Below are 144,179 nucleotides of genomic sequence, written 5' to 3' on the forward strand. Positions count from 1 at the left end.
AAAAATAAATCACAGAGCTGAAAAATACAATAGAAAGGTACAAAAGAAGACTAGATGAAGCCAAAGAAAGGATCAGCAAACAAAAAGACAGGGCAGTGGAATTTACCCAATCAGAGGAGCAAAAAGAAAAAGGAATGAAAAAGAATGAAGATAGCACAAGGAACTTATTGACAACATCAAGTGGACCAATATTTGTATTATAGGGGTCCCAAAAGAAGAAAGGGGCAGAAAATTTATCTAAAGAAATTATGACTGAAACTTCCCTAACATGGGGAAAGAAACAGACATCCAGATCCAGGAAGCCCAGAGAGTTCCAAATGAGATGAACTCAAAGAGACCTCACCAAGACACATTATAATTAAGTTATCAAAAGTTAAAGACAAGGAAAGAATCTTAAAAACAGCAAGGTAAAAACAACTTGTTACATCCAAGGAAACCCTCATAAGACTATTAGCAGATCTTAAGCAGAAACTTTGCAGGCCAGAAGGGAGTGGCACAACATATTCAAAGTGCTGGAAGAAAAAAACTGCTAGTCAAGAATACCCCATCCAGCAAAGCTGTCCTTCAGAATAGAAGGATAGATAAAAAGTTTTCCAGACAACCAAAAGCTAAAAGAGTTTATCATCACTAGACTGGCCTTACAAGAAATGTTAAAGGGACTTTAAGCTAAACCGAGAGGGCCCTAAATCAGTAACAGGAAAACATATAAAATTATAAATCTTACTGGTAAAGGTAACTATATAGTAAAATTCAGAATAATCTAATGTTGTAGGTGATGGCTTAATCACTTATCAAGCTAGTATGAAGGTTAAAAGACAAAAGTACTAAAAATAACAACTACAATGATTTGTTAATAAATACACAAGATAAAAAGATATAAGCTGTGACATCAAAAACATAAAACTTGGGAGGGCAGTAAAAATTTAGATCTTTAGAATGCATTCAAACTTAAGTTTTTAAGAATTTAGAATGTTATAAGTTGTTTTACATAAGCCTCATGGTAACACAAAGCAAAAACCTACAGTAGATACACAAAAGATAAAGAAAAAGGAATCCTAAGCACACCATTACAGAAAATCATCAAAATCACAAAGAAAGAAAAAAAGAAAAAAACAAAGGAATTACAAAACAATCAGAAAAAAATGAACAAAATGGCAATAAGTCCACACCTATTAATAATTACTTTAAATGTAAATGGACTAAATTCTCCACTCAAAAAATATGGAGTGGCTAAATAGACTGAAAAAACAAGATCCATCTATATGCTGCCTATAAGAAACTCACTTCAGAGGTAAGGACACACACAGTCTGAAAGTAAAGGGACAGAAAAAGATATTCCATGCAAATGAAAACCAAAAACAACCTGGCATAGGTATACATATATCACACAAAATAGACTTTAATACAAAGAGACTTGGAGACAAAGAGAGTAATAAGAGACAAAGAAGGTCATTATATAGTCATGCACCACATAAAAACGTTTCAGTCAACAACAGACTGTGTATACAACAGTGATCCTTTAAGAAAAGTAACATATAGTCTAGGTGTGTAGCAGGCTATACCATTGAGGTTTGTGTAAGTACTGTAAGAGAGGAAGAAATTTTCCTCTACTCTTCTAGGTTTTTCTGGCTGATCTAAAAATTAAATTGACACGAGACAAATTAACAGGAGAAAAACAAAAGTTTAATAACATGTACACATGTGAGAAACACAATAAAACCAAGTAACTAGCCAAAGCCTTCACCTTAAATATCATCTTCAGGTAAAGACAAAATAAGATGTTGGAGATGAAGAGAGTCAGGGACTTGAAAGGGAAAGAAGGCAATTCACAGGTAAGTGAAAAGGAGAAAATGCTTAGAAAACATGTGTTTGGCCACAGAAACAGAAAAACACAGAAGGGAGTCCAAAAATCAGGCTTTTCTAGGTGCCTTCCTGTCTATCACCTAGTTCATGTTATGCTAAGGTGATAGCTTGCTTCCTGAGACAGCTTTTTTTAATCTGAATTCTTTTAGGCAGTTAAGGGGTAGGTTACAAGACAAACGTTCTAAGTCTTTTTTTCTCAGAAATAGTCAGCCTAAAACAATCCTCATGTTAAAGAGACACATTTTGGGATGGCAAATTTTGTTCCCCTTTAGTATGCTCTATGAGGTTCTCACAATGATTAAATTGCCTACTGACGTATTTCTCAGAATGTATCCCATCATTAAGCAATGCATGACTGCATAATAAAAAAGGGGTGAATCCAACAAAAGGATATGACATTTGTAAATATTTATGCACTCAACACAGGAACACCAAAATAAATAAAACAAATATTAACAGACCTAAAGAGAGAAAATATACAACAATACAACAGTAGGGGACTTTAATACCCCACTTTCATCAAAGGATAGATCATCCAGTCAGAAAATCAATAAAAACATATTGGCCTTACATGGCACTTTAGACCAGATAGATCAAACATACATAAACAGGACATTCCATCCACAAGCAACAGAATACACATTCTTCTCAAGCACACAAGGAACATTCTCCAGGATAGACCATATGTTAGGCCACAAAACAAATCTTAATAAATTTAAGAAGACTGAAATCACATTAAACACGTTTTCTAACTGCAATGACGTGAAACTCAAAATCAATTACAAGAAGAAAACTGGAAAATTCACAAATATGTGGATATTAAATAACATGCTCCTGAACAACTAATGGGTCAAAGAAGAATCAAAAAAGAAATTAAAAAATATCTTGAGACAAATGAAAATGGAAATACAACATACCAAAACTTATGGGATGCAACAAGAGCAGTTCTAAGATGGAAGTTCCTGGTGATAAATGCCCACATTAAGAAACAAGAAAGATCTCAAATAAACAACACAGCTTTACACCTCAAGGAACAAGAAAATGAACAAACTGAACCTAGTTAGTAAAAGACGGAAATAGCAAAGATCAGAGTGAAAATAAATGAAATAGACACTAAAAGACACTAGAAAAGATCAATGAAACGAGCTGGTTTTTTGAAAAGATAAACAAAATCGACAAACCATTAGCTAGATTTAACAAGAAAAGAGAGAGAGGACTCAAATAAATAAAATCAGAAATGAAAGAAAAGCCGTTACAACTGATATCACAGAAATAAAAAGCATCATAAGACACCATTATGATTAATTATACAACAACAAACTGGACAATCTAGAAGAAAAAGATAAATTTCTAGAAACATACGACCTACCAAGACTAATTCATGAAGCAATAGAAAATATGAATAGACTTATTACTAGTAAAGATATCAAACCAGTAATCAAAAACTTCCCAATGTCAAAAGTCCAGGACCAATGGCTTCCACTGGTGAATGCTGCCAAACATTCAAAGAAGAATTAATACCTATCCTTCTCAAACTATTTCAAAAAAGAGAAGAGGAGACAACTCTTCCAAACTCCTTTTATGAGGCCAGCATTACCCTGATATCCAAACTAGTCAAGGACACCACAAGAAAAGAAAATCACAGGACAATATCCCTGATGAACATACATACAAAAATCCTCAATAAAACATTAACACTTCAATCTAGGTGAATGGCACTATCCCATCAACTACCCATTTACCCAAATAATAAATCCAGGTCTCCTTCAATGTTTTCCTTCTCCCTTAACTAATCAACAACAACTATCAAATCAAGATCTTCTAAATCTTTGTGATAGCTCTTCCCTCATTTCCATCCTTACTTACACTGCTCAACTTCAAGCCCTCATTATTTTTTGCCCTGCCTTGAGTCATGCCACTTCTCAAATCTCTCATTGTTGCTAGAGTCAACTTTTTAATACTCAGATGTCATCAAATTCCTCTACTAAAATTTTTTCAGTGGCTCTGTTTGGTGACAGAAAATAAAACTGGTATATGTCATGTAAAGTCTTTTATGATCTAGCCCTTTATATTGTCTAGAATTATCTTTTGCCATTCCGCCATCGCTTGTAATTTACACTATAGTAGTAGCAATAACAACAACTGGAATGAAGTTACTTTGCAGCTTCTAAAATAAGCTATACTCTCTCACTTGTTAGTTTCTATCTATGTTGCTTCTTCATAGTATGAAGGCAGTTTGTCCATTTGGTAAACTTATTAATTGATATCTGGATCAAAAGTTTTCTCCTCTATTACATCTTCCTCCTGACTAGCCATGAAACTTAGAATTATTTTTTACTTGTCTCCCACTGCCCTTTGTACAAACCCCAATTGGAGCAATTTATCTAAATGTATTATATTTTTTTCTGTTTCTCTCTAGCTACTAGACCATAGCTTCCTAAAAACAGGTCCCATGTCCCTTCATCTCTGTACCTTGCAGAGTCTAGTGCATAACACAATATAAGCTTCATAAGAACAAAAACTGTTTCTTCACCACTGAATCTTCAGTGTCTAGCATACAGGAGAACGACAATAAATTCTATTAAATGAATTCATGATATGTACTCAATGTACATACTGAAGACAAAAAGACAAAACAATTAATATAGTTGAAAATATACAGTCAGATAAGACAAAAGTTTGAATCCTGGCTCAAATGTGTAACTTTGAACAAGTTATTTAATCTTTCTGAACTTGAGTCTCTTTTGCTGTGAAGAGCTTACAGGATCCGGCTCTTGTAGATTAGAACTAAGTGAAACAGAAACTAGTGACCTACTCAACAAAGAATTCAAACAAAATATCATGAGGATGCTCACAGATATGCGGAGAAGAATGGATGAACACAGTGAGCACATCAGCAAAGAACTGGAAGATATAAAAAAAAAAAATCAGAAATGAAGAATACAATACTCAAAATGAGAAATTCACTCGAGGGACTCAATAACAGAGTAGAGGAAGGAGAAGAACGGATCAGCGAACTAGATGAAAGACTAGAGGAAATCACCCAAGCAGAACAGAAAAGAGAAAAAAGAATTAGACAGAATGAGAAGAGAGTAAGGGAACTCTGGGACAATATCAAGCGTGCTAACATTAGGATTAAAGGGGTCCCAGAAGGAGAAGAGAGAGACAAAGGGACAGAAAGTTTATTTGTAGAAATAATCGAGGAAAATTTTCCTAACCTGAGGAATGAAACAGACATCCAACTTCAGGAAGCACAGAGAGCTCCAAACAAGAGAAGCCCAAAGAGGCCCACACCAAGACATATTATAATCAAAATGTCTAAAATTAAAGACAAAGAGAGAATCCTAACAGCAGCAAGAGAAAGGCCGCAAGTGACATATAAAGGGAAGCCCATCAGACTATCAGTGGACTTCTCAGTCGAGACCCTACAGGCAAGAAGAGAATAGCACGACATATTTAAAGGCTAAAAGGAAAAAACCTACAACCAAGAATACTCTATCCATCAAGGTTGTCATTCAGAATGGAAGGAGAGATAAACAGCTTCCCAGACAAGCAAAAATTAAAGGAGTTTATCACCAAGAAACCAGTTCTGCAATAAATGCTGAAGGGACTTATTTAAGCGGGAAAGCAATAACCACAAATAGAGATTAAAAAAAAATTATCAAAAAAACCCAAAACAACAACAACAAAAGACAGGCAATAAAATCACTAGTAAGGTAAAAGGACAGTAAAGGCAGCAGATCAACTACCTGTGAAGATAATATGAAGGTTAAAAGACAAATGTACTAAAATCACCTATTTCAATGATAAGAGGGTAACAGATAGACACACACTAAACACAAGACTATATATGATGTGAAAAACATAATGTGGGAGGAGGGGAGTGAAAAAGTAGAGCTTTTAGAAAGAGGTCAAGCTAAAGAGTCTATCTACTCAATATAGACTGTTACATGCACAGTATATTAAATAGGATCCTCATGGTAACCACAAACCAGAAACCTATAACAAGCAGGACAAAAAGTAAGACAAAAGAAATCAAACATATTACTAAAGATAACCATCAAACCACAAGGGAAGAGAGCAAGAGAAAAAGAAAGGAACTGAGAAGAACTACTAAAACACCCAAAAAAAGAAAAAGTGACAAAATGGCAATAAATACATATTTATCAATAACTACTTTAAATGTCAATGGACTAAATGCTCCAATCAAATGCCATAGGGTGGCCAACTGGATAAAAAAACAAGATCCATGTATATGCTGCATACAAGAGACACACTTCAGACCTACAGACACTCACAAACTGAAAGTGAAAGGATGGAAAAAGATATTCCATGCAAATGGCAAAGAAAAGAAAGCAGGGGTAGCAATACTTATATCAGACAAAATAGACTTTAAATCAAAAACTGTAATAAGAGACAAAGACAGGCACTACATAAAGATAAAGGGAACAATCCAACAAGAAAATATAACACTTGTAAATATCTACGCACCCAACATAGGAGCACCTAAATATATAAAGCAATTATTAACAGACATAAGAGGAGAAATAGACAGTAACACAATAATAGTAGGGGACTTTAACACTCCACTTACACCAATGGATAGATCATCCAAACAGAAGATCAATAAGGAAACACTCGCCTTAATGGACACATTAGACCAGATGGACTTAGTAGATATATACAGAACATTCCATCCAAAAACCACAGAATACACATTCTTTTCAAATGCCCATGGAACGTTCTCCAGGATTGATCACATATTAGGCCACAAAACAAGTCTCAATAAATTTAAGAAGATCGAAATAATACCGTGCATCTTTTCTGACCACAAAGGTATGAAACTGGAAATCAACTACAGAAAGAAAACCAGAAAAGCCACAAAAATGTGGAGATTGAACAAAACGCTACTGAACAATGATTGGGTCAATGAAGAAATCAAAGGAGATATCAAAAAATTCCTGGAGACAAATGAAAATGAAAAGATGACATGCCAAAATCTGTGGGATACAGCAAAAGCGGTTCTACAAGGGAAGTTTATAGCAATTCAGGCCTACCTCAACAAAGAAGAAAAATCCCAAATAGACAATCTAAAAGCATACCTAAAGGTACTGGAAAAAGAACAACAACAAAGCCCAAAATCAGAAGGAAGGAAATAATAAAAATCAGAGCAGAAATAAATGAAATAGAGACTAAGAAAACAATAGAAAAAATTAATGAAACCAAGAGCTCGTTCTTCGAAAAGATAAACAAAATTGACAAACCCTTAGCTAGACTCACCAAGAAAAAAAGAGAGAAGGCTCAAATAAATAAAATCAGAAATGAAAGAGCAGAGATTACAACGGTCACCTCAGAAATACAAAAGATAATAAGAGAATACTATGAAAAGCTATACGCCAACAAATTGGATAATCTAGAAGAAATGGATAAATTCTTAGAAACATACAACCTTCCAAAACTGGACCAAGAAGACGTAGAAAATTTGAATAGACCGATCACCAGTAAGGAGATCGAAACAGCAATCAAAAACCTCCCAAAAAATAAAAGTCCAGGACCAGATGGCTTCCCTGGTGAATTCTACCAAACACTCAAAGAAGAGTTAATACCTATCCTTCTCAAACTCTTCCAAAAAATTGAAGAGGAGGAGAGGCTTCCTAACTCCTTCTACGAAGCAAACATTATCCTGATACCAAAACCAGACAAGGACAACACAAAAAAAGAAAATTACAGGCCAATATCACTGATGACCATCGACGCAAAAATCCTCAACAAAATACTAGCAAATCTAATACAATGATACATTAAAAAGATGATACATCATGATTAAGTGGGTTTCATTCCGGGGATGCAGGGATGGTTTAACATCTGCAAATCTAACAACGTGATACACCACATTAACAAAATGAAGAATAAAAATCACATGATCATCTCAACAGATGCAGAGAAAGCATTTGACAAGATACAGCATCCATTTATGATAAAAACTCTAAATAAAATGGGTATAGAATACCTCAACATAATAAAGGCCATATATGACAAACCCACAGCATATATCATTTTCAATGGAGAAAATCTGAAAGCTATCCCTCTAAGAACAGGAACCAGACAAGGATGCCCGCTGTCACCACTCTTATTTAACATAGTATTGGAAGTCCTAGCCAGAGCAATCAGGCAAGAAAAAGAAATACAAGGGATCCACATTGGAAAAGAAGAAGTGAAACTGTCACTCTTTGCAGATGACATGATTTTATATCTAGAAAACCCTAAAGAGTCCACTAAAAAACTTTCAGAAATAATAAAGGAATATAGTCAAGTTGCGGGACACAAAATCAATGTACAAAACTCAGTTGCGTTTCTATACACGCACAACGAAGTAGCACAAAGAGAAATTAAGAATACAATCCCATTTACAATTGCAACAAAAAGAATAAAATACCTATGAATAAACTTAACCAAAGAGGTGAAAGATCTCTACACCGAAAACTATAAAACATTGTTGAAAGAAATCGAAGAAGACACAAAGAAATGGAAAGATATTCCGCGCTCTTGGATTGGAAGAATTAACATCGTTAAAATGTCCATACTTCCTAAAGCAATCTATAGATTCAACACAATCCCTATCAAAGTTCCAACAACATTTTTTACAAAATAGAGCAAAGAATCCTACAAGTTATATGGAACAACAAAAGACCCCGAAGAGCCAAAGGATTCCTGAGAAAAAAGAACAAAGCTGGAGGTATCACACTCCCTGATTTCAAATTGTACTACAAAGCCATAGTAACCAAAACAGCATGGTACTGGCACAAAAACAGACACACAGATCAATGGAACAAAATTGAGAGCCCAGAAGTAAACCCACACGTTTATGGACAGCTAATATTTGACAAGGGAGCCAAGAGCATACGATGGAGAAAGGAGAGTCTCTTCAATAAATGGTGTTGGGAAAACTGGACAGCCACATGCAAAAGAATGAAAGTACACCATTCCCTTACACCATGCACAAAAATCAACTCAAAATGGATTAAAGACTTGAATGTAAGACCCGAAACCATGAGACTTCTAGAAGAAAACATAGGCAGTATGCTCTACGACATTGGTCTGAGCAGCATATTTTCAAGTCCCATGTCTGACTGGGCAAGGGAAACAAAAGAAAAAATGAACAAATGGGAGTACATCAAACTAAAAAGCTTCTGCACAGCAAAGGAAACCATCAACAAAACGAAAAGAGAACCTAACAATTGGGAGAAGCTATTTGCAAACCATATATCAAATAAGGGGCTAATATCCAAAATATACAAAGAACTTATATAGATCAACAACAAAAAAACCAACAATCCAATTAGAAAATGGGCAAAAGATCTGAACAGAGATTTCTCCAAAGATATCCAGATGGCCAACAGGCATATGAAAAGATGCTCAACATCATTAGCTATCAGGGAAATGCAAATCAAAACTACAATGAGGTATCACCTCACTCTGGTGAGAATGGCTATAAATAACAACACAGGAAACAACGAATGTTGGAAAGGGTGTGGAGAGAAGGGAACCCTTGTTCACTGCTGGTGGCAGTGCAAGCTGGTGCAGCCACTATGGAAAGCAGGATGGAGTATCCTCAGAAAATTAAGGATAGATCTACCATACGATCCAGCTATTCCACTGCTGGGTATTTATCCAAAGAACTTGAAAACGCAAAGGGATAAAGATCCTTGCACCCCTATGTTCATTGTGGCATTATACACAATAGCCAAGACTTGGAAGCCACCTAGGTGCCCATCAAGGGACGAATGGATAAAGAAGATGTGGTATTTATACACGATGGACTACTACTCAGCCATAAGAAATGACGAAATCTGGCCATTTGTGACAACATGGATGGACCTTGAGGGTATTATGCTGAGTGAAATAAGTCAGAGGGAGAAAGTCAAATACCATATGATCTCACTCATAAGTAGAAGATTAAAAACGACAAAAAGAAAAAAAAAACACATAGCGTTGGAGATTGGACTGGTGGTTACCACTGGGGGAGGCAGGAGGGCAAAAGGGGTGATTAGGCTCACATGTGAGGGGATGCGCTATAATTAGTGTTCGGGCGGGGAACATGATGTAACATACACAGAATTCGAAATATGATGTACATCCGAAAAAAAAAAATTTAAAGAAATAAAGAAATAAATGCATCTAGATTGGTTTTTCTCAAATAAACACATTATAGTTTCTGAAAAGGCAATAATTTTATTTCTAGACCTAAACTATAATTTCTCCAGAGTAAGAAAAGTAGCCTAAAAAGAAATTTTTCAATAAAAGCTAACCTTAAATGAAAGTACACTGCAAATACTAAAATATGACATGAATTATCAACTGACTTAATTGGAAAGATAATGTAAAATGTACTTTACCTCACCAAGTCCAAAGTTCCACGACTGCTTAGAAGGCAATTCTTTCAAAGGGATATTACCCCTAGGGTCACAAATAAGACAGTATTAAAGTTTGATTTATTCTCTCTGAAAATTATTGTTCTAAATTATGGTTCCCAAAGTTGGCTGCAGATCAGAATTATAAGGGAAGCTTTTTAAAAAATAAATAAGCTCCATCCTAAGGGTGTGGGTCAAACTTGGTATTTTGTATTTTAAAATCACCCCCTTGAGTGATTCAGTTCTGCACCCAGCTTTGAGAACCATGTTCTAAAATCACTTTCATAAAGTACATTTTAAAATTCAAGGTCTAACATGCTAGTTTTTATTCATAAGTTTCGGAATACCTGGAAGTTTGACAGCAAAGAACCTAATTTTTTTATTTTATTAAATAAGTTGTGAATGTTTTATTCGTTGTGCCAATCCCATAAAAATGGCATATAGGTATTCTTTTTACAAATAGATATTTTAAATATTTCCATAAGAAAGTACTTCTAAAATAAAAACCTATTCTAATTCATGATTGTTAATTACCAAGATTTGACTAAACCACAATTATTACCAAGAAAGTTAGGACTATTCCGAAACTACAAGTTTTCTTTAATTAAGTATAACTGCAGTCCCATAAACTCTTGATATGTTTGCTTATGCCATTAGCATCTGAATTCTATTACTCCCTTGTTCTGATTCTATACTAACCAAGCCACCTTCCCATGGAGAGCTGCCAAAAATTAGAAAACATGTTTATCATGCCAGTAAACATTCCTATATAAGTAACCCTTCTATTTCTTACTGTAAATTAAGAAATTGACATTCTGGTGAGTGTGTAAGTTTCTTGAACACATAAGTCAGTTTTCTCAAATCTAATTAACACTAAGATTCAGATAAGATGACGGCTTTGTGCTGGCAAATACGAGCACCATACTCTCAACTAGGGTGATATTACTAAGATTCTGACAACTGGTAAGCCTTTGTAGAGGCCAGTCTGCCCACTCTGAGACAGCAACACCCCTACCTCACATTGCATCAATTCAACCCTTCAATACGCATTATACTAGATGCTGAATTGCATTCCCCAGATTTACCTGAAAACTTACAAACGGTTCACTGGATATATCCAGATTGTCTTCTGTGGTGCCTTCTCTTGGTAATCACTTTCAAATTTTCCTTTAAAAATAAAAGTATGCATTGAACTAAAACTCTAGCACACACTAGTTCTTTTTTTTAAATTGGAAGCTTATTAGCATGACCCATATGGAACGAAATCACTGGTCCACACAATGTCACATAATAGAATTTCACTCTATTTTCACTTTTATACTCCTCCAAATACACACACACACACACACACATATCTATATTATATATAAATATGTACTAAAAACAAAAAGACCAATAGATTATTACCCTTCTCGTGTATAACACCAACCTTTTTTTTTCAGAGCTGGCTGGGAAACTATCCTTCTCAAAAGATGTACTAAGATTATTTCTTTCATGATCGTTATACTCTTTCTGATAGTTCTTGTTTGGCTGACACTTTTCTGGGTAACTTGTTTTATTAAAAGTAGAATTACTAAAAGTCAACTCTGGATTTGTAAAAATACTTCGAATGCATCTCCCAGTGGACTGGTTTTTATCAGAACTAGTGACTGCACAAATATCTCCCATACTGTCAAAACCACACTTGTCAAAGGTTTTCTTTATACTCCACTGATCTATGTTTAATAAATTGATCACATTTTCACTAATAGAAGAGTCACAATTCTCTGACAGAAGGCTGGGTGTTGGCTGGTTCGCATCTTCAAGAAAATTTGAAACCTCTTTCCTATTTTCTTCCAAAATATGTTGTACTGACTGTTTTTCAATAATGAAGTCTGACTGTCTTCTCTCATCCATGGTGCCACAATCTTCACCTGTAACTATATCAGGTCTTTCAGTAAGAAAATTCCGATTTCCTGGACTTTGAGATAAATAAAAACATATTTAACAAGAAAAGCATAGAAAATTTTCATTTAGAAACTTAAAGTTAAATTCTTAGAGAACATACTGAGTAGCTACTAACATTTACCTGGACTATGTTTTCAGTTTTTTATTTGAATAAATAATATTGTTTTGGGTGGAAATTTGTCTAATGTGCCTCAGTGAGTATGAAAATAATCTACACTTAGTTTTGTATTTCAACACAAAAAAATGTGTTGAAATGAAGTATGATGTGGTTCAATTCACTGTTATATTAACAAAATATGACCAACCTATATCATGTCTTCTGTAATAAGGTCTAGTGAATACCCTAGACAACCACTGCATGTAACTGCTGCTCTGTTTAATCACAGAAAGATATTTTGAACACACTGCAGGGAAAAATTTTCCCCAGTGTTAAAACATCAAATCAGAGTTATCAGAACACTATAACAGATATCTCTCAACCTAACAAGGATATAAAAACAACTCTGAAGTTCCCAAGGGAGAGCAATACAGATACAAATGCATATATATGTAGTAAAGCCAAGAGATAAGATGAATTAGATGAAAAGGTTAGCCTAGATAACTTATAAGTTCCCTTCTAATGTATAAATCATAATTCTAAGTTATGTCCAACTTGTATAAAAGAATCAAAGCTATTATACGAAATAATTAAAAATCAAGATATTCTGGGGCTGGCCCTGTGGCAGAGAGGTTAAGTTCACACGTTCCACTTCGGAAGCCCAGGGTTTCGCCAGTTCAGATCCTGGGTGCAGACCTAGCACACTGCTCATTAAGCCATGCTGACATGGCGTCCCATATAGCAGAAGCAGAAGGACCTAAAACTAGAATATACAACTATGTACTGGGGGGTTTTGGGGGTAAGAAGAAAAACAGAAATAAATAAAGATTGGCAACAGATGTTAGCTCAGGTGCCAATCTAACAACAACAACAAAAAATCAAGATACTCTGGATTTTGTTGCCATTGACTATCCACAAATTTACTTAGGGGTGGGCTGTTCCAGAGATTGGAGGTACCAAAGAAATTTAGAAAAGAAACATAGACTGCTAAAACTGATTGATTTCCAATTTTATTTTTTAAGTTATTCATTAAACATCTAATGAGCAGGTCCACCTGCCGTGTTCCAGGCACTATGCCACGTATTGGGGACAGAGAGAGAAAAGAATTCAGTTTGGCATTAAAGAGAGAGAGAGATTTTGTCCAGGAATGTTCATAGACCGTGATCCTACACTGTTTCTCAATACGGGTCTTAGTGGTGTTTTGAGCAGAATAATGTTATTCTGTGATATCAAAGGCATAACCTATAGCACGCAATAATATACACCATTCACACCAGAGAAACTGTATTACTTTAAATGAGAAAATAAATGTAAAAGTACTTCATAAATTAGAAAGCACACTACAAATGTAAATACTCATTTTTAAACAGCATTTTAAGCATTCTGACTCAGAAGAATCACTCACTGAGAGATCTGGAGAACAGAGAAATGTATAATGTACAGTTATTGCTCACAAGAAATAGTCTGGAAGGGGAAAGAAAAACTAGAAAGTGATAAGTGCTATTCTACAGTGTTACGACAGTAAATAAAAGAAATGCTTTTACTTGAGAAAAATCAAGTAGGTGGCATTTGAGTTGGGGACTGAATGTTGGGAAGGATTGCTACTTGTAAAGATGACAGAGAGAAATGATGCTAAAAATATAAAAGCCTTACTAAGATAAATCGATCCAACTTCTTTAACACTTTTTCCTATAGATAAAAGTTCATTCATTTACGGACTACAATATGGATAAATTCATTATCTAAACAAGCCTTTTATGTGCATTAAATTGATATTTAATGTATGCCTGCCATGTGGTAGGGAGATAATACAGCTTATATTCTAGTGAAGGAAGATAATAACAAATAAATAACTAACCATTAATAAGTACAATGGATAAAAGAAATAAACAAATAAAAAAGACAATTACAGCAGCTTTATAGGTGCTACAAGATCAGATGATGGAACAACTTGTGTTGGAGGTCCTTTTCAGATAGCTGGTCAGGAAAGTTCCTAGCAAAGAAGTGATAAATAAGCTAAAGATACAGAATGATTAGACATATAAAGAGAGGAGTATGCATACTGCAGGGGGATGGAATAAACACAAATACAAGATTTGCAGCACATGTGAGAAACAAAAAGAAGAGGAGTAAAGCTAGAATAGAATCAGTGAAAGAAAACTTACGGCCTAAGGCTTAAAAGGTACAAAAGGGCCCAGATCATGTAGAGCTTTATTTTTGAAAAGAGCAATAAGAAATATTGAAAATTGCTAAGTACAAAAGTAAAACTCTCTTGCTTTTTGCCTTAAAAAATATCAGTCTGACTGCTGGGTGAATGCGAATATCCTGATTTCCATCTGGCCAAAATGAAGTTAGAGAAACAAGATTTAGCCTCATTGACTGACAGAATTATAAAACTGGACAAACTGTATGAGACAATGGCTTTCAGACTTGGGCCATTGGATAGAATAGGATAACGATCCCTGACAGAGAGAAAACAAGTAAGGTGAATTCTATGACTGCTCCTAGCTTATTGCTTGGAGAGAGTATCCAAGCCACAGAACAGAGAGGGGAAATCCAGTTGGAGCCCACAGATTCCCTTTGTTGAGGAAAGAGCACTGGAAGGTCAGGAAGACTGCAGAGAACAGAGTATGCAGGGCAGAGTACCATGAAGGAGAGTGCTTCAAAGAGAGAGGGCTCCAGAGATCTACAGAAAGTTCTCAAATCCTCAGCTAAGTACTGATCAGCACATGCGTATGAAGTAATTACCCAAGGCTGGGAAAAGCAACACCCAAGATGAGAAGATTGAACAATTCCAGGAACTCAAACAGAAATGGGAAAATTTTGTGTTTCCACCAGTTAGAGTGGAAAACCTCTTAATTCAAAGGAACTCTAAGAATACAAGAAGGATATTGCCTTAGCAGGGGGCAAAATTAGCCACAGAGTGAAGGCGTATCTGGTCCTGTTTAACAAAGTTTAAAGCAAGCCTTAATAAGATCATACTATTTCCAAGCAACTAAAATCCCAGAAAAACCTTAGGAAAATTTATAGGAATACAAAAATGTCCAGACCAAAAAGATGAAATTCATAATGTATACAATCTAAAAAAAAAATTTATCAGGAATGCAAAAAAGTAGAAAGTTACAACCCATAATGAAGAGAAAAATCAATTATTAGAAATAGACCAAGAAATGACACAAATGATAGAATTTGTAGACAAGGACATTAAAAGAGTTATCAGAACTATATTCCCTACGTCCAAAAAGATAGACGAAAGACTGAGGATGTTGAATAGAAACATGGAAGATATAAAGAAGAGTTAAAACAAACTTCTAGAGATAAAAAATATACTGAATAGATTTACATAGAGATTAGACACCAAAGAAGATACAACTAGAGAATCTGAAGAAAAAGCAATATAATCTATATAAAATTAAACAATGAGAGAAAAAAGATGAAAATAAATAAACAGAGCATCAATAAACTGTGACACAACTTCAAATGGACTAACTTACATGTTATTAAGGTCCCCAAAGAAGAGAGGAGAGGAATAAAAAATATCCAAAAAATCAATGGCTGAATTTTCCACATTCGATAAAAACTAAGTTCACAGATCCAAGATGCTCAATGCAGCTCAAAGACAAGAAATAAAAAGAAAAGGAACATCCTAATCAATGGATAGAAATCTATGATAGAAAATCCACCATGGAGAATCTATGATAGAAAAATCTTAGAAACAGAGAAAAATTATATATTAGATATATAGATATTAAGATAAGAACGACAGCAACTTCTAGTAGGAAACAATGCAAAAGATATCTTTCAAAAAGAAAAGAATAAAAACTTACAAATACACAGAAGCTGAAAGAATTAATTACTAGCAGCCCCACACTATAAGAAATGTTAACAAAAGTCTTTCAAACATAAGGAAAATATCACCACATGGAAATCTAGATCTACACAAAATAACAAAGACCACCGAAAATGATAAATTTGTGCTTAAGTATAAAAAACATATTTTCTTAATTTTTAACTCTCTTTAAAGCAAAAAGAACAATAATATATTATTGGATTTATAACATTTATATAAGTGAATGTATGAATACAACACCACAAAGGCCAGAGGGGAGAAACGGAAGCATACCATTACAGGGTTCTTACACAATACTTGAAGTAGTATAACATAACTAGAATATAGTCTGTCATAAATTAAAATATATACAATAAATTCTAAAGAAACCACTGAAAAACAAAACAGAGTTATAGGTAACAAGCCAACAAAAGGATAAAGTAAGTAATAAAAAAGACTAAAATCAAATAAAGGCAGAAAAGAGGAGAAGGGAACAAAGATTATATGGGAGAAATAAAAAATAAATAGCAAGAGAACAGACAAATCCAATCATATATCAATTGTTGCACTAAATGTAAACTATATTCATAACCATAATACAAGTCTCAATAAATTTGAAAGGATTCAAATCACACAAAGGATGTTCCCTGTCCACAATGGAATTAATTTAGAAAGATAACAGAAAAGTCTTGGGAATTTTAGGAACCAAATAACAAATTTCTAAATATCTCATGGAGTGAAGAAGAAATCAAAAGGAAAACTAGAAAGTTTTTCAACTGAATGAAAATAAAACAAAACATATCAAAATTTGTAGGATGCAGCAAAGCAGCAGTTATGGAAAATTTACAGCACTAAACACGTGCATTAGAAAAGAAAAATAGTCTCAAGTCAATGACCTCAGCTTTCACCTTAAGAAATCAGGAAAAAAGGAGTAAATTAAATCCAAAGTAAACAGACAAAAGGAAATAAAGATAAGAGCAGAATTCAATGAAATAAAAACAAAAATAAGAAATACATGAAACTGAAAGATGATTCTGTGAGAAAATAAATAAAATTGGCAAGTCTCTAATCAGAATAATCACTGGGAAAAAGGGGAGAAGAAACAACTTACCCATATTAGTAATGGGAGAAAAGACATCACTACAGAAGTTAAAGATTTCATACGCATAATAAGGAGATATTATGAATAACTTTAAGTCAATAAATTTTACAACATAGATAAAATGGATACATTTTTTGTATGACACAAACTACCAAAGCTCACTAAAAAAATAATAATCCAACTAGCCTTCTATCTAGTAAAAAATGGAAATTATAGTAAAAAAAAAACCTTCCCACAAAAAGAACTTCATACCAACTGACTTCACTGATGGACTTTACCAGACATTTAAGGAAGAAATGTACCAATCCTACACAAACTCTTTCAGAAAATTACACAGGAGGGAATACTTCTCAACTCATTCTATGACACCAACATTAGGCTGATATCAAAACCAGACTAAGATATTACAAGATATTACTAGAAAGTAATCTCCCTCATGAAGACTAATGTAAAAATCCCTAACAAAATTTTGGCAAATCAAATCCAATGAATGCATAACAAGGTTAGCACATTGTGACCAAGTAGGGTTTATCTCAGGAATACAAGGTTGGTTTAACATTCAAAATTAATCAATTGTGGGGCCAGACTTCTGGAATGAGAGACTGAGAAACCCGGCAAATCTTGTGCCCTAAAAGCAGTAACAGAACCAGATAACACTCACCAAAAAAATCATCTCAAATATGGGGAGTGACCAATGGCATCCAATAAACTGTGAAGCAGTACTTCAAGAAAAACTACTCAACCTTAGTAGAACCAGTGGGAGCCTGTGGAGTTTTAGCCTTAGGCTGCCACCATCCCTCCACCCCCAACTGCATGGCTGGTAGCCTACCAAGGCTGAGCTTGTCTGGAGAGAGTCGGGAAGGTGGGAGACTCATGCCCAGGGAATTTCTCAAAAATAATCATTGTCTTGGTGGCAAACTATCAAAGAAGCCCAAAATTGCAGCTGCCTGAGGCTGAGATATTTGGAGCAAGCAAAAACCATCCAGAAATTTCATAGAGAGATCCAGAAAACAAAAAGGTACAAGAGGCTTTGATAAACTCCCAGACCCTCCTGGTGGTATGGAAGGTTGCATACATGTGTAAGGCTGAGTGCAGACTCAGGAGAGACCAGAAAGAGCTACAGGTATCTACTCATCCCTGGCTGAGTGTAAGGTCTTGTGCAAGGGAGGAAGCCTTGTTAGCTGAAGGTACTTAAACACAACCTCCAACTAATCATTGGTTGGCCTCTAAGCACTGCTTAGAGGGAAATTTATACCTTTTAATGCCTGTATTAGGAGAGAAGAAATATATCAAATCAGTAAGTTAAGCTTGCACTTTAAGAAACTAAAAAAAGACAGGCAAACTAAGCCAAAAGCAAGCAGAAAAAGGAAATCATAAACATTAGGGCAGAGATCAATGGAATGAAAAACAGAAAAATAGAGAAAATTGATAAAACCCTAAACTTGGTTCTTTAAAAAGACCAATAAAATTAGCAAATCTTCAGCTACACTGACCAAGAAAAAAAGGAGAAAAGACACAGATGTAGAACTCAAAAAGGGACATCAACACCAACCTGACAGAAACTGAAAGGATTTCAAGGGAATACTATAAATCACCTTATGCTAACAAATCATACAACTTAGATGAAGCGGATTAATTCCTAGAAAAACACATATTACTACAACTGATTCAAGAAGAAATTAGAAAATCTGAATAGATCTTTACACAAGTAAAAAAAATTAGTAAAAAGCCTTCCCACTAAGAATAGCCCTGATGCAAAAACATCTAAAGAATCCACAAATTCTTCTATTAAATAGAGCAAACACTTTACACTTTATTATATGAGGCCAGTATTATTCTGATATGAAAGCCAGACAAAAAACATAAGAAGAAAAGAAAAATTCAGACCAATTTTCCTAATGAATATGGATGCAAAAATCATAAACAAAATATTAGCAAACCAAATCCAGCATTACATGAAGAGGTTTATATATAATGACCAAGCAGCTTTTAACCCAGGAGTGCAAGGTAGTTTAATACTTCAAAATACGGTAATATATTACATGTTAATAGAATAAAGCAAAAAACTAGATGATAATCTCAAGGGACACAGAAAGAGCATTTGACAAAATCCATGATAAAAACGTTCAATGAACTAGGAATAGTTCCTCAACCTGATAAAGGGCACCTACAAAAAAACCTACAGCTAATATCATACTTAATAGTGAAGGCTAAATGCTTTTTCCCTAAGAGTGGGAAAAATGCAAGCATGTCCACTCTTGTCACTGCTATTCAACACTGTACTAGAGGTTGTAGTCACTCAGGCAAGAAAAACAAGTAAAAGGCAACCAGATTGAAAAAGGAGAGATAAAAACACCTTTATTTATAGACAACATAATCCAGTATGGTGAAACTCCTAAAGAATCCACAAAAATACTACTAGAACTAATAATGATCTCAGCAAAGTTGAAGGATACAAGATCAATATACAAAAATTAATTGTATTTCTATACACTAGCAATGAACAATCCAAAAATGAAATTAAGAAAATAATTCAATTCACAACAGCATAAAAAGAATAAGATACTTAGAAATAAATTTAACAAAAGCAGCACACTGCTTATATATTGAAAACTACAACACATTACTGAGGGTCCAGCCCAGTGGCCAAGTGGTTAAGTTCACACGCTCCACTTCAGCGGCCCAAGGTTTTGCCGGTTCGGATCCTGGACGCAGACATGGCACCACTCATCAGGCCACATTGAGGCAGTATCCCACATGCTACAAGTAGAAGGACCCACAACTAGAATATATAGCTGTGTACTGGGGGGATTTGCGGAGAAAAAGCAGGACAAAAAAAAAAGGATTGGCAACAGTTGTTAGCTCAGGTACCAATCTTTAAAAAAAAAAAATCCATTACTCAGAGAAATTAAAGAAGATCAAACACAATGTAATATGGTTTAGCCATAAAAAAGGAAATCTTGCCATTTGTGACAACATAGATGAAGAGGCAGAGCATTATGCTAAGTGAAATAAGTCAGACACAGAAAGACAAATACTATATGATTTCACCCATACATGGAATCTAAAACGTCACACTCGAAGCAGAGAATAGAATGATGGTTGCCAGATGCTGGGGAGTAGGGGAAATGAGATATTAGTCAAAGGGTACAAACTTCCAGTTATAAGATGAGTAAGTTCTGGGGATCTAATGTACAAGATGATGACTATAGTTAATAATACTATATTGTATACTTGTAAATTGCATATTTGTTAATAGAGCAGATCTTAAGTGATCTGATCACATACCCAAAAATGGTAACTATTTGAGGTGATGAATGTGTTAATTAGCTTGACTGTGGTAATCATTTCACAACGTATATGTATAGCAAATCATCATCTTGAACATCTTAAATATATACAATTTTTATTTGTCAATTATATCTCAATAAATCTGGAAAAATAAAACTCTTCAAACACACTGGAAGGTTCTCTCATGCCCCTCCAAGTCCACACCTCCCAACAGTAACCACCATTCTGAGTGCTATCACCATTCATTAATTCAGCCAGGTTCTGAACTCCACATAAATGGAATTACACAATGGTCCTCTTTTTGTGTTGAGATTCTTCCATGGAGATGCTTGTTACTGCATGTATCAGCAGTTTATTTTTTTTCATTTCTGTGTATTATTTCACTGCATGAATATTATATAATATTCTATTCTTTTGTGTGTGTGTGAGGGAGACTGGCCCTGAGCTAACATCTGTTGCCTATCTTCCTCTTTTTGCTTGAGGAAGATTGTCACTGAGCTAACCTCTATGTCAATCTTCCTCTATTTTATGTGGGATGCCACCACAGTGCGGCTTGACAAGTGGTGCTAGGTCTGCACCTGGGATCCAAACTTGCAAACCCTAGGCCACCGAAGTGGAGCATGCAAACTTAACCACTATGCCACCAGGCCAGCCCCATAATATTCTATTCTTAATGGACATCTAGGTTAGTTCAAATTTGGGACTACTATGAATAAAGCTGTTACGACATTCAAAAAAAAAATGAATAGGAGAAACATTTCATGTTCATGGATTGGAAAAATCACTATTGTTAAGACGGCAATTGTCCCCAAATTGATCTACAGATTCAATACAATCCCTATCAAAATCCAAGTAGGCTTTTTTTATTTCCAGAAACTGACAGGTTGATGCTAAAATTTATACGGAAATGCAAAGGACTAAGAAAAGCCAAAACATTTTCAAAAAAGAACAACAAACTGGAAGACTAATACAGTTCTCAATTTCAAAACATACAGTAAAGCTATAGTAATCAGGACAGTGTGGCGCTGACATAAAGATAGACATAATTAACCGATGGAACAGAACTGAGATTCCTGGGGGAAAAGAAAAACAACTTACATTTTTGGTCAATCGATTTTCAACAAAGGTGCCAAAGCAATTCAGTGGGGAAAAGATATTCTTTCCTTTCCACAAATGCAAATGGTGAATTTAGACCCTTACCTCACACAATACATAAGAGTTAACTCAAAACAGATCATAGACCTAAATGTAAGATCTAAAACTACAAGACAGAAAAGAACATAGGAAAAAATCTTCATGGCCCTGGCTTAGTCAAAGACTTGTTAGCTATGACAACACACAAACAATTTCTAAATGAAAAAATTAATAAACTGTATTTCATCAAAATTAAAACCTTTTTTACTTCAAAAAGACACCACTAAGGAAAGGAAAAAGGTAAGCATTTCACCAAAGATACACAAATGGCTGATAAGCACATGAAAAGATGCCAACATCATTAGTCATTAGGGAAATGCAAAATTAAAACCAAAGTAAGATACTATTACATATTGACTAGAATGGCATGTATTTTAAAAGACTGACTTTACCAAGTGTTGTCAAAGGTATGCTGCAACTGGAACTCTCATACACTGCTGATGCGATGTAAAATGGTACAAATCACTTTAGAAAACAGTTTGTCAGTTTCTTAAAAATTTAATCATATACCTACCATAGGACCCAGCCATTCCACTCATAGATATTTCCTCAAGAGAAATGAAAGCATATGTCTAAACAAAGACTTCTATATGAACTTTCATAGCAGCTTTATTTGGAATAGCCAAAACTTGGAGAAAAAAGCCAAATGGTCATCAACAGATGAATAAACTGTGCTATGGCCATACAATGGAATACTACTCAGCAATAAAAAGGAATGAACCATTGATATACACAACCAACGACATAGATGAATCTCAAATTATGCTAGGTCAAAGAAGCTAGACCAAAACAAGGAAAACATACTGTATTAATGCAATTTATATAAAATTCTAGAAAATACAAACTAATCAACAGTGATAGAAAGCAGATCAGCAGTTGCCTTGGGATGGGAGTAAGGGATGTAAAGTAGCCAGAGGAAGGGATTACAAAGGTGCCCAAAGAAACTACTGGGGATGATGAATGGTCATTATTTTTGACATATGTCACAACTTTCCAAAGTGCACATTTTAGATAAGTTCAGTTTATGGTATGTTGATTATACATTAATAAAGTGTGAAAAAAAATAGACCTAAGGACAAAGAGGAAACAAAAAGAACTGCTATATGGTTATTACAATTCTAGGCAAGAGGCAGTGGTGGCTTAGACTGAAATGGAACCTGTAGAGATGGAGACATGAGTAGATAACTTTAAAGTTTATTAGAATACAGAATTGACAATACTTTGTGAAACAGATATTGGGAGTTGAAGGAAAGGAAGGAATCAGGTACAACTTTTTTTTAGCTTAAGCAACTGAGTGAATAGTGGTGCCATTTACTAAAATGAGGAAGACTGAGACAGAATTACAGAGTCAAAGTTTCTCACTATGATTACCAAGAGTGATTCAAACTGGTTTTACAAGTTTAATGTCTTTTAAAACAACGAACCAGAGTTTAAATACAGACACCTAGAAAATAAAAATGGGGCACTGATCAACTACCATAAATATGAAAAAAAAATTATTATGTTTATGATAAAGAAAAGGAAAGTAGTAATTCATAAAACAGGGATTATAAAACAGATGCAAAGCACCTTGGCCCAAAATATTTTTTAAAATAAATAAATGAAAGGTAGATACGTACATCAGAAAATCGTTACTTATAACTACTTTAATTAAATGCTACATTTTACTTACAGTGTTTTTTTTTCCTTAGAAGTTTTACTTAGGTCTGTTTACGTTTCTAACTAAAAATACTTCTGTCCAGTAAAATCAAATTAATAACTCAAAGAAAGCATGCTACACGTTCTTTATTTCCTTCAACATCTTTGCTTACCTGTTTAATCTTTCAAATAATGTTCCAAATTGTGCTGTTTTACATGATGGACTGAAAGCATCTTGATTTTTGTTTAATTTGGAAATCACGGAATTAGAATAATTAACATTACTGAGCTGAAAAAAAAAAAAAAAAGGAAGAACCTGCCAAAAGGGTAAATGTACATATATACAATTTAAATAATTTACCGTAAAACCTCATTTAAGTAGACATCTATAGTTTAAAAATGTATTTTTTACTCTAAAAGAAAGAGTGTCCTTATTGAAAACAAAATAAATACTGTTCTAATAATGAAAGCAGTGTCAGTATTTGAATGACTGCTAAAATAACAGGGTTGATCTATGGTGAGCTAACCATTTTCTCAGAGGTAAAAAAAGATTAAAAAAAAAGACCCGGAACACCAAGATCTTGAGTAAATAAAAGTTAAATATCGCTGACAGAAAATAGTGATTTCTCCCAAGGAAACAACTGTACTTATCTCAGTTCCTCCATTTACTAAGTAATTTTAGACTGCTACTTTAATCTTTTTTTTAAGAAAAGATTTTATCTTTCTTCTTTCTCCCCAAAACCTCCCGGTACATAGTTGTGTATTTTTAGTTGTGGGTCCTTCTAGTTGTGGCATGTGGGACACCGACTTAGCATGGCCTGACGAGCTGTGCCATGTCCACGTCCAGGATTCGAACCGGCAAAACCCTGGGCCGCCATAGTGGAGCATGTGAACTTAACCACTCGGCCACAGGGCCAGCCTCTGCTACTTTAATCTTTCTGAATATCGCTACCACTGAGTGCAAAACGGGGAAAGTAGGGAAAGACTCTTGTGAAAAGCAGATGTGATAACCCATTTGTTAATGAGGAAGGTACCATATAAAGATATTACAATGGCCCAACACTAATCTATCCAGCAATAATAATTCATATCTGTAGTATATTTTATGTATAAGCCATGAAACACAGAAACAAGACGTCCAAAGACAAGCAATGACAGAAAGAGTCAGAAAAAAAAAGACGTGCAGGCAAAAAGAGATACTAAAAGTCTTTTTTTAAAAAAAGGTCTAAAATCAAGAAAAGCTGAAAATAAAGTCTGATAACACATCTCATCTCAGCCTCAGAGAGACCGTGTCAATGGTGCAGGAACAATGTCATCCTGTGAAGCGAGAAACACACAAACAAATCAAAACAGAAGAGAATATTATATATTGGCTCAATACTACTTCTCCAGGGACTAGTAAGCCCCAGACCACTTTTTATTCTAACCTGTTTTTCAACTCATTTTCTTATGTAATTTATAGTCTCATTTTAATTTTCCTGAAATCTCTCCAAATATATATCCAAATAAATAAATTCCCTAATACTTCACAATGTGACATCACACCTTACCAGGGACATTAGCTTCTCTTTTCTCTCTTCTGCCATATGAAGTACAACATTATTTACCCCTTTGGAGATAATCACTAACCTGCAGTCTCTAAGTAGAAGATTATTCAAGTATAGATTACACAGGGTCTCATTCTCTATCCTATAAACTATTTAACAAAGAAAGGATGAGTTAAAGCTGATGTAGGATGCAAGTTTTAGTCTTATAAAATACAAATGGAACAGGTAACTGAATGTTTTTCATTGCATCACTCGAAAATTATTGGGGGGCCAGCCCAGTGGCATAGTGGTTAAGTTCCCACACTATGCTTCGGCGGCCCAGGGTTCACTGGTTCAGATCCTGGGCACAGACCTACATACCACTCAACAAACCATGCTGTGGCAGCAACCCACATACAAAATGGAGGAAGAGGGCCACAGGTGTTAGCTCAGCAACAATATTCCTCAAACAAAAAGAGGAAGACTGGCAACAGATGTTGGCTCAGGGCCAATCTTCCTCACCAAAGCAACAACAAAAAATTATTGGGTCCTTAAATTAATAAGCCTAGCACAATACTTCATTTTCCCTTCTCTGAAAAGCAGAAAACATACTTCAATAAAACTGAATATCATTACATATTGTATATAACTATAATACTGTAATATATAACTATAATTTATAAATTATTATAAATTTGCTAATTATAAATTAACTTAGAAATAATACACAAATATGACATAAAACCACTTCATGCTAAAAACGGGAGAGATTGAAAACTAAATATTCTTGTTAACCTTGTTAACAAGATAGAGTGTTTACATAACCATTTTACTCACTACCATTATATATTAGTATAGTAACCTTTAATAATTTTATATTTTTTAACTCTATGCAAACTTAGTAAAAGATCATTTCTTGGTATGTTCTATGGCATATATATTTCAAACTTCAAAAATTTGGATGTTTTTATAATTTTAACTTTAGAGACTACAACGATTGAACGTTTTAGCACTAAATATCTCTATCTATATACACATATGTGCATAGTCTCGGATGGAAGTGCATATAACCAGCTATCTTTCAAGTCATAGAAAGAATCAAGCCATCACAACTTATACTTTAACAGATTACTATGACATCACTGAGATTATGTACTGCTATTCACAGGATCCTTTCCATATCATGTATACTGGGCCATCATGACATCACCAACTACTCCTTTACTGTGATTACAATCAAGTATTACATAACACATTGAACTATGGTCAATTTTACTATCAATAATTTTATAAAAAGATGATGATTTCAAAGACTTTTAAAGAACATTCCAGTTTTGGGATTCATAATCTTCTACAGCCCAGAGAATTAAGTTTTTGACCTAAGAAGAATTATTATACTTAATTTCTCTCCTAATTTGGCTCTATCTATAGCAACCCACAACTAATATTTTTTCAATCCATAAAAAGAAAAAAAGAGCATATCACAAAAATATAAAATGCTAAGAACTAGTGATTGAAAGGGACCTGTTCACAACCAACCAACCCACTAACTGGGAAAAAATTTTTGCAAGTCATATATCTGACAAAGGCTTAACATCCATAATATATAAAGAACTCACACAACTCAACAACAAAAAAATTCAAACAACCCGATCAAAAAATGGGCAGGAGACATGAACAGACATTTCTCCAAAGAAGATATACGGATGGCCAAATAGACACATGAAAAGAAGTTCATCATCGCTGATCATCAGGGAAATGCAAATCAAAACTACACTAAGCTATCACCTTACACCCATTAGAATGACACAAATAACTAAAACAAATAGTAACAAATGTTGGAGAGGTTGTGGAGAAAAAGGAACCCTCATACACTGCTGGTGGGAATGCAAACTGGTGCAGCCACTATGGAAAACAGTACGGATATTCCTCAAAAAATTAAAAATAGAAACACCTCATGACTCAGCCATCCCACTACTGGGTATCTATCAAAAGAGCTTGAAGTCAGCAATTCCAAAAGTCCCATGCACCCCAATGTCCACTGCAGCATTATTTACAATAGCCAAGACATGGAAGCAACCTAAGTGCCCATCAACAGATGACTGGATAAAGAAGATGTGGTATATATATACAATGGAATACTACTCAGCCATAGAAAAGAACAAAATCGTCCCATGTGCAACAACATGGATGGACCTTGAGGGAATTATGTTAAGTGAAATAAGCCAGACAGAGAAGGACAATCTCTACATGACTCCACTCATATGAGGAATTTAAAAATGTAGACAAAGAGAACAGATTAGCGGCTATCAGGGGAAAGATGGGGTGGGGGTTGGGCACAAAGGGTGAAGGGGTGCACCTACAACACAACTGACAAACAATAATGTACAAATGAAATTTCACAAGATTGTAACCTATCTAACTCAATAAAGACTTTTATTTAAAAAAAGAAAGGTACCTGTTCATTCTGCTTTTTTTCATATGCAACTTTCTGAGGACTAGGCACTATTCTGGGAATAAAATTTTGTCTTGTAATATCTCTGTTAGAAGCTAATTCTGCTGACAAAGATGGTGGTGTGAAGCTGCAGTCTTCTATTCTGCTCAATTGAGGTTCGAACATTGTATATGAGTCCATGACTTGTGAGGACTATAGGAAAGAAGATACAATCATTTGATTTGCCAAAATATATAAACTAGAGACGAGGAAAGTTAAAATAAAAGTGAAAAAGGTCACGAGTTAGAGAAAAAGTCCCAAGTAAAGGCAAGTCATCAGTAACTGACAGTCCTTACTAAGACAAGAGAGGTTATCAACTAAGATTATACTTAAGAGCTCCTTTCCATCTGCCTTTCTCACCGATGGTCCCCTCTACCCTCAAGCTCCATTCCTGCATGTCACCTCCTAATGACAGGAAATCTAAGTTTCATTTATCTACAATTCAGGTGAAAGATTTCCAAGAGATTTTAGTATCACTGCCATTATCTTTCTGACGTAGCTTAACTTTGGCTATTCAAAGGAAAGAATAATTAATAATATGGCATTGGACTTTCACATTTCAAGCTTTAATCACAATCTATGTGTTTTCTAATTGATTAAAGTCTTATTTGCTAAAAAATAATTATTTGAAATATACTTTGAAAGAAAAATAATCTTGGGATCAACATGAATATTGAAAATCACAATTTGATATAAAATAAAATAGTCTGGTCACCACGTTTGAAAACATGAATTGCTCAATGATCACATGAACCCAAAGTAGAACTCCCCAAATGAATTATCCTTTGCAGCTCTTCAGTGACAGGCAGAATCAAATGCTTTGCACACAAAGGCCTAGTCTACATTACCAGAACTCCAAAGGGTTTCTCATAAGCAATCGTTAAAATATTCTTAAGGTAAAGGTTTCTTACATTAAAAACTTCTAAAAGAACAATTTTAAAGACTAAAAATTTTTTTAAAGGATAACTAATTTTCTCTGATTCTCAAAAAATTTATATCACTTGATGGTGAAACTGGCAGAAAGTGAGCCACTGATGATTAAGTAGCTAGGAACTAAAGTTTTTTTCCCTTTTGCAATTACTGATTATAGCTTTTAGCTGTTTAACCCACTCATTGTTAATTGTGCTGTTTAGGCAATATGCTGACTCCCGCTAGGCTCCTATAGGTAACATCTTCCTGGTGCCTGCATCACCATGGTAATGCATGTGTGAGCTGTTTTTCAGGAATTAGAACTCCTTGTCCACTTCAGGGCAGTTGAGACCACCAACTCATCAACTGGGCCCACGGAGATGTCCGACATGTGACCTTTTAACTTGAAGAGGCTAAAAACTCTACCCTCAGATCATGCTGATGTCGCCATTTTGTGAACATGGGTCCTATGAAGAGGCATGAAGTCTGACTACGCTTGTGCAGATCATCATTACCTCACCTCTCCTCACCTCCAATCACCTCTCTCCACATTTCAGACCACGTTGACCCCGTCCCATATATATCCCTGAGTCTCTGTTTTCGGGGAAGCAAATTTCAGGCTCATGAGCTCGCTTCCTCACATGGCTACCTTGTGAGTAAACACTCTCTCTGCTGCTATCTCGTCATCTCAGTGTTTGGCTTTCTGGGTGGCGGGCAAAAATGAACCTGGTTGGGTAACAGTGGCATGTCACAATTGTTAAAATAACTTAAAATTTTTGTTTAACTCTCACCTTAACTGGGCCAAGTTCCTCCTTGCCGCCTTGTCTTTGATAGTGTAAACTAATGAAAAGAAAATGTAACAGTTAAACACGTAGGTGGCAATAAAATTGATTATCTTTTATAAATATTTAAAATTCATACTGTTCTATACAAATATGAAAACATATGGAACTCTTAAGTAAATCATTCCAGGGTTATAATATTACTGTGTTTTATAAAAATTATATTATTACTAGAGAGAGATTTTTATGATAAAGAAAGTCAAACTATGCATCCAAAAAACACTTAGCATGGATATTAGTTCATTGACAAAGGTCTTAATAGTTTAATAATACTGCTAACAGTCAAACAAACAAAAACTGGAGCTAGGATAATCCCTTTATACATTTTCCAATGAATAAAACAGAGTTGATAATGACTCTTTCAAATACCTAATAATATACAACCTAGCTAAAACCTTCTTGTTTTCCATATCATCAATGCAGAGGTTAGACGGGACAAGATGAGGCGACATTGGAAGTTCTAAATCATGTTTTCTCAGGGGCATTTTTATGTCTCTATTCATATTCACATGGATCGGTTTTCTCACAGTTTCCATAATGAAAAAGTTGCAATTAAAAATTAAGAATGAATAATAAAATCTTTTAAAAGCATTGGTTGATATACCATGGTCATTAAGTAAATGTACATCTTAGGTATTTACTAAAACCACCTATATTCTATACATGATAGAAGACATTACAGTACTAGCAACTATCACAGATAATTCAAATCATCTTTTTCTTCATCATCTTACATTCTCCTCATGAAAGGGGCCCTACAAATTTTGCTTTATTTTTTGATTCCTTCAAAACTTCCCTAACCCCTAGACTGTATCAGTTGCTATATTACACACTCCCATAGCACTACATATGTTCTCTATTATAGCACTTACCATAGTTTACTGTACTTGATTAACTCTATCTCCCTCACCAGATTTTTAAACTTTAGATGCAGCAGCCTTGTCTCTCCTTATAGACAATATAACTATTTTGACTGCTTAGTACTTTTAATTATGCTCCTTTTCCAGGAAATGCTTTTTACACATGCACAAACTACAGAGTTGTAGTGGAGAGCATTCTATTTTCTTGTATAACCCTGCTTCCCTGGAAAAAATAATTGGTTTAGTGGCAACCACCTGCCACTCAATAATGGTATTACACCCCTCTGGTTATAAGTAATTGTTCCAGCGCTGAGACCTGACACCAGCAGAGCAAGGCAACATCCTTCCAGCAGAATTAAAAAATTCAGAATCAGAGAAGCAGCTCCCAGTATTTCCCTGGTGGTGAAACTGGAGAGATGAGCAATGTTAGTTCATAGTGGGTTTTTTTTGGATTTTATTTTTCCTTTTTCTCCCCAAAGCCCCCTGGCACATAGCTTCTAGTTGTCAATGTTAGTTTTTTAATGTCACATTTTAAGCTTCATTGATGAAGACAGTCTGAGAGAATAAAACTAGTATCTGAAGTGAAAAAGAATCTTGGTAGTATTCAATTTCCTGACTCAAGCAGTCTCTGAGGCCCAGATGCACCACTACCCTTCCTTTTAGTTAAGTGTCTTAGTCCGTTCAGGCTGCTATAACGGACTACCATAGACTGGGTGAACTATACAAAATAGAAATTTATTCCTCAGTTTGGAGGCTGGGCAGTCCAAGATCAAAGTGCTGGCAGATTCGCTGTCTGGTGAGGGCTCGCTTCCTGGTTCACAGACAGCTGTCTTCTCCCTGTGTCCTCACACAGTGGTAGTGGTGAGAGAACTCTCTGGGGTCTCTTTTACAAGGGCACTAATTCCATTCATCAGGGTCCACTCTCATGACCCAATCACCTCCTAAAGGCCCAACCTCCTAATATCACATCAACATATGAATTTTGGGGGCACACAAACATTCAGTCCACAACATTAAGTAAGTAAATATATATTTTTTAAGTTTCTGTAATTTGCAGTCATGAGTCCTAACTAATAAAATCTTGCTTTGGTAGAGGAGGAAAAATCTTTTCTCTCTACCCTTCTAAATTATCAGCTGGGGGCCTGTAACAAAAGACAGATTAACAAGAGAAAAAGCATACAAATTTAATTAATATAAGTTTTACGTGGAAAACTTTGTAAGGAAATGAAGACCCAAAGTGGTTAAACCTGAGCATTTTTAAGCTAGGTTTGATGAAGAGCGGAAAGTCCTGGGGAAATGTGACAGGACAAAAAGGGGTATCAGCTAAGTGTAGTAAACTGAGGGAAACAGCAAGGTCTGTTCATTAGATTCCTCTCGGTGTTCCCTCTGTGTTGGAGATAACAACGTTCCTTTTCTCGGGGTATAGCGAGGGCACCACTCACATGAAAATCCTTCCTGCACATGCTGCTTCCTCAAATTCCTCAGCTCAAAATATTCAATATGCCAAGGTGCCTTATTTTTTGGTAGTGTGGGGGATCAGAATTGGCCACCCCAAAATGTGTCTCTTTGGCATGAGGATTATTTGGGGCTGATTACTTTTAAGAAACTGCAGACAGGCGAGAAGCTCTGAAAAGTAGAAGCTACCCTCTGTAAAACACATTTACATTTGTAAGGGAAATCTCCATTTGTAAAGGTAACTCCCTCTCTGTACCAGGAAGAGGGGGGATGTCCTTATGTCCAGAAACTCCTATCAAGGAAGAAGGCAAGGACTTAAATCCGCATAATAACCTTTCTCTTGTTTACTGTCCTTTTCTGGTAATCTCCCATAACTGACTCCCTCCCACCCCCAACATGCTCCTTTGTCTTTAGCCAAAGACGGTATTTAAGATGACAACCTTAGCCAGTCTGGGAGTTAACCATTTTTCCTGGATTTTTCCCATGTATACATGTTACAAAGCTTTGTTTGATTTTCTCCTTTTATTCTGTCTCATGTCAATTTAATTCATAGCCCAGCCAGAAGAACCTATAAGAGATAGAGGAATTCTCTTCCTCCCGTAGAGCAGCATGTCCTGCCCCTGTTATTTTCTGTTCTACTTCCAGAATCCAATACAATACTTAGGGTAAGTACTCAAAAAACATACGTTCAACGTATGAATGAAAACAGCGTGAGGGAGAAAGGAAATATATAAAGTTAAATACATCACTGGACAGCCACATGTAAAAGAATTAAACTGGAACCCTATCTTACACCATACGCAAAAGTCAACTCAAAATGGATTAAACACTTAAATACAAGACCTGAAACCATAAAACTCCTAGAAGAAAACATAAGGAATAAGCTCCGTGACATCAGTCTTCATGATGATTTTCTGGATTTGACACCAAAAGTAAAAGGAATAAAAGCAAAAATAAACAACTGGTCCTACATCAAACCAAAAAGCTTCTGTATAGCAAAGGAAACCACCAACAAAATGAAAATGCAATCTAAAGAATGGGAGAAAATACTTGCAAATCATATTGTCTGATAAGGGATTAATATTCAAAATACATAAAGAGCTCATACAACTCAATATCAAAAAACAACAATCGATTAAAAAATGAGCAGAGGACCCTCTGAACAGACATTTTTCCAAAGACGACATACAACTGAGCAACAGGTACATGAAAAGGTGTTCAACATCACTAATCCTCAAGGGAATGCATTCAAAACCACAATGAGATATCACCTCACACCTGTTAGAATGACTATCATCGAAAAGACAAGAGAGGAGGCTGACCACGTGGTTGAATAGTTGTTTGTGTGCTCCAGTTCAGTGGCCCAGGGTCCGCCAGTCCAGACCCTGTGCACAGAGCTATATACTGCTCATCTAGCCATGCTGTGGCAGCATCCAACATAGAAAAACTAGAATGACTTGGAACTAGGATATACAACTATGTACTGGGGCTTTGGGGAGAGAAAGAAAGAAAAAGAAGAAGATTGGCAACAGATATTAGCTGAGGGCCAATCTTCCTCACAAAAAGTAAAAAAAAAAAAAGACAAGAGGTAAGAAGTGTTTGCAAGGATGTGGACAAAAGGGAACCCTTGTGCATGGTTGGTGGGAATGTAAACTGGGGCAAGCCCTATGGAGAACAATATAGAGGTTCCTCAAAAAATTAAAAATAGAACTATCATATGATTCAGCAATCCCACTTCTGGGTATATATCCAAATAAAATGAAAACAAGATCTCAAAGAGATATCTGCACTCCCATGTTCACAGCAGCATAATTCACAGAGCCAAAATATGGAAACAACCTCAGCGTCCATCAATGGATGAATGGATAAAGATGGTGTGGTGTGTATATGTGTGTGTGTGTGTATATACAATGGAATATTCCTGAGCCATGAGAAAGAATGAAATCCTGCCATGTGTGACAACATGGATGGAGCTAGAAGGCATTATGCTAAGTGAAATAAGCCAGACTGACAAAGACAAATACTGCATGGTATCACTTACATGTGGAATCTAAAAAAAAAAAAGTCAAACTCATAGAAACAGAGAATAGAAAAGTGGTTGCCAGGATCTGGCGACTGGGGGATAGGGAAAGGTTGGGAAAAGGGTACTAACTTTCAGCAAAATGATGAATAAGATCCGAGGATCTAATGTAAGACATGGTGACAATAGCTGATAACACTCTTACACAAATGAAGAAAAAGAACTAAATATAGCAAATATATTTACAACAGAAACTTTTATTCCTAAAGTTTATTAATAATGTATTTACTTCTACTAAAGTGTGACTACATTTACTTGTGACAACTGTCATCTGTGGAGAAACAAAAATAGCACAGAAAGGAAAAGAGGAGACACTAACAATACTGTGATCAATTTCAATCCCTTTTTTATGAACTCAGTTCTTAAGCTCTCATTTTAGCACTTGTTTTAAAAATTAAATATCAGACACAAGTTTCCTTGAGAGAGAAAAAAATACTCTGATTAAACTTTTTATTTGCTTGAAGAATCAAAGTGCAGGCCAAAATGAACTTTATTTTGAAGTATTAGACTGCTATAGTTAACATCCCAAGAATGTCTAAGAAATTCAAGTTATGAGATAGCAAACTAATCATTGAGGCAAAAACTTGTTCAGCTCTTCCTTTCAAACAAATTCTCCAAATAGGATAAGACAGTAAAGATATTTATTCCCTGCTCTTTAGCCAAACTTTGGTAACTATCTGCCCAGACAAAATAACATAATAATTGAAACAACAGCGCTGTAAGTTTAACCATACCTTATAAAATTAATTTTATATAACACACCACCTAAAAAAAAAATAAATGGATTAAACAATAAAACATTTTAAGCAGAGACTAACAAAGCTTCTAATTTAAGAGGGCAATCAAGTTTTAAAATTACTTTCCACATCCTTTGAGTTCTAAAATTACAAAATTATTGGAAAACTAAACATTATGATCACATCAGACTCAAAACAAAATGTTACTGGAGAGGCTTACTTACCAGGTTTTTTCTTCTGGCAAGATATCTGATTTACCATATACAGGTTAAGGAGGTCTAAACTGACATCAGAATTTTTGACGGGGGATAAAACTCCCCATAATTTCATTTTTGATTTTAACCTTTTCTTTTCAAAATATTCCTAAAAAAATTAAAAATAAAAAGTTATTCTAGCAACCATATAGTTTCAGGCAGAATCATCAATAATAAAAAGTGATAATGCTATTAAATAATTGACTTGATATTTTTTATATTTCTGTGACACCTCCTTTACATGTTTACATATAAATTAAAATGAATCATGATAACTTGTAGTTTGCCCAAAGACTCTAAATTACAGCTTCTTATAATCTTTCTTTTGTTAAGCGTAATGCCTTTAAAACAGAACTGTATAAAGCCATTCCCAGGTATCAAAAGATTAAAAAAAATTATCTGAATGTGGAACGTTTTTAAAAACCTGATAAAACAAATCTGATAGGCTAAAAACTTGTTTTTCTGCAAAGTATGCTATACCACAGATATAAAAAGCCTAAAGATACGCATAGCTGTGTGCCAATAAAAGTCAACTGAAATGAGAAGAGAAAAACAAAAAGAAGCTATGTGAGAACTTATCTGCAGCCAAAGCTAACTTAATTCTGTTATCTCCCCATGACTCCTAGATTTTCTTTTAAACCAGACTTGTAAATAATTATCATTTTTCATTCAGTATTTATTTCTGATTGAGCAGAATTATTCTTATTTTCATTCTTTTTCTCTCAGATTACATCCTTAATTTAAGAAGTTCAAAGGCATTTGTTCAAAATTTGTTTATTGAGCAACTATTATGTATTAGACACTATAACAAATTGTGAAAACATCTTCTTCACTATATAACTCATAACACAATGGCATAAATGTGATTATAAATGTGAGATATAAAAAGTGGAAAAAGTCCAAGATGGTAAAAAATTTAATGCAAGAGGAAGTATCATTTTTCCAAGAAGCTAAGGTTTTATCACATTAATATTTCAGAATATTAATTATAATAGACTTTTAAGATTCTAAAAAACATAAGAACTGTAAGAGACTTGCCAGCTATCAAGCAAAAAAGTAAATGCTGCATTTTTATGCAAACTTAACCACAGATAAAAAAGTGTTTCGTTTGAGTGATGTGCAACTCCACATTGGGGCTTCTTTTAAAAGATCACACTATGGTCAGCAATGAAATGACAGAACCTTCAGGATGTAAATATTTTTCCCCTTTGAAAAACATGACTCTGGATCTTATAATTGACAGTGTCTTGGAATTAAGATATTATTTCCTAAGGCACGGTACTCTGTGAAGGATAAGACCATAATGAGAAAGAGAATGACACAAACAATTACAACTGAGCATCAGGAGTATGTAAACTACTGGTAGATGTGGGGAGAGTTGGCAGAGGGAGGGCAGGAGGAGAGGGAAGCTTTCTTAGAAAATGACTTCTAAGATAGATGGATGAGTCAGAGTTAGCCAGAGTGTGGGAAGATAATGTTCCAGGAATTAAGAAGAACAGTACAAACACTGTGTACGAAGGGAGCAAGCCTTTACTCCAGGGGACACGGCTGAAGAGGTTGAACCCTCATAATCTATCCATCATGATAACCTCTAATCTTTCTTTTCCTAGAGAGAACAAATGTATGTAACTAATTTACCTGACAAGATTAGGCTCAACTATTTTTGGGGGGGTAACTTTTGCAGACAATTTCACTATTTTATTATTTAATATCAAATAAACAATAAATTCAAAACACATTTCCAATCTTTTTAGCACATTAACAAAGTTGTTAGCACAGTTAGACCTCCACATACAATTCCTATGGGGATATCTAAGACAAGCAAATCTTTATTTAGTAAAAAAATGTACTAAAGCATGAGTATACAAGACAGATTGTTAAAATATTTAAAATATGTTATATGTATAGTTATGACTTCCAATGGCTTTTGGTGACATATTTCATATTATAGGATATCAAGTTTATTTCTAAATATTTTTTGTGTGGTATTTTAACTTTTTATTAAGATTATGATAGTTTACAACCTTGTGAAATTTCAGTTGCACATTATTGTTAGTCATGTTGTAGGTGCACCACTTCACCCTTTGTGCACTCCCCTCACCCCCCCTTTCCCCTGGTAACCACCAATCAGTTCTCTTTGTCTATATGTTTAACTTCCACCTATCAGTGGAGTCATACAGAGTTCGTCTTTCTCTATCTGGCTTATTTCACTTCACATAATACCCTCAAGGTCCATCCATGTTGTTGTGAATGGGACGATTTTATCCGTCTTTATGGCTGAGTAGTATTCCATTGCGCGCGCGCGTGTGTGTGTGTGTGTGTATACATATATATACCATATCTTCTTTATCCAACCATCAGTTGATGGGCACTTAGGTTGCTTCCACATCTTGGCTATTGCAAATAATGCTGTGATGAACATAGGGGTGCATGGGACTTTTGGAATTGCTGACTTCAAGCTCTTTGGATAGATACCCAGTAGTGGGATGGCTGGTTCATAAGGTATTTCTATTTTTAATTTTTTGAAGAATCTCCATACTGTTTTCCATAATGGCTGCACCAGTTTGCATTCCCTCCAACAGTGTATGAGGGTTCCTTTTTCTCCACAACCTCTCCAACATTTGTCACTTTTTGTTTTGGTTATTTTTGCCATTCTAACAGGTGTAAGGTGATATCTTAGTGTAGTTTTGATTTGCATTTCCCTGATGATGAGTGATGATGAGCATCTTTTCATGTCTATTGGCCATCTGTATATCTTCTTTGGAGAAATGTCTGTTCATGTCCTCGGCCCATCTTTTGACTGGGTTGTTTGATTTTTTGTTGTTAGGCTCAACTTTTTTTAACAAGTCTCATTTGGTAGAGACAAGTAAAAAATAATTAGAAGATAAATAGAAAACTTCCAGAAGACAATCAAATTTTAAATTGAAAATAGACATTTAAAAGGAGCAGCCAGGGAGACAAATAAAATCTTAAGAACGTGTCAAAGGAAGCAAGGGAAGAGCTTGTTTCAAGATGAAGGGAACGGGCAGCAGCTCTCTGAAAGAAGACTGTTCACTTCATGAAGTGTTAAATAAAGTTTGTATCACCAAAACAAAAAAGATGAAGGTTATGGAAAAGCAGATGATGACACATTAAACTATATGAAAAATATCTTTGGAATTGAATAACATAAAGTTCAAATTTTTTTATTGAATTTTAGTTAACATAGAACATTATGTTAGTTTCAGGTGTACACATAGTGATTTCACATTTACACACATTACGAAATAATCACTACAATGATTCTACCAACAATCTGTCACCAAAGTCATTATAATATTATTGACTATATTCCCTACATTGTATATTACACCCCCATGGTTTATTTACTTTATAACTGAAAGTTTGTACTTCTTAATCCCCTTCACCTATTTTGCCCAACCTACCACCAGCTTCACCACTGGCAATGACCAGCCTGTTCTCTGTGTCTATGAGTCTGTTTCTCTTTTGTTTGTTCATTTGTTTTGTTTTTTAGATTCCACATATAAGTGAAATCAGATGATATTTATCTTTCTCTGTCTGACATATTTCACTTGGAATAACACCCTCTATATCCATCCATGTTGCTACAAATGACAAGATTTCATTCTTTTTTACAGCTAATATTCCACTGAATAAATATATGCCACATCTTCTTTACCAATATATCCACCGATGGACACTTAGGCTGCTTCCACATCTCGGCTATTGCAAATAATGCTGCAATGAACATAATGGTGCATATTTCTTTTCAAGTTAGTGTTTTTGTTTTCTTCAGGTAATACCCAGAAGTGAAACTGCTGGGTCATATGTTAGTTTTTAATGTTTTTAGAAGCCTCCATACTGTTCTCCATAGTAGCTGCAACAGTATACATTCCCACCAAAAGTGCGCGAGGGCTCCCTTTTCTCCACATCCTCACTAACACTTGACATTTATTGTCTTTTGATGGTTTTGATTTGCATTTCCCTTAGGATTAGTGATGTTGAGCATCTTTTTACATGTCTGTTGGGCATCTGTAAATGTCTTTGGAAAAATGTCTATTCAGTTCCTCTCATTTTTTTATTGAATTATTTTTTTGATATTGAGTTGTATGAGCTCTTTATACATTTTGGACATTAACCCTTTATCAGATATATCATTTGCAAGTATATTCTCCCATTTGGTAGATTGCCTTTTCATTTTGCTGATGGTTTCCTTTGCTGTGTAAAAGCTTTTTAGTGTGACGTAGTCTCATTTGTTTATTTTTGCTTTTGTTGCCCTTGCCTGAGGAGACAGATCCAAAAAATTATTAAGACTGATGTCAAAGACTTTACTGCCTAAGTTTTCTTCTAGGAGTTTTATGGTTTCAGGACTTACGTTTAAGTCTTTAATCCATTTTGAGTTTATTTTTACACATACCGAAAGAAAGTAGTCCAGTTTCATTCTTTTGCCTAGAGCTGTCCAGTCTTCCGAATACCATTTATTGAAACAGCTGTCTTTTCCCCACTGAATATTCTTGCCTCCTTTGTTGTAGATTAATTGACGATATATTTGTGGGTTTATTTCTGGGCTTTCTATTCTGTTACATTATCTCTGCACTTGTTTTTGTGCCAGTATCATAATGTTTTGATTATTATAGCTTTGTAGTACAGTTTGACATCTGGAAATGTGATACCTCCAGCTTTCTTCTCTCTCAAGATTGCTTGGCTATTTTGGGTCTTTTGTGGTTCTATACAAATTTTAGGATTATTTGTTCTAGTTTTGTGAAACATACCAATGGTATTTTCATAGGGGTTGCATTGAATCTGTAGATTGCTTTGGGTAGTATGGACACTTTAACAGTATTAATTCGTGAGCACAATACATCTTTCCATTTATTTGTCTTCGGTTTCTTTCATCCATGTCTTATAGCTTTCAGAGTATAGGTCTTTCACCTCCTTGGTTAAATTTATTCCTATGTATTTTATTGTTTTTGATGCAATTGTCATGGGAGGGTTTTCTTAATTTCTCTTTCTGATAGATCGTTATTAGTGTATAGAAACCCAACAGATTTCTGTATATTAATTTTGTATCCTGAAACTTCACTGAATTCATTTATCCTAATAATTTTTGGTGGAGGTTTTAGTGTGTGTGTGTATATATATATATATATAAACAATATATATAAAATAAAAAGTATATATATATATATTTAGTATAAAGTATCATGTCATCAGTAAACAGTGACAGTTTTACTTATTCCTTTCCAATCAGGCTGGCTTTTATTTTTCCTACTAATTGCTGTGTTAGGACTTCCGATATAATAAAAGTAGTGAGAGTGGGCATCCTTGTCTTGTTCCTGATCTTAGAAGAAATGCTTTCAGCTTTACACCATCGAATATGATATTAGCTGTGGGTTTGTCACATACAGCCTTTACTATGTTGAGGTAGGTTCTCTCTATACCCACGTTGTTGAGAATTTTTATCATAAATGGATGTTGAATTTTGTCAAAAGCTATTTCTGCATCTATTGAGATAATCATACAATTTTTATTCTTTGCTTTGTTTATGTGGCATATCACAATGACTAATGTGTGCATACTGACCATCCTTGCATGCCTAGGAAAAATCCCACTTAATCATGGTGTATGATCCTTTTAATGTATTGTTGATTTTAGTCTGCTAATATTTTGCTGAGGATTTTTGCATCTACATTCATCAGGGATATTGGCCTATAATTTTCTCTTTTTGTAGTGTCTTTGTCTGGTTTTGGTATCAGGGTAATGTCGGCCTCATAGAATGAGTTTGGAAGCATTCCTCCCTCTTCAAGTTTTTGAAATAGTTTGAGAAGGACAGGTATTAATTCTTTAAATGTTTGGCAGAATTCACCTGTGGAACCATCTGGTCCTAGACTTCTGTTTCTTGGGAGTTTTTTGACTACTGAGTCAATTTATTATTAGTAATCAGTCTGTTCAGATGTTCTATTTCTTCCTGATTCAGTCTTAGAAGACTGTATGTTTCTAGGAATTTATCTATTTCTTTTAGGTTGTATAATTTGCTGGCAACTAATTGTTCATAGTAATATCATGATATTTGCATTTCTGAGGTGTCAGACATAACTTCTCTTTCATTTCTGATTTTACTTATTTGGGGCCTCTCTTTTTTTCTAGACGAGTCTGGCTAAAGGTTTATCAATTACCTTTTCAAAGAACCAGCTCTTAGTTTCATTGATCTTTTCTATGGTATTTTTTCAGTTTCTATTTATTTCTGCTCTGATCTTTACGATTTCCTTCCTTCTACTAACTTTGGGTTTTGTTCGTTCTTCCTTTTCTAGTTCCTTTAGTTGTAAGATTAGACTGTTTATCTGAGATTTTTCTTACTTCCTTAGGTAGACATGTATCATTTACTTGCTCTTTGATTTCTTCAATGACACACTGGTTGTTGAGCAGCATGTTGTTTAGACTCCATGTTTTGTTATTTCCAGTTTTCTTCTTGTAGTCGATTTCTAGTCTCATACCATGGTGGTCAGAAAAGATGTTTAATATGATTTCAATCTTCTTCAATTTACTGAGACTTGTTTTGTGGCCTAACATATGCTCTATCCTGTAAAATGTTCCGACCGACTTGAAAAGATGTGTATTCTGCTGTTTTGGGATAGAATGCTCTGCATATATCTAGTAAGTCCATCTGGTCTAATGTGTCATTTAAGACCAATATTTCCTTATTGATTTTCTGTCTGTATGATTTATAAAGTTCAATTTTGACACTAGTAAGAGCTGTACAGTGAAGTGGACTAAGGAAAAAATGGGAGATGAGAGTGAAAGGGCATAGCATGAAAGAGAAAGGACCCAGAGACACCTTTACTTGTCTAATAGGAGAAAATTCAGTATGTGTAAATATCAATGGAAAGCGGAAGTAAATGGAATCCAGATCACAGACAGAGAGACCTTCCTTTGATCAGAGGGAATTACTTCTGTAGTTAGAGGAGGGAAAGAGAAGATGGATGAAGAAGGAAGGTGGTTTATAGAACTGGTGGTAGAAATTTGAGATAATTCTCATCTGATAGCTCCTATTTCCTCTGAACTATGATACAAGGTCATGTAACGAGCATGAAGTGATAAAGAATAGTGTTGGGAAAGAGAGGTTTGGGGAGGTAAAGGAAGGTATGAAATTTTCAAAGAGAAAAGTGACACGATTAGAGATCAACACCTTGGGAAGAGCCATGTGTCTTTCCCTTTCTGATAAATATTCAAAAGAATGATCCAGATAGAGTTAGATTACTTTTTAAAAATAGTCTTGGGACAGCCTTCATTCATAGTTTATTTATTATTGAGTGTCTATGTTATTGCTAGAGACAGTTCAAGGCACAGGAGATAGAAAATGAACAAACGTGGTAAAATCCTTCTTCTCATGAAGATATTTTAATGGGGGGACAGAATAAACAAATTTCTAAGAAAATATAGGATTATGAAAGAGTGACAAATTAAAGAGGGTAAAGGAGAGACAGCATTTGGAGGGCAGGGAGCTATTTAGATGTAGTGATCAGAGAAGGCCAATCTAAGAGGACATACTTTAGCTGAGACTCAAATGTTGACAAGCCAGACATGCAAATATCTCGAGGGAGACTATTCCAGACAAAGAACAGTGGCAGAAAGAAGGTCAGTGTGGCTGAAATAAAATGAATAGGGCAAGTAGTAAGAAACAAGGTCAGAGAGGCAGGCAGGGTGCAGATCCTTCTGGTTCTTTTAGACTTTGGTAAAATCAGATTTCATTCTAAGAGCAATGAAAAGCAATTGAGGCTTTTAAGCTGGGGAATGATAAATTCTGATTTGTGCCTTTAAAAGATCATACTAACCACTGTGTCACAGACTACAAAGGAGTAAAAGATAAAGCAGAAAAACAGTGATAAATTCAATTACATTAAAATTAAGAACTTTTCTTCAAAGACAGGATTGAAAAACTAAAATTAAAAGCCAAAGGACAAATATACCTGACAAATAATTCCTAAATACATAGACACAATAAGAAAAAGACAAACAACTCAAATAAAAAATGAAAAAACTACTTGGAAAAGTACCTGACAAAAGAGGAAACCTGAATGACAAGATAGTCAGTCTCATTAGTAATCAAGGAAATACAAGTTAAATTTACAATGAAGCATCAATTCACTGAGTTAACAACTATCCTGCTTTCATAATAATCACTCCCTTGCTTTTCTTTAAATTTTACTACCTTCGAACATATTTTTTCTGTTTTGGAACTTTTCGTACATGGAATCTTACTGCTTGTATTTTGTGAGTTGCTTTCTTTATCTAACTTTATGTTTTTGAGATTCATCCACACTAATTACACGTAGTTGAAACATTTTCACTGCTCCATCATTACTTGGGTATGCCACTATTTGCTTAACCATTTTCTGCTAATGGACATTTGGGTGGTCCCCTTTCCTTCCTCCTCCCCTGTCCTTCTTTCTCTCTTTCTCTCTCTTTTTTTTGTTTTCTACTTAACAACAACAATATCCAAACAAGCTTGTACATGTCTCAAAGTTCACAAGTGGAAGAGTTTCACTCAGATATATACTGCTGAGCTGTAATGTACATACATGCTCAACTTTACTGTGTAATGATCAATGTAATTAAAAAACAAAAAAAGGTGGTAGATTATAAGGCCATTATACTACTCTAGGCAATAAATGATGATGATTTGAATCAGGGTGCTAATAGTATAGGTAGTGAGAAGTTATCAGACTTGGGATACATCTTGGAACTAGAATGACAACAAGAATCAACAAGGTCCTTAAGTCTCTGCCTAAGCAAAATGGTTGGTTATCAACCTATCTACAAGGTTGAGAAGACTAAAGGAAGAGAGTCTTCCAATTTCACTTAGTTATTACCCTTGGAAAAATGCTTCAGAAGATCACTTTTTTCATAAAGCTAACACAAATAAACATATTCTCTTTACCTTTTGCTTTCTCCTTTCCTGCTTGATCAGAACCCTGGTCCTGAAAAAGGAAACAGGATAAAAAACACAATGATTAAAGAAATGGTCTCTAAAATGATTGTTGAGCCAGCTTGGTGGCAAACTGGTTAAGTTCACATGCTCCACCTTGGTGGCCCAGGGTTCCTGGGTTCAGATCCCAGGCATGGCCCTACACACTGCTCATCATGCCATGCTGTGGCAGTATCCCACATACAAAATAGAGGAAGATGGGCACAGATGTTAGCTCAGGGACAATGTTCCTCAAGCAAAAAGAGGAAGATGGGAACCAGATATTAGCTCAGGGCCAATCTTCCTCACCAAAATAAATACATAAATAAAATAAAATGATGTCATTTTAGTTGAATTAAAGATTTGGAATTAAAATCTAAAAGTATAGTGATAATTATGCTATTTTATGAAAAGAAACTATGAAAATGTTCTCAAATGTTATAGTATATACTGTTTCACAAAATTTTCTTAGATAGAAAATCCAAGAACTAATAAGAAAGACTACACCTATCATTAATAATGAAGCATAAAATACATCTGAATTATAAAATCAAGATAAGCAAAGAGAAATCAATGCATTGCCAAGGAGGTACCACTGAAACATTCTCATATGATAGCAATATTCTTGGTCAATGCTGCCATTTTAATTTTCCTTGTATTTCAATATTCTACTTCTATCAACAGGAAGTAGAGAAAGGACCAAAATCTATATAGGATTGAGAGAAATGTTAAGTTTATTATTAGAGCAATTCAATTACATTACTATATCAGCTATGCAAACTTGAAATCTCATAACTTCTTTAAAACACAGCTAGCTTTTATGGATGTGCTTCACACCTATGATCTCTGTGCCAAACACTGCAACGAATCCCATGATAGTGCAATATTTAATGGTTATAAATTATTTGCTCTATTAATAATAGTAGAATGCCATAAAACATTCATGACAAGATAAGCAGATATGCACAATAAATCTTTTGGATATACATGAAACTATGATCTCAAATTCAAGATTTGTACAAGAATTATAAGTAAAATGACAAAATGTATTTTAGCTACATGAGATTATATAATAACATGAAAATAATAATTGCTAATGATGAGTACCATATGTCTTGCACCTTTCTAGACACTTCAGATACTTTACATGTACAAACTCATTTAATCTTCACAGGAACTCTGTAAGGTAGGTTCTATTTTTATCCCCATTTTACTGATGAAGAAACTAAGATGCAGAGAGGTTAAGTAACTTGCCCAAGGTCACACTGCTAATAAATGGTAGAGCCAGACTGAAACCTAAGCATTCTGGTTTTGAAGTTTTCAACCAGATATTATACTGTCTTCCAAGAATTTCAACTGTGAATATACAAAGCTGTTCATTTTCCAAATGATTTTCATAAACTACATGAATGACAGTTACTGAATACCCCCAGACTTTGGTACTTACTGAACTTGTACTTTAACATACTTCCCAATAGCTATGTCTTAATTGGCCATTTTGAGTTCACTGAGCAAAGAATTCGATCTGTCCAGATCCATGCAGCATAAGTGCACTGCTGGCATTTAAACTTTAGAAAAGAAAAAGGAAATAAATCACATTTCATTGACCCATCAAATGCTAAGGCTAGAGAGGACATTAGAGATTAGTTTATTCTCCATCATTTTAAAACTTAAGGCAAAGAAAGCAAAGTGGGGGCTGGACCGGTGGTGCAGCAGCTAAGTGTGCATATTCCGCTTTGGCGGCCTGGGTTTCGCCGGTTCGGATCCCAGGGGTGGACATGGAACCGCCTGGCAAGCCATGCCGTGGTAGGCGTCCCACGTATAAAGTAGAGGAAGATGTGCACAGATGTTAGCTCAGGGCCAGTCTTCCTCAGCAAAAAGAAGAGGATTGGCAGCAGTTAGCTCAGAGCTAATCTTCCTCAAAAACAGAGAAAGCAAAGTGACTTTTCAAAGTTCCAAAATATAAGAAGTATGACAGAGCCAGCAGTATTAAACAATCCAGATTACAGAGACAGTAGGAAGAAAAATCAATTCTATAAGAAGTTCCCACATTATAAAGATCAATAGAATTAGGGACTAGCCAAAGCCTAAACACAGTCTTCATATATGTATAAATCAAGTGATTTTACTCCAGGCTGATCTTCCATTATCCAGGACACTCTTATGGCTCTCACCAAATTCTATGTACTCCATAATCCCTATTCCTATGTGCCTAAGAAAAAATTAATTAGGATTTCAAGACCAGTTGCTAGATTAGCCTACTAATACTAGACCACAGTGAAACTGAAAAAAGATCCTAACGTATAAGTCAAAGGCAATTTCATAAAAAGAACATTTTAAATTATTATTAAGGCAACCAATGCTACTAAATAGTACTATATGTCTAAATGTTTTACCAAATATAGTCACTCTCAATTACCTGCACTAGAAAAGAAAACTGCATCAGTTAGGATTCTTAAGTTACAAGAAATTGAAAGCTCCTTTGGTTAATTTAAACAGAAAATAAATTTATTAAAAGAAAATCAGGTAACCAACAAACATGTCAACAAGGCTGAGGAAGCACGTTTGGCACCTGGCAAGAACAAGGAAGTCTAGCGAGCTGTGGCATCATAGTCAAAATCAAGCCATAATTAGTCTCCTAAGGACACCACTGCCAGCACTGGTGAACACTAAACACCACTGACTGCACCAGTTCCACTCCTGGAAAGTGAACACCACCCCCTGGCATCACTGGCATTAAAATTCAATCCTGCTGCAGCTCTTGCAACTGCTTCCAACTACAATAGAAGCTCTGTAGTCCCTACTTCTTTGTGTTACTAGCTTCTAATTCAAAGTACAGGACAAGTGCATCTAAGTCTCAGCTTAGGTCACATGCCTATTTGCTAGCTGCAAAGCATAGTGAAACAAATGTCTGGGTTTTTTCCCCAAGATTCCACATAGGGAGGTGGTCTGTGCCTATCACCAAAACTCATAAGGTAGGAAATACCCCCACACATAGATAAGGGGCTCAGATGCTTGGCTGCCAGTGAGTACAAATGTCCACTAAAGAGATGTAGATTAAAATTAAACTAGTTGACAATCTAAGTGACTTTTTACTTGGCTATGTCAGTGGAAAAAAAAAAAAAAATATATATATATATACATATGTATATATATATATATATATATATATATATACATATATATATATATATATTCCTAATAGTTGCTTCTAACAGTTTTGCTTAGGCTAACTTAAAATAAAACTGTAAAGTTGTTTTTTTTCTCCCCCAAGGGTTGACCAAGATGATGATATAGGAGGATCTTGAGCTCCCCTCTTCCCACAGACACACCAAATGTACAGCTACACTTGGAGCATTCCCTCTGAAAGAGATCCAGAAACTAGACTAGCGACTCGTACACACGGTACAAATGCAAAAATACCCAGGTTGAAACAGGTAGGAAAGGCTGAGACACACTCTCATCATAAACCCCACCCCTGCCACAATGCCATACAGTCAGAAGGGAATCCCCAACTCCACCTTCTCCCTGAGGAGCAAAGGGTTTGACCTCCACATCTAGTGCTCCAAATCTTAAGACTCTCACCAAACAGACAGACTCCCAAAACACCTAGCTCTGAAAGCCAATGGGCTTGTGTCCACAAGACCCACAAGACTATGGCAAATAAATAAGCATTCTTAACAGGAATGCAGCACTCACCAGAGCTATCCCCTCAGGGTTCAACATGGAGTGAGCAGGCAAGTATGTTTTAAGTAAGCCTCATGGTAACGACAAAGTAAAAGGCTAGAGGAGATATACAAGATAAAGAGAAAGTTATCAAAGTATACCATAGAGAAAATCATCAAATCACACAGGAAGAGAACAAGAGAGGAAGAAAGGAATAGAAGAATTACAAAACAACCAGAAAACAACAAAACGGCCATGGTAAGTCCATCCATGTAAATAATTACTTTAAATGTAAATGTTTTTTGGCTGAATGGATTAAAAAACATGACCCAAATATATGTTGCCTACAAGAGACTCATCTCAGCATTACGGACACAAACAGACTGAAAGTGAAGGGATGGAAAAAGATATTACATGCAAAGGGAAACCAAAAGCTAGGGTAGCATAATTCTCAGACAAAATAGACTTGAAGACAAAGACTGTAACAAGAGACAGCAAAGGCCATTACAAAATGATAAAGGAGTCAATTCATCAAAAGGATACAAGAACTGTAAATATTTATGCACCCAACATTGGAGCACCTAAATATAGAAAGCAAATATAAACAGAACTAAAAGGAGAAATAGGCAGCAATAAATAATAGGGGACTTCAAAACCCCACTTTGAACAACAGATTGATCATTGTGATATTGTAATTTACAATAAGAAATACATATTTGGATGCAACCAACATAGGAGCACCAAAGTACATAAAGTAACTATTAACAAACCTAAAAGGAGAAGTGAACTACTACATAATAATAGTAGGGGACCTAAAACCCCACTTAGATCAATGGATAGATCATCTAGACAGAAAGTCTACAAGGAAATAATGGAATTAAATGAAAAACGAGACCAGATGGACTTAATAGAACATATATAAAAACAGCAGAATACACATTCTTCTCAAGTGCACATGGAACATTCTCAAAGATAGACCATATGTTGGGAAAGAAGGCAAGCCTTAATAAATTTAAGAAGACTGAAATCATATCAAGCATCTTTTGTGACCATAATGCTATGAAACTAGAAACCAACTACAAGAAAAAAGCTACGAAAGTGACAGATATGTGGAGGCTAAACAACATAGTACTGCACAACCAATGGGTCATTGAAGAAATTACAGGAGAAATCAAAAGATATCGGGAGACAAATGAAAATGAAAATACATTATACCACACCAACTCATGGGATGCAGCAAAAGTGGTCCTAGGAGGGAAAATCATAGCAACACAGGCTCACCTTAAAAAACAAGAAAAATCTCAAGTAAGCACTTTTAAACTGCACGTAACAGAAATAGAAAAAGAAGAACAAACAAAACCCAAAGTTAGCAGAAGGAGGGAAATAATAAAAATTAGAGCAAAAATAAATGAAATTGAAGCCACAAAAATGGTAGAAAGGATCAACGACCAAGTGCTGGTTCCTTGAGAAGATAAAATTGACAAACCCTTAGCCAGACTCACTAAGGAAAAAAGAGAGGAGGCTCAAATAAAATTAGAAATGAAAGAGGAGAAATTAACCGATACCACAGAAATACAAAGGATCATAAGAGAATACTATGAAAACTATATGCCAACAAATTGGAAAATCCAGAAGAAATGGATAAATTCTTAGACTCATACAATCTGCCAAAGCTGAATCAAGAAGAAATAGAGAATTAAAAAGACCAATCACAAGTAAAGAGATTGAAACAGTAATCAAAAACCTCCCAAAAAATAAAAGTCCAGGACCAGATGGCTTCTCTTAAGAATTCTACCAAACATTCAAAGATTTAATACCTATCCTTCTCAAACTATTTCAAAAAATTGAAAAAGACTGCATACTTCGTAAGTCATTCTACAAGGCCAACATCAAGCTGATACCAAAGCCAGACAAGGATAACACAAATAAAGAAAATTACAGGCCAATTTTGCTGATGAACAGAGATACAAAACTCCTCAACAAAATACTGGCAAACCGAATACAGCAAAATCTTAAAAGGACCATACAGCATGATCAAGTGGGATTTATACCATGGACACAGGGATGGTTCAACATCCACAAATCCATCAATGTGATACACCAAATTAACAAAATGAAGAATAAAAAACGTGATCATCTCAGATGCGGAGAAAGCATTTCACAAGATCTAACATCCATTTATGATGAAAACTCTCAATAAAATGGGTATAGAAGGAAAGTATCTCAACATAATACAGGCCATATATGACAAACCCAAGCCAACATCATACTCAATGGGGAAAAACTAAAAGCCATCCCTCTGAGAACAGAAACAGGACAAGGGTGCGCACCCTCACCATTCTTATTCAAAATAGTACTGGAGGTATAGCCAGAGCAATTAGGCAAGAAAAAGAAGTAAAGGGTATCCAAATAGGCAATGAAGAAGTGAAATGCTCACTGTTTGCAAACGACATGATTTTATATATAGAAAACCCTAAAGAATCCATTGGAAAGCTATTAGAAATAATCAACAATAACAGAAAAATGGCAGGGTACAAAATGAACTTGCAAAAATCATTTGCATTTCTATACTCTAATTACAAACTAAGAGAAAGAGAACTCAAGAATACAATACTATTTGCAATCACAACAAAAAGAATAAAATTTCTAGGAATAAATTTAACCAAGAAGGTGAAAGACCTATACAATGAAAACTATTAAGTCTTTATTGAAAGAAATTGATAAAGACATAAAGAAATGGAAAGATATTCCGTGTACATGGATTGGAAGAATAAATACAGTTAAAATGTCCATACTACCTAAGGCAATCTGCAGATTCAATACAATCCCAATCAGAATCCCAATGACATTCTTCACAGAAATAGAACAAAGAATCCTAAAATTCATATGGGGCAACAAAAGACCCCAAACAGCTAAAGCAATCCTGAGAAAAAAGAATTAAGCTGGAGGCATCACAATCCCTGATTTCAAAATATACTACAAAGCTATAGTAATCAAAACAGGATGGTACTGGTAAAAAAACAGACCTACAGATCAATGGAACAGAATTGAAAGCCCAGAAATCAAATGACATATCAGATTCAATGCAATCCCTATCAAAATTCTAGTGGCATTTTTCACAAAAATAAAACAGACAACCCTATTATTTGTATGGAACCACAAAAGATCCCAAATAGCCAAGGCATAATTGAGAAAGAAAGCTGGAGGCATCATACTTCCTGATTTCAAACTATATTACAAAGTGACAGTAATCAAACAGTATGGTATTGGCATAGAAACAGCCAGACAGACCAATGGAATAGAATATCCAGAAATAAGCCAGAAATATATGGTCATTCAATTTATCACAAAGGAACCAAGAATACACAGTGGGGAAAGGTCAGTTTCTTCAATAAATAGTGTTGGGAAAACTAGACAGTCACATGCAAAAGAATGAAACTGTAACCGTTATCTTACACTGTACACAAAAATCAATTCTAAATGGATTAAAGACTTGAATATAAGACCTGAAACCATAAAATTCCTAGAAGCAAACACAGGGGGTAAGCTCCTTGAAATTGGTTTCGGCAATGATTTTTTGGATTGGACACCAAAAGCAAAAATTAAAAAGTGGGACTACATCAAACTACAAAGCTTCTGCACAGCAAAGGAAACCATCAACAAAATGAAAAGGGAACCTATGGAATTGGAGAAAATATTTGCAAATCTTATATCTGATAAGAGTTTAATATCCACAATATGAGGAACTCATACTACTCAACAGCAAAAAACAAATAACCTAGTTAAAAAATGGGCAAAGGACGTAAATAGGCATTTTTCAAAAGAGACATGCCAATGATCAACAGGTACAGGAAAAGGTTCTCAATATCACTAATGCTCAGGGAAATGCAAATCAAAACCACAATGATTTATCACCTCATGTCCTTTAGGATGACTTGCATCGAAAAGAAAAGAGAGAACAAATATTAGGATGTGGAGAAAAGGGAACCCTTGTGCACTATTGGTGGGAATATAAATTGGTGCAGCCATTATGGAAAACAGCATGGAGGTTCTTCAAGAAATTAAAAGAACTACCATTTGATCGAGCAGTACCACTTCTGGGTATATATCCAAAGAGAAATCAACATCTCAAACAGATATCTGTACTCCCATGTTCATAGGAGCCTTATTCACAACAACCAAGGTATGAAGCAGATTAAGAGTACATCAATGGATGAATGGATCAAGAATATTTGGTATATATATACATCATGGAATATCATTCACCCTTTTAAAAGAAAGAAATCCTGGGCCAGCCCAGCAGCATAGTGGTCAAGTTCGCATGCTGTACTTTGGCAGCCCGGGGTTCGCAGGTTCAGATCCCAGGCACAGACCTAGCACCACATGTCAAGCCATGCTGTGGCTGTATCCCACATAAAGTAGAAGAAGACTGGCACAGATATTAACTCAGCAACAATCTTCTCAAGCAAAAAGAGAGAGATTGGCAACAGATGGTAGCTCTGGGCCAATCTTCCTCACAAAAAAAAGAAAGAAATCCTGTCATTTGTGATAACATGGATGAACCTGGAAGGCATTAGATAATTAAGTCAGACAGAGACAAATAGGACATGGTACCACTTATATGTGGAATCTAAAAAAAAGTTAAAATCATAGAAACAGAGAACAGACAAGTGGTTGCTGGGGGGTCAGGTAAATAGGGAGAGGTTGGTAAAAGCATACAAACTTTAAGTTATAAGATGAATAAGTTCTGAGGATAACATGGTAACCATACCATTTGTTAATACAAAATAACATTGTATTGTATAATTGAAATCTGTTAAGAGAGTAGAACTTAAATGTTCTCACCAAAAAAGAGAAATATCTGAGGTGATGGATGTGTTAATTAACTTTCACAATGTATGCATATATCAAACCATCACATGGTATACTTTAAATATCTTACAATTTTATTTGTCAATTATACCTCAATAAAGGTAGAAAAAAATAAGATAGAAAAGATGGGAGAACAAATGAATATATCCCCAAATAATGGGGTAAACTAGATGGAATTTTATATCTGAGAAAAAGAAAAACGTGCAGATAATTAAAATAGCTTGCTATATATAAAATGTGAATCCTCAGAAGTCATTTGCTACTTTGACTACTGCAATATTAAGTATGTAGCTAGCTACCATAATTATACTTTAAAGAGTCTCCTTGATTTTATGCAAATGTTCTCCTATATTTCTTACTACATTGGTAATAGCAATAAAACACAGCTCTGATTATCACTTAGGGACGTGACTTCCATTGCCTGCCCCAACTTAGGTTTCAACTTTGTTTTCCATTCCTGCGTTTCATGTATTCCAACACCCGACCAAATGAAAATATAGTTTTTCTTCTCCATATATGGAGACTCCTCCCACCATATTTTGTACTCAAAACTTTCAATACCTTCAAGACCCCATTCAAACATCAGTTTCTTCATGAAATTTATATGCACTTTATAAAAAACAATTTTAAGAGTTTCTCTAATTTTTGTCCTGAAATTTAAATTACCAGAGATTTAGGGGTGGGGAGGTGGGAATGAAGCTCATCTCTTTAACAGTAATTACTATGTTATTCTAGAAAATGGATTTTTAAAGAAATATATTGCAACCATCTCTTTCAGTAAAAGTTTAAGTGAACAATATTAGTTGCCATTATAGCTACATACTGAAAATAAAATCAAAAGGCCATAACTTCTTCATAGAACACTCCACAAGTTATCAATTGTGGGAAGCAGGGATATAGATTACACTACCATATTCTTCATTAAGATAGAAAGAATAAAGTAAAATAGAGAGTGTAAAGAGGTTAAGAAAGGGAAAGAAGAGAAGAGAAGGGAGGGAAGGGGAGAAGGAAAGAAGAGAGAGAGAAAGGAAGAAATAAAACCATACTGACTACAAAAATATAACAGGGCATTCTGTCCCTTGCCATTCTTTCTAGTAAGCAAAGATTTAAAGGAAAACGCTAAAGAAATACTTTCTTTAAAAAAAAAAAAAGACAGGCAGTAATGTGGTCAAAGAAACATCAAGAACAACACGAACGTACATTTTACATGGAGTACGCAGGAGATGTTGAAACTACATTAGGGATTAAATACTATGGGTTTCACATATCTTAACTGTCAGCTAGTCTTGAATTTTCTTTTTTGTTTATTTTGTTCTGCTTTTTATTTTGCTGCTTAGTTTATCTTTTTAGTGGCGAGGTGCCATGCAAAAGAAACCATTTCCAGATTGTTACAATCTTGTAATAACATCTTAAGTGTGATTCAAAGTGAAAAATGTAAATAAAATTAATAAAGCAATAACTAACAATTGAAAAAATTATTTTATGGCTTGTGTCACAGTGAAATTAATATTAACCTAAGACATCATAATGTTAACATTGTTAGCTAGCAGACTTATTAAGATTCAGGACAGTAACTAGCCTAGAAAAAGTACTTAGGTTGGTTTTCCACAAAACTAAAGCAGGTCCACCTGATGTGTCAGGAATAGTAATGATATACATTAGAATGCTATGGCTTTCATATAAATTCTTCTCTTGCAATACAAGAAAAAGTTTTTAGAGTAATATGAATTACAAAAGGTATGGTATTGAGAAAAAAAGTGTCAATCGATAAGGCAGAAATCCACCTAATATTCAGAATACAGAGCCTAATTAAAATAAGTTCTTAGGGATTGAATTCTTATAGTACTTTCACATGGAAAATATTGTTTCATAGTTACAGGCTGTAATGATAAACATGAACAGCCATCTCCTGGGTCATACAATGGAAGAGATCTTAGATTGTGAATGATAGCCCAACACAGATGTGTATTTCAGGTTATTCACAATTAAATCTTAAAAACTTTATTTCAACAATTATAATTCACTAAAAGCTTCTAAAGTTGAAGTTTTTCGCTCCATTTATGGGATATTTTGAAGAAATATTTTCAACTGTTTTTGAATAAAATGTCATCAAAATTTAGAGGACTTGCTTGCAAAAATGTTCAATAACAATGCAGGATACATAGACTGATTTATCAAGTAACTCTTCAAAGAGTCAAATGTTTATGAAATCCAATTAATAAAAGGCAACAAAGAAAGCAAGCTTATAACAACACGCCAAAGTATTCTTTTTTGGATTCAACATCAGTATTGTCTCAAAAACACTGTAATTCAGTTACATTAACTGTGCATATAAAAAATTGAAAATTTTGACAACTGTAGCTTTGTTCAGTAAAATATCAAGCCTCTTTGACTACAACTGTGAAATATACATGAACTACAACCAATTCCAAGTGTATCTTGGCTACACAGGTTACATAATTTAGTAAGAGTCCTGTTTTACCCAAGATGCTATGATCCATCAAATTTCTATTTATATTATCATTGCAGAAATAATTTTATCTTTAATGTTCTGCAGTTACATGTGTCAAACTATTGTCTGCAGCTATAATCTCCTTAAAATAACTACCAAATCTGAAAGTAACTCCTGATGCTTTTTCAGCAGATTTGTGCATTCAGATTGTCATGTGACCATGAGAGATGCTAAATGCTGGCAAACATTTTGTGTACTAGTTATAGATTCATCAACTCAAATGAAAAACAAAACATCAGTATTTATCATTAAGCATTAATTTTCCTTTATTTGAGCTCCCTGCTGCCAAAAGGTTACAAAAGCATTACTAAACACTATGAAAAAGGAAACGGTTGTTGACAAAACCACTGTAGCAACAACATTCCTACTACTCTTTGTAGGCACTCTGACAGGACTGATTAGCCTCTATTCCTAGCAAATATTTCACTTACACCAAATCTAAAATTTTCCATGTTTCCTATTGACCCCACTCCCAGGCATGCCGGCTATACAAATCTCTCAGACCTTAGAATGCAACGTTACAACTAGCTGGTACAAGTGGCTAGCAGAGACAGCAGCGTTAAATACTTCTCCCATCCCATCCAGCAAGTTAGTTGTACCCAGCCACTCATGTCTCAGCACACTTTATCAGCAAGTGCCCTTCACGCTATCTGTAAAAGAAGCTGTTAGTTACTTTCTATCTGGAAAGTGTCAGGCCTGGGTTATCATTGGATGTCTTCAGATATAACCACATGTTAAAGTGAGAACGTTCTTCACCTCACACGTTGCTCATGCACTAATACAGACCATGGCAGAGGTTAAAAAAAAAAAAAAGGATGTTCACTGAATCTATCTGGGTTCATTTTATCGGAACCATTAATGGTAGCTTATATTTAATTAAAAAACAAAAACTCCGAAAACAAATGCTAAACTGGGCATGCCACTAGGATCACAGGCATAAACCATGACTGTCCTAGGCAAACTGGGATGACGTTCACCGTACATTTAAGTGTTATCCCCATTTAACAGATGAAGAAAGAGATGCAGGGACAGAGGCTAATTCACAGTAAAGAGAATTTATTGTAAAGCTAATTAAACTTAAGTTCAGCGCCCTTCATCTGCATATTCCCCTTCCAAGCCCTATACCTAATTTTGTAGTCACAATTTTGTATTCTTTTTTCCATTATGAAGGTCCCTCACAACCTGATCTGCTCCTATACAGAGAGGTTTAATAATTAACCCAAATTCACATAGGACTGGTTTTTTTTTGCTTGCTTTTTTGGGTGTTGTTTTGTTTTTAAAGATTTTATTTTTCCTTTTTCTCCCAAAGACCCCCAGTACATCGTTGTGTATTTTTAGTTGTGGGTCCTTCCAGCTGTGGCATGTGGGACGCCACCTCAGCATAGTCTGATGAGCAGTGCTATGTCTGCGCCCAGGATTCGAACTGGCGAAACCCCGGGCCGCCAAAGCAGAGCGCACGAACTTAACCACTCGGCCACCGCGCCAGCCCTAGGACTGGTTTTGATTTGATCTGGAAAATATATAGTCATACAAGAAAACGGAAAAATAGTATTGATTATTTTTCCCCAGAAGAATCCTAACTGGTATCACTGTCTTGGAGTCTTTCACCACTATATTCCAAACTACACACCACTAGCACCACAAACAAACAGTCATAGAATACCACTTTCACTGTGGTACTTCTGAATTTGAATGACTCCTCAATATCCAACAGATCAAATTTCAACTTCTTAGTCTGGTTTTCAACCTCACCATCACGCAGACACATATACACATTTTTAAGTATTTAAATAAGTAATCTTATCTCCAACTATTTACATAACATTTATTTTATTCTTTTTCTCCATCAAACTTTCCTTTAGCCTTGTTTCTGATTTGCCAAACTCTCAGCTAAAACTTTCCTATGTTCTACTATTGTTCACACTGTTTTTTTTAAATCATATATTTTGGCCCCTGATCTTTCAACATTTTCAAACTTTATGGAATGTCATATTCCCCCCTCCCCAATAAGCTATAAATCTCTCAGAAAGAGACTAAATTTCAGTTAATTTATACTCTGACCTGGCACAGTGCCTGATACATAGCACTCACTAAATACTTTGCACAGGTGAATATTCTAGGCCTACATTTACAAATGCAAACCTCTCCTTCACCTAAATTCAAACAGGATTTTATCTGTGTCTTTCTTATGACACGGGTTGCATTCTTCAATCTAAGTTATAAAAATAAACCTCCTCTAATTAAAACAAAAAGTCTTCTTACACTGCATGTATAGTGCTGTATTTCAGATCTATAGTTGATCCCATTCTGAATAGCATATCGAGGCCCAAAGACTGGTCACATCTTTATCTTCTCCTTTCTCTCTTCTCTTCCTACCACCTTCATGTCTGAGGTGGCTATGAATTTGGTGAAACAAGTCATCAATCACCAAATACTGAAAATAAAAGAGAATCTTTTCCAAATTAAAAAGATCAGTGCTTATACCTGTCCTCTTTCAAATTTACACCTCAATGTGACTAGGAAAACACAGGGTCTCAGTGCTGACGTAAAAGTACAAAACAAAGATTAGAGTTCTAGGTCAATGATTCCCAGACAACTAAAAAAAAAAAAAAATTATTTAATTGGTAAGACTGACAAATGATTCATATTTTTAATTTTGTCAAGAAAGGACTTGGGACCAGCCCCGTGGCCGAGTGGTTAAGTTCGCGCCCTCTGCTTAGGTGGCCCAGCGTTTCACTGGTTCAGATCCCGGGCGTGGACATGGCACCGCTCATCAGGTCACACTGAGGTGGCGCCCCACATGCCACAACTAAAATATGTACTGAGGGGATTTGGGAAGAAAAAGCAGGGGGGAGAAAAAAAGAAAGGACTTAAAATGGGAGGTGCATTTTAAGTCAAAAAAAGAATATAATTTTAGGAAAAAAAGAAAGAACCCATTAAATTGAAAAATCTGACATTATGGCTGATTAGCAAGTTTCAGGGACAGTAGACTGGGAACTGCTATCATAGATATGTCAATTAGTTTCAGCTTAGACCAAATCTCTTTACCCTAAATGAGACTTTGTTTGAAATGAAATGTTATATCTTCAAAGACGTCCACAAAGCATAACACTAAAGCCAAACCAAGTAATTTAAAAATCAAAATAAGGAAAGCTTATTTCTTCCCTAGCCACCAGTCCCTTCCCTCACAAAAAAAAATCTTACATATGACTGGTAGACTCCCCAAACAGAAGAGCAGCAAAAAGTTAAATGCCAAGTTTCTTTTATGCCAAGAAAACTTGCAAAGACCTTTGCAATTGTAAAGACGCTCCTATCAAATGATTCCGCAATTAAACTGTATATCAGGTCCCTATAATACACAACAAGAATACCCTGGTTTGATTTAGTGTATACAATCAGGTTGCTACAACCAAAATATAAACTTGCTGTAGCCTGCTTCATTCATTTCCTTGGAAAAAACGTATAAAGCCTCTTTGCAAGTGTTTTCCTGTCTTAATGCAGACCTATCTACTGTCTGCCAAGTAATCCTTTCAGGTTCTTTAATACTGCCCTCCCAACCCATCTCTTCTAAGAAGCCTTGGTAAAAACTAGGTCTCCAATTTGATAATTATTTATCTCACTTCCTTTTCAGCTTTTAAGAACCTGTGTTTCATTGTTTCTCTGTAGCGCTTGTTCTGTGCAACACTGTTATCCTTCAAGGTTTAAGGTAATTTCTCTGTTCTCTAAATATCCATAGCCCTTTACATGTGCCACTTTCACAATACTCGTATTTCTACATTGCATAGCATAGCATAGCCATTAAGCATATGGTTCTCAAATAACTGTCATTGATTAGCTGGGTGACCTTGGGCAAGCCACTTAACATTAACAGTGCCTCAGTTTCCCTATCAGTAAAATGAGGATAACATTTGTACATACCTCATAGGGTTCTTCTTAAGAGTAAATGAGCTAATATACAAAAAGTTCTTAGAACAGCACGTGTTATATATTAAGTACCATTTAAGTATCTAGTCTTAAAATCATTCACCTAATTCAAATCTCACCATTCTACCATAAATTCTTTTTGTGGTCCAAAGTTTTATCTTTTTCTCTTTTGAATCCCACTATACAGCTTGACAATGCCCTAAACAGGGAGGCAAGTAAAAACGTATTTGTTGAATTAATTAATGCCGAATTCTCTGATGGAGCAGCTCTGAGAGAGCTTTGTAAATGTTCTCTAGTTACTCGTCTATATTTTAAGTTCCTAACAGTTCTCAAAATTTTCAAACAAAAACTAATCCTACAACAGAGGGAAATAAACAAGTACTCAAGGATGGTCTGAGACAAGGATTAAAACTTCTACTCTATAGCAGCTCCAATCAACTGCTAGTGATTACTAAGCACTGTCTCAGATTCTGAGGCCCTTACGGCCTCATGGTCAGAGCGCCATGATCAACTAATCTTGTCTACCTTTGTTTGCTGGGATAGTACAAAGTGGACACACTCATTTTTTCATTACCAATCTGGAGTTTAACCCTAACGAGCCCAACCTCCCCAAGAAAATTTATTTAAAATTCCATATTTTCTCTTACAACTTCACACAAGTTTTGCCTTTTACTCTATAACATATCCATGTTTACTTAAATTAAAAAATATATTTTCCTCCGATCTGTGAATAAAACTGATGCTCCAGGGAGATGTGTCACGTTTCTTCTGTGGTTTCTTAACCCCCTGGTACCTAATATCTCCAGGTGCAGCACTACCTCATTTTGAGAAACACAATCCTAGACTACACCTTTCCTGCAGTACATTGCTTTTGCATCCTCCCACTAGCAACCAAAATACTACTCCCTGAATAACCAGAAGATATATGACAGAATAATAATAGCACCTATATTTTAATACTGCTTAAGCATTTGTAAGATGATTTTGTATCTCATTTAATATTCACATTTTAAAGAATTCAAAAACATCAAATTATAATCATGTATCAACTAAATTGTGTGACGTTTGTAAGTGAGTTTTCACTTTTCTCCAAAGTGGAAGCATGATGGTAGAACATTAGCTAGGAATAAACCAGATAAACTTCTAAAATACGATGCTAACATATCTTCAACAGGATAAATGCTATTGCTAAAATTATCAGACATCGTTACAATACTTGAACACAAAAGCTGTCTTTCCTCTTATAAAATTCCTAAGAATTTAAATGTGTTATATTCTAACCATATCATCACTGTCCTGGGTCTACTTGTGACAAAAATTGTATTTAGTGGCTTAATGTTTCAATCAAAACAATTCTTTTCGTCAGGGAATTTGATCAAACGAAATTACAGGCCCACATGATTTCCATCCTAGTGGACTTGAAGGTCAACAGCAACGAACAGGTTACATAAAGCTAAACTGTCAACTCATCCTCCTTTATGTGATTAATTCTAAATACAAAACAAATTGTAAATTCTCTTGTAAGTTAAAGCAAAAAACGCTTCACTTTCCCTCCCTTGCAAAAACAAACTAAATTGGATTTATGGTGGATACGAGCCCCCACCAATGGATTTAAGGGCAGCAGAGAATGGCCTCTTCCATAACGCCTTACAAATTTGTACAAAGATGATATATTGACGCAAAGAAATCCCTTCGAAAAGGGAGAAGCAGGGGCGAGAAGAGGGCTCAGCTGCTCAGAGGTCTCACTAGAGGAGGAGGAACCGGGAGGCGGGGGAGGGAGAGCAGAGAGCCTCACCCACGGCGGGCCCCGCATGTGAAGCTTTTGGAAAGGCAGTGGGGGAAAAGCTGAGCTGCTTTCGGTTTAAGAGCAGAGACATGGTGCTAGGGTCCCCCGGCTTGGGGAAGATTAAAAGACCTCTCCTAGCAAGTTGCCCCCAGGCAAGGCTGTGCCCTCCCCTCCGAGGCCTAGGAAAGAGGCGCCATGATGGGAATGCACGTCCAGGGACGCAAGGCTACAGTCTCAAGCTCCAGCAGCACGACTCACCGGGAGCCCCCGACCCAGTTCATCTCCCCAAAACTTCTGAGAAGACACTGGGGTTCTGACAGCTGCACTTCAGACGGCTCCGTTCAGTGCTAAGCCACAGCTTCCTCGGTTTCAGCCCGCTCCTCTCCGGCCCACCGGCCTATAGCCCAGCCTCCCTACAGCCTTTGCGGCCTGGTTAGGCTCCTTCCGGGTCTCCCGGCAGCCTCTGCGGTTTCTGCGGAGACGCTGTCCTGAGAGGGCCGCAGGGGACGCCGTGGGAAAGCAGCGCGTCCGAAGGAGGAAGAACACAGCAGTTTCAACCGGTCCGGCGAAGGAACCCTCAAGAAATGAAGTGTCGGGCTGGGCCGCAGGGTTAGTGTTTCAAACCACCCCCACCATAGTTTTATTTACTTTGGTGTAGGTCTCAGCCTTTTTTTTTTTAGGTCAAAGAACAGACTGAGGGGAGAAAAAGAAGGCAAGAACAAAGATATGGATCCGTAATCCTCAAGATGATGTTTCCATTCCCACATCACTCCATATCCAAATCCTTTAAATATCTTTCACGTGCAGTTTCAATATTCAGTACATAGTTGTTTATTAGAAATATTGCGCTGTAGTAACTTACCATTTTGTGGGTTTCTTAGAGAGCTTGATCAAAACTGGGTTTAGCTGTAAAGACCCAAAGACTTTAAACACCTTACCGAAAAAAATCTCAAAACGAAAGTTGGATTTTACTGATCGTTTCTGTGTTATGTTTGTATATCCTCACAAAATGTTTATCTTACACACTGTTCTATGATATTTTGGTTAGAAACTAGAAATCTGTACCAAACAAATGCACAAAATGGTTTTTTTTCCCCAATTGTCATGATTGTTTTCCAGATTTTTAACCTGGGCAATCTCTCATTTTCAAATATGATACATTTTCTGTTAACTCATTGGGAAATAGTGCCTAAAATATAGTTGCCTAAAATAGGATTATGTGTCCTGGTAGACATCGTTTAATCATATAAATACTGATTTTTGTCACAAAAATTCACCAAAGTATATCTATCATTGGTTTGAATTAAACCAAGTGAGTATAGCATTTCAGAACAAATTAGTCTTCGTCATGGAGTAGCTCATCGTTTTTCAGTAACTAAACCATACAGTCGAGTCAGAAGCAATGGCCCAGTGCATTAGCCTTTCCTACTTTCAACATTTTGAAACAGGTACAAATTAACTAAATTAACTAGAAGGGGAAAATAATTTTATAGAGGATTGACTGACCTTTTAAAATATATTCTATAGGTAGAGACATAAAGGACAGGTTGACCAACCTGTTGAGAAGAGTCAAGAAGTGGGAGCTGGATAGAACTGTGTCTTCTCTCTGACTAGAGTCACTGCTTTCCTTCCAGTCACAGAGAGGCAGTGGAAGTGGTAAATTAGGCTAAGGAAAGATTAATCTATGAGATACATCCTCAGACAAGATATTTGCTGGGTTTTCCTTCACAGCAAAAGACATTTCATTATGAAGCAGTTATTAGGTGGTTATTTGTAACAGATGAAATATTGACCTAAGATCTCATCTTCATTGTGTTTGTGGCTCACATGAATAAGGCTAGCATGACTGGTAGATAATGAGTCAAATGCTGTGCTATTTTAGGGCCAGTAGGGCAATTAGGTAATCTCTTGGGTCAGGAAACAGTTCAAGAAAGGAATACAGCACAGATAAAATACTACTTAGCATTTGCTGAGAAGGAAATGCATCCCAAATCTTAAACCTTAATTTATCTTTATTGCTAAAAATTATTTACTCTCTGGTGATTTACTATCTAAACACATAATACATATTATCTACATTATACATTTTTATTCATATACTTATATAGGTAGGTCTCTTTATTATAAAAATTTATTTCTGATGTTTTACTGTTTATAAAGCATGTAGTTTTCCTAATATATGTGTATATATATAGTCTCTAAGATATATATAAAGTCTATTTAATCCTGCTCTTCCATGGTTGTTGGTAATGTCCACTGTGACACTGACATTGAGAGTATCACACTTGAGAACAGAGTAATTTGATAATTATTGCTTATTTTTTAACTTTCATTCATTTTCAAGATCTTTTTTTAAGATTATTTCTCCTCTCTTAAGAAAAATTTTAATGCTTTCCCATATAAACACCGTAAAGTTGAGAAGATTGAGTGGAAATTAGGTTGAATTATGTTTACTATAGTAACAAGTGACTTTTTTTCACTCTTTTTTTCTCACCTAGTTTGAAATTCAAACTAAATTAGCATTCTTTCTGCTTTAATTGCATGGCAATATAAAAAATGAAAGAAGTACCTTGACATTCTTAGTTTCTTTCTTAAATGGCATATATTTCCAACTGGAATTATGTATCTGTTTTCCTATCATCTTGAATTCTTCCTCTGCCTTCCCTGAAGTCTTGAGCTTGGTCTCAGATGCTAGGACCAACCCTGACTCTTGGGGGTAGGGTAGAGTGAAGGGTGGGAGTGGAATTAAAATGGTGATAGTTACATCTGTACTTAAGTGGCTCATCATTAGGTCAAATCTCACATTAACCTTTTCCCCAGTTCTAGTAACTGGCCTCCAACCTTCCCTGCACCACAATTCCGGTAACCAAATTTCTGTCTTTCTATCTTGATTATTTTCCTCATTCTAACAAGTCTTTCACTCAAGCCAATAAAAGCTTGTTCCTATACCCTAGCTTCATTATCAGTTGATAAACTGACCTACCTACAACTAAGTGCAGGCCTGATTTGATCTCTAACCTTTTTTGCTTCTAGATTTCCCGCTGCCCTGCTCCTCCCCTGATGTGGCTGTCCTATGCCAGTGATGCAGGCCACTTGCCTCGACTGCCAGCTGCTTGCTGACCGGTGCAACCCTCTGTGTACGCGTTCTGCCTGGCTGAACATCCTCCTATCACCCCCAGCTAAGTTTACCCTGGCCCTCCACCTGTCTTATCACAGTCAGGAGATGTGACATAAAGAATTAAAGTTTATAAGGGTAAGAGATCCTTACTTTGACACATGAGAAACGTGAGATTAGGAATAAAAGATTTTGAAAATAACCACTATAACACTATGATCTCTACATACAGACTTAGAAAGTCTCAATGGAATGAATGATAGATTTTGCTGCTAATATGGCCAGCTATAAAAGAAATTTGCATGAATTTGCCACTCATGTATTAGTCAATCTGCTGAATTGAATGCAAACAAATGAAAAGAGACCTGTGATGATTCTTGAAATTCATATAGGTACATGGGAAAGGAGTTTTAAAAGTTTAAGGCTATTGTTACTTATGAAAAGGAGAATAGTTCTTTATTCACAGTAAACTGAATAATGAAGATCATTCAACACTGAAACAGGTTTTATATTCTAGCACAAGGGTTGGCAAACTTCTTCTGAAGCGGGCCAGATAGTGAATATTTTAGGCTCTGTTTCATCTATCCAGCTCTGGCTCTGTGGCTTGAAAGCCATAGAAAATAAGTAAATAAATAAATGGGTGTGGCTGTGTTCCAATAAAACTTTATTTATGGACACTGAAATAAAAATTTCATGTAATTTTCATGCACCACAAAATATTATTATTCTTGTGATGTGTTTTCAACCATTTTAAAATGTAAAAACTGTTCTTATCTCAAGGGCCATAAAAAAATAGGTGGCAGGCCAAATTTGGCCCACTGGTTGGGTTATAATTTGCCAACCTCTGTTCTAATTTAATGCATATCTTCCCAGGCTTCCAGTTGACTAGAAATGTGTATGTATGTTGTGGGGGGTGGTGGGTGTGGGGAAGCAAAAATGTTTTTGCATATTCGAAAACACACTCATCCTTACCTAAACATTTTACATATTTAACAGTATGCAGAATTTCGCTTGACTGTTTAGCAGTTTAAGTCCTCCATTAGGGATGTAGGGAAAATTTTTTTAACACTCTTTGTTTGAATCAAATAACCAAAGTGGGAAGTAGCCAATAGATTATCTCTAAGCCTAAACAAAACAAGCAAAACAAAAGTTTGCAAAAGACAAAGAACTCTCAAAAAATGAAGTAAGGTCCCAGAGAAGCTATTTCCACCATCTAACTCCAGTTGGATTCCCAAATGGTTAACTTTAGTTATAAAGTCACACACCTCCAAGTAACAACTATCTAAAGGACACAAGAGGGCGGTAGAAGTGAAACACTGCTCTTTTTTATTCAATAGTCACCTTGTAAATAAATACCAGTGCATCAGATCTCCATTGCTAAAAATAGCAGTTGTGGGGCTGGAAGATTTTTATTGTAAGGACAAGTAAACATAGAGATGGAGATATAGCAAAGAACTATTTTCTATAATGCAGAAGACTTCTCTCCTATTTATTTACAATATGCCCTCAATTACGACTTGTCTGATAGATTCTGGGACTTCATGAGAAACACAGACAGAAAATATAAAATAAAATGGGACTGAAAAACAGATCTAAGTATTTGATAGTTTGTTTTCTCCAGTGTCCCTCCCGCTTGTCCCTTTCCTCTCTCTCCCTTTCAGATTCAGTCCATATCCTTTTCACATTCATTTCATGTTGGTCCTCTTGCCCCTCCTCCCTCATCTCCCTAGCTCCTTCTCCCTCATCTCGTTTTATAGCGCTTGGAAATTTCCTTTTCTTTCTGCTCTTCCCCTTGTGGTATCTACTAAAACCTTAGAGGAGTGATGTATATTCTGAAACTTCTGTGCGGTTCTAAGTGACGCTGAGCATGCTCAGTAGCTGGGGCAGGTTTTGTCACCAGCGGCTGCCCTGATTCGACCTTTCCAAAAATAGACATTTAACTCTTTGGACTCCTGCCTAAGGATGTAATTCGCTTTGCTTTCTCCTCATTTTCAAGGTTCAAAGGGAAGCGGCGAGGATTCCAAGGTCCCACCATCCTCACAGCCAATGAGGGGCCTGTGAGGGAGGAGCTTGGGGCGGCTTAGTGCAGCTTGAGCTTCTGAGGGAATCATCCCCAGTAGGTGCGGTGGAGTCTGAGCTCCGCTGCATCTGTCACAGCAGAACAAAATTGAAAAAAACAAAAGCAAAATTTAAAAAAAGAAGAGAAGAAATGCTGCAGACTATGGAACGCTGTAGGACTTTCTGAAACATTTGCTGGGGATTCCGGTGGATCATGATCTTTTAAAACCAATTCTTTTTGAAGCCGGTTTGGGTAATTGGGAAAATGACACATATGCTAAATGCAGCAGCTGATCCAGTGAAATGGACCAGATCGAGCGCTGCTAAAAGGGCTGCCTGCCTGGTGGCTGCGGCATATGCTCTGAAAACCCTCTATCCCATCATTAGCAAGCGTTTAAAGCAATCTGGCCACAGGAAGAGAAAAGAAGCAGCTTACCCGACTGCAGAGAACAGAGAAATACTGCATTGCACCGAGACCACTTGTAAAAATTCTTCTCCTGGAGTGAATGCAGATTTTTTCAAACAGCTACTAGAACTTCGGAAAATTCTCTTTCCAAAATTTGTGACCACTGAAACAGGGTGGCTCTGCCTCCACTCGGTGGCTCTGATCTCGAGAACATTTCTGTCTATCTATGTGGCTGGTCTGGATGGAAACATCGTGAAGAGCATTGTGGAAAAGAAGCCTCGGACTTTCATCATCAAATTACTCAAGTGGCTTATGATTGCCATCCCTGCTACCTCTGTGAACAGTGCGATAAGGTACCTGGAGTGCAAACTGGCTTTCATCATCAAATTACTCAAGTGGCTTATGATTGCCATCCCTGCTACCTCTGTGAACAGTGCGATAAGGTACCTGGAGTGCAAACTGGCTTTCATCATCAAATTAATCAAGTGGCTTATGATTGCCATCCCTGCTACCTCTGTGAACAGTGCGATAAGGTACCTGGAGTGCAAACTGGCTTTGGCCTTCAGAACTCTCCTAGTAGGCCATGCCTATGAAACCTGTTTTACAAATCAGACTTCTTATAAGGTGATCAATATGGATGGGAGGCTGGCAAACCCTGACCAGTCTCTTACTGAGGATATTATGATGTTCTCCCAATCTGTGGCTCACTTGTATTCTAATCTGACCAAACCTATTTTAGATGTAATCCTGACCTCCTATACACTCATCCAGACTGCTCCATCCAGAGGAGCTAGCCCAATTGGGCCCACCCTATTAGCAGGGCTTGTGGTATATGCCACTGCTAAAGTGCTGAAAGCCTGCTCTCCCAAATTTGGTAAATTGGTGGCTGAAGAAGCTCATAGAAAAGGCTATTTGCGGTATGTGCGCTCCAGAATTATAGCCAATGTTGAAGAAATTGCCTTTTACAGAGGACATAAGGTAAGATAGAAATTAAGATGATGGGTGAAATGTGAGACTGTTCGAGCTGCCACTGCAGTGCTAGATACCATCTGTTGTACTGTTGATGGACCCACTTCTTTAGCGTTTTAGACTCCGATGACATCTAAACCTGTATTAGAATGTATGCTTCCTTACCCTTTTTACGCACAAGTTGTTAAAGAATTATAGAGTGCAAACTTTTCTAAAGTTTCATGAGAATAAAATTTTCAGCACTCAGTCTACTTAGCCTCAGTTACCCAAACATGCTCAGAATTATCTCTGAAGCATTTTCTTAAAACTTAAATCCTAATTGGTTGTAGAACGTTAGAATAAAATGTGTTTGGAAACTGAGTAAACACATGTCCATTGAGATGGAAAATTTAAGATGGTATTCTCTTGTTGTTATTATTGAGGGCCCTTTGTTTTTAAGAGGAAAAAAACCCTGTCCTTTTACATGAAAGACAAGTTTAACAATTTTGCATGTCTGGTCAGCATTGGAGGGTCCTCAGTCCTAAGAAGTGCAGGAGAGTGTGTCTCACAAATGGCATTTCCAACTCTTAGTTAATGTTCAGCACCATGTTTGACACAAATAAAAAGAGGCAGTGAAATGAAATTTTGTCTGGCTTTGAGAGAAAAGCTAAGATTAGAGAAGAAATGAGGAGGAGAAAAGGAATTTCAGAATGTTATTTCTGAATACTAAAGATTTTCGACATTAAGCAGATCCCTAAAATAGTTAGCCTAATTACATAAACTTCCAGAGCATTGAAGTAACCTCAGAATATTAAATACGACCAAATTTTTTAAGGTGATGCATCTGAAATCTTAATACAAATGACTTAGTACAAATGAAATATTCAGGTATTCTTAAGTTGAAATGGTATTTTAATTCCCAAGCAGAATTATTTACTTTTTGAAGCATCATTAGTTATCAAGACAAATGTTTACAGTAGTAGGAATCTGAAGAAGAAAATTTAAAGCAAATTTAGGACTTCTACTCCCCCTTGAAAATTGGCCTTATATGTTGTATTAGTCATATTGACTTGTGATTCTTCTTGAGTCACTGAACTCAGTGATTTAAATTATAGCATGCTGTAGGCTTCCGGCATTTAAGACAAAATCCAGCAAATTGAGTTAGTTCGAAAATGGAATCTAATTACACGTATGTGTGTCATGTGTTTATTTTCAAATATTTTTGGTGTGATCAACAAGGATAAAGTTCTAACATTGTTTACTCATGTCTTATAGAATATCGTTTAATTTTAACCTCATGCATGTAATTTTGAAATAAAAATTGTAAATCACTGACATGTACTTTATATTTACTAAGTATCATGGGTTTTTTTCAATAATATAGGTGTGACCAAATTAAATAATAATGACTCATTCTTATATTAATCTGTATTTTTTAGTTGTTAGAATCATAGATCATACTATACTAAGTAAAACAAAATAATGTGTACCTATCTTTAAAGAAAGCCTTCAGACATACAATATTTACTTTTATAACTCATGCTGGGTTCTTGCCTCTTTTTCCCTCTATAGGTGGAAATGAAGCAACTCCAGAAAAGTTACAAAGCTTTAGCCGATCAGATGAACCTCATTTTATCCAAACGTTTGAGGTACATCATGATAGAGCAGTTCTTGACGAAGTATGTTTGGAGCAGCAGTGGACTGATTATGGTGGCTGTACCTATTATCACTGCAACTGGCTTTGGGGATGGTCATAATGACATTTATGCTTAATCTTCAATATATGTTTAGGATTATTTCTCTTGAAGGTGTCACTGCTGGTTTTGTGTGAGTGAAACTGAATATGTAGCCATTTTTCTGTGGTCATTAATGGTCAGAAACAAAGGCAGACTTTGCAACATCCAATAATAATACCTGCAATGTGAAAGGAGATAAGTGGCTCAAAAGTCCTTTCCAGTTGTGAGATATTTCAAATTAATATCTTGAAAAGCAGTGTAAGTTCTCTCCATATGTTTTAAACTTCAGTTCTGCACATCCCATGTGTTTAGTCTATAAATATTCTATAACTTGATCTGCCCTGTTTTGTGATTTGAAGAGTTGGTTGACTACATTAGGCAACTAGGAATATTGTTTTAGGAAGTGCTTCACACCATGGAACAAGATCTCCTCTACTTGTAGGTAACATAGATAAACCTCCTATGTAGCATGATTTGGTGGCATTGTGGGGGTAGGGGTTGTCAAGCTGCCCCTGTCTAATTCTAGCTATCACCACCCCAGTGGTTTTTACCAACATTTTTCATCTTTGGGATAACTAAGAAAGATAGGGACAACAAGAACAATATTAAAACGTTCTGTAATACTTGAGATGGGAGTTTGGGTCTTAATGGGCAGAGACAAAGGGGAGTTAACTAAAGTAGCAGCATTTTCTGCTCTTCCTCCAAAATAAAACGTTCCCCCTTCTCTTTAAAAACCGCTTGGTCAAAATTGGCCTTAGTGTTGAAGTAACTAAATAAAAGCATGGGCTTTGTAGTAAGACAGAGCTTTGCTCAACTCTTGGCTTTCCCTCTTCCTGCCTGTATCCTCTTAGTCATGTTAATTAAACTCTGAACCTCCATTTCCTCATCTGTAAAAGGAGAATTGGAAAGGCTGCTTCAGAGGACTGTTGGGAGGATTTAACAGAATAATGTTTATAAAGTACAGAGCATGCTCTTGACGTTCTTGATACAGAGTGACAATTATTACCTAGGAAACAAAAGGCAACACTGAGAATAAGGTAACAGAATTCACACTATTTTACGGCTATTTTTGGTGTAGAACTAAGAATTAAGTTATTTGTTTGAAGTCATCTAATAAAAACAAGTAAAAAAATTACCCTATACTCTAATATTTTGAAACAGTGCTTCAATGCTTTAACCAATTATTACAAAAAAACTTGTCAAATTTGAGTCTTTCTTAACCTAAAATTGTTCATTTTAGTAAATTGGAATTTGTCAATCCCATGTGATAAGACTATAGATATACCAAATATACTCCACAACTCAACTGTCTAATACTGTGTTTAGACCACTGGGAAACTGAATTTTATCTATTTTTATGTTTTCAAAGTTTTATTTTTTAAAAAATCATTTAAAAAGTTTATATTCAATAAGGCGTTGTTAGTAATAGTATTTTTAGACATAATGCTTTCATTATAAGATAAAATAAATTGCTTTTTCAAAAAAGTATTGGAGAAAAAAATGACACAAAAATTTATGGTCTTGAGATTAGTTTTAGTAAGACACAACAAAATTATCAGATATTCATAGTGAATCTAAGTATATGGATGTTTTAAAAGTTTCATATATAACGTATAGAGACAACACCAATGACAAGATTATGGTGTAGTTCTCTTAGTCCTTGGAAGCACTGGTCTTATTACAAAACCCCAGAGTATTCAACATAGAGCAGAGAAAATGCAGCTATTAATGGTGACAAATTAACCCCACAGAGACCAGTAAGAAGTAAACAGTGTATGCAAAGAATCTAACAATCTTATTTCTATGGGTGATGTAATAAGATATTTAAAAATAAATCCTGAAAATATCATATTAAATTAAAGAAACAGCATTAAAATTTCAGATTGAAATTATGATAATCACAGTGATGCAAGTAAAATAAAGTAATTCTTAAAGCTTCTTTTCAAAAGAGGATTTTATACAAAGAGAAGCAGTATAATAATTTCATAGAAGAAAACAATAAATTCATATGACAGCATTATTATGAGAAGGTGCTTCAATATCTTCTGTAATTTCTAATGTTACTATATATATGCTTATGATGTTTGTATGTATTTACTAAAGACATTTGACCTACAATGATTTAACACATGAAAATATTGTTGGAGTTTACTCATACAAAATTATTTTTTCTAAATAATGATATATCTTTGAGGCTTTAGGTCTTGGAATTACATATCATATATTCTAATCTAATCTTCAGTCTTAATTTACACTTATGCCCTGAGTTGTCCCTTATGTTAGAGATGAATTAAATACATGATACTGTATATTTTAAAGCAAAAATAGGTGGAAAAAGTGGGTGAATGAGAGAAGAATGGCAAAGAGAAAAGGGAGAAAAAGTAGGATAGAGGAAAAAAAGACAATACAATAAAGAAGCAGGCCACTGTTCAGATCTTGACTCAGCTATTTAGTAGTTATCCATCCTTGAGAAATTTGCATAAACTTTATATGCCTCAGTTTTCCTCTCTTAACCATAGGTATAGTAATATATATCTTACAGAATTATGAAATTGTATGTAATGTATTTAATGTGCTTTGAAACAGTTCTCAGCAAGTAGTAAGAATTTAGGTGGATCATTGTTAATATTTATTCTATTCTTACCATGTGGGCTCTGGCATCAGATTGCCTGGGTTCAAATGCTTACTCTTTTGCTTACTAGGCTATGACTATGGGCAAGTCATTTAACCTTCTTGTGCTTCAATTTCCTCATTTCTGAAATGGGAGAAATTATAGCAGGGTTGTTAGGAGGATTAAAGAAGAGTACATGTGTAAAACTTAGAACAATGCCTGCTTCATCGAAAATGCTCAATAGACATTTGCTGGCACGATTATTGTTGTTAAGAGAGCAAGACATTTAAAAGTGATTAGGAAGTCAGAGGTAAAAGTGCAGATAGGAGGAAGAGCCTGCATAGTTTTTTTGGAGGAGAAAAGAAAAATAGTTTTGTAGTAGATTTGTTATACCACCCACCTACAACTTCAAGTGAAATCTTATGGTTAGGACAGGATTATGTTTATATTCAAGTTCACATTACAAAATTGCATGTGGAATCATGCCATTTTCACATCAGACGAGGAGCTTAGAGGTCATCTAGTCTGGAGTCCCAGATTTGCCTAAGGGCACACAGATGGTTAGTGGAAGCCCTAAGGATAGAAGACATTATGTGATTCCTAGTGTGGTACTTTTCTTACCTTCATCACGCTACCTCCATTTAGCTATATTGGAACTTAGTCTATAAGGGACTTAACTTAGTTTGAGACCAAGCAATTGTGGGAGCTAATGCTTGAAATAGAGGCATTGAAATAGTTAATTATACATAGTTTCTATTATATTTTCTTAGAGGACATTACCCCTTTCTTTGCTTTGTATTAAGAGAAAGACTGAAATTATGTCAAGAAAATAGTTACCTGGGAGCTGTATCTCAATTTTTTAATGTTATAGGCCACTTTTCTTCTCTTCATATCAAAAGCAGTTCTGGGCAAGGCCAGGGAAAGCTACTTATAGGTCCCTTCTGCCGGACCTTATCACAGACACCTGACAGGCAGTGAAGAGAGCGCCTAAGCCACTAGCACTGCCAGTAGCGTCCACATGTTGGTGATCTGCTAACGTGAGGTGGCACATCAGAAGTAGCAACTGAAAGCACTCTTAGGAATGGAACTGAACTCTACCATAACCCTCATAACATGGGTGATATTTTATTCCTAAAATGTACTTCCAACAAGATGATCTCCATAGCTCCTGCTGCAGGAGTATGTCTCATATTCAAATGCCAAATTGTTGAAATATAATTTTGTATTTGGGTCAGTTTACATATGACTACTCTCTTGTTGACCAATTATTGTCACAGTAATTATCAGTACATATCAAAGACATGCTTTTTAGCTGTAATTAGCTATTCGTGTCAGTAGCTATAATTTTTAAAGTATAACATACATGCCCACAACGGCACAATCATTAGTGTACCACTCAGTGAACTGTCGCAAAGTCAACCCATACATGTAAGCACCACTGAGAAGAAACAGAACCGTACCTTCATCCCAGAAGCTCCCATCCCAGAAACCCCTTCGCAGTCTTATCCTCATCTTCAGCCTCCTACCCCCATCCCCACATCCTCCTGCCCCTGCCCCCATGCCACAGCAAAGGCAGGCATTTTACCGATCATTCATTAGTATTTGCTGGGTTTTGAGCCTTATATAAATAGTATCATGCAGTACGCATGAGAGTTTTAGTTGCTCCACATCTTTGTCAATGTTTGATGTGAGTCTTTTTCCTTTTAGGCATTCTTATGAGTGTGTAAGCGTGCTTCATTGTAGTCTTAATTTGCATTTCTCTGATGACTGAGGAGGTTAAGCACTTTTCATTTGTTTATTGGCTACTTGGATAGCCTTTTTTATGAAGTACTGGTAAGTTTTTTCTTCATTTTTAAACTGGCTTATCTGGTTTTTGCTTGTTCATTTGTAAAGCTCTTGTGTATTCTGTAATGAGTAGTTTGTCAGATACACACACACACACACACACTCAAATCTCTTTTCCCCCTCTATTCTTCCCTTTTCAGTCTCTTAAGTGTCTAAGAGAAGTTCATAATTTTAATATAGTTCAATTTATCAATCATTTTCTTTGTTGTTAGTGCTTTTTTTGTCCTGTTTAAGAAATATTTGCCTAACCCAAGATCATAGAGTTATTCTCCTATTTTTTTTTTTTTTGAGAAAGATTAACCCTGAGCTAACTACTGCCAATCCTCCTCTTTTTTTTTCTGAGGAAGACTAGCCCTGAGCTAACATCCATGCCCATCTTCCTCTACTTTATACATGGGACGCCTACCACAGCATGGCGTTTGCCAAGAGGTGCCATGTCTGCACCCGGGATCCGAACCAGCGAACCCCAGGCCATCGAGAAGCAGAACGTGCCAACTTAACCGCTGCACCACTGGGCCGGCCCTCTCCTATTTTATCTTCTAGAAATTTATTGGGTTTTCATTTCACATTAAGATCATCAGTTAGAATTGATGTTTATATATGGTATGAGGTAGGGTAAGATTGAGATTTGTCAAGGTGGCAAAGATAAAACATAAATGACAAGAAATAAACTCAGATTGTAAGTCCAAAGAAAAAAGTACAGAAGGGTAGCCTGCTTTTTTAATTTTTAAAAAATTAATAGACAATTTTCTTTAGAATAGTTTTAGGTTTACAGAAAAATTGAGCAGAAAGTGTTCAGTTCCCAAATTTCCCCTCCTCCCATAATTTCCCTTGTTATTTACATCTTGTATTAATGTGATACCTTTGTTATAACTGATGAACCAATATTTATACATTAGTAACTGAAGTCCATAGTTTACATTAGGATTCACTCTTTGTATTATACAGTTCTATGGGTTTTGACAAATGTATTACATAACCTTAGTTTTAAATCCTTTCTCACCTTTTCAGTGAAATAGCAACAGATGTGACCGTGTTTCAATATATCCTTTTATTAGCAGAGCTGAAAATAGCAGTAAAATGAGAAGATATAATGTTAAATATTAAATCCTTAAGTGAGGCACTTTTGACAACGTATTCAAAACATTTGGTGAGGAAGATAAAATGTGTTGATCTGGGATACAAAATAGGTGAGTGCTTTAGGTCATGAATTTATATCTCTGACACTGAGGAATCTACCCTTCTCACAGAGGTTATGTAGTTGGCTGTTGTGTGCATGGCAAAATACTACTGGCACTGCTCTCACAGTACTTTCCAAAGAACAATCCGTAGAATAAAAGTCAAATGAAATCTGTCCAGAGCTATTTGTAATTTTGTTGCTAAAAGCACGAAGAAAACCCAATAGGCATTAATCTGCTAAAGCGACGTGGAAAGTACCATGCCATGTCAAACACCAGTTCATCTGTGCTAGTGTTTTTACTTCTTAACAGAGACTGTCAGTAAAAGCTACTATTTAAACCGCTTTTAACCCAAATTCATAAAATCCCATGATTATTTTAGATCACCAGCCAGATTCTCTATGAGCCAAAACTATTCTTAGTGCTTTAACTGATTCAGCAATTCACTATTTTGGTAGCTTGCTGAGAATCTTTCGGTAATTTTTTTTGTGTCTATCTAAATTTTGTCACACATTTAAATGTAAGAATATCTACATTCTGTTTCCAGTCTATTTATTCAATCACATTTTTCACTCCTCACTTATACCAGCACTCAAAGCCTTTCTTTTTTCATTCCTCAGGGAAACTCACTCACTTCAAGGGGGCTAACAGGAGTCCTCTAGAGCAGTGACAACAGTAGGGCTAGGAGGAACCACATTGGACTATTTGTCCTCTTTTTTTTTTTTTTAAAGATTGGCACCTGAGCTAACAACTGTTGCCAATCTTCTTTTTTTCCTTCTTCTTCTTCTCCTCCGCAAAACCCCCCATACATAGTTGTATATTCTAGTTGTGAGTGACTCTGGCTGTGCTATGTGGGACACCACCTCAGCGTGGCCTGCTGAGCAGTGCCGTGTCCGTGCCCAGGATCCCAACCAGCAAAACCCTGGGCTGCCAAAGTGGAGCTCAGGAACTTAACCACTCGGTCACCGGGTGGCCCCTAGACTATTGTAAAAGGGCCCCATGAACTCATGGTGATTCTCGTACTCGGGTGAAATCAGTGCCTGACACCAACCCATGCTGTAACTTGATCAGACTGTTTATCATTCAGTTGGCATTGCTTGAAGTTTCCCTTCTCTGTCCTGTTGCTTATACTATACTTATGATCTATTGAAATTATATGTGGTCTTCAAGGCCTCACTCACAGTCTACTCCTCCATGAAGCATTTCCTGTCTCTTGCAGTAATAAATGATCTTTGCCTCCTCTAAACACCTCCTATTAACTCTCTTCATAGGCTGCCCTGCATAGTTATTTGGGAACTTGTCTTCTCTCTCCTACCAAACTGTAGGCTCCCTAAGGAAAGAGTCTGAAAATCACATTTATCCTTGCATGTCCTATAGCACCTTGCCTAATTTCTTGCATATCTAGGTGTTCAGTAAATATCTTCTGAGTGCATTTTACCTTATATTATGTGTGGATCTCTTTCAAACCCAGCTGAGCTGTCTGTGAGCAAGTAAATATGAAATTATCTGGTAGTCATAATAGGGCACAAGTTAAATATTTGCACTGATATGGAGAAAAAAAACCTTTGCACTGAGATAAATCAGAGAACAATAAATATCAAAGTTAGACTATGACTATCTATATCACTCTAATTTCCTCATTAATTTTCAGCATTTAATTTAGAACTTTGGAAATAATCTATAGACGGGCCAGATAGAGACTCAAGTTGTTGGAAAGATTAAAGTAATGACTTGGAGAGAATAATTTTGAAGAATGAGACTAAATTAAATAGATATGCGATAATAACTAGAGAAAATAATAACAGCTAACATTTAGAAAACTTATTATAGGCCATAGATTAGACTAACACTTCATTTGTATTTCACCTTAAAACAACTCTTTGAGATAGAATTGTTTGAGATAGTATTATTGTCTCCCTCATTTACAAATGAGAAAATAGGCATGGAGAGGATAAGTGGCAAGTTCTACTTACCTTACTACCTGCCAATAAGTAGTAAAGCCTGGATTCAAACCTAGTCTGACTCCTCTTAACTGTAATTCTGCATTGACAGTAATTTAGGATGTTCATTCATCTATCCATCCCATCCATGCATCCATGCATCCATTCAATACACATTAAGGAGTACTATGTGCTGGAGACTCTGCTGAGTACTAGGAATAAAGAATAGAACACACATTCTTGACCCTTAAGAAACTTAAAGTCCATTGGAAAGGCCAGCAAAAGTTTCTAGGGAAACCTTTACTAAAGAGTTAACTCTTGAAGAAAGAGCTAGACAAAGAAGGAAGAGAAGTATATTGAAGTCAGAAGAAATCATGTATGCAAATAGCAGAGGATAAATAGAGTATTGCATGTTTGGGCTGCCGCTAGACTGTAGAGTGAGGGTTGGTTGAAACAGGTAGACAGAGGCTGGATTATGAGGGTCAGCTAACTTGCATTTCTATTAAAGGAACTACACTAGAAATATTTGCTTGTATTCCTATTAGTAGTATTTTATTGACCAAATCCATAGTATTTGATTGCCTAGCTGTAATAAGGGCAGGGAGTTGAATTTGGAAAAAGTTAAAAGAATGCTAAATGAAAATAGTCATAATTCCTATAGACTTACTTTTGTTCCAAGTCTCCTTCTAAAAAAATAATGAAACAGAAGAAAGCTTTAAATAAAATCTCGTACAAATATTGTATTTTCAATAATTCATTAAATTTCTAGGAAATTGCTGGTACTAATGAAAAATTTACATGTGGTTGTTTTGGCCACAATTTCATCTGTATAAAATAAAACATTTAGTTACTTGAAAAAACTCAATAGTTTTGTAATTTGCTTTTAGATCTAGAGGATGGCCCCAAACAAGCTATGGTTAGTGAATGGACAGAAGCCTTTACTACTGCTCGAAATTTATTGGCCTCTGGAGCTGATGCTATTGAAAGGATTATGTCTTCATACAAAGAGGTACTTGCATTTCTCGTCATCAATTTGATTAAAATAAGATATATGAAAATCAAGCAAAATGTAAATTACAAGATATACTTAGTATTTTGGAAACATTTTTCTCTACCAAACATTGCTAAGAGTATAATCAAGATAAAAGGCAGCCCTCCCAAGTATATTGCTGCTAATACCCTTTAATTTTTACACTTTCAATTATAACTCCTCTTTTTCTGTCTATAGTATGACATATTTGTTTTTAATTAAAAAAAAAACCACACCCCTAGGTGTGGATTCTGGAGCCAGAGTGCCTAAATTTAAATTCTTGCTCCAGTATTTACAAATTATATGAACTTACTCAAATTCCTTAACCTGTCTGTGTCTGTTTCATCATCTGTGAAATAAGGATGATGATAGCATTGACTTTGTAGGGTTGTTGTGAGTTAATACACGTAGAATGTTTAAAACAATACATATTAAGCAGTCGCTAAATGTTAGCCAGTAATATTACTTATATACCTTGCAAACTTTTACTCATCCTTCATGACAAGTCAAGCCTCACCAACCACCTCTAAAACCCTCTTGTGATTCCACCTTCTTCCCGCCTTCGTTGCAGAGTCTGGCTCTACCTTCTCTGTGTTCACAGTACACCTGGTGCTTTACCACATTGTAATTGACTATCCCCTGCACCAGGCCCTGAGTGGAAAGCAGGAACTGTCTTACTCAGCTTTACATTCTTAATATCCATTTTAATGCTTGGAATGTTGTACGTGGTCGATAAATACTTGCTGAAAGAATGGTAATAAGACCTGCAGATATCACAGTGTTAAGACTGGAAATCATTTTATTCAGTTCAGATGTTACATAATATTCCCATGGACAGACATTCTCACTATTAATTACTCTTGTGGCTTTTGTATCAATATAAATTGCCAGAGCATCTTTATAAATTTAGCTGCCTATTAAATCAGCCTCGAATAAGCCATATAAAAGAGTTACAAAGTTTGTGATTTACCCACAAAACTTTTCAGTCTCATTCAACAACTGATTTCTTGAATTGGGTTAAAAAAATAAAAGTAAAACCAGTTGTTTAGGGCCACGTACCAAACCAACTCAATTTAAAAAAAATTTTTCAAATAGTAATTTTGATAATCTGAAGACACAGTTTTGAGGATAGGTTTTTTGATTAATAAATTACTTATTAAAATTAAATGACAAATCAAAATTTTAGCCATCTCACATTAAAATACTTTGGTATCTAAGTCACAGAAAGAATATCAATTAGTTTTTCTACATTGTCTCCGACACAAAAACTGATTGCATTTTGCTTTATTTTGGCTGACTGTGCTTTGAATCACAGAATGTTCACTTCTAAAGAATCTTATTGCTGCTATGACAGCACATGAAAGCATCATGCATTCTCTGCTAGCTCCAGAGGGAGCAAGGGTCCTTTTTAGAGTTAGAGTTCAAGGGCAAACCCCCTGTCTTATATCCCAAAGTAATTTGTCCACAGTCACATTCTCAGGTTTTTTCAGACACTCTTGGCCCACTCCACCCTGCATCCTGGTCTACTAACTCCTTGCCTCCTGCTTTTCTTTAATTGACCTCTACATTTGGTTTTGGACTTTTTATTTTTTTATGCAAATATATTTAGCCAGGTTTCTTTTGAATCCATATTTTGTTAATCCTTAGCTCTGTTTTCCTCTGCTTGAGAACTCAGGAGATTTTTGTGGATAACATTTGAGAAATTACCCTTTAAATAGCTATAACATTAACATATAGAAATGCGATACTAATCCAGCTACAGACCTCTCACACAGTAGAAACACGGTAGAAAGCTTTTGACAGTAATATGCACTCTTTTACTGCTTGTTTTGCACACACAAAAATCTTACACAAATGTCAGCATTGTTGTATTATTCCACAATTTATTGTTTAAGAGACATTTACTAGTGACCTGCCTCGCTTATTGGTACCAGTTTCCTAGTAAGCATTTCTGTAAGGGAATGGTTTTTGTGCTTTCCTTTTCACTGAGAAAGATGGTCTTGACAGGAGATGAGTCACCTTTCACAGTACCCTGACAACAAGGTGTTCTTTTAATAGAAAAACAGCAGGAGATTCAGCCTAAATTGGATCACTGGCAGGATAGGAGCAAGGTACCACTCTATTGAGCCTTATGGACTAAAGCAGAGATTTATCTCATCTTATCTTTAATCTCACCTAGAAAAAAGTCATGTTTAATGTTTTTCTTTGGGCATATAAATCATGTTTGGCTTGAAAAGAAGCTGAATTGTGGAATTTGGACTGAAAAGGAGTTGAAGCTTTTCACTGAGCTCACTCCCAATTTTGGTATCCTCTAGCAGGGATATTTTCTCTGCCAAGCTTAGGAATTTTGACAATCAATTTGACTCAGAAACATTCATTTCTAATAAGAAAAAAATGTATTTTTCTTCTATTTAAAACCTATTTTAAATTGAAAAAAGATATCAAAATAAAGGATCATAATTTCATTGAATGAACTTAAGCTTTTCACAAAATTTCTAATTTTCTGGAAATGAAATCTGTCATTTAAACGAGTCAAATCAGAAATTTGACTAAAGATTTATTTATTTATGAAGATTTTATTTTTTCCTTTTTCTGCCCAAAGCCCTCCGTACATAGTTGTGTATTTTCAGTTGTGGGTCCTTCTAGTTGTGCTATGTGGAACGCTGCCTCAGCATGGCTTCATGAGCAGTGCCATGTCTGTGCCCAGGATTCCAACTGGTGAACCCTAGGCCGCTGAAGCAGAGCGCACAAACTTAACCACTCGGCCCCGGGGCTGGCCCCAAAAGATTTATTTTTTTAAGATCGGTACCTGAGCCAACATCTGCTGCCAATCTTTTTTTTCCCTTCTCTCCAAAGCCCCCCAGTACATAGTGTATATTCTAGTTGTAGGTCCTTCTGGTTCTGCTATGTGCGATGCTACCTCAGCACGGCTTGATGAGCGGTGCTAGGTCTGCGCCCAGGATCCAAACCAGCAAAACCCTGGGCTGCTGAAGTGGAGCGTGAAAACTTAACCACTTGGCCGTGGGGCCAGCCCCTTGACCAAAGATTTTTAAGTCTCACTAATATTCTGAAATCTTTACATTTCGTTTTTAACCCTGACTTGAATGAATAATTTTTATGTGTTTTATAATCCCAATCAAACTTACATTGACACGTTGCTATGTTGCTCTCTTGATAAGCTTTTTACCATTACTTGTTTTAGTTATCAGATATGTTATTTATTTTTCATGTATAATAAAATAGGATCTTTAACATTAAATCAAAAAGCTTATATGATTGCATATTTTTTTAAGTCTGTCTTGAGTTTATTAACCCTATTTTATTTCTCTGTGTTGGTTTTAGATCACTGAATTAGCAGGCTATACTGCTCGAATGTACAATATGTTTTGGGTCTTTGATGAAGTGAAAAGAGGCATTTATAAGAGAACTGCTGTCATGCAAGAGTCTGAAAACCATAGCAAGAATGGAGCTAACATAGAATTATCCCTCAGTGATACGTTGGAAATCAAAGGTATTAGACTCAAATGTTTTTATATTTTTCCTGTATTTAAGTGTTTATCAACAGAACTAAAGTTTTTTAGAAGCTAGTCTTTAACAGATAAAAGAAACCAACATTTATTTATTTAAATAGTTATTCCTAAACTTAGTATTGCCGTTTGAGGAGTGGTGACTAACATTACCATTAAAAAAAAATTGTTACCTTTATTTAGAACAAAATTTCTAGAATTATTTTTGGAAACTGCACATATGGCAGAATGAATTGTTTGCTTTTAAAAATCAAATAACAGAATTAGAACTAATGTCATATTGTTCTTCATCATCCTATGTTTTTAAACTTATTTGGTTATCATATTTTTACAAATTATATATAAATGTCTTAATTCCCTTTTTGGGGCACCGTGTTTTTTCTGTAACAAAGGTTAATTTAGAGAAACAAGTAGTTGTAAAGAGTATGGCTGGGTTATATCAGATAGAGTTTAGCTTTGCTCTCATTATGATGTTGACATTAGATTATTGGTAAGTAATGTATCTGAGAAAGATTTTCCAAGTAGATGTGTCAAAATGTCCAAATTTACGTTAAACTTTTCTTTAGATATAGATATCTATATTTCACTTGGTTTTCTGATTTGTTACTGTGAATTATCTTTATAACGAATTTATCTATGTTGCATTATACTTTAAGTTATTTACGTAATTAACAATAACGTGTGATAGCTTTTGTAACTTAAGTCGTTCCTTAACTTATAGGAAAAGTTATTGATGTGGATCATGGAATTATTTGTGAAAATGTTCCCATAATTACACCAACGGGAGAAGTGGTGGCTTCCAGGCTAAACTTCAAAGTAAGATGATATTCAAAAATCTTCTGATTGTTGCCATCACACTAATACAAAACAACACAGAATTCATGTACATTTGTTAAATACTTGGAGGAGCATATGGAAAGGAGGGGAAATCAAGAAAGGTATGCACAGTGGCTCAATTACAAAAGCAGTTACTTCCTCAGAAAGCAGAAAGAAAGAGAAATTTGATGTCTGCTGCTTTATTGCCAGGATGAAAATTAAAATTACAGTTCACTGAGAGCCTATACAAGGTTCCTAAACGGTTTTTCACACTGGGTTTTCCCTCATCTGAAAAAACAGGCCAAGAGATTGTGAGGATCCATAATTAGTGTTTTAATCCATTTGGCAGGACTCAGTGTTTTTCACGTTCTGTGATACTGGGATCTGCGTCTTCACTGTCATGTGTTAAACCTTTAAATCTTGCCCAAAAGTCATGTCGTTACCTAGAGAATCCTTCTGTGAATGCCAGGCAGGTTGCCATCTTTCTGCTTCCGCCTCCTCACCTTTAAAATGGGGAGAATAACGGTAACCTACCTTTTGGATGGGAGGATTAAATGAGACAGTTGGTGCAAAGCAGTTGGCACAGGATCTGGCACGAAGTGAAGCCTTCAATAAATTATGATGACAGTAGTTTCGATTCCCTTCCAGTCGGAATATAGTTTAGTTGAAGTTAGTGGCTATGTCACAGCTGTGTCTCAGGCTGGTGTCTGCCGCCCTGAGCTAAGCCGTAAAAATCCCTAGAATAACTTTGCAAAAGCCTGTTAGCCTCTTGAGGCTCCTACACTTCTTTATTTTATTTTGTTTTATTTTATTTTGTTTTATTTTATTTCACTTTATTGCAGGAACAGTGCATTCTAACATCACGTGGCTTTCAGATGTACGTTGTAATACATTTCGAATTCTGTGTAGATTACGTCGTGTTCACCACCCAAAAACTAATTATAGTCCGTCACCTCACATGTGAGCCTCATCGCCCCTTTTGCTCTCTCCCCTCCCCCCTCCCCCTACGGTAACCACCAATCCAATCTCGGGTTGCTCTGTGCGTGTTCGTCATTGTTTTTATCATGTACTTATGAGTGAGATCACACGGTGTTTGACTTTCTGCCTCTGATTTATTTCACTTCGCATAATGCCCTCAAGGTCCGTCCACGTTGTCACAAATGGCCGGATCTCATCGTTTCTTAGGGCTGAGTAGCATTCCATTGTGTATACATACCACATCTTCTCTACCCATACTTCCCTTGATGGGCACCTAGGTTGCTTCCAAGTTTTGGCTGTTGTGAATAATGCTGCAGTGAACCTAGGGGTGCATGTGTCTTTCTGCATTGGTGTTTTCAAGTTCTTTGGATGAATAGCCAGCAGTGGGCTGGCTGGATCATACATATGGTAGATGTATTCTTAGTTTTCTGAGGATACTCCATACTGCTTTCCCTAGTGGCTGCACCAGTCTGCCCTCCCACCAGCAGTGTAGGAGAGTTCCCTTCTCTCCACATCCTCTCCAACACTTGTCTCTTGCCTTGTTAATTAGAGCCATTCTGACCAGAGGAAGGTGACCTCTCCTTGTAGTTTTGATTTGCCTTCCTCTGATCGCTAATGATGTTGAGCACCTTTCCATATGCCTGTTGGCCATGCGTATACCTTCTTTGGGGAAGTCACTGCTCAGATCTTTTGCCCGTCTTTTTAATTGGGTTGTTGATTTGTTGTTGTTGTTGAGCTGTATGAGTTCTTTCTGTATTTTGGATATAAACCCCTTATCCGATACATGGTTTGCAAGTATCTTCTCCCAGTTGTTAGGTTGTGTTTTGGTTTTGTGGATGGTTTCCTTTGCCGTGCGGAGGATTTTTTTTTACTTTGATGTAGTCCCGTTTGTTCATTTTGTATTTTGTTTCCATTGCCCAGTCAGACATGGTACTTGAAAATAGGCTGCTAAGACTGATGTCAAAGGGCATACTGCCTATGTTTTCTTCTAGACGTTGCATGGTTTCGGGTGTGACGTTCAAGTCAGACCCGAGGAGGCTGCAGTTCCCCCGAGAGCGAGCGTGTGGGCGGGGCCCCAGGAGTTCTCCCAGGAGGGTGTCCCTGTCCCTGTCCCGGTCCGCAGTCCACTGCCCGAGGTGGGGGGAGGGGGGGGCGGGGCAGCGGCCGGGGAGCCTCTGGGGGGCGGCGCGTCGGCGAGCCGCGGCTGCCTGCGCAGAGCCGAGCCCGGCGGAGTCCGGCCGCGCTCTGCTGCTCTCTCCCGGGCCGGGCTCGTCCGTTCCCCCGGCGTCCGTGGACGCCGCTCCGTGTCCCCGCTGGGCACAGCAGCCCGGGCCCTCCACAGCCACGGCCGCTAGCCTGAGGAGGCCCTCCTTCAGCTCCCGCTCTTCCTGCTCGCCGGACACGGACGACCGGGGCGCCTGCGAAGATGATTCCATCTGGGAGAGGTCCTTGGGGGCGTGGGGCGTGTACCTGGGGGCTGGTGGGAGGCGAGGCGAGCCGAGCCTGTATCTGAGGAATAGGCTTGTGCGCCAAGAGGTGCCCGTCAGGTCGCGCGACAGCTCTGGGGCCCGCGGAGCGAGGGGTCTCTTCGTGCGCTCACGTTCATCGAAGGTGCGGTGTGTGCTGGGCACGGGGCCAGCCCGGGGATGCGGTCCCCGGGAGTCCTGCGCTGAAGCGGCACACGTGGTCTTGGCTCCTTGGAACCAAGTCTTGCTGGAAGGACAGACGTGAAGAAGATAGTGACGTTGGTTTCGATGGGTTCTGAGGAGTGCAGCTCTCCCCCTTTATGGGATTGTTAAGGCACCTTCTAGTTTTAGTTTATTTGTTGTTGTCTTTTAAAAGAAATTGATCAGATCTCACGGTATTTCTGTGCTGTGTCCGTTTCTGCCTTAATATGTGGCTTTCTAATTCTAGATGTTTGTTTTTCTTTTTTTAACATCTTCCAATGCGTGTTTGAAATAATTAAATGTGGAGTGTTGTGCTGTATTTTTTCTCCTTCATGTTTTTGGAGGAGCAGAGGAGAAATTTTGAACGACTGAAATGTTATGATTCAGTTTGTTTTCTTCTTGCAGTAACTTTGTATGGAATTATTTTTTCCTGTTCCTGGATGTTGTATGGACAGGGTTCCTAGTGTGAGAGAGCCCACTTCTGTCAGGATGGTGAAGCGCAGTTTCTTTAAACATAACGCAATCGGGAATTAAGGGGTATATTTTGTTTCTCTTTCCTTTGTGCAAAATCCTTCCTATTCCCTTTTTCTTTCCTTCCATCCTCTTTCCTTATGGCCCCGTCTCGGAGGAGCACCGCCTCTTTTGCCAATTTCTGGTTCTCCCTTGGAAGCAGTGCTTCTCCAAGGCTGACACCTCCAGAGCCTTTCCCCTTGCAGCAGCGTGCTCGTGGCCAGTGCCCAGCACTACCGAGTCCTTCGCCTGTGTTGCGGATTTCAGCAGGTAGTGTTGGACTTCCTCTTTTGAGGGTGGTTTGATGTGTTTTATCTGATTCCTCCATGACCTTGTCCTTTCCATGGAGTCTTAAACCTTGTAATCCTCCACTCTGCCAAAGGCTTTCAGTAGTGGTCGGAGCTGGGCTGGAAGTTGGCATTTCTTTCTGAACTTGCAGGTCATTTGAAGGTTGTGGTCGTCTTGGTCATCTTGTGACGCTACAGGCTTGCTTCTATGTGGCTTCGTTGGTTCTCCTTGTTGACTGTATGATTTGGAGGAGGTCGATTGTATGACTGTGGAGAGTTTTGGATTCAGGGAGCTGTCTTGATCTTCCAGACACTGAAGGCTCTCCCAGAGTTCTTCCCGGTATCGATTTTCCCAGGCCTTTCCCACACGTGATGTTCTTCCTGTTGTTTTCTTGATCCGATGGTATTTCCATGCCAGTTTCATTTTTAATTGATGGATTGTGTCCTTGCTGCCTATTGGTCATCTGTATTTCTTTCTCAGTCAATTATTTATTCCTACCCCTTAGCAGTTTCTTAGTTTGGTTTTGGGAGCTCCTTCTTCACTGTGGATATTAACCATTTGTCTATTTTACGTGTTGCTCATATTTTTTCTGAGTCTGACTCATCTTTTAACTGTGTTTCTAGTATTGTTGCTAGATGGAATAGTGTATCTTGGGAGTCTTTGCACATTAGTGTAAATCCTTTTGTTTTTGTCTTCACTCGTGGGTGAGAGATTGGGTATCGAATGCTTATCTCACACAGTTTTGTCCCTCGTCTCTGTCCACGCTCATTGCTCCATGTATCCTAGAATTGCAGATGAGCAGTCTAATTCCAATGTGACCTTTTTTTCTCTTTCTTCCTAAATCCCTAGAGAATTTTATTTATTCTTGAAGTTCCAAAACTTTCTCAATATGTGTTATGGTCATATTTTTTTCTCATCAATTTGGCCTCATATCTGATGTGTTCCTTTTGATGATCGGGGCCCTCCTTGAGCTGCAGAAAGTTTTCTCTGAGATGTGTTTAAAGATTATTTTTCTCATCTGCTCTGCTCTCTCCCTCAGACATGCCAATCATTCTTCTATTGAAAATCTTTTTCCATCTCTGGAATCTTCTTCTTATTTTCTCTCTTTTCCTTTATCTCCTTCTTTCTGAGAGAGTTTCTCAACAATGGCTTCAACATCATTGATTCAATTCCCAGTGATGTAAAAACTGATCTTGATTGTTTCTAAGCTGCATGTAATCTCAAGGGAAATTTTATTCTTTCCCAAATACTTTCTCTTTATCTTTTTGTCTATTTCTCCCTTGCCACCCTCTCCTTTTACAGCTCAGTCTCTCAACTTATACAGGTTTTCATTTCTTGCTTCATAGAGCAGTTTCCTGAATTTTCCTGAGAACACAAACACAGCAGAAGCTTTCTAAAATATAGTTCTGTTTCCTCAAATAGAAGTCTTTCAAGGACTCTTCTCCTGACTTTTCAGCTGAACGTTTCTATGTTCATGCTGTACAGTCTTGAAGAAAAATAAGACAAAGACATATGGCTGAGATATATGTTCTGATTTCCACGTCGGCGTATTCATGAAGGAGCGAGAAATGGACAGTCTTTTCCTATTAGTTAGACGTGATTTCTACTTAGTTCCTATCAGGTTGCTGTGTGATCTTTTCCTTGTTCCTGCTCTGAAGTTGGAGAGCTCGGTGATGTGCACAGCCTTGAGCCACATTTCTAGTTTATTTTTTTTATTTTTATTTCTTTCTGCTGATGAAGATTCGTCCAGAGCTAACATCTGCCCCCAATCTTCCTATTTTATTCTAATTGAGGTCAAAACAGTTTATAACATTGTGAAATGTCAGTGGTCCGTTATAATTTGTTCGTCACCGTATCAATGTGCCCCTTTACCCCTATGCCCAGCTCCCTCCCCTCTTCCCCTCTGGTAACCAGTAAACCGTTCTCTTTGTTCGTGTGTTTACCTTCCACGTATGAGTGAAATCACATGGTGTTTGCCTTTCTCTGTCTGGCTTATTTCACTTAACATAACACCCTCAAGTTCCATCCATGTTGTTGTGAATGGGACAAGTTTGTCTTTTTTTATGGCTGAGTAGTATTGCATTGTGTGTGTGTGTGTGTGCGTGTGTGTAAATATATATATGTGTGTGTATGTACGTATATGACATCTTCATCCAGTTGTCAGTTGATGGGCACTTGGTTTGCTTCCGTGTCTTGGCTATTGTGAATAATGCTGCAAGGAACATAGGGGTACATAAGTCTCTCTGAATCATTGATTTCCAGTTCTTTGCTTAAGTACCTAGTCATGAGATAGTAGTGAAGAGACTGTCTTTTCTCCATTGTATGTTCTTGGCACCTTTGTCAAAGATTAGCTGACCATAGATGTGTGGTTTTATTTCTGGGCTTTCAGTTCTGTTCCGTTGATCTGTGTGCCAGTTTTTGTACCAGTACCATGCTGTTTTGGTCACTATGGCTTCGTAGTACATTTTGAAGTCAGAGATTGTGATACCTCCGGCTTTGTTCTTTTTTCTCAGGATTGCCTTAGCAATTCGAGATCTTTGCCCCATATGAATTTTAGTATTCCTTGTTCTGTTTCTGTCAAGAATGTCAGTGGGATGCTGATAGGGATTGCATTGAATCTGTAGATTGCTTTGTGTAGTATGGACGTTTTACCTATGTTTATTCTTCCAATCCATGAGCAAGGAGTCTCTTAACATCTCTTTAAGTCACTATCAATTTCTCTCACTCATGTCTTATAGTTTTCTTTCTATAAGTCCTTCACTTCCTTGGTTAAATTTATTTCTAGGTACTTAATTTTTTCAGGTATACTGGCAAATGGAATTATATTTTTGAGTTCCCTTTCTGTAAGTTTGTTGTTGGAAAGCAACTGAATTTTGTAAATTGACTCTGTACCCTGCAAATTTACTGTAGTTAATTATTTGTATTAGTTTTCCAGTGGATTTTGGGGGGTTTTCTATATACAAGCTCATGTCGTGTGCAAACAGCGAGAGTTTCACTTCTTCACTCCCTATTTGGATTCCATTTATTCTTTTCTCTTGCCTAATTGCTCTGGCCAAAACCTCCAGTACTATGTTGAATAAGAGTGATAATAGTGGGCATCCTTGTCTCGTTCCTGTTCTCAGGGGGATGGTGCTCAGTTTTTGCCCATTGAGTATGATATTGGCTGTGGATTTGTCATATATGGCCTTTATTATGTTGAGGTAATTTCCTTGTATCCCTATTTTTTTTCATAGTTTTTATCATAAATGGCTGTTGGATCTTGTCAAGTGCTTTCTCTGCATCTATTGAGATGATCATGTGGTTTTTATTCTTCAATTTGTTGATGTGGTGTATCACATTGATTGATTTGCGGATGTTGAACCATCCCTGTGTCCCTGGTATGAATCCCACTTGATCATGATGTATGAGCCTTTTGACGTATTGCTGAATTCAGGTTGCCAAAATTTTGTTGAGAATTTTTGCATCTATGTTCATCAGCGATATTAGCCTGTAGTTCCCCTTTTTTGTGCTGTCCCTCTCAGGCTTTGGTATCAGTGATGCTGGCCTCGTAGAATGTGTTAGGAAGTGTTCCATCCTCCCTTGTGTTATTTTTAATATCTTCTTTTAGGTTTGTTAACAGTTGCTTTACGAACTTTGCTGCTCCTGTGTTGAGTGCATAGATATTTATAAGTGTTATTATTCTTCTTGATGGAGTGTCCCTTTGATCATTGTATACTGCCCCTCTTTGTATTTCTTTACCTGCCTTGTCTTGAAGTCTACTTTGTCTGATGTAAGTATTGCGACATCTGCTTTCTTTTGTTTGCTGTTAGCTTGGAGTCTCGTCTTCCACCTCTTCACTCTGAGCCTGTACTTGTCATTGGAGCTGAGATGAGTTTCGTGGAGGCGACAAATTATTGGATCTTGTTCTTTAATCCGTCTTGCCACTCTGTGTCTTTTTATTGGAGAGTTCAGTCCATTTCCATTGAAGGTGATTATTGATGTATGACGGCTTAATGCTGTCATTATATCACTCATTTTCCAGTTTTCCTGCATTTCCTTTGTTTCTCGTCCTGTGTGTTTTGGTCTACCCATTGAATTATGCCGTTTTTTATGCTGTGTGTCTTTGTTTTTTCCTCATTTCTTTTTTGTGTCTCTGTTCTGCTTTTTAGTTTAGTGGCTGCCCTGAAGTTTGTATTCAGAATCTCGTGCATAACATAGTCCCTTTTCAGATGACCTCTTCCTTCCTTGGTCTAAACTGATTCAGTCCCTTTCCACCTCGCCTCCTAAGTTATTATTGTCATATCTTATTCCAACTTGTGTCATGAGTTTGTGGTTCAAGTGACAAGATTGTCTTTGTTTTTGGTGTATTCCTTCCCTTTAGCCTAATGCTGTAGTTGAATATTTGCTATCCTGTTCTGATCCTGTCTATCTGTTGGTCTCCTTACTCTGTGTTTTGTGACCCCTCTCTCCCCTTTGTCATTTTTTTCAGGTATGAGGGCCTTCTTGAGGATTTCTTGGTGTGGGAGGATGGGTCTCATGGCTACGAAGTCCCTTAGCATTGTTTGTCTGGGAAAGTTTTAATTTCTCCCTCATATCTGAAGGATGTTTTTGCTGGGTAGAGTATACTTGGCTGAAGATTTTTATCTTTTAAAATTTTGGATATGTCATTCCATTCTCTTCTAGCTTGTAAGGTTTCTGCAGAGAAGTCTGCTTATCTGATAGGGGTTCCTTTGTAGGGTATTTTCTTCTGCCTTGCTGCCCTGAGTATTCTTTCTTTGTCATTCACTTTTGCCAGTTTTACTACTATATGCCTTGCAGTAGGTCTTTTTACTTGGACACATCTAGGAGATCTGAAGGCTTCCTCCAGACACGTTTCCCTCTCATTGTCTAGATTTGGGAAGTTGTCTGCTGTTATTTCTGTGAGCGCGCTTTCTGCTCTATTCTCCTTATCTTCACCTTCTTCAATACCTATAATTCTTATGTTGTATTTTCTCATTGAGTTGGATATTTCTCGGAGACTTTCTTCATTTCTTTTTAGTCTCAGTTCTCTCTCCTCCTCTGTCTGGAGCATTTCAACATGTCGCTCCTCTGTGGTGTCCACACGAGCATTCAGGGAATCTGTATTTTGTTTTATAGCTTCCATTGTGTCTTTCATCTCTAATATTTCTGATTGATTCTTCTTTATAGTTTCAATCTGTTTTGTGGACTAGCTCCTGAACTCGTTGAATTGTTTCTCTATATTCTCTTTTACCTCATTGAGTGTTTTGACAATAGCTCTTTTGAATTCATTGTTGCTTAGTTTACTTATTTCTGCATCCTCAGGACTGAATTCTGGGTGCTTATTTTCTCTCTGGTCTGGAGATTTGATGAATTGCCTGATGCTGGAAGGATGAGTCTTTTTCCCATTGTGATAGTATTCTGTTGCAGTTACAGCATGTTGCCAATGGATGGGGGTCGAGAGCCGTGTATTCTGAGCCCTCCACCTTCAGCGGAGATGGCCCCGTGCAGTGCGGGTCAGGGGCAGGGCACTTTTTCCTGCATGCAGTCCTGGGTTTCCTGATCAGCTCTCGCTATCTCGTCTCCTGTGGTCTTGGCTTGATGAGGTCACCCCTGAGTGAAAGCTTTTGCCCTGTTAAAGGGCTTCCCTTTAGGCCGCAAGGGCCCTAGGGAGTCCTGGGTGATTCCACAGACGCGCAACCCCTCCCCCACCCCTTCTGTCACGGAGCCTCCCTGGCAGTGACCACAGTCTTTAGGGGAGGGAGCAGAGTTCTCTCTTACCCTGTGACAGCTCCTCTGAGGCAGGGCTCCAGCCTCTCCACCCTCTGTCGTGTGGCTGCCGTGACTCTCCGAGGATTTTTGTGCTTTTAGGTTATTTTCTTTTGGAATAGGGTTGCTCCTTTTTGTTGTATCTTGGAGGGGAGAGAGTCCTGGGCAAGCTCACTCCACCATGATGCTGATGTCACTCCATTGCTTGTTTAATCTTGAAGTCAGTTTTGTCTAAGGACGGCAACACCTGCTTCTTTTGTTTGCCATTAGCTTGGAGTCTCATCTTCCATCAGTTCACTCTGAGCCTTTGTTTGTCTTTAGAGCTGAGATCTGTTTCTTGGAGGCAGTATAATGTTGGGTCTTATTTTTTAATCCATCCCACCACTCTCTCTCTTTCTCTCTCTTTTTTTTTTTTTTTTTGAGGAAGATTAGCCCTGAGCTAACATCTGCTGCCAATCCTCCTCTTTTTGCTGAGGAAGACTGGCCCTGAGCCAACATCCATGCCCATCTTCCTCTACTTTATATGTGGGACACCTGCCACAGCATGGCTTGCCAAGCTGTGCCATGTCCACACCTGGGATCCTAACTGGTGCACCCCGGACGGCCAAAGCAGAGCATGTGCACTTAACTGCTGAGCCACTGGCCCGGGCCTACACTCTCTCTTTTTTGATTGGAGAATTCAATCCATTTACATTTAGAGTGATGATTGATCTATGAGGGCTTACTGCTGCCATTTTATCACTTGTTTTCTGGTCGTTCTGTATTTCCCTTGTTTCTTGTCCTTTGTATTTCGGACTGTCAGTTTAGTTTGGTAGTTCTCTAGAATGATTTTCTCCGTATGTATCCTTTGTGTCTCTGTTCTGATTGTTTGTTTAGTGGTCGCCATGAGGTTTATCTAAAAAATCTCATAGATGAGATAGTCCATTTCCTGGTGGCCTCTTCTTTCCTTAGTCTAAAGCAGGTTCCATTCCTTTCTTCATCCCCTTCTAAGTTACTTTTGTCGTAACTTCCGTTTTCTGATGTGAGTTTGTGGTTAAAATGATGAGATTACGGTTATTTTTGATGTGTTCCTTTCCTTTATCTTCAATATTATAATTGGTTGCTATCCTGTCCTGATAGAGAACTGCAGTTTTCTGATTTTGTCTGCCTATTTATCTCTTTGCTCAAGGCTTTTTAAACCCTTTCTTTTTCTTTCTGATATGAGGGCCGCCTTGATCATTTCTTGTATGAGGGAGTCTTGTGGCAATGAACTCCCTCTGCTTTTGTTTATCTGGGAAAGTTTTTATTTCTCCATCATATCTGAAGGATAATTTCGATGGATAGAGTCTTCTTGGCTGAAAGTTTCTGTTTTTCAGAATTTTGAGGATATTGTTCTGTTCTCTCCTAGCCTGTAAGGTTTCTGCTGGGAAATTTGGTGAAAGCCTGCTAGGGGTTCCTTTGTAGGTTATTTTCTCCTGCCTTGCTACCCTTAATATTTTTTCTTTGTCATTTACTTTTGCCAGTTTCACTAACATATGCCTTAGAGAAGGTGTTTTTACATTGATACAATTAGGAGTTCGGTTAGCTGCTTTTCATTTTTTTTAAAGATTTTATTTTTTTCGTTTTTCTCCCCACAGCCCCCTGGTACATAGTTGTATATTCTTAGTTATGGGTCCTTCTACTTGTGGCATGCGGGATGCTGCCTCATCGTGGTTTTGATGAGCAGTGCCATGTCCGCGCCCAGGATTCAAACCAACGAAACACTGGGCCGCCTGCAGCGAAGCGTGCGAAATTAACCACTCAGCCATGGGGCCAGCCCCTCGGTTAGCTTCTTTTACTTGTAAATCCAGTTTCTTCCCCAGGTTTGAGAAGTTCTCAGCTATTATTTCTTTGAACAAGCTTTCTGTTCCTTTCTCTCCCTTCTTCCTCTGGCATATCTATAATCCTTCTGTTGCATTTCCTAATTGAGTCGGATGATTCTGGGAGAATTTTTTCATTTCTTTTTTGTCATAGTTCCGCCTCCTTCTTCTGAAGCATTTCTATATTTCTGTCCTCCAAGCTGCTGCTTCTGTGTTCCATAAATCAGCCCTGTTATTCAAGGACTCCAGATTTTTCTTTATCTCATTCATTGTGTCTTTCATCTCCAACATTTCTGATGGGTTTTTATTTATAGTTTCATCTCTTTTGTAAAGAATTCTGTCTGTTCATTAAATTTTGTTCCTGATTTCATTGAACTGCTTTCCCAAGTTTTCTTGTAACTCATTGAGTTTTTTGTTTTTTGTTTTTTTGGAGGAAGATTAGCCCTCAGCTAACTACTGCCAGTCCTCCTCTTTTTGCTGAGGAAGCCTGGCTCTGAGCTAACATCCATGCCCATCTTCCTCTAGTTTATACGTGGGACGCCTACCACATCATGGCTGCCAAGCAGTGCCATGTCCGCACCCGGGATCTGAACCAGCAAACCCTGGGCCGCCAAGAAGCGGAACGTGCGAACTTAACCGCTGCACCACCGGGCCGGCCCCTCATTGAGTTTTTTAATGATAGCTATTTTGAATTGTCTTTCATTTAGATTGTAAATTTTTGTGCCTTCAGGACAAGATTGATTTCTGGGTGCTTGTCATTTTCCTTATGGTCTGGAATATTAAAGTGCCTTTTTGTACTATTTCAGGGAGTGGATTTGTGCTTCCCCTTAGTGGAAGTATCTGATCGCAGATTCTACCTGCTACCAGTGGGAGGGGCAGGAGCTGTGTATTCTGAACCCACCGCGATCCCTGGCATCTGTGCCTGTCCTTTGGAATCTGTGCTGACTGGGCACGTCTGCCGTTGCCCGCTCACTGCTGCTGCTTTAGAAATGTGTGTGCATGCGCTCTGGTAGGAGTCCCTTCCTCTGGCTGAGCTGGTGTGTCAGGTGGAGGGAGAGGCGCTTTGTTTTGCATGCAGAATCCTGGGGGCGTTCTGCTCTGCGCTTGCTGTCTCCCCCCCTGGGGTGCTTGCTTGATAAAGATGCCCCTGCAATTCCTTGGCCTCCTCTGTGTGGGGCTTTCCCACAGCTGTAGGCAGCTCCAAGAGTAAAGGCGTTCCTGCGGAGAGCTGCCCCTCCCCGCTCTCCTCACAGAGCCACATGCAGTCCTGTGCCCTAGATCACCGTCAAGGAGGAAGAGGAGATCCCCTTACCTCCTTCCACTTCCTCCCGGGGGTACAGCACCTCCACCTTCAAATGTATGGCTGCCTGGGTCTCTCAGACGTCTGTTGTGTCGTGTGAATGTTCTCTGTTGGTTTATGAATGTCCTTTGCATTGTGTCTTGGGGAGAGAGTCTAAGGGAAGAGCTCACTCCACCATGATGGTGGATGTCACTGGTTTTTTGTGGGTGTGTATGTGAGCTGCCATTAGCATGGCAGATGGGTGGTGTAGGTCCATACCTGGGAACCGAACCTGGGCCACCGAAGCAAAGTGTGCCAAACTTTAAGCACTAGGCCACTGGGGCTGGCCGCCAGATATCTAGTTTAAAATAGCCAAGTGTCATGAAACATTCTAGTTTAAAAAGTCACTCATTCTTTAAAATAATAACCTGATGTCTAAGAAGAGATATTGAGATACCACTACCTTATTGTCTTTGTACAGTATTTAAAACTCATTCCTGGATGGGCTGTTTCTGCTTTCGTGGCTAAAAGCTACAACTTCACTATGGCCGCCCCACAGCTCCTTTCCTTCCACATGCACATTTCAGCTCACGACTGATGCTGCATGAGGGTGTTACAGACTCTGAATCCTCTACTAAATAGTTTCCATACTGAGGGAGCTTTGAATTCCTTCGCTCTGATGAAAGAAAGTCTATGCTTGTGACATTTCTTGAAATATTTTACCATGAATGGTTCCACCAGTCTACTGTAAGCTTTAAAGGTTTAACTCATGGAAGTTCTTCCGGTTTTCTAGCAGGTAATGGTGAAATATTTCTGGTTCCTAGTGCTATTGAAATTCTCTGTCTACTCTTGAGTTTTTACATCTAGGTGAGTCTGGGGAATGGCTCATCAGAAAGTACCCACTTGCTATTCATGATTCTGAGCTAAGTAGATTGTGAATCTGTCGCTCTGCTGCATAAAATTCTCCAAGGGTTCCCAACTATGTATAGTGTCAGGTAGAAAAGCCCCTCAGAATAGCATGTGAGCTCTTTACAATCTGGCACAATCCTATCATTTCAGATTCATGTGTATTCACTTCCTGCCATAGATCTCAGACTCTCGCCACACTAAACTATTGATCTCTTTCTCCAAACCTGTCAGGAAATTTCAGACCTTTCTACTTCTGCTCATATACTCTTCCTTCTGCCTGTAATGCCTTGCCTCTAAGTGGGAATTGATATTTGTCCTTCACAGTGGAACAGAAATAGCACCTCCTTTTTCTAGTATTTCCAATGCCCAAAGCAAAATTCATGACACCATTTTCTTTGGCCCCGTTGCTGTGGCCTAAATGTTGTGTCTCCCCAAAATTCCTTTGTTAAATCCTAAGGCCCAATGGGATGGTATTAGGAGGTGGGGCCTTTGGGAGGTGATTAGGTCATGAGGGCAGAGCCCTGAGGAATGGGATTAGTGCCCGTATAAAAGGGGCTTCTGGGCCGATCTGGTGGCACAGTGGTTAAGGGCACATGTTCCACTTCGGTGGCCTGGGGTGCACCCGTTTGGATCCCGCGTGCAGACATGGCACCGATGGCAAGCCATGCTGGGGTAGGCATCACACATATAAAGTAGAGGAAGATGGGCATGGATGTTAGCTGAAGGCCAGCCTTCCTCAGCAAAAAGAGGAGGATTGGCAGCAGATGTTAGCTCAGGGCTAATCTTCCTTAAAAAAAAAGGAGGGGGCCTTCAGAAACCCCTGTAGCCTTTGTCTCACGGAAATTATCTTCTACTGAATTTTTCCTCCCTTTTATTACCTCTGTTCTCTGCCTCCAGAACCCCGATAAAAGAAAGGGCAGACATGTATGCTGCTTCACATTTCTCTCCTACGTGCCATCATTCTGCCTTTGGCTCTGGTCTGCAAGATTCCACTGACTTTATCACCAGATCACTGACATGTTGTTAACCATCCCCATTCTCTTAGTCAGTCTGTCCACTGAATTGCTTTAGTGTCAAACATATTTTTAATTCCCAAGCACTCATTTTCATCCTCTGATTACTCCTTTTTTGCAGCAGCAGTCTGTTCTTACTTTTGTATGTGCCATCTTTCCTATCTCACTAGAGTCATTTCTCACTCTTTTAACATTGTTTTGTTTCCTGAATGATCTTTATTTCCTAAAAACACAATTATTTTACTTGTTAATCTTAATGTGAGTCACGTATGTGATTTTTTTTCTTCACATTTGTTGACCCTTGGCTGTTAGTTCTTGTTTGTGAATAAAGATCTAGGCTGTTAAGCGGTGGGAGTTCCATTTGGATTTGTGTAGCTCTCTCTGCCAAGAAACTGCTCCCTGGATGAGCCTGTACTGGTGGGTCTGGTGCCATAACTGGAAAATGACAGTTCAGAGTTGTGGGGGTCAGCCGGCTGTGGAGAGCAAGTCAAAAAAGGGAGGACTTGACTTGAGCAGTGAATTATCTTGATATGTTCCTTCTTGAGAAAAGCTGTGTTGCCTCTCCTTTTTCATTAAGGTGCCTGCTGGATGTTCCAGAGTTTCCTCAAACTCTGCTTTCCTTCCCATTCATGGTCCTACACTCAAATGAGGAGGCATCTGCATGTAAGCAGGTCACTTTCTTTAGCCTGCACAGCTTGGATTTTTATGTGGGGGCCAAAAGCCTCTTCTGTCTGCTGTATATATTTGGGAGGAGGGCAGGGAAGAGAGATGTGGTCCAACTAGCCCAGCCTTCCCAGATGCAGTCTTTTAAATCAAAAATATTCATCATATATACATAGATACACACACACACACACACACATATACACACACACATATATTGAGCAGTATGATAACAGTGCCAAAATGGCTGAAAATTCTGTCTATCCTGTGTCCATGCCCCTCTGCAATGTGACTTTGGAGCCCCTCCTAGCAAGAGGTGGCATTTGTTTCTCCATCTCCTTGAATCTGGCTTGGCCCTGTGGCTTAGTTTGTTCATTGGGATTCTAGAACAGTGACCTGAAGGAGAGACTTGAAAGCCGCTTGCACACTGGACTTGCTGTCTCTTGCTGCCCTTATAAAGAAGATAGGTAAGGGGCCAGCTTGGCGGCATAGCTGTTAAGTTCGTGCACTCCACATCAGTGGCCTGGGTTTGCCAGTTTGGATCCTGGGGGTGGACCTACGCACTGCTTATCAAGCCATGCTATGGCAGGCATCCCATATATAAAGTGGAGGAAGATGGGCATGTATGTTAGCTCAGGGCCAGTCTTCCTCAGCAAGAAAAGGAGGATTGGTGGCTGATGTTAGCATAGGGCTAATCTTGCTCAAAAGAAACCCAAAATAAGTAAAAGACAGGAAAGTTAAAAATACATTTTTTTCCATATGAATTCTGAGCTATCAGAAGTACCAGTCCTGGGGGCCAGCCCGGTGGCTCAGCAGTTAAGTGTGTACATTCCGCTTTGGTGGCCCAGGGTTCGCCGATTCGGATCCCAGGTGCGGACATGGCACTGCTTGGCAAGCCATGCTGTGGTAGTCGTCCCACATATAAAGTAGAGGAAGCTGGGCACGGATGTTAGCTCAGGGCCAGTCTTCCTCAGCAAAAAGAGGAGGATTGACAGCAGTTAGGGCTGATCTTCCTCAAAAAAAAAAAAAAAAGTAACACTCCTGTGAAGAAGCCCAAGAGGATGACAAGAGACATGTGGCCCATTTGCTTCTGTTGCTTTGACCAACAGCCTGCCAGACACATAGCGTGTGACAAAGACTTCCCTAGATTATCCAACCAGCAGCCAATCTACAGCTGACCATGGATGCCTGGGATACAGAGCCTGGGAGAGATGTGCTGAGTTCACGCAGATAAGAACTGCCTAACTGATCCAAATCATGAACTAAATGAGCAGTTGTTGTTTGAGACCACTAAGTTTTGGGGTAGTTTATCACCCAGCAAGAGCTAACTGATACAAACACCACATTGTATTGATGTTCCAGCTACTGTAGATACTCTGATAAACAAAGTAGATAAGGCCTCTGTCCTCAGGTGACGAGAAACAAAGAAATAAATGAGTCAGACAACTTCAGAGATTCACACATGCTCTGAAGGAAAGCAAGCAGGGTGATGTGACTGGCTGGGGTTGGGATCTCATTTAGATACTGTGATCAGAGAAGAATGCTTTGAGCAGCTAAAGTTTGAGCCAAGACCTGAATGACAGGGAAAAGCCAACCATGTGAAAGTCTGGAGGTAGACTGTTCCAGACAGGAAACAGCAAGTGCACAGGCAGTGAGCTGGGGAGATACTTCACGTGTTAAAAGGACATAAAGGAGGTCAATGAAGCTGGAGTTGGTGAGCAAAGGAGAGAGAGAGGGGAAAGATGTAAAGTGAGGAAACAGACCTTGGGGGAGGACTTGGCCTGTGATTAATTTCAGTTACCTTCATGCTTGTACCCTGTCTCATCTCTGTCCTTGGTGTTTGTGGACTAGGAGCTTGGAGCTCTCAAAGGACCCCTGTGGGAAGGGTCCCTCTTTTCTCCAGCATTTTGGTCTACATCTTTCTGTGATCTGTTTTCATCAGTCAGATCTATCTGCTTTCTGTCTTCTCGGATTTCTTCAAGATGTCCTCCAGCTGACTGCCATTCCAGTTTACTAGCATTACCACGGATTCATTCTTTTTAAAATACTAGATGGTTTTGGGGGGCATTTTTAAGGACCTTCGTATATATTAGTCCCCAAATCACCGTCTTTAGTTGAAATTCTCATATCTCATGTTTAAATTTGGAGCTCTAAGCCCATAAATCTCCTATCCCCCTTTGTTATCCTATCTTTTTCTCTGTTTCTTCTCTTCTCAGCTTGTCTTTACAGTGGCTGGTGAGAGGCCAGCCCTCAATGGGCTCTTTATTCACTATCCAAGAAATATGTCCTGAGAAGCTTTTATCTGCAAACAAAATGGAGGCCCTTCTCACCTACCAGTTGCCCCTTTGCAGCCACTTGCCTTGCTCGGTTCCTGCTGAGTTGAATATGCTCATCCAAACACCCCCTGCTGGGACACTGAGGGGACACAGGGTCAGTTCTTCCCAGTGCCTTCCACTTCATTAGACACTTCAGGAGTTTCATTTCATAGGGAGGTTTTGATGTCTCAGAATTCATATGCCAGAAAACTGTATTTGAACACCCTGGTCTTCCATCTATCTGTCTGTCTATGTTCTATCTTCATTGAGTTTTGGGTGCCACAAATCATTAGGTGGCACATAAGATGTCATACCTGGGAGGGATGGTCCATGTTACCCTTTTGAGAACAGGAGACGCTACACCCTTGCAGACCAAGAGCTTGGCCTTCCTGGACGTTTGTAAAGTTTCCAGGCAAGGAATCTTCACTTATCTCCCTAAAACAGATAAATATACTTTTGTACAGAGATGAGAGCACGTGAAAGGTGAGACCAGCAATCTTCAGGGCCCAGTGCTTACTCATAATGTTTTCTTCCACAAATCTGTTGGGTCCTTTGCAGAAGCCCAAAGTACAAAACTCTTTGCCTGCCCTGCATTTGCCTTACAGGAATACCACTACACACTTCTCTCCAACCCAGAATCAGAAGCCAGAGCACCTTGAATGAAGAGGAAAGGAGGTCCATATTCTCTTTTCTACCCCAGGGCCATTGCGAGTGCTGTTCCCTTCACCATTCTCCGTGCTTTTCGTCCAAGTCTCTTACTTACCCTGGCTCTTACTTATCCTTCTGGACTCAGCTTATATGCCGCTTGCTCGGAGAGGCCCTCTCTGCTTTTCTGATCTTCCCTTCCTTCCCCAAGTGTAGTGGATGCTGCTGGTGCCCTGCCCGGGTCCCCTTCACTGGTGGCACACTCTTTCCTCAGTTGCTGTGAGTATTCATTGCTCAAATGGAGCTGCCTTGCCTGGGAGGTTACTCCTGGCCGCAGGGGACAGTCAGTGGCCAATGATTGACTGGGGCACAAAAAGCCGGAAGCCTGGCCTCAAGGTGGACCAGAGCCTTCTGGGATACGAGGGAGAAGTTAGTCTCCAGCTGAGACAGCCCCTTTGCTTAGTTTTCTTCTCCTGTCTGCTGCTTCCCTCACACTGAACCCCCTCCAGAGAGCCCTCCTCCAATAAATCCTTTTCACCGGAATCACTGTCTCAGGCCCTGCTTCTGGGAAGCCTGACCTAAGACACTGAGAAAGCTTTCTTTAAGAGGTTTGTCTGTGTATTTACACAGCGAGGACAAGTTTTTCTCTCTGACCCCTGCGCCTCTAACAGTGATGGAGAGTCACGTGAATGGACTCGGATGCGAATAGTCCCCCTGGAACTGGCCACACAGCAGCCCCCCGTCTGAGGCTCCTGAAGAGCTTCTCTAGGAGGTGGAAGGGGAAGAAGAAAAAGAGACACTGCACACAAGCAGTTCACCGGGAGGCTGTGCTGTCATTTCTGAAGCAGAGCTCTTTGACCTGCTAAAAAGAGGTATTTTTTAGAGGCTTTAGTAAAATCATTGAATCTAAAATTCAATATAAATGCCACTCGTTAATTTTTAAGAACCCCGTGTCTGTTCTTTCCCTGAAGTGAAACAAATTTGGTTAGGGATGGGTGTTTCTGAGTTTATTTCCTACACAGTTGAAAGCTCAATGCCATGGTTAAGTCTCTTGTCCCAAAGGTAACGCCTTGGGAGCCACAGCAATAGCACAAACTAATGAAACAGGAGGAATTCATGTTTGAAGAGCCAGAGCCTCTGGAGACATTGACTCAATGGCCTGAGCCCCACAGGATGGTTTTGAATTGAGTTCCTATGCAAATGTTTTTAAACACCAGTCCTGTGTCACTTACACATTCAATACTTAAAATTTAGATTATCTGGAGGTGACTCTTGAGATTTAACAATTGTGACATTTTCTTGAGGCATGAACTCAACTCATACATCCTGCAAAGTTGGCAGATGGTGAGTGAACGAGGTGACCACTGAGCATCTACTTGGCATGTGTGCAGTAACTCACATGAAGGGATTTAAATCTTTCCAACTGTGAATGTTGCTAACAGAAGGGGAGAGGTGGGGGAAAGAAATGGCAGGTGTTTGAGGGTCTGCAAGACCAAAGCTCTCACAGCTGTCATGTGATTACTATAGGCCCTCCATGTCAGCCACCACAATGGCTGCTTTAGAATCTGATTTTCCAGATGCACAATTAAGGATACAGAGGCACTGATGTGCTGTCTTAGGAAGAAGATGGACCTTGGGTGTCTGATAAATTGGAATTTGAAGGTGATCAGGGTTGTGATCCCCTCTCTGATTTTCCCAGCTTCTCGCACCCGCAGTTGAAGAAGCCATGTCCTGATAGTCTCAGGCAGACTCGTTCCACCGATTCCTTATTCCCAGTGCAGGTTTGCTTTTCTCTCTGCATCTTTCTTTTCTGTTTATGACACCACCATCTTAGTTGCTGAAGTTTCTAACCTTGACCGTAGGCCCCTGTACATTTGTCCTTCTTATGTCTTCTCCTGTCATTAACCTCAGGGCCACCTCCACCCCTTATCTTCTGGCTATGATTCCTTGGGCTCTTCATGGGATGTGACCATCACTTCCATCCACTTGAGTCCTTCATGGGCCTGGCCTCGCCTTGGACCTTTGGGTGACTCTGAGTCTCTCCTCCTCCAAGAGCATCATTATGGGGACCCATTGGGAAAATCCTCTACTTTGGCTCTGCTCCCAAGGTCTCCTCCTACAGCAGCGTGTGCTGCCTTTTCCCTATCACAGGAAGCATGTGAGATTAACTGTTTTGACTGCTTTCTCTTGTTTTAAAGAAAGCAACACCAAGATGTGTGTTTCCTCCCAGAAAGGCTAGAGATAGGCAATAAGGAAGGGGAAAATGTGTCTGCAGATCTGTAGCTTAAAGCTTCGTGTGTTTAAAAATCATTCTTGTTTGTCTTTTATATTCCTATAAAATGCATAGAGAGTTTTATCCATCAGTATTCCAGACAAGATCAAAGAAGCCTATGTTCTGATAGCACCATTAAAGAGGAGGGGCCCCTCTCTCCCTGCTGCCGCTTAACAAAGGCTCCCGTGAAAGCTAGGACAGTCGCTCTGACACCTGCCCCATCACCAGATGAACCTCAGGAGCTCTGGGCCCAGGGGTGTCCTGACTGGAGCCAGAACACAGGAACGAGGGAGGTGATAAGACCTGAATAGTGCTTGGCATTGGATTTGATAGACACTGCAGGGACTGAAAAACTCTTCAGCCAGTTTTCTTCTTTTACTATCTCATAGTTTGTATTTCATTTCCATCAAATGGCATGAAAGCATGTTATTGGCCAGTGAGATGATGAAACCCTGATGTGGACCTACCCTAAACCTAGTGTGAATTCTGAAATCCTCACGACTGATCACAGTGACTTCTCCTTCCACCTCTTCAGCTCTGTTTTCCCCTGGAACCTGTTGTCTGTCTAGCTCAGGATCTCCGTGCTCACACCTCTCTGGCCTTGCTTGTTTCAGCCCAAGGTTAGCCACTTTGCTGGTTCTCGTGAGCATCCCTGATGCCCTTGCCTCTGTGAACTTCCATGACCCCTGCCTTCCCATCCTCAGCCGTGCCACTCATTACCCCCTTCAATATCTAGAATGTCAGGCCGCACCGAATAAAATCACAAGACTTATTTGCTCTTTATCTAGTTGGCCCTTTGATGGTTCTAACGTCCTCAGTCCTTCACTGGTTGACCACAACATATTCTTAAAGTACTCCAAACCTGTTCCACTCTGATCAAGGTCCGTATTCCATCCCCACTGCCAAACTCGGCAAAATCACGTTTTGTGGGGACCAAGTCCATCAGTGTGAGTTTTCTCAAAATCTCTCTTATCTACATCAAATTCATTTTTGTATTTGCCCCTCTCTTGTTTTTCTTCTTTCCTCCAATAAAGAAATTTCTCTTGGTATTATCTAATCAAGTTGAGAATGTACATGCTCCCTGACTCAGTATTTTTTTCTGTCTCTTCATCTCCTTGCTTATTTTCCTGTTGACTTATTCTATGTATTTTTTTTAGAAGGTCTGTTTAGTTCTTAGGAGGATGAAGCTGTAGAGAGAGCCATGCTAATTATGTGTGTCCCTTTCCTCCAGAATCTCAGCCTCCTCCAAAATAGACACAGAGGTCGGACACTGTCATCCTGGAGCTCAGAGCTCAGTGGGGAAGATGGAGTATGAATAAAGTGTTACAACGCAACGTAAGTACTATAACGGATGTCCACTCCAGGTACGGGTGTGGCACAGAGCAGCGGATGAACTCAGTGGGGGTGGAGGCAGGAAAGCGTTACAGTCAAGGAACAGCTGAGCTGGATCTTAAAGAATTATTAGTTCAGTAGACAAGGTGGGGAGGTAACCATTAAATATTTGTTAGATTAGTAAACGAAGGGCATATCCCACAGAGAAAACAACAGGTGCCAAAAGAGTGACGAAGACAGCTCTGTCTCTTGAGGAAAAGTGCAGGCTCAGTCTAGCTAAAGCAGGTGGGAGGAAGAGAGAGCTGGCAAATGGGCCTGCTCAAAAACTAAAATAAAGAATATACCTAAGAAAATTAGATGAAGGAAATAATACTGATAAAGGCAGAAAATATTGGTTCAAGAAATCATAAAAACAGTAGCATTAACACTTAATTCCAAGAGTTGTTTCTTGAAAAGAAAGAAAGAGCAAGAAAGGAGAGATAGCAAGAGACCAGAAAGGCAAGAAGGGATGGAGGGAGGATAGAAAGAGGTCTTGTAAGTTTAATCAGGGGAAAAGGAAAACACGTACAAAGTAAATGTATTGAAAGTGTATTTACAGAGGGCTCGATACTTCCCAGGTCCTGGGCAAGGTGTTGGGGACAAACAGCTGTATAGACAGACACGTTGTCTGCCTTTGAGGAGCTGAATTTTAACGAAGAAAGTGCTTCTTTAAACACGTAACTACACAGACAAAATATAATCCACTAATTGTGAGATGTGAAGGCAAAGTAAAGAATACAGCGAGAGGCTGGTGCAAGGTCAGAAATTAACTTGGGGTTGGGTGCTGCGTCATGAAAGGCTATCTGAAGATGTGGCATTTCAGCCAGCATCTGGGAGAGGAGGATGAGTTAACCAGACAAAGAGTGACTGCAGAAGCAATCCAGGGAGAAAACCAGCCCGTGTGAAGGTCTTGAGGTAAGAAAGTCCAAGTCACTGGAAGAAGGTGAGTGGGGCTGCAGTGAACAGAGGAAGCGGAGAGTTGCCAAGACTTACAGGGAGGGTGCCAACAGTGTCAGTTTGGCCAGGACCAGGGGGAGGGTCCTGGCGTGTAAGACTTTCAGATTTAACACTGGGACAGTCCCAGGCAAACCTGGATGAATTGGTCACCCTATTTACAGGCCTCATTCAAGATTTTGGACCTTAGCAGCAGAACAGTGTGGCAGCCATAATCGAGGCAGCCATAGTGAGGATGGAGAGAAATGGACGGATTCAAGAAATATTTAGATGTAAACTGGCAGAACTTGAGGACAAAATGATAGCCAGGGAAGGGGTTAGGGCAGGGGGAATAATCTAGAATGAACCGCAGATTTTTCTGGCTTTGGAAACCAGAGGGATGTGCATTAAAAAGGAATGAATCCAGAAAGAGACGACGCTAAAGTTGTTCTTTGACATTAACTGTCAAGTGAGAGCTCAAGGTTTGATCACATTTGAGCACACAGGAATAAATTTTGGTACCCTCCATCTCTCCCACCTCTCGGATTGAAATAGAAAGTGGGCCTGGTAGAAACCCAAATGTGCTCCAGACAGAATTTGGAATTCAGTTTGAACCTGTAAAGAAGTGGAGTGTTCCTCACCCTGATAAGGGGACAAGACAACATCATAAGTAAAAGGAAAACCGGAAGGCTTTGTTACAGACCGCATTCAGCCTGCATTCAGATGGCATGTCAAGAACTTTATTACTCTTGTCCCCTCGTCCAACTCTTAGACTCCCATAATTAACCCAGAGGAAGTTGTAAGTGAAATAATTATGAGGTCCTTTCAAAACTAGACACTTGACACATGTGTTATAGAAACCTTATAAAAAGGAAACTGGATTCTTGTAAATTTTAAGATTATATTAATTCAGACACAAAGACACTCCTATGAATTTTCACAAAAATACTCAAATCACAGAGTTTGTTCTGCCTGCCATTGAGATGTGGGGGATTTTGCTGTGTGCACTAAATTCTCTTCTTCTTCTTTTATTTATTTACTTATTTATTTCCTCCTTCTCCCCAAAGCCCCCCAGTACGTAGTTGTATGTTTTAGTTGTGAGTCCTTGTTGTGGCATGTGGGACGCCACCTCAGCATGGCTTGATGAGCAGGGCTATGTTCGCACCCAGGATCTGAACCGGTGAAGCCCTGGGCTGCCAAAGCAGAGCACATGAACTTAACCACTCAGCCACAGGGCAACCCCTAAATTCTCTTCTTTAACTGCCCATGTCACGAGAGCACAAGACTAGAATGAAGACAAGCACGGGAGACCAAGGATGAGATTTTATTGAACATGAAGGTCTCATCCACATTCAAAAGCACAATCCCGGTGAGACCTCAGTCATGTATCTAGACGGGTGAGAACTTGCTTCCAGTGTCCCTGAATCCCAAATGGAAGGATGCTTTTCCTGTATGTGGGAGCCAAACGCCAGGGCTGGGAAGGGCTGCCAAAATCATTCAGCCCAGTCTTACATCCGCAGTCTTTTTTTCAACACTCCTTCACTCGTTTATTAATTTAACAAATATTATTGGCACCTGCTGTATACACGGCACTCTTCTAGGGACTTGGGATCTGGTGGTGAACAAAACAGACACCAGTTCCTCCTGTCGTTGACATTATGTTCTAAAGAAAGGATTCGAGTAGTAAACAATAAGAATAAGCAGTAAACGTAGTGAATAAGTGAGTTACATACTACCATAGGTTGGAAGGTGAAAACAGTGCAACAGAGAAATAGGAGGGCAAGGAAAGAGATCCGAGCAATGGTGAGGGGGCAAGGTACAGCTTAAATAAGGTGGCTGAGTAGCTCCTTGTGAAGATGATGTTTGAAAGCAGATTTGAAAGAGGTGAGGCAGTTAGCCACGGGGATCTCTGGAAGGAAAGCCTGGTTGGTGGTTTTATTTCTCTCCAAGACAGTCCCGAGTGCTCTAAAGTGGGATGTTTAGCAAAGTGCTCCACTGGGTTCAGAAGCTGGGCTTTGCTCAGGTCCCAACCATGAGTCGTGTGTCCTTATCAGTTTGTCCTAGAGTACTCTAAATAGCCCACCACCCTCACAAGTCCCCTGCCCCCAGAGCCCCTGCTTCAGCTCTCCCTGTTGTAGGATAATGGATGTCGTGGAATTGTCTGTTTAGGTGTCCAGCTTCTGCAGGAGGAAGTACAGAAGCTCCGAGATTAGACCACACAGGGTCGAAACCTGCTTCTGCCGCTAACTGGCTGTCTGTCCTTCATCAGGTCACTTAACCTCTGTGAGTCTCAGTTTTCTTATCTGTAAAGACAAGATGATCATGTCTGTTCAATGGGGGTGTCATTAATATTCCCAGAGAAATTGTGTGTATAGCGCTTGGCATGGTGCTTGGCACACAGTAAGCATGTAACTAAAACTAAGACTCTGGTGGTGCCCACTCCAGTGCCATCTCCTTGAGGGCAAGGCCCCTCTCGTCTTCCATTCTAATTGACCAGTGCCTGGCATAGAGCCTGGCCCGTGTAAGGACGGTTGTGAGCTATGGAGTGCAGTTTGTCCAGGAACACCCAGGAGAACACACCCGAAGCCTCACTGGAGGACTCAGCCTCCTCGCCTGGTTGGTAAATAGCCACCCATCCATCCGTTCACCAGGATGACGAGTTTATACACCCACACCAGAATCAGATTTTTCCTTTTCTTTTCTTTCTTTCTTTTTTTTTTTGTGAAGACGACTAGCTCTGAGCTAACATCTGTTGCCAGTCTTCCTCTTTTTTGCTTGAGGAAGACTGTCGCTGAGCTAACATCTGTGGCAGTCTTCCTCCATTTTTTGTATGTGGGACACTGCCACAGTATGGCTTGGTGAGCAATGTGGAGGTCCATTCCTGGGATCTGAACCTGTGAACCCCAGGCTGCTGAAGGAGAGTGCACAAACTTAACCACTATGCCACTAGGCTGGCCCCCAGAGTTAGATTTTATTCCTCTTTTTTCCCTGAATTGACTGTCTTGGGAAGAGAAGAGTAGCCAGGCAAGGGGACGTGTGTGGGCAAGGTTTCTTCCCTACAAGAAAGACTCTAATAAATGAGACTGTTTCTTATCCAAGTTATAGTATTTCTTGGCACTTTTTTTTTTCAAAATGTGTTTTTTGTCTAAAATTGAAGCGTAATAATAATAATAAAATTCTCTAGAGTGTCAGGCTCCAAGTTAAAGGTAGGCTGTGATTCTGTATATAGAAGAGCTTCATAAAGAGAATCAGAACTCTGATCCCAAATCCCTCGCAGTGTGGGTAAAAAGGTACCAAATTAAGAAGACTGTTGCCAAGTTTCCTTTCTTACTGCGTTTTGAGTTTCAGCACTATAACTGCATGGCGCTCAGACTCTGTCAGTATGCATTGGACTCTGGTGGCTAATGTGCAAAGTCCATAATTACCCGGCCCTTCTGGATGTCCCAGCAGGAACCAAGTGGTGAGGACCTGCAGGCATCTCTGAGCCTCCTGAGGTTGAGGGCCGGTGGGTGGAAACCCCATTCTGGGCCAAGGGAAGTGGCAAGATAGTCATTCTTGCTGTGAGCTGGTTTGAATACAGATGTGAAGTGAAGAGGTGATAGTGCTGTGACGCTGTCTGCTGTCCAGGCTTGTGGCCCCAGTCCAGCCTGTAGCCTGTCGTTGTGAATACATCCGATGGGCGGCTGTGGCAGTGACTCCTCCTTCCACAGCGGTCTCCTGGCCTGTCGAGGGTGTGTCCACAGCTGAACAGAAATCCCACCAGTTTTCCACTTTGCCCTGGAACAAAGGTTGACCCAGAGCCTCTGAGCTAATTCTGGCCACTGCTTGTTCTGTCAGTAAAGTTTGACTGGAGCACACCCGTGCTCGCCCGTTTATGGCCTGTCTGTGAGGGCTTTTGAGCTATGATGGCGAATTGAGTGGTTGTAGCAGGGGCCTGCAAAGCCTAAAATGTTTATCATCTGACCCTTTACAGAAATGTTGCCAACGCCATTCTACATGAATGAAGGTGTCTGGAGTGCTTGCACCCAGAGAAGGTTGTGAGATCGTTGTCATCACCCAGATGTGGTAGCAGACACCTGCACTCACACTCAGATGAATCTGGGGCTGGCCTGGGACCTCGACGCAGACATCTGGTTGCAGCCAAAAGACATCGTCCCTCACCTTAAATTAAGGACATTAACGTGAAATGGACTGGTCTTGTAGTTTTGTTTGTACTTGATTTTTAAGTTTGTTTTGGTTTTAGAGTTGTGTAAGAGCCAAAAGAATAAGCAAGTTTTACCAGGATGTCTGTTTGTAAATATTTAATTTATGTTTGAATAAAAGTAATTCAAGTGACACTAGAGCTCCTGGAGCAGTTTCGGAGGGGGATTTGTACATGACTCAGGTTGGAGAAACATGGCTGAAGCTTCTCCCTCTGCCCTTCACGCTGGCTTCCCTGCCTTCTCTTCTCTCTCTGCTCTAAGCTATATCCTTTAACCCGAGGCTGGCAGACATCTTCTGTGCAGGGTAGGTAGTAAATACTTTTAATGATCTCTGCTGTTTAGCACAAAAGTGGCCATAGACAAGGTGTAAACAAATGAGCATGGCCGTGTTTCACTAAAACTTTATGGATGACGCTGAAATTTAAATTGCATTTAATTTTCCTGTGCCATAATACGTTCTTTTGATTGGTTTTCAACCGTGTGAAAATGCAAAAATCATCCTTAGCTCATGAGCCGGAAAATAAAACGACAAAGGACTGGACTTGGCACATAGGCCATAGTTTGCTGACCCCCGTCCTTTGATATCAATGAATGTGTCTTTCCAGACAGCAGATTTTCTTGTGTTCTTGCTTAAAAATCTGCACTTGGACCCATGTTTCTTATTGGGTTAAGTCCATTCACCAGGCATAGCACTTCCTCCTTTAGGATATTTTTCCAATCCCATTTTCTTCTCTAGCCCTTGATGAAATCTGTGCTCTGAACACATTGAACTCATTATTGTTCCTCTGTTTTCCTGCCTTCTTTTTTTTTCATGTCATCTTGCCTTTTGCATGCAGTCTTAGCCCAGTACACCCTTCCCCTCATTCTCACCTGGCAGCACCCTAAATGTTCCTCCTGACCCGTCCCTCCTGCACAGTGTCCCATCTGCACAAGCAGCGCAGGCTGCTCCCTCCTGCACTCCCACCTGGTACTCAATGTCCTATTAGAGAGAGCACTTGTGAGGGTGAATTCTAATTGTTTATCTGAGGGGTTTCTTGCCCTGATCACAGGAGCCTTTTGAGACAGAGATTTTGGCAATTTATCAACATCTAGCAAGGTATCCTAACACCAAGTAGATGGTCAAGAAACATTGGCTTAGCGAGCGGTCCAGCAGTTATTAGTAATAGAAATAACAGCTACTATTTATGAGTCCTTTTTATCCTTCATACACTGTACTGAGCACTTTGCATGTATGATCTAGTTAGTATGTCAGGTTCAATGAATTTTCCCTCCCTCTCATTGTTTTTCTTAGGTCACAACTCCTTAATGTCATAAGGTACTTAATGTATATTCCACAGTGGAATTTTAGGCATGGAAGATAGGCTGATGGGGGGATATTTAGGTCCCTTAAATCCCACTGGCTCTGCTGCATGATTAAGCCAATTCCACCTTCTTGCCCTATAGTAGCCCCATGTCCTAAAACAAAGAAAAGCCTACCAAGTTCTTATTAAAGAAAAGATAAAAATAAACTGTTGGCACTTCAGCAGACTTCTGCTTCAGCTTTGTCACTGGGTGAGATTAGGGGTACGCCTGCTTTAGTGGAGTCTCCAGGACATCAGTGATGCTCGGGTTCGAGTCAGAGAGGGCCCCAGGGCCCTGACTGTGCCTCTCCTCCTGGCTGAGGCAAGAAGAGACCCTTTGTTGGGCAGTGGCTGCTTTCCAAATGGAGAGTCCTTAATGACTCTTTGACTGCTTTACACCCTGAGGATAATGAGTAATGTTGCTGCTCGGTGGTTCAGCACCAATGTTTCAAAGAAGATACACAGAACATGCAACAAATCCAGAATCTGAACCCGTCCCAGGGACGAAAAGGCGTCTCCTTCAAGGTTCAATAGAAGAAGTCCATCCTTCTGGGAAATGTATTTAGAGGGGAAAATTTAAATAAATATATAAGAGGCCCTTGTGAGTTTTTGTGCAATTACAATTCATTTTTGTCTTGTTCTTCCATGGTTGAGGATACACGGTAGGCAGGTCTTTACAAGGAAACATAAAGTGCAAGGCAGTGGAGATAACAGAATTTTTCTGAAAACTTGGGATAGTGCCACCTTTTCTAGCTACTTGTCCCAAAGCTCCTTTCCAGAAATGTTCACTGGTTCATTCCTAGCCTGTGGCATGAACTGTGGCAGACGCTGGGGCAGTGACAGAGCCGACTCAAGGATAGAGTCTGACTTTGCACCATCTAGGCAGGAAGACTCTTCCCTAAACTGAGTGAAGAGGGGAGAGTCAACTGTTTGGGGCTGCTACTGAGCAAGGATGAGAGAGACGAGTACAGAGAAATGCTCAGTGAGTTTGACAATGCTGGAGCAAGAGTGAGGTTGCTTGAGGAGTGAATGGAAAGAGAGGGAGTGGAAAAGATGGGTGTGGACAAACTATTTGGATAAAATTTGCTATGAAAGTCAGAGTCACAGTGGCAGTAGCGTGCAGGGGAGGGTAAGATCCAAAAGAGCCTTTTGGGAGCATTTTTTTAGTGGAAAAGGCTTATCTACCTAATTTCAAAAGAATTCCTGATGGCAATTGTTGATCTTTTTTCTGTCCTTATAATGTCACCTTTTCCAAAATGTCATGTAAATGGAATCACACAGTAAATCCCTTTCCGAGTCTGTCTTCTTTTCCTTGGCAAAATGCATTTCAGATTCCTCCACATTGTTGTGTGTCTCAACGATTCGTTCCTTTTTATTGCTGAACAGTATCCCCCCTGTATGGACGTACCAGTTTCTTTATGCATTCACCAAAGGGTATTTGTATCATTTCCAGTTTTTGACGATTGTGAAGAGAGAGCTACAATCAACATTCACACGCAGATTTTTGTGTGTCCATGTTCTCCTTTGTCTTGGGTAAAGAGCCAGGAGTGGGGTTGCTGAATTATATGATAATTGTATGTTTATTTTTACAACAACTCCCGAGTTATTTTCTAAAGTGGCTTTACCATTTTGCTGAGTGTAATTTGTTCAAAAATTAGTGACTAAAGTTAAAATTTATGAAACTCCAAAGGCAAGGACCTGGTAAACAGGGAGAGAGCAAAGATACAGAATCAAGTGGGGAAAGGTGAATCTTCAAATTCCCAGAAATAAGCAAATGGGATGCAGTAAAGAGGAGCAGGTGATGGCCTCACACAGAGGAACACCACCTTTCTGAGAGAGGAGACAGAATGGGTGGGGGTGGGTGCAGTTAGTGGCTTGTTAGCAGAAAGTTGAGAAGAAGTTTCTATCTTTGAGGCAGAAGCTAGCAAAAGAAAAAAGGGGAGGTGGAAGTTTGAGAAGAGCAGAGATTTAAAGCAGTCTGCAGAGTGTGGGGAAACGAGCTGCCTGGAGAAATGTGGTAAGATGTCAGGCAGTGTTGGGCTGGTGATCAGTGATACCAGTCTGCTCTCTGGAAGCTAATGAGTTTATGATACCAGCCAAAGAGTAAACTGAAGTGCTGGACGGTTAATCCAGGCTGGACAGACAAGCACGTGAAGGCAGGCCGGGATGATGGATGGAAAGAAAGTCAGAGTTGGTTCATTATTAAGTTCTTGCCCCAGCTTCAAACTCACCTGGAGCTGGGACTGGTAATCTGAAAATGACATTTCTGCATGGCCAGCCGGTTTCTTATTAGACTGTCCCAATAGAGAGAGAGAGAGAGAGAGGGAGAGAGAGAGACAGAGAACACTAGAGGATGATTGCAAGGCTGAAGGTGGGAGAAGGGACTTGCTCATTCCCGTGTTCCCGTTGTTGCTGCGACCATCCCCCTTGCAATGCTTCACCGTGTTGTCAGTGACGCTTCCTTCTGGAAGCTGCAGTTGAGTCCAGTTTGCAGCTCTTCCAGCCTCTCAGAACCAGCTTCATGGCACCCTCTTCAAGGCAGTGGCAGCAGCCAGCAGTGCCCCTCCTCTGAGATCTGGGCCCTGGGCCCATGGGCCCTCCTCCAAGCTTCCATGATTCAACACGCCCAACTTCTTCCCTTTGTTTTCCCCTTTCTAGTGGTACTAGCTGCTTCCTGCAGTTGCTCCCTCCCTTAAGGTTAGAATTTTGCCTGTTCCTTTCTCAATACCAGTTAACACTTTTTAGTATTAAATTGTTTCTGTTCAAATAAGTTGTGTGATTTCTTTCTCTTGAATGGGCCCTGAGGGCTCCAGGAAACACTGAACTGGTGGTACCTAAGAAGTGAAAGAGCATAGTAATAAAAATATTTGAGGCAGTGAATTGGAAGCTTAGGAAGTTTGTGTGCTTGAATTAGTAACTTAGAGTGGAAGAGTGTGAGCGTGATACCCAGCTGGAGGCTGCTTTGGTCAGCGGATGGCTGAGCTGGAGTGGAGGGTCAGGTTACTGGAGATGAGGGAGTCCCAGGCCTGAGATGCATGGCATGGCCAGTGAAACCAGCCCAGATGACGACGGGGCTGGGATGGAGAGGAAAAATGTGTGCCAGGAATTAAATAAATAACCAGGCAAAGTCTAGAATGTCATCCGATGAAAGGGATATGCAAAGAATAGGCGGTCAGAGTTGAATGACCTGAACTTCAGAAGAATAGTTATTTCTTTGTTTTTTAATGAGATGAGGTTATAAAATTTTCCTGACAGGTGTGCAAAAACTTGAATAAATAAAAAATAGATATCCAAATCCTGGATGGAAAGTCTTCATCCTCTCCAATCTTAATCCCAATAGGACTTTCTGGACCTTGATGACAAGTTCCTAATCATCATCTGTGCGAATTTTATGCCAGAAACAGGAGAATTTTGAGGGGAAAATGAGGGGGAAGGAGCTTTGAATAGATACTGCTATGTATTATACAACAGCAAACCGGTGACATAGGAATACACAGATCAATGGAACAGACTGGAGAATCTAGAATTAGATCAAAGAAAATGATACGGAAGTTTAGAATCAGATAAAAGTGGCATTTCACGTTTGTGGGGAGAATAATTTGCAGATAATTGCTTAATCATTTGGTAAAAAAATGTTAGACTTATGTAGTTGAATACATAAAGGAGGCAAACATTCTTATTAAGTTGCAAAAGGAATGGGGCCGGCCCCGTGGCCGAGAGGTTAAGTTCGCACACTGTGCTTTGGTGGCTCAGGGTTTCACCACTTTGAATCCTGGGCGCGGACATGGCACCACTCATCAGGCCATGCTGAGCCGGCATCCCACATGCCACATCTAGAAGGACCCACAACTAAAAATACATGACTGTGTACCTGGGGGCTTTGGGGAGAAAAAAGGAAAAATAAAATCTTTAAAAAGTACCAGACTATTATGCTGTTATTTAAAATGACGCTTCAAAGAAGTTTCCATGCATTGTTCCTATGGCTGTTCCAGGCACAGGCTGTTATCTCTGTGGACTCCACATCTTGGATGCAACAGGCAAGTACATCCCCTCCTTCCCCAGCCTGTAACATTGTAACATTGAAAATGATAGCCTAGATTCTAGAAGGTGCATGAAATGGAAATAACTGATGGGAAGGTTCAGGTCATTCTGAACATTTTCAAATGCAGCTTCTCCCCAGTTGAAGGGTGTCCTGAAGACCCCATGTCCATAAGACGGGCCTGTGGTCATCTGTGTTGATTCGCCTATTTGATCTCCATTTAAAAACCATCTCTTCCAAGTCATGTAGCTTGGAGTGGGATGGGGGGTCAGGAATTCCCTCAACATCTATCTGGCTCCAAGAGTGGGCACATGACAGGGGCCTGACCTGGCCAATCAGGGCTTTCAACCATCAGAGCTGGGGCAGATCATAAAGAGTTGATGTGTTTGTCGTGATTGACATCTTCAAGCTCCTGGATCCAGCTGCACCTGAAATCTACCCCACTACTGTCTAGATGTGCAAGCTACAAGCCCTTAGAAATTATTTTATTGAATTAAGCCAGTCTTAATTGAATTGGATTCTTTCCCTTGAAACTCCAGAGTTCTGACTCACAGGGTAGAGAGGCACAGTCACAATGGCAAATATCAGTCTCCTTTGCCCTCTCGCTCTACGTCAAGCATCTACCTGAACTTTTTATACTCGAAATTTCTCCTGATAGATAGCTATACTAACAGCTTTCAGCCTGCCTTAAAATTTCATACCTTTTGGAATACATTTTTATAAGTATTTTAATTAGAAGGTGGGAGAGAGCAAATTTATACAAATCCTTGAAAAGTCGTTTAGCAATATATACTAAGAACCTTAAAAAAATAACTCTTTATACTTTGTCTCAAGAATTTCCCTTTTTAGCATCCAACCTAAAGACATACTTACTAATAGGGGTTTATGCTAAGGATACCTGGGAAATTAGGAGAGACTAGAATGTTGTTCAAGATCAGCTCATCCAGGATTCCATGCTCCTACAGACACTAGGCTATGCTGCCCCCCTCTGAAACACATTGCTCCCCACCTCGTCATAACGGTGACTGACTTACTCTCTACATTTTATCGATCCTATTGTTACTAAATGCTCTCTCCTCAGCTTCTTGGTACCCTGTAGCTTTTGCTTATGGCATCAGCCACCTCAAAGTCTGGTGCTGCCCTCTTCCTGTGTGTCTATTATCCTCTACCCCACCACCAACTGCTGACTGTCTCTGGCTGACGTACGGTTCCTGCTGATAGTAGTTCCTACGGACCCATGGCTCCTGATGAACAAAAGCTCCTATGAAACCTGTCTCCTTTTGACCTGTGGCCTCTGCTGACTCATGGCTCGTGCTGACTCATGGTTTCTAGAGATCCACGGTTCTTTCTGACCCTTTGCTCCTGCTCATCCATGTGTCCTGCTGACTTACATCTTCTGCTGACACATGTCCTTTGCTGAAACATAGCTCCTGCTAAGCCATGCCTCTGGTCACCATGGCTTCTGGAGGGAAGAGGAAAAGGAGCCAGCCCTTCAGAAGATGCAGGGCTCCAGGAAGCAAGACCTCAGTTTGGGGTAGGCCTGGAATGTCAACAAAGATCTGCAGCACTGATTGTGGACGCTGTCTAGGAGGGCAGTATACCCCACCACACACTTGCTGCACCCTTCCCCCTAGTGAACCGGCTCCATTGCCCATTGTCAACCCCACGGTATCTGAGAGGGACCATGAAAATCTTCCCGTCCTCGGCTAGGGGAAATGTAGTCACTTTTTGCAGAAAATCCCTCACTCTACTTCTTCAAGCATGTTTTCTCTGTGGAGCTCCCAAAAAGCCAGTGACGATTTTTGAGCACTCTAGAAAAGTTTATCTTCTGTTTTAAAAGAAATAAGTTCCTGTAGGGGAAATAATACCTGAATATGAAATATTAAAAAAGAAATATGGCAGGAAACACAGATTTATAGATTCTCAGGGATAGAAAATGCCCTTGAACTTTGAACTCCCCATCTTTTGTGTGAGTGTCTTGCACAGCATGCTGCCTGAGAACAATCCAGCCTCTCCTTGACTGCCTCCAGTGAGCACGAGCTTATTCATCCTGGAGTGAGACCATTCCGTTGTTGCATAGTTGTCATTATGGCAGAGACTCCTCACACGGATCCCAGTATCTTTCTCCCTGTAATTAATTCAGCTGTAGGCACCGACAAGGGGGACAAAAGGTGAATTCTCACATCACAAATCTTCAAATATTTAAGTACAAACTATTAGATCACTCACTTATTCATTCTTTCATTTCCAGGAACAAATAATTATCCAGCCCCAATTGTCATTAGTGCTAAGATTGGAAATGCCACCCTAGCCCAATCTAACATAAAGTGAAATATTATTGTTCCCAAAGAAGGGATTTACCGCACATGAAGGACTATTTTTCCTCAAAATAATCTTGAGGATTGAGGGGAGAAAACGGCAGGCCTGAAAGCATTTTTCTCTCTACCTTCACCAAAGAGTATGAAAATGAAGTTCTCGCCAGCCTTCAATTTCATAGTCTTCTAAAAGAGGCTTTCATGACATTGTTCTTCTCCTCCTTGTCCTTATTTGAAAGAATGGTGAGGTGCTCAGTGCCTTGCGGCTGTTCTTTGAACAAAGACAGCTCCTTGCTCACTGCTTATAATGAGCCTCAAAGGTCCTCTCTGTGTCTCCGAGCTGCCTCCTGTCCTGGCTGATTCCTACCCTGGAGTCACACGTGTGGAAGCACAGCCCAGCAAGTCTGCGGTCTGTACCAGAGAGATGGGGGTTGCGGCTAAGCCTCTGCTTGTGATTCCCAGCCACCTGGCAAATTCTACTCACAGAAGAAACCCTTTGTTGTTCCTACTCCTCTTGCTGCTGAATGTGTTGAATGCTAATGATCTGAGTATGCTTTGCAGTGAATAAGGTGACAAGTTAATAGAGATGAGTTTATTTTTATTTTAAAGGCAAATAAAAACCTGGGAGTAATATTTGCCAGAAAAACAAGTCCTTAATATATAAAGAACTCTGACCAATCAATAAGAAACCCCAAAGCCTCATTACTTAATAAAAATCAAACTAGAACTGTAATAGTTTAGCCCACAAAATTATCTAATTTAAAAGAATTGTTGATTTGGGCTTAGGTATATCTGACCTACTGATGGGACTCTAAATGAGCACAAATTTCTAAAAAATCTAATCTGCAATAATGTATAAAGAACTTTTAAAACATAATACCCTTTGGAACAATAATTCTCCTTTTATGAATTTAAATTGGGGAAATAATTGGAGATTCATAGTCTTTTGTACAAGAATGTTATCAAAGCATTTATGATAAGAAAAATAGAAAGTATCTAAATTGTTAAAAAATTCTTATATCCAATGATGAAAAAATATGTGATCATTAAAATGGTGATTTTCTTAAAATTTTATAACATAAGAAAATGCCCCCAATCTTATGTGATAAGTAACAATTATATGAAATGTTTCATTTAGTATGTCATCGTGTGGGAGAATGAGCATGGATCAAGATAGAGAAAAAGCATCAGATTAGTAGCAAAGGTTATTTTTGGGGTGGTGGATCATGAGTGATTTTTTGTCATTAACTTTATGATCACTCCAATTCCTGTACAAAAGGCATGTACAACTTGATAATTCACAAACTGTGAAAGATTTTAAAAATCTGGAGACAACAGGTCTGGAGGGAAGATCACTGAACTTAGGCTCAGACAGCCCCGAGTCTGACTCCAAGCTCAGCTGCTCTCTTAGGGTGGACCTTGACAATCCTGCCTTATCCTCTGGGGACCACAGGCTCGAAATGGGAAAACGGGAACTACCTCCTGCAGCCATCCTGATAGTTAAGTGAAATGATAGACCATGAGAGTTGTGTCAAGGCTGCCCGATAATTGTGAAATAACTGAAGAACTGAACTTGGGACATGAGGAGCCAGAATGATGAAACTCCTCTGGGCATGAAAGTGTTCACCCAGCCATGATAGTGTAGGAAATCTTGAGTTGGAATACTGAGTTGGAAACCACGTTTTGCTCTGGGATCTCATGTGAGTTACCTCATCTCTCTGAGACTCAGTTCCTTTACCTGCAAAACGAGGAATAGTAAAAGTACCAACTTCACAGTATCATGGGGTCAATAGATAATGCAGGAGTTAGCAAATACAGCTCGTGTGCCAAATCTGTTTTTATAAATAAAGTTTTATTGGAACACAGGCACCTACATCTGTTTACTTATTATCTGTGGCTGCTTTTGTGTCTCGAGGGCAGACTTGAGTCGTTACAACTGAGACCATGTAGCCCACAAAACCTAAAATATTAACTCTCTGGCCCTTTATGGCAGAAGTTTGCTGAGCCCTGAGAATGTATAGAAACAACCTAGAAGAGTGTCTGTCACTCAAAAGATGATACTGCTATTATTATTAATATCATTATTGCCTGACTCCTCTGCTTAGAAGTAATTCTGAAAAATTACATAGTCCAACCCTGTTTTCATCAGTATTAAACCTAATGAATCCCAGGAGGCAGAGTCATTCTTGCTGACTCACTCTTTAAAAACTGCCAGAGCAACAGTTCCTGAGGAATCCTTCTGCAATCCAGCCCAACACGGATCTATCGTCACCTTTAGGAAACCATTTTCTCTCCCAGCCTCACTTTCACTGCTGTTTCTATGCATGTTTTGCTCCCGACCAAGAAAAAGAAGATCTTGGTGTGAACTTTCTGTGCAGCCACGTCTCTTACCATAAGAATAGTGTGTGGTCACATTACAGTTTCCCTTCCAAAGGCCATATGTCCCCAGTTCTCTGCTATTACTTGGGCAGGCTCTGGTCATAGGCATCTTGGGACACCAGGAATTCAGCCAGTGTAGACAGGGAGAGGCAGGGGTCAAGGAAACTGACCTCACTCTAGAGCTGGCCCAGTCCCAAATGTACAGTGACTCAACGGGGACGGCAGTTTCAGGCTCCGCTGAGGAAATAGCGTGACCTGAGGAACCCAATCCAATGGAGAGGGTGAGATCAGGGGAGCCCAGGCAGCAGGCAGTACCCAAAGTCAGCACAGGCAGATGGCAATGGCATTGGCTGTGGATCTGTCCATTCAGATCTCAAATGCCTGCTAGGGAAACTGAGGCAGAAGACGCTTTATGTGGATTGGGCTGATGTGGTGAAAGTAGCAGCAGTCTGTCTTATGAGCCTGTGAACGCCCAGGCTCAGGGTGGGTTATCCAGACACCAAGTCTCAGCCCAGATCGTTGGCTCAGGATGGGCACAGAGGTGAGCCCGCAGCTGGGAGGTGTGGGGCTGCTGGAGGAAGTAAGCTGTGGAGGCTCCATCCCACACACACTAGCCTTTTCCCTTGGTCTCTCTCACCTGCAAAACATCAGTCACCCATGGATCTTGGTTGAACTTTCTCCACATAATTATGGAGCTCATGATGGGATTTTGATCCTGGTGAAATCCACGCAGAATTCCACTCTCTCCTGAAATGCCTGGTAATTCATCAAGCGTTTGGGTCTAGAGTGGGGCCTGAAAGTTTGTATTTCTAACAAGTTCCCCACTGATGATAGTGCTGCTGGTCCAAGGATCTTGCTCGGGAAAACTCTGGGTATAGGAACAACTCGTGTGTAAAACAGAGGTATGGACCTTAAAGCGTGACCTCCATCTCCATTTCATCCAGATCAGAACCCTGAATAGGTGCTATCGATCCATTTTACAGATGAATAGAGTGAAGTACAAAGAGATAAAGTAGATGGGCTCAAGAAAAAATGCTTGGGAGCAGTCATCCGGCTGGGGAGGGACCGGGGAGGGGAGGGCATGAACAAGGAGCTGCAGATGTCAGGGCCAGCAGAGGCCCTGCAGACACCCTTAGTGAATGAAGTCATTCTGCAGCAGCTTGGAGCACGTCCATTCTGTCTCCAGTTGTCACCACGTGAGAACAGACGCCCAGTATTGCTAGATCAATCCCAATTTTAAAGTGTAAATTAATTCCAAATTTTAAAAGTACTGTGCAAGCCAGGTGGTATACATCTGCCAGCTAACTTTGGCCCAGGGGCTGCACGTCTGCACCCTACGTGATAATGCTTTTCGATCCTTGCTGTGCAACTAGATTTCCTAGAGCCCTTTTTAAAACACGGATGCTGATGTAACAGGTCTGGGACAGCTCAAGATTTTTAATTTCTAATGAGTTCCTGGGTGATGCCCAGGCTCCTGCTCCACGGACTGCGCACTGAGTAGCAAAGCTATGGAACAGAGCTGCTCAGTGTGTGGTCCATGGACAGGCAGCAGCAGCATCACCTGGGGCTCGTTAACAACGCCTCCTCTCAGGCCCAGCCCTGGAAACACTGACTCCACATTCTGGGGCTGGGGCTTCAGAAGCTGTGTTGTAATGCATCCCGTGGAGAATTCTTATGCACAAGAGACTGGGAGAGGCGCTGCCTGGGTCAGCGGGGCTCCACCTTGGTGGGCACTGGAATCACCTGAGGAGCCGTCCAGACACTGAGGCCTGGAGTCTCTTTTCATTGGCCTAAATGGGGCTGAGCTCCGGAATTTTTCAGTCTTCTCGGCCGGTTCTAATATGCAGTGAAGGTTGAAGCCCGTTGCCCTAGAAGTTCACATCAGGTTCTTCTGTGTGTTTTGTCCAAACTGGAGAAATAGGAATGTGCTTTTTGAAAACAAAGAGGTGCTTGCAGCTAATGCCTGGGATTGGGGGTTGCATATGCCTGAAGCCACCGTGCCTGCACAGCAGCCCACGTGCCCAGGAGGAAGTGCCGAGAGGCAATGGGGGCAGGAGCCCTAACTCTTTCCCGGGTCCCAGGAAGCCACGGCCACTGGTTTCCCCGGCACTTCACAATTCTTCCCATAGACAAGTCCCTGTCAGGAAATGAAGCCAACACCACACTTGGCCACTTGGAGGATGATAACCGGCCAATGCCTGCAGCAGCCATTGGCCAAGGTAACCCATCCACAAAAAGCCCATCTGGCCAGGCAAAGAGGCCTGGCTTTAGTGCTCTGCCTGGATGCACACTTATAAAGTAGGCCAGTCTGTTTTCTGGTTTTATAAGTTAATTGATGACCAGTTAAATGTCCAAAATAGCAATAGGAATCACAGCAGATGATGACCATCTGACTTCCCCTCCTGTGAGTGATGTTTGAACTCTCTGGTCTGGACTGTGGTCTCTAAAGACCAGTTGAGCAAGAAAACGGGACTAGTCCAGGGCTTCAGAACACAGAGAAAAGAACTGATATCAGAGTCCCAGAGGATGGTGGACTTGTTTCCAGTGGCAGAGTGCAGAGTGAAGGAACAGCAATAGAATCGTCAGGTCCACCAATCATACAAGGAGAAGGAAGGGGAATTAAAGTAGATAATCAGCAACATAGAGAAAGCCAAACAAAGCTGGTGTGTCCTGGAGGCAGAATTTGGAGAGCATCCCAGAGGACCATAGGTTGCAGATGTTTATGGGATGCTTGCGGCTGAGGAGGTGGACTGGAAAGGAGATACCAAGGGCAATAAGCCTGTCTGGACAACATCTCCCATTACTTCCTTCCACACTGGCCAGTTGGTCAACAAATATTCATTGAGCCCTGGCTATGGGCCAGCAATGGGTCGAGTTGGAGTGAGCTGCTCCAGTTTCATCGATGATTAGTTTTAATGTGAGCAAGCGTGTTCTGAAGGTTCGTTCAGACATTTTGCAAATATTTGTTGAGTACTTTTGTATTCCGAGGACTGTGTGTAACACTAGGGATACCACAGCAGAGGAAGCATCCTGGACAGCTGCTTCCCTCTTGGAGATTACAGGTTAGCGGTGGAGGCAGATCATAAACAGGCAAGAGAATGACACCGATAAACATACTTCACTGCTGTGGAGACAAGCGATAGGTACTAACAAGAAAACTTTTCTTAAAGAAAACTTTTCCTTTAGGTGTGTGGAGACATTTCCCAGAAGAAGTGAGTGACATCTGAGTTGCTATCTGAAGAGCGAAGAGGAGTTAGGTTAGCCAAAGCCATTCTGAGCCCCTGGCAGAGGGCACAGAGTGTGCAAAGGCCTGGAGGCAGGAAGGGTCCTGAGGTTTTCAAGAAATGGAAAGGAGGCTGGTACGGCTGGAACCTAGTGAACAAGGAGAAGGAACCAGCTCTTGCCAAGCCTAGTGTGTGATGCAAGGGACTTCGGCTTTGATCCGAGAGGAAGGAGATGTCATTTAAAGCTTTAAGGAATCAGGACAGCCTCATGAGTGAGGCTGGACACATTCTTCAGATTGTCAGTCTGCGATGATGCCCCAGTCACCCCTGATAAATGGAGTTTTGCCTGAACTCTAATTCCCACCAGATCAGGAGTTCTCAAGATGTCCAGGTGATGGAAGCTGTCATTTCCCAGCAGCGGCCCTAGCTGGCAACTAAATTCAGATTTCTTAGATATGATCCCAAATGTTTGTAGGGCCCGTGTACCTTCTGATCTTCCTGCCCAAGAGATACAGCTCAGGTGACACTGCTGGGCTCACCTGAGCTCTTGGTTTGACTGCGGCATAGTCACCTACTGTGTGCAGATGGCATCGGAGGCTCCAGAGCAAATGCACGGTGGTGTGCTCTCTGTATTTGTACGTTACAGTGGTTGAAGTGACCCGGGATCTCCTTAGTGTTCTCTCTTTAGTGGTCGTATAGGATCCATCTTCTCACTACGATCTCACTATATACTGTCATGCGTCGCTTAATGACAGGCACACATTCTGAGAAATGTGCCTTTAGGTTATTTTGTCATTATGTGAACATCATAGAGTGCACTTACACAAACCTAGATGGTATAGCCTACTACACACCTAGGCTATATGGTACTCATCTTAGGGGAACACCGCAGTATATGCGGTCCATCGCTTTTCTGTGTTTTGGGGGAAGGCTCTCATATTGACCTCAAGTGCATGTTTTGGAGGCTAGAGGACAACACACACAGACACATGGGACGTACACGTCCATAAACAGCATATCTCTAGAGACCAGTTCCCAGCATAGGGACTGTAGCTAAGCATCTCTGATAACGAGTAGGTTTCTTGAGATCCCAAACACGTAAATGGATTTCCTTTGACCCTGGGGTTCTTGTCCATGGGCTTGAGGGTGTCTAGGAAGTCCATGAAATGATATGCCAATTTCTGAGTGTAGATGATTGTTTCTGGGGAGAGGGTTGTCAGAGCTCCATCTAAATCAGCGGGAAACAAGGTTTCTATTCCTAAAGACGGCTCTAAGATTCAAAGACTCCAAAGAAGTCCACTGCCGTGTGACCTGCTGACCACCTCTTTAGAAGTTATCTGAACATATTGCCACATATGCACCATTTAAACTCCTCTCACCATTTCTCAACTTTCTCTTCCAATTCCTTCCTCATCTGAGTCCACTGCACTATTTTCTCCATAGAGTTGGATGACTAGAAATTCAGTATTCTGCCTTTAAGATCACCTGCCAATCTTATGACTGACACAGGATGAGGTTCAAATATCAGACATACTAAAAGGGATGCAGCCCAAAAGAGAGGAAAAATGCCTATAGATTTGCATAGGGAACCATTCAGATGAGACATTTGCATTTCAGCATGACTTACACATTCCTCATCACTTTTCTGGAATGCCCAATAGGGGGGCAATCACATGCCCTTTATACAATATTGCTACAAACAAATATATGCTACACATTTGTTTGGAGAGTCTAACCAATTAAAGAAGGAATGAAAAAGAAGGCACTGAAATAAATAATAGGAAAAGAAGAAATAAAAATGTAGCACAGATAATATACATAGAAATTCAAAGAAGTAACAAAATTATCAATATGAGTTAAATACGTTGTAAAGTAAATAAATATATACAAACGTTAATATCACCCATGTTCACCAGCTAACCTAATTAGGCACTATTCTCAACAATAAGAACAAAACTTACGAACCACATAAAAGCTTTGTGTCTATAAAGAGATGCGTCATGTTGTAAAGATGTCCATTCTCCCCAAGGCTTAGTTCACAGATTTACTAAACCATAAATGCCTGAGTTTTAGTTATTTTTGTATCCTCAGGACCTAGCCCCTAGCACAAACCCAATAAATATTTGGATGAATGAGCTCCAAACCAACCAAAATTATGAATGAATTTTTCTAAGAACTAGAAAAGAAGTGATACCTAAATTCATTTTGATGTGAAAATAGGCAAGAATAACTGAAAAAGAAAAGCTGAAGGACAGCAGCTCTCCCAGATTTAAACCACTTTACAGATCCGCAGATACACAGGGTGGTCTTGAAACTCACACACACACACACACACACACACACACAATGTCATGTCATTGGAAGAGGAAGCCAGCAAAAAGGTAGATATAGGAACTATAAGTTTAAAAACAGAAGCATTTTAAAACAATGGAAGAATGAAGAACCACTGTTACCTTTTCAATAAATAACATCCAACCATAACCCGAATCTCCTCGACTCGTCTCTTTCTTTCTTCTTTGTCCCCAACACTACGTATGGTGTTAAATACTTTTTCCAATGAGTCTCCAATGCCATTGTCTTCGCTCTGGCTGTCGTCCTCTCTCTTACCCTGTTGCACTAGCTTCCTCACTGGTCTCCTTTCACCTTCTCCTCTTTCCCTTCCTCCACAATCCTCACTCCACCTTCCCCCAGACTTGTCTTCCTAAAGCACCAGTTTTCTCAGGTTTCTGCATAGAAGGGCTCCCCAAATTCTACTGCAGTGGTCCTCCAGCTGTGATCCCCCCAAACTGGCACAGAAGCTTTCTAATGATGGTCTTGCCCATATGAGAACAAAGCCAATCAATGCTGCCTGTCTCCAACAGTTGGTCTTCAAAGTCATGGGTGGTCATATATTTGTGTCCTGCCATCTTGTGGTGGTTTGGGGAGTATTATGAATCCTAGCATGTCCAAAAATGCAAAAGCAGTCAGAGTTTTGAAAAGATTGTAAGAGGAGATGAACAAGTATAATGAAAATTAAAGAACTTACAAGTAACGGTGTGGGAAATGATGCCTCAAGAGATTTTCAACATCCTACAACAAAACTGTCTATTTTGGGGAAAGATGGCCATGAGTTTACGCTAAGCAAAACAAGTTGAGTGTGCTGCTTTTAAAGTTTTTTAAAGCTTTGAAGAACCAACCTACTCCTTCTATTGGATGGAAATGCATCCAGGGGCTTCTGAGTTAAACACCACAGTCACTCTGGACTTGAGAACATGTGGATCTATACACAGCCATTCACTACCTAACTTAAAAATAAAAGCTGGGTAGAGTTTCTCTGCTGCTAAGAATCAGATATTGTCTTTTTCCAATCCATAGACAAAAAATGTTAAGTTAAAGGATAAAACTGCCAGTGTGTTAGGTCTCCCCTAAGAATTTTTCTTCCCTCTTGGAATTCTCTATCGCCCCGCATCTCTATCTGCCTGTTTGCAAGATTGCCCAAGTGTCACATGTCAGAGAAGCCTTCCCTGAGCCCCAAGCACATCTCAGAGACCCCGTGCCTGTGCCCGGCTCCCTCTATGCTAGCCCTCACCAGATCTAGCAGAGCAGAACACTTTGATGAATTTCCTCAAGGAACAGCTGGGCAGGGGTTCAAGCGGCCACTCCAGCCCGTGCATCTGCGAGTATCCAATGACCACGTGAAATCCAAGCTGGTTGATTTACAAATGTTCACACTGACAGTAGACAGCTACCTGGTAGGTGCTTAGAAGAATTTCTGTGCAGTTCTGAACATTTATTTGCCTGACAGGTGACCCAGGAGGTGTGGTGACATTCAGTGCACTAGTGGGCACTGGGGCACACAATGCACTAGGGCAAGTGTCAGCAACTCTTTCTGTAAAGGGCCTGACAGTACATAGCATAGGCTCTGCGGGGCACACGGTCCCCGTGACAACTACTCAATTGTGCAGCTTAGTGCTGGACGGGGCACCAATAAACCTTTTTCATAGAACAGGCAACAGGCCAAAGGTGGCCGACATATAGACTAGAGAATACCGGGAAAGGAGGCCCATTTCAGGATGAAGTTCAGGTGTTCAATGATAGCAGGACATTTAAGGGAGACGTCCAAGGCAGAGATCAATGTAAGGATGAAGAAGTGACACGGCTGGAGGCAGAAAACTGGGAGCCATCAGCCACGAGGTGCTGTTATGGGGCTGACATCACCTAGGGGTGTGGTCTGACAAGAGAGGAGACCAAGGACACTTCCCTGTCCCAATACAAGGGTGGATACGCAATATCACTTCCCATCACGAGGGCCCTGGAAAGGCAGGGACGTTATAGTCTAAACTCCCTCAACTCAAACTTTGTACAAAGAGGCTCCTTTTTAACTTGGGCTTTCATTCCCTTTTCCAAGATAAGTAACTTGAAAGTTTCAGATTCACAAGTGAAAAAGAAAACTTCCCACTGGCTAGAAAATAAGGCAATTCTACAGCAAAGTGTCTATCGACTTTTTCATGTTTTCTTTTTACTGTGAAGTCTTTTACACTCAAAAACTTCTAACCTATATGCAAAGTACGATGAATCACGATAAAACACACATCCCGTCCCCATCTCAAGAAGCAGCTCATTACCTAAACACGACCGTCCAGCCTTTCACGTCAGGAGAATTAGTCTCCAGAGCAGAGGTCAAAGCAGGCAGCCCAAGGCCAGAGAAAGCTTGCAGATATGTTTTCTTTGGCCTCCACAGGGGATTTTTCTTTTTAGTTGACAACATTTAAATGTCAAGAAACTTTACGTGGAAATCAGCATTCTGGGGGATCACTGAACATGGGAAGATGTGGCTACATTGTGTGAACATTCCCCATGGCAACAAGTGGCTAGAGCTGAGAGCAGCCAGCTCCTGCAGATGGACACGGACCCACTAGCTCATCACAGTCCTCACACTCACTACTGTCTTGTAACCAACCGCCCACTTCACTTCTTAATTTTACCTGCCCTGGCACTGGAGTCTGTGACCCCTGCTTACAGAATGTAATTGTGGCTTCCAACTTCCTGGAGTATGGGAAACAGCACTAAAAGTCTAAAAAGTTCACAGGCTCTGTCTATTGGAACATTACTGAAAGTAAGACGGGTCCATCTCCCTTATCTAGCATTTTGAAATCTAAAGGACAAGTTCTTTTTATACGTCACTAGGCAGCGAAACCTGACCTGAAGTAACATGAATCTATTTATCATCTCTATGTATTCCATTCGGTGTGAGATACATTCATATATTTTGCTACAGAAATGCTAACATGTTTGGCTAAGGGCTGCTGCCCCAGACCCTGCTGAGACATTATATAAAAACGACATATACACATTATTACTTTTCCAAAATCTGAAAAATTCTGAATTCTGAAACTCATCTGACCCCAACGACTTTAGATAAGGGACTGTGGGCCTGTTGTACTTTTAATATCTATGTTGGAGAAAATACACACACGCAAACACACAAGGCAGACAGAAGTGCAATAATATTTTTAAATGAATTTTCAGTGGATTAATTACTGTGGCATCTACCAATATGTGAGAAACATAAATAGAACGATATATTCAAATCATCTGTAGTCTGACAGGAATGTGAGGTGCACATACTGATCCTAGGACCCTGTGCCTGAACGTCCAGTCCCTGAAGGGTCTGCCATGCCCACAGTGGGAACGGCAGCCACAAAGGGAATTCCAGGTTAGAGACACATGCTGCCTTCACATATAAGAATGATGCTGTATGACCACATCCTTTTAGGATTCATTTATTTCTCAGTAAAAGTGGGTTTTCCCTTGCCTATACATACCCTGTTTGATATTCTAGGACTTCACAATATGTCAAGTACATAAAAGGCCCGGGAAGATCGGATCAGAAGGAGCTGCAAAGATCCCAGATTTCTTTCCACTCCAGAACACGCTGCTAACCCATATTAAGCGTCAGCTGAATGAAATCCAGCTGCAAGTGCTCAAACGGTCCAGGGGGAGGAGATGTGAGGCCTCTAGGGATAGAGTTTTGCTTAATGCACTATGGTGGGGAAAGGAATGCAAAAACCCAAAAGTGGGGTTTGCCAGGGAGCCAGAACCAAGCAGCTGTTTGGGGTTTCCCATAGCCCTGACTGTTTGTTTATGTACAGCCACTATTTACACACTTTAATTCCTCTGATTCAGGACCAGACAGTTGCCGTGTTACAAGAACACGTCAGGATAATGAAAGTCTGGCAATGAGGGGCTATTCTTTGCAGAGACAGAGTGGACTTCATCCACACATGCCAGTCTCTACAGATTCTGATGTTACTGCCTTTGCACGAAAGTCAGCTAGGGCATTTTCCTGACGCTCAGATTCAGTCCTCGCAGGGTGGCCTCAATTTTGATGACAGAGACCCAGTTAAGTCTGATGAGTTTCCTTTCTATGAACCATTGTCAGAGTAACTCTAACTGAGAAAGGACTTAAAAAGGGTTCATTATACAGCAGTTGAGAAAGGAATTTGGTCATTTCTGTGACATACAACATTTTAAGATAATAATTAGAGTTATGACTGATAACATTATATCAGGACATATCAGATTTGTAGGAATTTCACATAATTTCTAGACTATTTGTATACCTATGAAAATACAACATGAAGTCTAAATGTTATTTCTTATTTGAAAATGCCTCCCATAATTTAACTTGTTGAATAAGCCTAATTAGTATCATATCCCTCTTTTTATAAGGAGAGAGAACGAGTCCTTAAGATGTTGCAGGGATCCTCCGAAAAATCCCAAAGTTAACTAGAGGTCGAAAAAGACTTCATTTAGAATTTGATTTTCAGAAGTTCATCAAAAAATCTCAAATCAGTTTTAAAACCCTTGGTCAAATAGGATCATAGGTCACTGTGAGCTAATACTCAGTTATGCCTTCGACCATGTGACAAAGACTTTCAGACAAATAGAGAAAGTTAAATGGCCGTAAGAAAACCCTTAGCTCTCGCAATCAAAGACCTGATAAAAGCAACACGGGACATGATTTTGAAAACATAAAATCCTTTTTTTGCCTTTTAGGCAGACTATCAAATGTAAAGAGAAGCCTTTCATAATCTCTTCATCAAGAGCAGACTAGAAGCCCAAGAAAACCTCATCCTTATAACAGTGAGAAAGCCAAGTTTCTAATTTTACACCAGCTTACTTTTGGTCTTAGAAACGCTGACTTAATTAAATTCCTTCAATCTTTGCCAGCTTGACTAGGCGGAAAACTTCTTTTCTCAGGGTTCCTTTTCCACAAACCTTCAGTGACTTTCTTACTCATATTCAGAGTTTGTTCTTTCCTCTTTCCCATAACCACTTTGACTTTAGGACCAATTTACTTTCTTAAAGCATCTCCATTCCTTATACTTTCTTTTACTGAAAACATACATTTCCTTATAGCATACATTTTTCAGTGTGGCACAAGACATGTTTACTAATAGACCCAAACATCTTTTAGGTTTTTTGTTTTTAATCAGAAGCTGAAAGTAGATAAACCTATGTTTAGTAATTAATGTTTTACTATTTTATCTTATCTGGAAATGGTCAAGATACTCAATAAATTTCTAGCATTTAGCTTAATTTAGTAAAACTCTGAGGTTTCAAGTTACCAAGAGGTTTTGAAGTTATTTTTAAGGACTTATACCATAACACATGACTATTATTAAAAAGTTCAGCTAAAAACTTTTATCTTACTTACATCATTTACTTTAATTGTTCCTAATAATTTTGTTTACATTACCTACAAAAACTTCATGAGACATTAGACAAAGGCAGCCGTCACTTTTCTGCTGACAAATTTTGTAGCAGAGATAATGTAAACTTGCTTGATTTTTAGTAAAGCTAGGTAGAACAAGTTTTCCATTTTATGCTGGGAACTCTCAGGACATGCCTATTTTAATTAACCCAACAAACTTAGACAAGCTTTTATTTACCAAAGATTATTTTATATCACATTAACTTGACAAACATTTAGATTAGTTTCTATTGTCGACGAAAATAATCCATAACCAATCTATAAATGAAAATTTGGGTGAGTTTATTCTGAGCTTAAATCTTAGGTTTACACCAAATGGCTTCCTCATATATTCCAATATGTCCTATTACTTGCCATTTTTATTTGTCACTAGCCTCACCAACATTTTCTCCTGCTAATCTAAATTTAGAAGAGCAAAAAACTCACCATTCTTGCTTCCATTGGACTCTGTAGGCAGAGATCCGGGAGACTGATGTGGTAAGAACTCTTACCTCTTTGCCGGCTCTTGTCAGGGGTCCGAGAAGGAGAGACCGGCAACTCCAGCTCGGAGAGACGCCGCAACTCTGCGGGAAACCCTCGAGGAAGGAGACACGGGGCTCGCCTCCCTGCAAGAAGAAGGCAGTCACCTGAGGGAAGACCTGGAGCCACGGAGACAACGGGCTCGAGCCGCTCCTGTGGCTGACCCGAACACCCTCGACGCCGGGACACAACTAGAATCTGAGGTGTCTCAACTGAAAGGGATCGAAGGTCACCTGGAGGAGGAAACCCAGCATCCTCCAAGGACCACTGAAGAGCAAAAGCAGAGGAAGGCACAACGCCTTCCATCTTGCCAAGAGCAGAAACGGCAAGTGGGCGATCTTAAGGAGGCGCCCGAGCCCATGCCTAGAAAACGCGCTCAGCTCTCTTCAGCCGGGGAGGAGGAAAGCGAAACCACGCAGAACACCACAGAACACATCCAAACCCCGTCGCCCGAGAAGACCCAGCCCGTGCAGACAAAATCTGCTGAGATTTGTCAAGGAGCGAGAGCGGCGGGTCTTCGTCGGCCAAACGGAAGTGAAAAGCATGATGGGGCCAAAGCTGAAACCGAACCTTTAGGAAAAGGGAGAGAAGCGGCAGAAGGGGAGATGAAACTTGGGACCGAAAAGACCATCCCTCTGACCGAGCAGTTTGATGAGCCGGACGAAGATGCGACCGGTCCACGAACTCAGACGATCCAGGCGCAAGACTGGCAGAGCCAGGGCCTTCCAGCTCGCCTAGCTTCGGCTGCCTCCGTCCAGGACGCGGGGGGTCTCCAGCAGCAACTGCAAGCATATGCTTTGGAAAGGGAACGAGTGTTGGCCGTTTTCGACGAGAAGGTGAGGGAAAACAGCCACCTGAAAAGGGCGTATCACACAATGATGGACCTGCTGGTGGCCAAAGAAGCAGAGCTCGGGAAGCTGCGAGGCGAAAATCAGACACGGCGCCCTCGATCTGACAGCGGCGGTGAGGACATGTTTCAAGAAGCGATCCGGCACTTATCACGCCTCGTCCGAGCCAAAGACATTGAAATCGGTGCCTTGAGCCAGAAATGTCAGACTTTACTGACCATCTGGCAAACGTCCAACGCTGGCCATGAGGTTTGGGGCATGGACGCAAATCAGTTGGAGGAGCTTCTCCGGGAACGGGACACGTTGAAGCAGCGGGTCAACGTGCTGGAGGAGTGGCAGCGGCTGGTGCTGACTGAGGTGCACAATCTGCAGCGGGAGTCATCCCAACTTCAGGAAGAACTCCCACCACTCGAGGCACGGGCCTTAGTGGACAGCGAGGAGAAGTGTCGGCGACAGATGCACTCTGCCGCCCCGTTCCCCCGTCCTCAAGGGGATGCGACCCAACTCCGGCTCTTGGGGAAGAGACTGGCACAGATGCAGCTCAGCCTAGAGCAGCTCTGCAATGCCAAGGAGGTTCTTTTGGGTCCACCCGACCTCACGTCACCACAGCCGCCCGCCACATCGTCGCGGACTTGCGAGGCAGCCGGCTCTCAGGAGGCAATTAAGTCCGAGGCGCTGGGCGAGTCTTCGAAAGGGCCGCCAGCAGAGGTGGAAGCCTTAAGGAGAGCCACGGAGGAAAAAGACGCAGCCATCAGAAGCCTCCAGGAGGAGACTCAGAGACTGTCCGAGGCGATGGCCGCCACCTCAGAAGTGGAGAGAGAACGACACGCACAGACGGATTCTGAAATTCAGCGGCTCAAGGAGAAACAAGAGGCTTTACAGAACACGCTGGAGGACAAAGAGCTCTTAATCGAGGCACAGAGGGAGGAATTCCTCTCTCTGAGGGAAAACCTCACGACCCAAGCGAGCGAAAATGAACTTTTGAGGCAGGCGGTGACAAACCTGAAGGAGAGAATAGTCCATCTGGAAGTGGATGCGTGCCAAGTCAAACAGGAAAATGCAAAGCTGCTGGAAAGGTCCAGGGAGAAGGACACCGAAAACCAAGCCTTACAAGAAACGAACATGCGCCTCTCTATGACGCTGAGGGAGAAGGAATTCGAATGCGTCTCCGTGAAGAAGAAGGCTCTGGCTTTTGAGTGCCTCCTGAGAGAAAAAGAACAGGGCCGGGCTGGGGAATTAAGCCAGCTTTTCAATGCAGTGACCTCCATGCAGGAAAAGAGCATTCTCTTTCAACAGGAGAGAGATGAGGCGGCGCTGGCGCTGAGACAGGAACGAGTGGAAAACTGCGCCCTGCGGGAGGAGGTTCACCTTTTGCGGGACAAGGAAGCACGCTTAGGCCAGGAGCTGGGGAGGTCTCGTACGCAGGCTTCGGAATGCGAAGACTGGCATCTCCGGGCAGCGCGGCTGGCAGAAGACAGAGCGGCTCAACTCAGGAGGAAAGTCACGGCGCTAGAGGAGAGGCTCCTGTCATCTTCCCACGCCATGCAGAAGGTGAGCCAGCGGGCCGCTGCCCGGGTCGGGTCCCTGCAGGAACAACTGACTGCCGTCACCGAGCAGAAAGAGGAGACTGCCCTCCAGCTGTCCACCTCCCGGGAAGCAGAGAAGCAGCACGCCGGAGCCCTGGCCAACCTGAAGGTGGTCCTGGCCGAATGGATGCAAAAGGCAGACGGTCTGGAAGGGAAGCGGAGGTCGCTGCAGGGACAGCTGGAGAGAGCGCAAGCTGCCTCGTGCCTGCAGGAGGAGCAGATCGGAGAACTGCAGCGACAAGACGAGGCCCGACAGGAAGTGCTGGAGGACGTCCAAAAGAAGTGGACCGACTTAGTGAGCACCCTGGAAGGAAAAGCAGACAAGGCCCTCCTGAGAAACCTCTTCACAGACGCCTTGCAAAGCGCCAGACACGAACGCCGGGAAGCGTTCCGACGGATGGGAAGCACCCTGGGTGTGGAAAGGGAGGAAATGGAGCAGTTGCTGCAGGAAGAGCAGGGCGGCCTTACCGGATGGGTGACCGGGCGGCTCGGATCCCGCAGTGCCCCCGACACGCCTCGGAGACCCAACCAGCAATCCGAGCTCAAGACCTCCTTCTCAGAGCTTTTTGTGAATTTTCTAGAAGCTGAGTCTCAGGGAGCTTCTCCACCTCGACAGCGCCCCGCTCAGCCCAGGAAGCATCCCGAAGCACCCGCAAGGAAGAGACTGGCTAAGAACGTGCCAGCTCTTCTGAGAACCGCCCTCGCAGCCACCCCCAGAAGATCAGACGGGAATCCCTGCTCCCCAGCCGTGTCTCTCATCAACCCACCCGGCTCCGGAACCGGAGGGTCTGGGCACCTTCTCTTAGACGCCGTGACCGACGTCGTGCCCATGGGCACACCTTGGCTGCTGCCACCCGCCAAGAGTGCTGCCGGGCTGCTCCAAGGCCTGTCCAAGCCCTAGAGGCTCCCCAAGCCGCAGAGGAGACGACAGCGCTTTCAGGAAAGCCGGTCCCTCGCTGCAGGTTCCTTAGCACAAAGTGGCCTTGTGCTAAAGGTCACAGGTTTCTCTGCGGCTTTACTGGAGCTTTCAAAGAAACAGCTATGGTTCACGCTTTCAAAAGGGTGTCGCTGCAGGTAGTCACCCAACTTAAAGCGGACGTCACTTCTCTGGAGAGCAGGTGCAGCACCGGTGGGATCGCAGGCTGTGGGCCAAGGACGCTTCTGATTCTGTTTGTCACGCTGTCACTGTCTCTGAGGAGCTGGGGGGCATGCGGTGGGGGTTGGGGGTTGGGTCTGGGAGGTGGGGGGGTTGCGGGCGGGTGGGGGGTGGGGGTGGGGGGAGGGGGACGTTTATTGTGCTTTCCCTCTGGGAGCTGGAACCTAACTTGCCTTAGTGCTGCAGAATCAGAAAGCGCGAGAGGGTGCCCACTCCCGGGACAGTAGGAAGAAAGGGGAAGGGCACCAACGTGCAAAGGGCATCCAAACTTCACAAGGAAAGCTTGGTTTCCCCCGGCTCGGTCCTCCTCCTCTTTCCACTGCCTGGGAAACCGCCCTCGGGTGCTCTCCTGCCTCTGGGACAGACAGGAAAACTCCTAAGCACGGGAGGATCTTATTCCCTGACTCGCTTTTGGTTGAAAAGCCAGTCACCAGACGTCAGAGATCTTTGCAAGGGTTTACGAACTGCATCTTGTTGTTTTCCAAAGCAGGGGTCTGTGGTCTGTGATCCGGATGGACACCGACTGACTGAACCGGCGCCTCGCGATGGGCATGGAAGCCGCTTCCGCCCCCAAGCCCATCAGAGGGCTGTGGTCAACCCCCCCCCCGCCCCGTTTCCTCAACAGCCCCTCCAAATCTCCATCGCCTGCCTCAAGCGGGATCGTCCTCATACCGTTCGGTACCTGAAGAGATCAGAGGCCAGCTAGTCAAGAACTCTCCGTTTCCCGCACCCCCCCACCCCCGTTTGAACGTCCCTCTACTTCTCTCCATCCATCCCTCCCCTTTCCCTTTGGTTTTCCAGGAAGAGGGATTCAGCTTGGCAGTTCCAGGGTCCTGGCTCCACGTGGGGTGCCCTGGGAACCATCTGCTCAGCCTCCCCCAAAGATCTCGTTCCCTCAGTTTGCCAGCTACTTTCTCTTCGGCCCATCTCTTTCCTTAAGCCGCTGAGCACACCCAAGTCTCTCCCAGCATCCACACCTCTCCTTTCTGCTCCTCCACCACCGCCTTCTCTCTCTACCTTTCACGGCTAAGCTGCTGCCAAAAGACCTCGACTTCTCGTCAGCCATCCAGTCATCGCCTCGTCTCTCAGCGGCTCCTCGAAAGACTCCCCACATCTCCTCTCAGCCGTCACATCCTAGCAAGAGGCCAGGGCACGCCCTTCGGTTCCTTCCTCTTCCTAAACTCTCTGTGGTGTCTGAGGAATGCTGCCCATGTCTTCAGTCTCTGCAAGTTCTCTCCACCCTCTTTCTCTGGGGGATGGCCCCCTCCCCAGGTGCCCTTCCTAACCTCAGACCCTTCTGTCTCACTTTCCTCTGCGGCTTCTCCTCCTGACCACTTCTCAAAGGGTTCTGTTCTCGAAGGCACGGTCTTCAGGGAACAGGAACGCCTCGGGTCTCAGAGCAAGGTCATGTGCTCCTACGATTCGACTCGCCCCCGGATGCCCAGGGCTTCTGAGTGCGTACGACTGACGTCACCCTGCCCCTGACTCCACGCTGCTTTCTCTAACTGTCTGCTGGACGCACCTCTCAGGATGTGCAAAGGCTTCTCAAAACCGACACGTCCAAAAGGGAGCCCGGTATCCTCCAACAAAACCCTCCCCCTCCTCTTAACTTCCTTTCATCACCTCAGAAAACCTCTGCCCATCTCATCACCCGAGAGCGAGAGGCCTCAGGGCCATGCTTGAGCTCTCTGTCTCACCCACTTCGCAGCCTACCGACTCCCAAAGGGAGCCGAGCGCCTTCCCTTCTTTGCCGTCCCCGCTGCTCTGCCGCATGCCTTCCTGTCTCTTGCACGCAACCAGCCCAGTAGACTCCTTACTGATCTTGCCTGCTGGCCTCCTGGCACACCACCCGCCCCCCCCGGCTTGAATCCATCCTCCACACTGTTGGGAGGGTGACCCAAGAGGAAAACCCTGCCGTTACTGACACCACGGTGCCCGGCCCCCACAGGTGTGGACGTGGGCAAGAAAGTAACCAAAGTTTCTGAGGTTGTTTTGCAGAACAACAGGAAGACGGCAGATCAGAGAGCAGCTTGATGGCAGCTCCCCGGCCCCCGCCCGACCGGACGTCATGCAGAGGCTTGGACCAGCTGAAATGACGGATCGCCCACGTTCCGTGTCACGGACAGAGATCCTCGGCGTGCAACACATCGAACCCCACTGACTTCGCACTTGTGACCCACGAAGAAATACGAGCGACAGTCGCACCTGAGCAGAGGACTCTTCAAGCTTCACCCCCAGCGCTCTCCTGGTCCCACCCCTACCCTGAACCCCAGATAAATGCCCCAACGTTTTGTTTTCCCTTTGAGGAGGCGGCTTTGAGTTTTACTCCCACCTCCTTGTCTGGCCGCCTCTTGATCATAAACTTCTTTCCTTGCTGCAACCCTAACGTCTCACTGATTGGCTTGGCTGCGAAATCGGGTACCCGGACCTGAGTTTGTGTGTGGTCCCATCGCTTCCCTGCTTGAAAGGAATCCAGGGTTCTCCACTGCCTGCAGGCCAAACTGGAGCAGAATCTCCAAGGCCTCGCCCCTGCAGCCTTCCTCCCTGCTCCTCACCCACACGCGGGCCACCCTCCTGCCATGTGCGACTCTCTGCAGACCCCAAACAGGTTCTGAGTCATGTGACTTCAAGCCCAGGAGCCTCATGGTGGCAGGGTAACTCCTTCAATCCAGTGCACACTGGAAGTCTTTAATTTTCCTCTGCCTGACCTAGATGGCGAGGGATGGATTCCTATGCACCTTAGGTTGATGGGGATTTCCGAACACTGAACAGGTGAGTTCAATGGCAATTTCTTATTTATTTACACAGGCAGCCTATGGGACCACACTCTACACCATATGGAGCCACATAGGAAAGTGCACTTGGGGAGAGAGTAAATACGCAAGGCGGTGGGGGACAGTCTTTGTAGCCACAGGAGAGGTGCGGTGTTCCCTGGTTCCCACAGGAAGGTGGGACTGGCTCATTTGAATAATTTCACAGGTGAGCAGGAAACTTGAGACCACTACTTGGGGAGCACCCATGCCTGCTCCCTGTGATGAAGGGGTTGTTTGGCGAGGGGATCTTATCTCTGGGAGCTGTGGAGGAGGGAAACTTGCAGGCAGGCCATTTGAGGCCCTCTTCGTTTAGCAGGTTTCAAAGCAACACTTCATATTGAATCTTCATCTCAGGCCTCACAGTACAGTTGTCTCTCTCATGCCTTGACATCGTCTTACACCCTGGTGATATCTGAGACATTTAGGGAGGAGGAAAAATGCTTCCCTGGGAAACAATGTTGGCACTAGACCAGGAGGGAGAGGGGGTCATCGACAACCTTGAGTGTATGAACTTTCATTGATGTTCACTCGCTTGATCCCAAGAGAATTCCCAAGCAGCCAAAGGTTCTGTGGGAGAGGTGACATCCTGCAGCTCCATCATATTTGGCAATGGAGGGAGGACAGGGGAGGGCACCCCATCTGGCAGGTCGCACATGCCACAGGGCCCAGGTTTGGATCCATCCTGTTGCAAGGAAGCCTTGGTAACCTCCCCACACTTGGTTTTGTTTTGTTTAGTTTTGTTTTTGAGGAACATTAGCCCTGAGCTAACTGCCGCCAATCTTCCTCTTTTTGCTGAGGAAGGTTGGCCCTGAGCTAACATCCGTGCCCATATTCCTCCATTTTATATGTGGGACCCCTATCACAGCATGGCATGCCAAGCAGGGCCATGTCCACACCGTGGATCCGAACTGGCGAACCCTGGGCCGCTGAAGCAGAATGTGTGCACTTAACTGCTGTGCCACCGGGCCGGCCCCATCTTCCCACACTTGTTGGATGCTACTTCCAGGACTAAAGTGATAATAGGCAGCTGGGGATGGAGGCTCAGCATCTGGGAGAGATTCTGTTTCCAGAAGAGGCCAGTGCATGGCCAGTAATTGCTGCTCTAATATGGCAGAATGCAGGGCCAAGGAGGCGGGCTTCTTGCATCAGGAACCCACAGACAACTTACGCACATCCTGCATTTTCCAGAGACTCCAGGAAGCCTGAGAGGAGGTTGCCGAAGCCTCTTCCCCACAAGAGTCTCCGAGGGCTCTAGTGGGAGGGACTGTTGATTTTAATTTGGACAGCTCCTAGAGTCCTTTGTTGGAGGGGGTCCCCACTGAAGCTGGGCTCATTTATAAGTCACAGCATAAATGGCCTTAAGTAAAATTTGTAGACAAGGACTATATTGCCTCCAGAAGCAAAAAGGGATTACACGATATTGGATTGTACATCCTTCACAAGTGTGTCAAGCAAATGTCCTCGAAGGAGGTCACAAAAGTCATGTCATGCCTGTATCCTGGAGAAAGGGGGATCTGGTGAAGGTCTTGTCTGCAAAGACTGCCTGTGAGAGCAGAACGGCTTAGGTCCCTGTGGGTAACAAGGCAAAAACATGTCCCCTCAGAGGTGATGGCAAACTGTGGCTGGGAGGATGTTGAAACAGGCTCTGAACAGAGCATATTAACCAAATCTATAATAGCAAAATATTCAGCCACGTGTAAATGTAGTTGTGCCCAGGAGGTTTAAGTGTACCAGGGTTTATTTCCATCAGGTACAGTCAGACTCAAAGATACAGAAATAACTGTCACGAAGGAAGAAGCTTTCTCTCCTCACAGATTCCGAGCAACAGAAGGCAGGGTACACCATGGAGGGCCACACAGGGCAGCACCAGGGTCGGTCAGGAGACAGAAGGAGTGAGGGGAAAATGTGGGCGAGAGCCTTTCGTGTGGATTCCACGGGAAGGAAGGAGTGAGGCAGGGTGAGCAGGTGTTGGCTTGGCTGGTTTGAATCATTTCAGTGGGCTCAGGGCACAGCAGTGTCCCTGGTTGTCTGGTCCCTGTCTCTGGGGTGACGAGGGCAAGGGAAGAGTGGCCCAGAGTGGAAGAGGAGGGGGTTGAGGGTGTTGACTCTAGATGATTACGTATGAAAGGATTGCTCAGAGGAGTCATTTACTATCTGTAGCAACTAGTTAACCCTGGCAGGGCAGTTCCTCCAAGGTTGCCGAGGCCTCAGATGTCAAAGCCTTAAATACAGAAACTAGAAAACATACTCATTTCACTAGGTATAACCATAATTTCAGCCCTTGTGTAAAGTCCATGAAGGTTTACGAACTAGGGCATGTTAGCAAATGTTAAAGTTAGTTCAGAAACTATGTTGTGGAGGCACAAAGGCCAGTTAGAACCCTTTATCTTTTTGCCATATGAATTAGTCTAGTAAATTTTCAATTTCTAATTGGGCCAAATTGTGAACCTTTCTGGAATTAGTTCTTTTGTGTGATTGCTTCCTCCGCACGTATCCAGGTTTCTCTCCTTTATTTATCTTTTGATTGGTCTGATGGTCACAGGATGCACTTGGGGCTGGGGGATTGTCTTTCTGCTCTGCTCTTGTTTATCAGTTTTCCATCCAGAGAGGCTCAGGTCAGGAGAATCAGGGTTAGGGCCTCTCTCACAGCAATGGTTGTATTTAAATCAGGTTTGAATTAACACCTTCACTGTGCCACAGGGGTGCTGTGCATTGTTTTCCTCATAACCCTGAGGATCAGAGTTTTGTGCCACCCCAGCTTAGGTGACAGCGTGCATTGGAGGAGCCCAGGGCCCCACCATGCAGACGTTGAGGGGTGGAAGCCATCTTATGCTGCAGCCCTACCTTCTCCCCGCTGGGCACTGCTTCCCTCCCCCCACCTTCTCTCTGTACTTATTCCCTCAGGATATTTTTGCCTGGAGAGTCACAGTGTTCGTGTTTCTCCATCAGATGACATGTGGACAGACCTTCAGGGTGGTTATGTGGAAAGGAACCAGGTGTCGGGCCTCAAAGACAAGTGTTCTTTCCCTCCGGGAATGCCAGTCAATCTCCCCAGTGTTGAAGTCCACATTCAGGAGGTCATTTTGTCTATGGTCAAGGTGGGGGCCTCGAGCCCCTTGATGACCAGATTAGTCCTTTGGCATGCTGGTCAGGAACAAAGCTAAGCACAGCCCAAGTGTGCTGGTTCAGAGTTTCGCATTGGGAGAGAAGTAGAACACCACACGCTCCACCATAGGCACTTGTTCTTTTTGATCTGTGTCTGGACCATGGGCTCCCATGCTCGTGGACCTCGAAACCCTTATGGGTCTGGAGAGCCCCTGACAGCAGCATGATGAGCAGCAGCACAGGAGATGGGTGAGCTCACTGCCTTTGCCTGAACAGCCCTGACTCTGGAGGGAACCAGGGAGTCATTCTGAAATCTTCCTGGGGTCATGGCCTTCTCCTTTCCTCAAGCCAAAAAAGGGGTCATCCCCAGGACTGTGCTGGGGGGACACTTTCCCAAACAGTGTCTCTGTGACCGCCCCAAGCAGCCACTGATGGTCATCAGACTAGACACAGTGACTAAGGAGCATCAGCCTGAGATTCAGGAAATGGAACTCAAGCATCCACCAGTTAGGAGGTTGTGTTGTCGCTGCCCTCTGGTAGGAGGCTGGGAGACCACCTGCCAGACACAGGCCACACCTGATGGCACCTCACTCTGGGATAGAGTCAACTAAGAATAGGTCTCGCTTTCTGGGGAAGAATGAGACACTGGGGTGGGGAAGAGATGGCAGCATCCACTTGAGAGAACAGAACATGAGCTAAAGCCCAAGCTGGCCGGCAATGGGCCCTCACTCCCCAGATAGTAACTGCTGCCAATGACCCCGATAGTTAGCAAAGGAGTAGTTAGTGAGCACTGCCCAGGTGTCCTCAGGTGAAGTTGGGCCATCCTCCTTGTGATGCCAACTGTTTTAGTCACTTCACTCCATTGGTGAGAGGGAGTTTTCCACCCTAGACTCATGGGGGTGGCTAAACACAGTACACTCAACAGTGGACAGGTGGAATGGACAGCAGTTTATAAGTTTATCACATATTCTCACAGCCCCAGGAGGAGGACAGCACACACCATGCAGGGCCACACGGGGACTGCACTTGGGAACAGATGGAACAAGCAGAGGTTTGGGTAGGAACAGGACTGTGTGGTAACAAGAGGGTGAGGTGAGCCCTGGTTCCCACAGGAGGGTGTGGTGGGCTTGTTGGAATGATTCTGTGATAGGGAACTGAAGCCTGAGGTCAGGAACAAGCAGGCACTGTGTCTGCTCCCTGTGATGAGAAGGGGTGTTTGGCCAGGGGACCTTATCTGTGGGAGAATAGGGGGAAGAGGAGTCGGGAATTGCAGTTAGGCCATTTGAAGTCTCCTTGATTTATCAGATGTCAAGACAGGTCATAATATTGAATCTTAATTTCATGCTTTATGTCACAAGAAGTTATTAAAAATAATTCTTGGCTCTGGCCCGGTGGTATAGAGGTTAAGTTGGTGCACTCCACTTCAGTGGCTCAGAATTCACCAGTTCGGATCCCAGACACAGACCTATGCATCGCTTATCAAGCCATACTGTGGCAGGTGCGCCACATATCAAGTAGAAGAAGATGGTCACAGATGTTAGCTCAGGTCCAATCTTCCTCAAAAAAGAAAATTCAATTAATAAGTAATTCTTCCTAGAAGTGATAATATAGTTCAGCAATATGCTAGGATAGAAAATAAACTTGTAAAAGTCAGTTGTATTTCTACGTACTAGCAATGAACATGTGCACAGGATAGCAAAATTAACAGTACACTTGGGATCACTAATAAAAATAAAAGACTTAGGTGTAAATCCAACAAAACTTGTCCAGGACTTGTATGGCAAACTCTACACAACACTGACAATAGCAATGAAACAGCTAAATAAGTGGAGAAAGATACCATGTTCCTGAATTGGAAGACAAAATATAGTAAAGATGTCAATTCTCCGTAACTGTTATACAGATTTAATGCAATCAAAATCCAGTAAATTGGTTTTGTAGCTAGAGACAAAGTAATTCCAAAATCTATACGGAAAGAGAAAGGAATTAAAATAGCTTAAACAACTCTGACAAGGAGGAAGTGGGAGTAATTGAGCTACTCAGTTTCATAACTTATTATACAGGTACCGTAAGCAAGACTGTATAATATTTGCAGAGGGATTGACACATAGATCAATGGAACTGAACAAAGAACCCAGATATAGCCCCAACAAATATGCCCCACTGATTTTTGACAAAGGAGCAACAGCAGTTCAATGGAAGAAAGTTGGTCTTCCAAGAGACTAGAGCTACTTAAGGCTTGGGAGCAAATCACAGGTCAAAACTTAGGCAAACGGAAACACAGGGAAGGAAGAAAATGGTTGACTGAGGTATACCAGGTGGTGATGGAAAGGGAGGGATAGTTGGCGCCTAGCTCAGGAGTAAAGTTGCAACTACCCAATGACAGCTTATTTCATCTTTCTGAATTTAGCTGCTTCTAATTGACTATTTCCACAGGCGCTGGTGATTTTCCCGTCAGCTACCACACTCCAAACTCAGGTCACCACTAATTGTGTATACGGTGCCCCAGACTCCGTTAGCCTTCCCATTAGCATCATTCTCAGGCTATATGAGATGGCAAGATGGCTCTCAGTAGCTTGAAAGGTACATCCTCCCAGGTTCAAGTCTGGCCAAAGAGAGAGTTCTTCCAGACTTAGTAACTCCTGGTTTGGTTCAACTCCTTGGATTCGTTCAGATTGGACCCACCTGGTCACCACCCTCCCCTGCCCCAACACACACATACACACACTCCTAAAGTATCACTGGGGTGTTCTGGGTATCATTGCCAGGCCGTGGTAAGGTTCTGCCCCCCCTGCCAAGCATGGAGCCTCATGTGATACAAGTGGACTGAAAGGAGAGTTTAGTTCTTCAGAATAAACTCTAGCTGTTGTTCGAGAAGAAAGCAATCCTGGACAGCCAAGGCAGCAAATGTCCACTTGAGCCTCTTGGGGAGAAAGGCCATGGTTCATGCCCAGCTATTTCTCCCAATATTAGTGTTCACAGGGATCGAAACTCCAGTTTCTCTTTTCTTGACTTTGTCAGAGGAGGCAGATTAGCCGGCAGCCACCTTCTCTGGCTGGGACATTGTTCATGGCTCCCCCAGTACAGTCGCAAACTTGGAAGCATCATGCAGCTTGAGATGGTTAAGCTCACCATTTCCAGACTCTACTGCTATGTCCTAAAGTTTAAGCCCCTTGATCAGGAGCTTAAATGGAATGAGCTGGCCCTGCCTGAGGGAAGCATTTGGGGTGGCCCCACAATGAAAAACTGACCAGAGTCCTCTGAATCACCAGTTTTTCTGAATCAGAGGCTCAGCAAAGAACACAAGAATTCTTTGCTCATCGATCAACAGAGGTGTATTGGTGCATCTGCCTCCACCTTCTTCCAGTCCCCCTCAGCCTCCTCATCTAGACCGATGGGATCCACACCTTCTACTGTGTGTTGTTGACACTTCTTACCCACTCACATGTGTGCACTGTGTATGCTGCTGAGCCCGACGACTATGCTTGTTCAGTGGCTTGCAATACCCTCTAGGCTGAGGATGAGTCAAAGAAAGTGGTGTATTTCATCTCCTAACCTCTCCCCTTGGATAAACTGCCCCACCTCAGCCTCTCTCAAGGTCATTTCTACTTTGCTTATCAGTGACACCCATTGGTTCCACAACTGAATGAATAGGAAGCAAGCTTTCAATATCTGATCTCACCCCGAGGGAGACAGTAGTCCTGGGTTTCTGTTGTTGTGGTTGGTTGGTTGGCTGGCGACCACGTTCACCACGAGAGATGGGACAGGGCAAAAGCCGGGCAGCGTCTGGGCGGTGGCGCGCGCGCGCACGACGAGAGGAGCACGCGGCTGCTGGGCCGCCGTCCGGGGAGGCGTGGGACAAGTCGGCCAGCAGCGCCTGCCTGCCCAGAGCCGAGCCCGGCGGAGTCCGGCCGCGCTCTGCTGCTCTCTCCCGGGCCGGGCTCGTCCGTTCCCCCGGCGTCCGTGGACGCCGCTCCGTGTCCCCGCTGGGCACAGCAGCCCGGGCCCTCCGCAGCCACGGCCGCTAGCCTGAGGAGGCCGTCCTTCAGCTCCTGCTCTTCCTGCTCGCCGGACACGGACGACCGGGGCGCCTGCGAAGATGATTCCATCTGGGAGAGGTACCTGGGGGCGTGGGCCTGGGGGCTGGTGGGAGGCGAGCGTGTCCCTGAGGAATAGGCTTGTGCGCCGAGAGGTGCCCCTCAGGTCGCGGGACAGCTGTGCGGCGCGGGGAGCGAGGGGGTCTCTTCGTGCGCTTCAGGCGTTCGTGGAACGGGCGGTGTGTGCCGGGCACGGGGCCAGCCTGGGGATGCGGTGCCCGGGAGTCGGGCGCTGAAGCGCCACCCGTGGTCTCGGCTTCTTGGAAGGACAGACGCGAAGTCGATAAGGACACTGGTCTCGAGGCGTTCTGAGGAGTGCAGGTCTCCCTCTTTTCGAGGCTACGTGCTGTTGGGGTTTTCACGACGCCTGTTGTGGCCCTGAAGCTCAGGCCCGTTCAGGGGAAGTGGCCTGTCGAGGGCCACATAATATTCGTGTGCAGAGCCAGTGCTTTCCAAAGCCCTTGACTGTGCAGAAGTCTACCTGTTAGGGGTGCAGTGGGGGCTGTCCGGGGAGCATTGTGAGCACAGGTGTGTGCCCCACACTTGAAAGTCTGGCAAAGAAAGCGTGAGGCTCGAGGGTGCTCCGTTCGTTCCCTCCTTCCACAGAAAGTCTGCAGAGTTGACTTTGGGACAAGTCCTTCCTTTCCTCTGGTCGGCGCGTGTTCAGTGGCCTGGACACTTGGGGAGCAAGACTGACAGGTTGTTTGATGTACTGGACCTCACAGCCTGGTTGGAAAGGACAGATAGGCAGGAACCAATTACCTAGGAGATACGTAAAGGCAATTTTGTGTTGAGTGCTGAGAAATACGGCATTTCCTCTTAGACTTTGTGACTTAGGCAGTGATGTTGAAGCTGAGAGCAGATGCCTAAAAGACAAGGAGCACTTGTGCGGGAAAGTGTTGGGACAGGG

At 40.3% G+C, this 144,179-nt stretch overlaps 4 protein-coding genes across 6 annotated transcripts; 2 read left to right on the forward strand and 2 right to left on the reverse strand.

Annotated features, from left to right (window-relative positions):
- Positions 1-11,359: 11,359 nt before the first annotated feature.
- Positions 11,360-30,109, reverse strand: LOC123276059 (regulator of DNA class I crossover intermediates 1-like). Of its 2 annotated transcripts, XM_070494536.1 has the most exons (5): positions 29,093-30,109; positions 27,357-27,545; positions 23,546-23,661; positions 11,704-12,234; positions 11,360-11,441 (listed from the first exon to the last, which is right to left on the reverse strand). In XM_070494536.1, exons 2-5 carry the CDS (start codon positions 27,531-27,533, stop codon positions 11,432-11,434), a joined length of 834 nt encoding a protein of 277 aa, XP_070350637.1. In that variant the 5' UTR covers positions 27,534-27,545; positions 29,093-30,109; the 3' UTR covers positions 11,360-11,431. The 2 variants fall into 2 exon arrangements, with proteins under 2 accessions (XP_070350637.1, XP_070350636.1); XM_070494535.1 differs by lacking the exon at positions 11,360-11,441 and having other exon boundaries at positions 11,530-12,234.
- A 170-nt stretch (positions 30,110-30,279) lies between these two features.
- LOC139041576 (regulator of DNA class I crossover intermediates 1-like) lies at positions 30,280-60,647 on the reverse strand. Its single transcript, XM_070494537.1, has 4 exons — positions 60,513-60,647; positions 43,468-43,507; positions 34,500-34,638; positions 30,280-30,399 (listed from the first exon to the last, which is right to left on the reverse strand). The coding sequence occupies exons 1-4, from the start codon at positions 60,533-60,535 to the stop codon at positions 30,374-30,376; spliced, it is 228 nt and encodes a 75-aa protein (XP_070350638.1). The 5' UTR covers positions 60,536-60,647; the 3' UTR covers positions 30,280-30,373.
- An 89-nt stretch (positions 60,648-60,736) lies between these two features.
- Positions 60,737-77,100, forward strand: LOC123276112 (ATP-binding cassette sub-family D member 2-like). 2 transcript variants are annotated; one of them, XM_070494144.1, is made up of 6 exons: positions 60,737-60,863; positions 63,288-63,507; positions 65,366-66,811; positions 68,354-68,460; positions 72,836-74,163; positions 76,979-77,100. In XM_070494144.1, the coding sequence occupies exons 3-5, from the start codon at positions 65,693-65,695 to the stop codon at positions 72,897-72,899; spliced, it is 1,290 nt and encodes a 429-aa protein (XP_070350245.1). In that variant the 5' UTR covers positions 60,737-60,863; positions 63,288-63,507; positions 65,366-65,692; the 3' UTR covers positions 72,900-74,163; positions 76,979-77,100. The 2 variants fall into 2 exon arrangements, with proteins under 2 accessions (XP_070350245.1, XP_070350244.1); XM_070494143.1 differs by lacking the exons at positions 60,737-60,863; positions 63,288-63,507 and having other exon boundaries at positions 65,308-66,811; positions 68,354-74,163.
- Positions 77,101-79,180: 2,080 nt separating this feature from the next.
- On the forward strand, positions 79,181-108,225 carry LOC139041527 (ATP-binding cassette sub-family D member 2-like). The gene is made up of 7 exons (XM_070494145.1): positions 79,181-79,232; positions 80,464-80,632; positions 81,370-81,464; positions 102,818-102,921; positions 103,781-103,872; positions 106,060-106,173; positions 107,864-108,225. Exons 2-4 carry the CDS (start codon positions 80,494-80,496, stop codon positions 102,899-102,901), a joined length of 318 nt encoding a protein of 105 aa, XP_070350246.1. The 5' UTR covers positions 79,181-79,232; positions 80,464-80,493; the 3' UTR covers positions 102,902-102,921; positions 103,781-103,872; positions 106,060-106,173; positions 107,864-108,225.
- Positions 108,226-144,179: the final 35,954 nt, after the last annotated feature.

Source organism: Equus asinus, chromosome 22, assembly GCF_041296235.1.
Source record: "Equus asinus isolate D_3611 breed Donkey chromosome 22, EquAss-T2T_v2, whole genome shotgun sequence".
In the NCBI taxonomy this organism is placed as follows: Eukaryota; Metazoa; Chordata; class Mammalia; order Perissodactyla; family Equidae; genus Equus; species Equus asinus.

What these genes read in the sequence shown, in the direction of transcription:
- LOC123276059 (XM_070494535.1), bottom strand. Translation starts at nt 27,533, where the DNA reads ATGGACTCATATACAATGTTCGAACCTCAATTGAGCAGAATAGAAGAC. An exon ending in AAAAAAAGCAGAATGAACAG is followed by an intron (nt 23,662 to 27,356) that starts GTACCTTTCTTT and finishes TTTTTTTTTCAG; the next exon opens with CTCAGTAATGTTAATTATTC. An exon ending in TTATTTGAAAGATTAAACAG is followed by an intron (nt 12,235 to 23,545) that starts GTAAGCAAAGAT and finishes TTTATCTCAAAG; the next exon opens with TCCAGGAAATCGGAATTTTC.
- LOC139041576 (XM_070494537.1), bottom strand. Translation starts at nt 60,535, where the DNA reads ATGAACTGGGTCGGGGGCTCCCG. An exon ending in AACTGGGTCGGGGGCTCCCG is followed by an intron (nt 43,508 to 60,512) that starts GTGAGTCGTGCT and finishes TTCCTTTTTCAG; the next exon opens with GACCAGGGTTCTGATCAAGC. An exon ending in TTGCCAGAAGAAAAAACCTG is followed by an intron (nt 30,400 to 34,499) that starts GTAAGTAAGCCT and finishes TTTCACCACCAG; the next exon opens with GGAAATACTGGGAGCTGCTT.
- LOC123276112 (XM_070494143.1), top strand. Translation starts at nt 65,693, where the DNA reads ATGACACATATGCTAAATGCAGCAGCTGATCCAGTGAAATGGACCAGA. An exon ending in CCTTTTACAGAGGACATAAG is followed by an intron (nt 66,812 to 68,353) that starts GTAAGATAGAAA and finishes TTCCCTCTATAG; the next exon opens with GTGGAAATGAAGCAACTCCA.
- LOC139041527 (XM_070494145.1), top strand. Translation starts at nt 80,494, where the DNA reads ATGTACAATATGTTTTGGGTCTTTGATGAAGTGAAAAGAGGCATTTAT. An exon ending in TGATACGTTGGAAATCAAAG is followed by an intron (nt 80,633 to 81,369) that starts GTATTAGACTCA and finishes CTTAACTTATAG; the next exon opens with GAAAAGTTATTGATGTGGAT. An exon ending in CTTCCAGGCTAAACTTCAAA is followed by an intron (nt 81,465 to 102,817) that starts GTAAGATGATAT and finishes CCTTTCCTCCAG; the next exon opens with AATCTCAGCCTCCTCCAAAA.